Source organism: Girardinichthys multiradiatus, chromosome 13 (assembly GCF_021462225.1).
Source record: "Girardinichthys multiradiatus isolate DD_20200921_A chromosome 13, DD_fGirMul_XY1, whole genome shotgun sequence".
Taxonomy (NCBI): domain Eukaryota; kingdom Metazoa; phylum Chordata; class Actinopteri; order Cyprinodontiformes; family Goodeidae; genus Girardinichthys; species Girardinichthys multiradiatus.
In genome coordinates this window covers 3,626,460-3,765,971 of record NC_061806.1, presented here as the reverse complement: position 1 = coordinate 3,765,971, position 139,512 = coordinate 3,626,460, and the positions used below count along the sequence as shown (strand labels likewise).

At 42.3% G+C, this 139,512-nt stretch overlaps 1 protein-coding gene across 1 annotated transcript; it reads right to left on the bottom strand.

Moving 5' to 3' along the window:
* Positions 1 to 71,702: 71,702 nt before the first annotated feature.
* lrrc3b (leucine rich repeat containing 3B) lies at positions 71,703 to 128,976 on the bottom strand. The gene is made up of 2 exons (XM_047383023.1): positions 128,826 to 128,976; positions 71,703 to 79,073 (listed from the first exon to the last, which is right to left on the bottom strand). Exon 2 carries the CDS (start codon positions 78,925 to 78,927, stop codon positions 78,145 to 78,147), a length of 783 nt encoding a protein of 260 aa, XP_047238979.1. The 5' UTR covers positions 78,928 to 79,073; positions 128,826 to 128,976; the 3' UTR covers positions 71,703 to 78,144.
* Positions 128,977 to 139,512: the final 10,536 nt, after the last annotated feature.

Below are 139,512 nucleotides of genomic sequence, written 5' to 3'. Positions count from 1 at the left end.
GTGTGATCGCTTCTTGGGTTCAAGTACCGGAGGAGCTCCGAGAGGTCTGACCGCCAACAGGGTGCGGTAGCTCGGACAAATTGCACACAAAAAGATGAACTAATGCACTGTAATGCAAAATAAACAATATTATAAAGCAAATCACATAATAATAAAGTTAACATTTTAATGTGATAACATTACAACCTTTGAGGCAAAATGAAAGGTATTGATTATCAATCAGACACTCACAGCAAAGCAAAAACCACTCAACTCTCAAAAGGTAGACCAACAAGAAGAAATCATAACCCACAAAACAAATTTTAATTCACACACTTATCCAACAAACTAAGACACAATATTTCAGGGAGTATAAACCTGGGTATATTATAGTGAATGTTTAAACTAGAACAAAAAGAACTATCCCCAAAATCAACCAGGAAACAATTCCACTTATTGACATACTGCACATATATGACGAAGGTGTTTCGATATTTTGTGCTGCTCTAATCCATCCATCCATCCATCTTCTATACCCACTTCTTCTGTATAGGGTCGTGGGGGAGCTGGTGCCTATCTCAAGCAATATGGGTGAAAGGCAGAGTAGACCCTGGACAGGTCGCCAGTCAATTGCAGGACAACACAGAGACACACAAGACAAACAACCATGCACACACCCATTCACACCTAAGGGCCATTGAGAGAGACCAATAAACCTAACAGTTATGTTGTTGGACTGTGGGAGGATGCCAGAGTACTCGGAGAGAGGCCGTGCATGGGGAGAACATGCAAACTCCATGCAGAAAGACCCCCGGACAGGAGTCATACCCAGAAATGTCCTACTGCATGGCAACAGTGCTACCAACTGCGCCACCATGCAGCACAGACCTAATACAATGAAACAAAAATGACTTTGTCTTTTCTGGAGGATATTGATAAAGTAGCCTTCCTATAGATGCCAGGAGATAAAACCACACTTAAAAGGGAAGCGGCTCCTATCACATCCTATGATGCCAGAGGAGCAGGAGGAGATGTCTAATTACTCAGTGTAAGTCAGTGGTCAGCAGTAATATCTGTCCATACTCAGTCTTCATGGTAACCAACTGCTGTATGGTGAATGGAGCAATGGTGGTGGTCTCCACTAGTTTAATTACTGATTTAGCTTTTAAATCAGATATTCACCACACTAAGAGGATATCCCACAACAGACCCTCTGTAGAGAGACAGCATAACCAAAAACATAGAAGGATTTGCTTATGGGTGCACATGCTGTTTATCTATTAGGATAATCCATCCTATTATCCAGAGGAGGAATTTTGCAGTGCTGAGTTGAGCTCCAAACCATGCTGTCCAGCCTCCACCTTCAAGGGTCCTACATTGCCTTCCATGCATCTTCACTCGGCCAACTCTCTATCCATCCATATAAAAAGATTTAGGTGAATGTAGTTTATAAATATATAAGTCAGTACACAATCCTATTTAATAAATTATAATAATCTGGATACGTTATTTTTTTCAGTAACTCATGTCACTAAGTGAAACACATTATATAGATTAATTTCAAACAGACTGATGTTTTCAAGCTTTTAATTCTGATGATTTTCTTCTTACAAGGAAAAAGACATTTAAGATTAGAATATTACTTCGGACCAACAAAAAAAATTAATACAGAAATGTGGGTTTAATGAAAAGTATGTTTAAGACCAGCTTATGGGTTATTTTTTTAAATAGAGGTTTCACTCTGCAAAGATTAAAGAACTTGTGGACCCAATTCTTTATTTTAAAAATCATTGCATAGTGTAATCATTCTACCCAAGACAAGGTGTAAATTACTCAAATCCCAATGTAATATTACATTTATGGATTCCTCTTAACATGGTTAGGCGCTAAACTGCATTTAAATGAAATTAGAACATTCTTAGTGCAGCCTAAAAAATATTTCTCAAGACCAGTGTAAACAAATACAGGAAAGTCTGGCTTATTGGAATTAAAATGTAAAGAAACATGGGATGATTTTGATACATAAGCGTAGTAGATTGCATGCCTCCTGATTTTAGAAAGCTTCCACATTACATCGGTTTTCTATGTCCCCTTTCTCAAATATCCTAAAAAATAAGGAAAAGGACACGGTGCATTTGCCAGGATTTTCTTTTTAATCTTTGTACCTGATCAGCATCATATTCATATTCATATTTGATAACTACTTGTTTGTCTCTTGAAATAAAATGATTCTCCAGAAAAATCCAAGACTAGAAACAAGACAGCATCCAGGCTAAACCAAATGTAATAATGGTTTCATTTTGGATTGCATTGCAATCTGGTTGTAGTTCATGTTACCTCAAAGGAGGAAGGTTCTGCATTCATGTCCCAGCTGGAGCCTTTCTGTGTGGAGTGTGTACTCTCTCTGTCAATAGATGGGCTCATTCTGGGTACTCCAGCTTCTTCCCACAACCCAAAGGCATGCATGTAACTTGGTCTTTTACTCTCTCCAAGTTGCCCTTCTTTTCATGGTGGTTGTCGTGTGTTATGTGATGAAATGGTGATCTGCTCAGGGTGTCTCTATCTGTCACCCATTGACCGCTGAAGACAGCCACCAGCTACGTTGACCCTGAGAGAATTAAGTGTGTATGGAACAGGGTCAGTCTTTATTCAATAAGAATTCCTGCTCTATTTTGTTGCACAGAGCTCATGGAGAGCATGTTCTGAAAACATGCTCTCCATGTCACAGATTACCTCTTTCAGTGCCACTAACTCTTGGATGTGTGTCATTAGGACAGTGATATTTTTTGGTGATGGGTTCTAATTTACCAGTATTTTACAGATACGTTTCTCATGTTTTTCCTCAACAGTGTTCAACAGCCATGAGAGATTTAGGACCAACTGAGGGAAGGCAGGAAACCTTTTTAAAATTTCAAGACTACAGATCATTGCTGAAACCCTTTAGCAATTAACCTTTAGTATATATCCCCAGACTCTCCTCTACATAATCCCATAGGCCTCTCCTGAGTCTGACCCCAGGCCTCCTGCCAGTGGACTCATGCCCATTTAAAAAGTGCTTGATTTCTGGAAGTAGATTTTAGCCACTGACCTCTAAGAAAGACATATTATTTTTGAAATTTGTTTTTCCCCTAAACAGTTACAGAGATTACAAGCAAACAAGTTAATAGATGGACAGTCAGTGCACATTCATTATGGTGAATGTAGAAGTGGTCAGCAGACCTTGACATGGTCTTCAAGCCTCAGTTATCAGTGATTTTAATTGGTCAGTTCTCCTTACTTTGTAATTGTCAAGATCTGCCATTTTGGGTTTTTTGTTAGTTTACTTTTTTCTGTTAGGTGTTTTTCCTGTTCCTTCTTTAGTAGTTATTTGATCACTGTTCAGTCCTGGTGTTCATGTGTTTTCACTTTAGATCTGTTCCCTTCGTTTTGTTAGTCAAGTCTTGCTCCCCTTACTGGTTGTTTACCTTCAAATACATTTCTCCTCAGTTCCCTGCAGCTTGTCTTCACACCTGTTCATCATTTCATCTGATTACCTCTTCCCCTTTCTCATTGGTCCACACTGCACTTGCCTCTGTTTTAAAGCTCACTGATTTTCACTGTCATTTGCTGGTTCCTCCCGTTACCTACCCTGTGTCTTTGCCCTGGTCCAGTCCTGAGTTCTTCCATGTCTGTTGCCCAGATTTTTCTTGCTCCTGCATTCACCCTGTTTATGTCATTCACCCGCCTGAGTTCCTGTGGCTTGGTCAACTGTAAGTTTATTTTTGCCATTAAACACCTTTCTTCAACTCCACTTAATCCTGCCTTAAACTCATTATGACAGTAATTTTGTGTGTTTTGGGGTTTGTTTTACCACAAACTAGACTAGATCTTTTAGCCACATCACAATAAGGTTTTAGACTGTGGTTGGAGAACCAAGCAACCATATGGGTTCCCAACCAACCACACCCAAACCCCAAGTTAAGATGAGCCTTCTCTCTATGTGCTTAGTTTCTGTTCTCTCGTTCAGTCCACTAGATCCCCTTTTTCTCTGTCCTCTGGTTCCTCACTAGGCTGCTGTCACTCTGATGATCAGACTTCCACTTGTCTCTGGCGCCAATAATCATCATTCCTCAGTAATACAGTCATATTCAATAAATTACAATATGCATTCTGATGAGGCTCATTTGACTGATTAAAGGTACCCTTTGAAAATAAATTCCTTTAAGCAGGGATTAAACATACTTTTCAGGCCCACATTTCTATATTAAAATGTTTTTTATAGGTCTGATGTAATATTCCTATTTTAAATGTTGTTTTTTCATTAGCTGTAATAAAAGCTTAAAAATAACAGTGTGTAATAATTAATCTTAATAATGTGTTTCACTTAGTGAACTGAGTTACTGAAATAAATGAACTTTTCAATAATCTAAATTATTATTATTTATTACAATTGGTTTTCAGTTGGGCTGCATGGTGGCGCAGTTGGTAGCACTGTTGCCTTGCAGCAAGAAGGTCCTGGGTTCAATTCCCAACCGTGGGTTTTTCTACATGGAGTTTGCATGTTCTCCCCGTGCATGCGTGGGTTCTCTCCGGGTACTCCGGCTTCCTCCCACAGTCCAAAGACATGCCTGTTAGGTTAATTGGTCTCTAAACCACCCTTAGGTGTATGAATGAGTGTGTCCATGGTTGTTTGTGTGTTGCCCTGCGATGGACTGGTGACCTGTCCAGGGTGTACCCTGCCTCTCGCCCATAGACTGCTGGAGATTGGCACCAGCTCCCCCGCAACCCACTATGGAATAAGCGGTAGAAAATGACTGACTGACTGGTTTTCAGTTTTGTTTTCATCATTTCCTTGTTCTTTATTTATGTTTCCCAAGTTTTGCCATTATCAGTTATTTTTGCCATCGGGGTTCTTCCATATTACTTCATTCTTTTGTGTTAAGTTTCTTTATGCTTGTGTTCTGTCCTGTGTGCATTCTAGTTTATTTTTCCAAGATCAGTGTTTGTACTTTCTCCCCTTGGTAAGTAGTGTCTTTGTTTCTTAGTTCAGTCCCATTGTTGGTAAATAGTCTCATTCCCTCAGTTTCCTATTCCCTTGATTAACTCATCTGCATTCAATGTCATTTTCAACTCATCCTCAGTATTTAAGCTTGCTGGTCATCATTGTTCTTCGCTGGATCCTTCCATTACACTGCCTGTTTCTTTGCCTGTGCTCCATGTCCTGATCTCCTTGTGCACTCTGTTGAGGATTCAAATAATTTAGTTTCATATATGAGTTCAGTTCGCATGTGTAACCATAAAAACTGACATAACATGTATTGTGAGCCTGAGTGGGAGAAGTCAGATGTCACAGCAGGCTTCAGGTTGGAGAAAGGGTTAATCTCAGGTTAAGATGTTCCCAGCAGCTGTAAACTGTAAAATGCCGGCGGTATGGGCAGTAAAGCAATAAATGTCGGCTGTTGGGCATGGTATAGATGATAAAGTACTCACATGGGGTTGGCTAATTTACAGCGCTGACACAGACTTCGTAAAAATTCTTGGAGGGGAGGGTCAGTCAGTAAGCTTTGAAGCAAAAGGTATAAGAGGTTTTAACATGTATTGTAAAACAGAGCACTCGGTAATACGGCGTTGTTTTGCTGACCGAGTCTCTCCCAGAGGGCCCTCTGGTAAACGTTTTGTTCTCTCTGTCATTCTTTTGTATTCAATATGCATTGGGAATTATTGGACTTATTATTTACCAAATTAAACTTGTGTTAATCTTAATTTCCTGCTCTTCATCTGTTCTTTCTCACAACATCTGGACTGGGGTGTTGAGGCTGTATTATGATATCTGGTGGAATTATTTTACCTCAACAACTCCTGTTAATCTTTAATTTTTAAAATCTTCCCTATGCTCATCCCAAGTTCCTGTCTACATTTTGGTCCAGCTCTTAATCCACAAAACATGACAATGGGACGGTATTCTCCTATGGTTGATTAAATCTCTGATTGTTTATCGTACTCGTACTCGTAATCTTCCGCTTATCCGGGACCGGGTCGCGGGGGCAACAGACTCAGCAAACACCCAGATGTCCCTCTCCCCAGACACCTCCTCCAGCTCCACCGGGGGGAGCCCAAGGCGCTACCAGGCCAGCCGAGAGACAGTCCCTCCAGCGTGTCCAGGGCCGTCCCCTGGGCCTCCTCCCGGTGGGACGTGCCTGGAACACCTCCCGAGGAAGGCGTCTAGGAGGCATCCGATATAGATGCCCGAGCCACCTCAACTGGCTCCTCTCGATGTGGAGGAGCAGCGGCTCTACTCCGAGCCCCTCCCAGATGGCCGAGCTCCTCACCCTATCTCTAAGGGAGTGCCCGGTCACCCTACGGAGGAAGCTCATTTCAGCCGCTTGTATCCGGAATCTCGTTCTTTCGGTCATGACCCAAAGTTCATGGCCATAGGTGAGGGTATGAACGTAGACCGACTGGTAAATCGAGAGCTTCGCTTTTCGGCTCAGCTCTCTCTTCACCACAACGGACCAGCACAGTGCCCCCATTACTGCGGCAGCCGCACCGATCCGTCTGTCGATCACCCGCTCCTTTCTTCCCTCACACGTGAACAAGACCCCCAGATATTTAAACTCCTCCACTTGAGGCAGGAACTCCCCTCCAACCTGAAGAAGACAAGCCATCCTTTTCCAGTCGAGAACCATGGCCTCGGACTTGGAGGAGCTGATCCTCATGCCCCCGTCCTTGAACCGCCACCTTTACGTGGTGAAGGGGTTTGAGTGCTCGAATGATCCTAGAGGCTATGTTGTCTGGGGCTTAAATGCCCCTGGTAGGGTCTCCCATGGCAAACAGGCTATAGGTGACGGGTCAGACAAAGAGCGGTTCAAGAACCCCTCATGACGACGATTAAATCGAGGCATATGAGCCAGGCCTGGGGTCGGGACTCGTTGGAGAGCGCCTCGCGGCTGGGTTGCTCCTTGCGGGATCCGACCGGGTCAAGCCCGAATGAGAGGTGCGATGCCATCCTCCAGTGGGCCCACCACCTGCAGGGGGAACCGTGAGGGACCAGTGTAAAGAGGATTAGTCGGCGGACGAAGGTGGAGACCTCGACGGCACAATTCCCGGATGCTTAGGGTGGCTCTAGGGACGTGGAATGTCACCTCGCTGGGGGGGAAGGAGCCTGAGCTTGTGCGGGAGGTCAAGAGATATTGACTAGAAATAGTCGGGCTCGCCTCCACGAACAGCGTGGGCTCTGGAACCCATCTCCTTGAGAGGGGATGGACTCTCTTCCACTCTGGAGTGGCCCAGGGGGAGATGCGGCGGGCTGCGGTGGGTTTGCTTGTTGCCCCCTGTTGGGGTGTGGAATGAGTGATCAGCTCAAACTAACAGTCAGACTCAGAGGAACGACACAGAGACTCTTTCTACTCGCAGCGAGGGTAATCACACTGATCTGCAGTGGACTACAGAGGTGTGATCACCGACGGAGTTTATTTTATACACCAAAGTAAACAGACATATCAGGTTACAAAATAGAGGTGCGAGACAGGTCAGGAAGAGTTAAAGAGTGGAAAGAGGAACAGCTGGTTCTGCTTTCGGGTGTTGTGAAACCAGCTACACATAGACCACAATAACAAGTGAGTGCAGAATGTTTCAGAACGATGGGTCACATCTGCATCTGACCCTTTAGAAAATACAAGAAATATATATGAGTGATAATAAAAAACATTAATGTATATACATTCAACCTAACATCGCATCCCTGTGCCTTCGGGTTGGGGACAGGTCTCTGACTGTCGTTTCGGCCTACGGGCCGAGCAGTAGTGCGGAGTACCCGGCCTTCTTGGCGTCCCTGTCAGGGGAGCTGGATAGTGCCCCTCCCGGGGACTCCATTATTCTGCTGGGGGACTTCAACGCCCACATGGGAAACGACAGTGACACCTGGAGAGGCGTGATCGGGAGGGATGGCCTCTCCGATCTGAATCCGAATGGTGTTTTGTTACTGAACTTCTGTGCTAGTCCTGGATTGTCCATAATGAACACCATGTTCAAACATAAGGGTGTCCATCAGTGCACTTGGCACCAGGACACTCTAGGCAGGAGGTCAATGATCGACTTTGTTGTCATTATCATCAGACCTTCGGCTGCATGTTTTGGACACTTGGGAGAAGAGAGGGGCTGAGCTGTCCACTGATCACCACCTGGTGGTGAGTTGGATCCGCTGGAGGAGGAGAAAGCCGGACAGACTTGGCATGCCCAAGCGCATAGTGAGGGTCTGCTGGGAACGTCTGGCGGAGCCCTTGGTCAGGGATGTATTCAACTCCCACCTCCGAGAGAGCTTTGACCAGATTCCGGGGGATGTTGGAGACATAGAGTCCGAGTGGACCATGTTCCCCGCATCTATTGTCGATGCTGCTGCCCGTATCTGTGGCTGTAAGGTCTACGATGTCTGTCGCAGCGGCAATCCCCGAACCCAGTGGTGGACACCGGCAGTAAGGGACGCTGTCAAGCTGAAGAAGGAGTCCTATCGGCTGTGGTTGGCTTGTGGGACTCCTGAGGCGGCTGACAGGTACCATGAGGCCAAGCGTGCCGTGGCCTGGGCGGTGGCAGAGGCAAAACCTCGGACCTGGGAGGAGTTCGGTGAGGCCATGGAGAAGGACTACCGGTTGGCCTCGAAGCGATCCTGGCAAACCATCCGCCGCCTCAGGAGTGGGAAGCAGTGATTCGCCAACACTGTTTACAGTGGGAGGCTGCTGACCTCAACTGGGGACATTATCTGGTGGTGGAAGGAGTACTTCAATTCAATTCAATTCAATTCAAAGATACTTTATTGATCCCCGAGGGGAAATTAGAATTCCAGTACAACCCATCCAAACATACATCATGACACAAGACAATGGGGGGGCGGGTCACCGAGGCTTTGCTGCCCGCTCACAGGCGCTGCCCTTGCTAGATGAGAAAAGAGGCCACATTAGGTAAGTAGAGGGAAAAAAAATCATATTTCACACTTTATCCTTAGCAGGATACAGTTTGAGATTGCAAAAAACCTCAGCACAAAGAAGCAACAAATTTACAAAACAACATCATGCTGGGAACGGTGAAGGTGGTGTGAGGGGTGCATATGTTTATCTTGAGCATGTGTGTGTGTGCAAGTGAGTGTGTGCAAGTAAGTCCACGAAGCACTGTCATAGAGGCCATTGTCCTTGATGGTTCGTTGGAATGTACATCAACCGGCCAAGTTCTGAGCAGGTCCACAGGTGTCCTCAGGGAAGGGAGGGGGCAGAGGGAGCAGAGCGTCATGTTTACATAACTTCTGGGAGAAGTTGAAGATAGCCAGCCATCAAGGCCGCGCAGGGGAGCCAGATTTAGAAAAACAATAATTATTTGGATTAGGCTGACTCTTAATTTTCCGTCAGCCTTGAGAGTCTCACTGGTGCTTCTCAAAGGCAAATCCAAATAGACAAATTCCTGGTCTTTCTGCCAGATCCAAGCGAACAATTTTCTCCAAGATTTATACCATTTCACCCCTGAATCCAGGAACCGCAACCCGCTTGCGATCCTGTATAAGGATCACATCCAGTCTGCGATTCAGCTCACGTAACATCTCAGTCTGAGTGTTGATCGCTCTGAAGATCCCATCACACATGCCAGGCAGCCTTACAATGGCCAGAACAGCTGCTGACATTCTCCGAATTTCCCGATATGCCAGGTAACTGCTGACTCCAAAAAGCAGAAATTCTGATATCAAACATCCAATTATATACACATCTTCCACATCCTCGACTGACATTATCGACAGACACACAATCCTCCACTTCTGCCAGGAGTCCATCGTGTATCCGGAGAAAAATGTCCCGTCCGGCAAGTGGGCTCTCCCGACCCCTGTCTTCTCGTCGAGAAAATTTGATCAATTGCATTGAGAGACCAGCTGACCAAATCCATAATTTGGAAGAATTTGGAAGATGTGCAAAAAGAGGCTCCAAAAAAAAAAAAAAAAGACAAGACACAGAGCTGAAGCAGGGCAGATATGGGAGGGGTGCGGGAGACAGAGAAAAAGCATCCACCTCCACCGAGAGCAGGAAAAGAAGGATCTCCTCGATCTCTGGTGGAAACAGAGGCTGGGGACTCGGGGTTGGACTCTTTCATCACCCAGGCTGAAGTCACCGAGGTGGTTAAAAAGCTCCGCAGTGGCAGGGCTTCGGGGGTGGATGAGATCCGGGGCTGTCATGGTTGACACGCCTCTTCAACATTGCATGGCGGTCGGGGACAGTGCCTCTGGACTGGCAGACTGGGGTGGTGGTGCCCCTTCATAAGAAGGGTGACCGGAGGGTGTGTTCCAACTACAGGGGGATCACACTCCTCAGCCTCCCTGGTAAGGCCTACGCCAGGGTATTGGAGAGGAGAGTCTGGCCAATAGTCGAACCTCGGCTTCAGGAGGAGCAGTGTGGTTTTCGTCCCAGCCGTGGAACACTGGACCAGCTCTATACCCTCTACAGGGTACTCGAGGGTTCATGGGAGTTTGCCCGACCGATCTACATGTGTTTTGTGGACCTGGAGAAAGCATTCGACTGTGTCCCTCATGATGCCCTGTGGGGGGTGCTCCAGGAGTATGAAGTAGGGGGGCCTTTATTAGGGGCCATCTGATCTCTGTACAAGCGGAGCAGGAGTTTGGTTTGCATTGCCTGCAATAAGTCGGACCTGTTATCGGTGCATGTTGGACTCCGGCAGGGCTGCCGTTTGTCACCGGTCCTGTTCATAACTTTTATGGACAGGATTTCTAGACGCAGCCAAGGGCCGGAGGGGGTCTGGTTTGGGGACCAGAGGATTTCGTCTCTTCTTTTTGCAGATGACGTGGTCCTGCTGGCCCCCTCTAGCCAAGACCTACAGCAAGCGCTGGGGTGGTAGGGTGAAGCGGCTGGGATGATTGTTTATTCTGCCTTTATATCTGATTCCTTCCCTTAATGTTTCAGTCTCTGCTTTGTTACAGTTTTTGCCAGCACTGTTTGGACTGACTTTTGTTTTTGGTTTCATTAAATCCTTTATTTCTCTATTTACTCTGTCTCCAATTTTACCTACCTGTGTTTGCGTCATCCACTGCAACAGAATATTGACAGTACAGACATAGCCAGAGGTTTTTTCAGTGACACAAGTATTCTTTTGTCGTTTCAGCAGGGTTTCCCATGATTCTGCAGTAAACTGAAGAACAATTAAAACACTACATACACTTCTGGAGATTTTTTAAGTAAACACATGTATTTATAGGGAAATTCATCTGAGCCTTCTACATTACTCCTGTTATTCACTCTGACCTGCTGGATGTCAGCTACTGGGCCAAGGCAAGTTTATTTTTATAGCACATTTCAGCAACAAGACAATTGAATTTACTTTACATAATGACAAAAATATTTTTAAAAAGTACATTGCAGTGGCATGATAAATGAAAGTAAAGAAAAGTAAAGAATTGTACTACAGATTGAAATTCACGACTTCAACTTTTTTAAATCTTCGCTTAAATAGAACCCATGTGGCCCATTATACGTTTGGGTATTGGGGGAATATTCCTTTAAAACTTGTCTACGTTTGGACCAAGAGTCAGAGCCATAACCTTCGCTCTAATCAAACTGGGCTCCCCTAACGATTGTCAGGGGAGCCCAGCTCAACCTCTGTCAGTTGGGAGGGGATCTTCTGCAGTGAACTGCTTCTCACTGTGGACAGCGAGGTCTTTTACGCTGTCTGTTCCAAGATGGATAATACTGATTAACCATTATCCCCAGTAGAGACTTTTACCAAGATGTTTTAGTTAATAGTTTACAAAAGTAAAAAGCAGATTCTGACTGATGAGGACCCATTCTACTAAGAACATTTTATACAACAACTAGAAATACTGACTCATCCCTTGCACACTTGGCTTGTGGTGTGCCTCAGGGCACAAGTCTGTATGTATGCTTTTCAGTCTGTATATATATGCTTTCCCCTGGGCCACCATATTACAAACATTCAATTGTGTTTCTTCCCAATGCTAGGTCGATGATATTTGTATTTCCCTGAGGCCCAATTATCTCATGATGCTTATTGCTCTACACCTAGGCTACCCCTGTGTGTGGAGCTCTAGGCTCTATGAAAGGCTGTATGATATACCGCCTTCAAATGGTTTAGAACGCAGCTGCAAGACTGATTACCAAGATCCCATTTCATGCTCATTTTACAATAGGGTTTTCATGGTGCTTCACTGGCTGTCATTTAAATTCAGGATTTGGTACAAAATCCTCCTTATAATTTATACAGCCATAAATTATTTGGCTGCTATTTACAGGAATGACCTGATGATTCCTTTCCTTTCCTAGAACCCAAAGGTCTTCCAATCAAGCTCTTCTGATTAAATCACAATCCAGAAAATGTATCAGGTTTATGCTTTCTCAGTGCTGGGTCAAAATCAATGGAATAATGTTTCCTTGAAAATTAGGAGGGTTAATACTGCTGATTGTTTTAAATCCCACTAAAAGACCCACTTCTTCTCGACAGGTTTTTTTCTACTTGACTGAACTAAGTCTGATTTTTATTTTCTTTCTGTCTCCAGTCCCTGACTGCCTTACTTGTTGTATTTTGTTTCGCTTTTATTGTAAAAATTTGTAACGTGTTGTGAAAAGTTCTTTAGAAACAAAGCTTTACTTAGTTTACATTCTTGTGTTAATAATGCTTCATACTGATAACAGCCTGTTTGTGTTTTTCCACCTGCTTTGTGATAACTCAAAGGGTTTCAGTTCTGAGGAGTTTGGTTACCACATGTTTAGACTTTCAGTGTTCTGATTATTCCTTTTGCTTTTGATGTACAGGGGTTGGACAATGAAACTGAAACACCTGTCATTTTAGTGTGGGAGGTTTCACGGCCAAATTGGACCAGCCTGGTAGCCAGTCTTCATTGATTGCACATTGCACCAGTAAGAGCAGTGTGAAGGTTCAATTAGCAGGGTAAGAGCACCGTTTTGCTCAAAATATTGAAATGCACACAACATTATGGGTGACATACCAGAGTTCAAAAGAGGACAAATTGTTGGTGCACGTCTTGCTGGCGCATCTGTGACCAAGACAGCAAGTCTTTGTGATGTATCAAGAGCCACGGTATCCAGGGTAATGTCAGCATACCACCAAGAAGGACGAACTACATCCAACAGGATTAACTGTGCATGCAAGAGGAAGCTGTCTGAAAGGGATGTTCGGGTGCTAACCCGGATTGTATCCAAAAAACATAAAACCACGGCTGCCCAAATCACGGCAGAATTAAATGTGCACCTCAACTCTCCTGTTTCCACCAGAACTGTCCGTCGGGAGCTCCACAGGGTCAATATACACGGCCAGGCTGCTATAGCCAAACCTTTGGTCACTCATGCCAATGCCAAACGTTGGTTTCAATGGTGCAAGGAGCGCAAATCTTGGGCTGTGAACAATGTGAAACATGTATTGTTCTCTGATGAGTGCACCTTTACTGTTTTCCCCACATCCGGGAGAGTTACGGTGTGGAGAAGCCCCAAAGAAGCGTACCACCCAGACTGTTGCATGCCCAGAGTGAAGCATGGGGGTGGATCAGTGATGGTTTGGGCTAGATGGATACTTGTGCTAGATGGACGCGTCCCTGCCAAGGACTACCGAAACATTCTTGAGGACCATGTGCATCCAATGGTTCAAACATTGTATCCTGAAGGTGGTGCCGTGTACCAGGATGACAATGCACCAATACACACAGCAAGACTGGTGAAAGATTGGTTTGATGAACATGAAAGTGAAGTTGAACATCTCCCATGGCCTGCACAGTCACCAGATCTAAATATTATTGAGCCACTTCGGGGTGTTTTGGAGGAGCGAGTCAGGAAACGTTTTCCTCCACCAGTATCACGTAGTGACCTGGCCACTATCCTGCAAGAAGAATGGCTTAAAACCCCTCTGACCACTGTGCAGGACTTGTATATGTCATTCCCAAGACGAATTGATGCTGTATTGGCCGCAAAAGGAGGCCCTACACCATACTAATAAATTATTTTGGCCTAAAACCAGGTGTTTCAGTTTCATTGTCCAACCCCTGTAGATCAACACCAAAGTGTTCTCTATTGTTGGAAAAAGGTGCTTATTGTTGTTTTGATCCCACTTTTTATATGTGGTGGTGTTCTTGGGCTAAGTTCCTTTGCTTGAAGAAGAAGAACCCTACACATGGAGTGTGTAGGAATGTTTCTCAGTTGGTATAGCCCAGGGATCAAGGTCTTAGTCATTTCTCTTCTCCGGACAAATACTTTTCTTGAATTCTCGAACAATCAGAAGGTGATTCATCAGCAATAATAAATGTATGCCAATCTTCTGCTGTTTAAGGACAACATAGTCAATGTTTTGGTGGGGGTATAACAAAGCCCTGATCTCCGTCCCAGAGAAAATGAATGGGCAGAGATGAAAAGGTATGTGTGAGCAAGGAGGCCTACAAACCTGACCCAGTTACACCAGTTCTGTCAGAACTGTCCAGCAAACTATTTTGAGAAGCTTGTAGAAGAAACTTAAAACATTTGACCCAAGTCAGATGGTTTAAAATACAATCACACCAAATACTGAGGAAATGTAGGTAAACCTCTGCGAAAGTAATAACATAATAATCACTGTCATTATTCAAAGATTTAGCATATAGAAATGGTTGTGGTAATCCTGACCAAAAACAGGAAATGTTTAATCTGATTTAATAAAAACATATATATTGTTAGTGAATGCATGTGTTTTATGAACCTTAATGAAATGCCATTTGTCTTTAATTACCTGTGACAAAAACATTTACTCTGCTAATCACATCTTATTTATGACAAAAAAACACAGCTAACTCCCTGTTACAGCACCAGTCATCATTCTACAGTGGCATAATGCATACACAAGGTGTCAGTGTGGCTTATGTAATAAAGCAGCTAATAGGCTGGTGTAGTTTATGAATAATGACATAGCTGTATAGGAAAACACAGAACTTGATTATTTGACTGGAAAATCAAAAATATGAGTGATGAAGGATAAGTCTGAATGAAAATGTTTAGTGCATTAGATTACCACCTCCATGAAGTACCATCAAATTTAATACCAGCACCGAGATGAAGTGGCTGTACAACACAAACCATCTGTCATCCAAATCGTCTCTCCTGAAATCTAATTTCAGATTGAGTAAACTGAATTATTATTCTGCATCTTCACACAAGTTTAATTTTATCAGCATAAAAAAGCTATTTCCTTTCTAAAACATTTAGCATCTCATTGACTGAAGGTTATCATATGCCCGTCTGTGCCCATTTTGAGCAAATTACTCAGTATGTGCAAATAGACTGTTTTATTTCTGGTCTTTTTTTAGCACGGGTAGAGTGTTGAAACAAATAATAGCTTCCCTCAGTTTTTCATCAACACTGTTTGTCTCAGTTCAGCAACAGACAATTGTCCATTTGCCGATTAGGTGCAAATTTCTCAGTGCTCCTTTTGTGTGCTGTATCTGTTTACTGTCTCTTTGTAGTAGGGCGCTCATGAAACGAATATGCACACTTGCTCATGCACAAGATACATGGATGTTCAGTGTGATTGGTATGTATGAGAGAATTTTGTTTGGAGCTGATCAATGAGGTGGCTGTCATCTCCAGCAGGAGCTCATTAGCTCATTAGGAAGGAAAAAAAAGCAACCTCTCCCTCCCAGGAATGAACACAGAAAGCCTCTTGTACCATTTTCATTTATACACCAATGTGAGATAGAGTTGTGGAACATGACTCTAACTCTAACTATTTTTGCTTTACCAAGAAAAGGTGTGAGCAATATATAATGCAGTCTGCAATATGCAGGGTACCTTCAGAGAACATTATAGGGTAGCAATTAATCTCATAATACAGCCCAGTCACTTTAGGACGTTCTAGTAGCCCCAAGGTAATGTGTAGGAGCCCCAAGAATAACCCCTTATTATAAATACAGAGTCACAAGTCACCTTATAATACAGCCTAATCCCTAAAGGACTCCCATATTCAGTTTATGTATCAACCTGTAGGTACTCTGTAAGTATATGCATATCCATTAAGATAATTCTGAATTCAATTCATGCACGCACTCATTCACACCTAAGGGCAATTTAGAGAGACCACTTAATCTAACATTCTGATTTATTCTTTTTAAAAACTTTTATAGCAACATTGATTTTTTTCATTCTGTGCAGCACTTTTGGACAGTTGCTCTGAAGTGTAACCATAGCAACCAAGTGACTGTTTTACTACCAGGAGCAGCCAATTAACATCTCCCAAATCTAAGATAAGTTGAAATGGAGGCTTCGTGGATATAGAGCAGGAGCAAATAGGAGAATCACTGAAGGAAGTTCAAAGTATCTTTTTCATCGATTGTAATGGGCAGTATGGGCAAACAAATGACGAACCTTAAGCGCAAACAATGACCCAGCCAGACTATTGGGAATGCAGTATTATTTGTTTTACTGAGACACGGCTGTGGGAAGAGGAGCAACAAAAGCAAAGGAGGTGGATTAGCAGTATTTGTCAACAACAGGTGATTTAATCCAGGACTGTAGTGATATATCGTCTCTGGATGGCAGTCTGGATATTAAATTTCTGTCCATATTATTTACCAAGAGGGCCACATGGAAAGCACATCATTGCCATGACTGAGTGTGTGCCCTGGATCACCATTGACCAGAAGAAACTGCTAAACATGTCAAATGTTTTATCTTCACCCTCGGCCATGGACCCTTCTGCTTCTACTTCTTTGTTTTCAAGAAAATTAGGAGATGCTGGTGTTGAAGCAAGGCAGCAGGTCCAGATGTTCCCAGCCTCAGAGTCCTGAAGGCATGTGTCAAGCAGCTTTATGGGATTCTTCAGCACCTCTTCAGCCTTAGCCTGACCCTAGAGACTGTCTAGGTTCTGTGGAAGAGATCCTGCCTTGTTCCAGTACCAAAGAAAGTTAACCCATCAGCCCTCAATTACTATAGACCCATTGCCTTAATATCCTATAACATGAAGGCCCTGGAGACACTTCTGTTGGCCTTGCACATGTGACACAGTAAGCAAACAAGCACATATTAACAACTTACTTATCAACATGATGCATGACACCTGCTATAAGAAATCCACCTGTCATTTGGACAAAGCAGACAGCACTGTGAGGATTATGTTTTTTGATTTATTCAGTACATGTAACACAATGTATCTACAGTGTATCTACTTTTTTGCATGTATTTCCTTGGAATGATATTAGAGATTATGTTTTTGTTCTTATAGACTAACTTTAAGCATATTTTCCTTCTCAGCTAATGATGTCTCAAAAATTAATGATAGACATCATCTCCACAAGTTTGCCTCATTAAACAGAAATTGAGTGAAAACCTTTGAACATTATTTCTGATGTCTTCTGTTCCACAGTTATCTCATGTTTTCCTAATGTTGTCTTTAATGTTTCTGACAAGCTTCTGAAAGGATTCCTAATGTCAACAACTTGTGACACCTCTGCTGTATCACTTCTTTAAAACTGACTTTCAAATACATTCAAGAATAGGTAGAATGCATAATGCAGCCTGCTACTCATAGTGTTCCTACAGGGTACTGCCTACAGGATGCTTTTAAAATGGTACTTACACTGTGATTGGACAAATGTTTTAAACAGTTCACTAATCAGATTCTCTGATCAAATGCTGCTGTAAACAAAAATATTTTCAGTCCTGATTTAAAGGAACCAACAGCTGCCAACTCTGGTAATTGGCAGCTCCATAGTCAGAAACGTGGCACTAGAGACACCAGCGACCATAGTCAAATGTCTGCCAGGGGCCAGAACGGGCGACATCAAATCCTACCTGAAACTGCTGGCTAAGGATAAGCGTAAATACAGTAAGATTGTTATTCACGCTGGCGGTAATGACACCCGGTTACTTCAATCGGAGGTCACCAAAGTTAGTGTTGCTTCGGTGTGTAAGTTTGCCAAAACAATGTCGGACTCTGTAATTTTCTCTGGTCCCCTCCCAGATCTGACCAGTGACGACATGTTTAGCTGCATGCTGTCATTCAACCGCTGGCTGTCTAGGTGGTGTCCAGAAAACGATATGGGTTACATTGATAACTGGTGAACATTTTGGGGAAAACCTGGTCTGATCTGGAGAGACGGCATCCATCCCACTTTGGATGGAGCAGCTCTTCTTTCTAGGAATCTGGCCAAATTTATTAGTTCTCCAAAACTCTGACAACCCAGGGTTCAGACCAGGAAACAGGGTCGTAGTTTAATACTCCTCTCTGCAGCTTCTGTAATGCTACCCACCCATTACCCTATTAAGAAAGTGTCTCGCCCATGGCCAAAATTGAATAGGTTAAAAAATAATCAAAAAGGAGGGAATCAAGAAAATCTCATAAAAATAAACACAACTCAGACCGAAAAGAAAAATAAAACAATTAAATGTGGCCTGCTGAACATAAGATCTCTCTCTTCAAAGACATTGCTAGTTAGTGACCTGATTTGTGACAATCAGATTGATTTGTTTTGCCTCACAGAAACCTGGCTGCAGCAGGAGGATTATGTTACTATAAATGAGTCAACTCCTACTAATTATTTAAATTTTCACATTCCTCGAAATACTGGGCGAGGAGGAGGAGTAGCAACCATCTTTCAGTCCGATTTATTTATTTAGTCCCAGACCAATCAATAGCTACAACTCTTTTGAATATTTAATCCTTAGTTTTCCTCATCCAAATTGCAAAGCACTAAACCACTTCTGTTTGTTGTTTTGTACCGTCCACCAGGCCCTTACTCTCAATTTTTAGATCAGTTTTCAGACCTTTTATCTGATTTATTGTTAAATACAGATAAAGTTATTATAGTGGGGGATTTTAACATTCATGTTGAGACTGAAAGTGATAGCCTAAATATAGCTTTTAATGCTATCTTAGACTCAATTGGCTTTGCTCAAAACATTAACAAACCTACCCACCTTTGTCTTCATTCTCTGGACCTTGTGCTGACATGTAGCATTGAGTATAAAGACATAACAATATTTTCTCATAACCCTGTCCTGTCTGACCATTTCTTAATAACCTTTGAGTTTAATTTAACCGAGTACTCCAAACCTGAAAGAAAATTTCATTATAGTAGATCATTATCAGGCGATGCTGTAACAACCTTTAAAGAATCTGTTCCACTTTTAATTTCCTCATTATCACTGAAAAGCACAGTGGAGGGCAATAATTCTGTTTCTGCCCCTTCACAAATTGATTCTTTTGTTCATAGTGTTTCTTCATTGTGTGATGCATTAGACAATGCAACCCCCTTGAAAAAGAAGGTAATCATTCATAGGAGGCTAGCTCCTTGGTTTAATTCAGAGCCGCATACTTTAAAGCACAATGTTAGAAAATTGGAGAGAACATGGTGCGCTACACACCCAGAGGATTCCTACTTAATCTGGAAAAATAGCCTACTGTTGTATAAAAAGACACTTCGCCAAGCCAGAACAGCTTATTTCTCATCATTAATAGAAGAGAACAAGAATAATCCTAGGTTTCTCTTTAGTACAGTTGCTAAACATACACAGAGTCATAGCTCTGTTGAGCCATCCATTCCCTTAGCTCTTAGCAGTCATGACTTTATGGGATTTTTCTTAAATAAAATCGATTCTATTAAAAAGAAAATCTTTGACATACTCCAGAAGATGATTACTTCATCCTCAGCAAGTGAGACAACATTGGAAATAACTGCAGAACCTGATCTCTGTTTGGACTGTTTTGATCCTGTGAACCTTCCTGAGTTATCAGAAATATTAGCTTCATCTAAACCTTCAACTTGTATGTTAGACCCAATCCCAACCAAATTATTTAAGGAAGTGTTCCCTCTGATTACCAGCCCCATTTTAAATATGATTAATCTATCTTTAGTAAATGGATATGTACCACAGGCTTTTAAGTTAGCTGTAATTAAACCTTTACTTAAGAAACCTTCGCTTGATCGTGATGACTTGAAAAATTACAGACCTATATCCAATCTTCCATTCTTATCTAAAATTCTTGAGAAAATAGCTGCTAATCAAATGTGTGAGCATTTACACAGCAATGACCTGTTTGAAGAGTTTCAGTCAGGCTTCAGAGCTCACCATAGCACTGAAACAGCTCTGCTGAAAGTCACTAATGATATTCTTATGGCCTCAGATAATGGACTTGTGTCTGTACTGGTTCTGTTAGATCTCAGTGCTGCATTTGATACAGTCGACCATAATAGTCTCTTAAAAAGGCTGGAATATGCTGTAGGGATCAGGCTGGTTTAAATCTTATCTGTCTGACAGATTCCAGTTTGTTCATGTAAATGATAAATCATCTTTAAACTCCAGGGTTAATTGTGGAGTACCATAGGGTTCAGTACTTGGGCCAATTCTCTTTACTATATATATGCTTCCAATAGGTAAAATTATCAGGCAGCATAGGATAAATTTTCACTGTTATGCTGATGATACTCAGCTTTACTTATCCATAAATCCTGATGAGACCAACCAGTTAGATAGGCTACAAGCATGTCTTGAAGATATAAAAACTTGGATGACTTTACATTTTTTGCTTCTAAATTCAGACAAGACAGAAGTTGTCATTTTTGGACCAGTCTTTAAAAAAGAAACTGCTTAGTCAATCACTTAACCTGGATGGCATTAAATTGACCTCCGGTAATAAAGTAAAAAACCTTGGTGTTACTTTTGACCAGGACATGCAATTTAAATCCCATATTAAACAGGTTTCTAGGATTTCCTTCTTTCACCTCCGGAACATTGCCAAAATTAGAAATATCCTGTCCAGGAGTGACGCTGAAAAACTAGTCCATGCATTTGTTACTTCAAGGCTGGACTATTGTAATTCTTTACTATCAGGATGTCCACAAAATGCAGTTAAAAGCCTTCAGCTGATTCAGAATGCTGCAGCAAGAGTTCTGATGAGAATTAAAAAGAGAGATCATATTTCTCCTATTTTAGCTTCCCTTCATTGGCTCCATGTTAAATCCAGAATAGAATTTAAGATTCTCCTCCTCACATATAAAGCCCTTAATGATCTAGCTCCATCATACATCAGAGATCTGATTGTTCCATATGTTCCTAATAGGGCACTTCGTTCTCAGACTGCAGGTTTACCGGTGGTTCCTAGAGTCTCTAAAAGTAGAATGGGAGGCAGATCCTTTAGTTATCAGACTCCTCTCCTGTGGAATGTTGAGGTAGGAAAACTTTACTGGCCGTCAGTTAATTCTTACATTACTCCTCACCTCTCCCCGACTCTTTTATATGGCACCCAAAGGACAATCCTCAGTCAGAGATCAGTTGTACGCTTCCACAAGTTTATAAAAACCAATCTGAATTCAGAGAGCGGACACACACTCACACTGGTACCTAGAAACGTCTGTGTGTTGTCCGTTTTGGAGGGGCCACAAATACCTTTATATACCCCTCGCTGCTATGCAGTACACATACACAATCATTCTATCTGTGGATGTCTCCCAGCAACCATATAACCTCATATCCAAATAAGGAGTACTTCTGGTTCTTCTCTTATAACAAACTTATCGTGTCTGGCCCAATTTATGACCTTGCCCTCTCTGTGCGCTGTTCTCCCCTGTCTTCTTCTCCCCCATCAGTGATTCCTTGTCCTTCACTAATTTATGACTTTGGACTCTCTACTTCCCTCCCCAAGGACCTTGCACTTTCTATGCTTCACTCCCTAAGCTTGACCCCCCCTCTGCTCTATGTACACATGCCAGTTACACACAGAGATAGTTAATATTACACACATAAATAGTTTATATTCTACAGGAACCAGCTCCCGGATTTGGTCCGTGAAGTAGACACCCTGTCTACTTTTAAGGGTAGGCTTAAAACGTTCCTTTTTGACAAAGCTTATAGTTAGAGTGGCTTAGGTTAACAGGGAGGGAGCCTTCCTCCCTCCCTGTTGGTTGGAGTATGGGGGAGTCAGGTTTAGCCTAAACCGGCTCAGTGATGGTTGAGGTGCAAACACACCCTCCATTTCTACTACCTGTATGACCCCTTCTCTTTTCCAATGGTTATAATCAGTCTGACAGAGAGAGGTATCCCAATCCTTGTGGTTTTTAGTATAACAATGACCATCAGTGGGACCCTTTGTGAGGTGCCTTGAGACGACATTGTTGTAAATAAGCGCCGTTTAACTAAATAATCTGAACTGAAACTATCTGTGTAGTTATGCTGCTATAGGCTTAGACTGCTGGAGGATATAACGACCACGTTCACCCTCTTCGCTACATTCTCACACTACTCTCCAATTTTGCATTATTTGCTGTTATTTCAGCTTTTAACTTTGTTCTCTCTTTTCTCTTCCTAGAAGCTACACCTGGCCTGGCTCTGTGTCTACCTGTGACACCTTTCTGGAGAGGGGAATCGTCAGAGCTTCTGCTGGCAACAACTTAATACTCACCCTCTACCGATGATCCACATAACCCTGTCTTTTAGTGTTTAACATTTCTCTCTCCTAGACATGGCGATTGACTGAGTTTAACTGTAACTAATTGCATGTGCTCTCTTTCAGACTCTAAACTTGGAAACTGGCTCATAGTTTATCTGTTCTTTCTTTCTAGGTGAAACGACTAAAGGAGCTACATCCATTAACATTTACTTTTCCTTCCCATAGAAAGTACTCCTGGATCAGTGCTTCTTTGTTCTCTTTGTGTCTCTGCTCTGTTCTCTCAAACCTCCAGTTGGTCGTGGCAGATGGCCGCTCACACTGAGCCTGGTTCTGCTGGAGGTTTCTTCCTGTTAAAAGGGAGTTTTTCCTCTCCACTGTCGCTACATGCATGCTCAGTATGAGGGATTGCTGCAAAGTCAACGCCAGTGACTGTCCACTGTCTCTACATGTTCATCCGGGAGGAGTGAATGCTACAAGTCACTAACTGGATGCAGTCTGCTGGGTTTCCTTAGATAGAAAAACCTTTTATCCAATTTGAATAAATAACTCTGATTGCACTGTTCAATGGTTAGGATTAATAGGAATGTATGTACCTGACTTTGTGAAGTGCCTTGAGACATGTGTTGTGAATTGGCGCTATATAAATAAAACTGAATTGAATTGAACAGTTTGTTTGCTATCTTCACGACTTTTCTTCTAACACTAAATAACAAGCTGTACAAGTGAAGTACTGCAAATATGTCACTAAAAACTGGCACAAATCAACCAGTTGGCAGTACTGATATTTGAGAAAGAGTTCCCAGATATTCTGTATGTGATGGAATGTTTTTCTGTTACATATCAAGTTTTGCAGTCTTGTACTGTAATACTGTTCTATTATTACTTGTTAGTGGAGTAAACAATAGCGGGTAACAAATGTAAATGACTTTGTTTAACTATGGCAGTCGTTTGTGACGTGGCTTCTGGTGCAGGGCAATGTTTCATTTGTGGGATTTTAGGAATAGTAAGAACATAACAATTTAGCACAAATTTAAACTTTTTAAATAGTCCGTACCTAGTTCCTATGTACTACAGAGGTCTGCTTTTATCTTGGCCCTGTTTTGACGGTTAGGCACTAATCTCTGTTTAATCATAGTGTCCCTGAAAGTATGATTAAAAAGGTCAACTGCTGGTAAGATATTTACTTGTCATAACCTCTCAACACAACCTCACTTCTGAAAATTTGAGCTGTGAAGAATTTCTAACCTCAGAAAGCCCTTTTCTAATCTCCAATCTTACACAGTTAGTTGGTCTCCATTCTCACATTCTCAAATCCTTCTCTTTACCCCAAGGAATTACTGACCCCCCCCCCATACACACACACACACAATCACAAACACACACACAGAGAGCATGACTTCAACACAATAATTGAACACATTGAAACTGCTGGAGATGTATAGTTTCCTTGTTCCTTTTACCTTTAAGCTCATGTGATTCCGTGTGAAAAGTCCAATTACTGAAAAATTTATATATTTGGCCTTAAGGGTGGAACTAGCTTTTCTTTCTTCCACTGCATCAAGACAAGTAGACAAGAGCCACTTAGCAGCTTTTCCATGGCCACTACTAGAGCTTTAAAATCCCACCTGAGTGTCCAATTTCTGTATGTTTTATCTGTAGCCCTGCTCTAAACCACCAGGTACTGATGATGAAGTTATTTCTCTGGCCTGCTACTAAGTTCTGCAGGAAACTACTAACACAAAATCAGATGTATTCAATGTTGACTTTATTTATATAACACTTTAAAAAAGACAAGTTGCACCAAAGTGTTGCACAGCAAGAACAAAAGAATTGGAAGGAGTAGTTCAAAATCCAAAACACACGGACGACATGAATGAAATAATTCATTAGGTGAAAAATGAAAAAGAAAAATAGAAATGAAATTGAGAAATCAAGGTCTATTTGATCAAAAAGTAGAGGTTGGTCTTTAAAGAGGTGACTGTGGCTCAGTAGGAAGAGTAGTCGTCTTGCAATTGGAAGGTTGTGGGTTCAATTCCAGCTTCCTCCTGCTGTATGTCAATGTGCCCCTGGGCAAGGCACTTAACCTCAAGTTGCCTACCGATCTGCGTATCGATTTATGAATGTGTAAGCATTAGTGAGTGTGATTGGGTGAATGTGGCTCTAGTGTAAAGCGCTTTGAGCGGTCTGTATGACTGGAAAGGCGCTACATAAATTCAGTCCATTTACCATTAAAAGACACCTTAAAAGTCATGAGATTCTGAGAAGCTCTTATGTTCCACAGTTTGGGGCTGCACATAGAAAGCACAATCACCTTTACTTTTCTGATTGGACTGTGGAACATCTAAGAGCCACTGATTGTTTGACCTTAGTGTTTTTGCCGATGTATGGCATTTTTGAAGGTCCTTTATCCTATGTATGATGTGGGAAAGAAATTTATAACTCAAATAGTTTTTTTTTAACTCAGTCAACAGAGTTGTGGGAAAAAAAGTTTGGTTTATTTTAATCTTTCTTCACTAAAGCTGCAGTAGGGAGTTCTAAGAAAACTCTAGACTTAGCCTTAAAGTAGCAAGGAGGAGGGACCTTACAGGTTTCTCCCAGTTTCCATGTTTTTTCTTCCTGCCTGTGACTCTGCTGTGTTCCTCCTCCTGTTTCCTTGTGCTCATTGTAAGTTCCCTCGTTTTATTTTAATAAATCATGTTCAACAAATGCTCCAGTCTGCACCTAAGTCCCTGGGACATTTTACTTGGTACTTCTTCAAGGGTCTGACATGTTGGAAGGTGGACAGGCAGGTGAGTAAGGTAAGGTAAGGTAAGTTTATTTATATAGCGCTTTTCATCAACGAGACACTCAAAGCGCTGTACATACAATTACAATACAATCACAAAGCAAATAAACACAGATACAGACACAGACAAGCAAATCAAATGATAAAATCAAACAACAGAGGTAATTTAAAAAAGTAAAATAAAAGAAAGAGAATAGAATGATGGACAAGAAAATGAAAGGAAAATTGGACTGAATACACAACTAATCATGCCTAGATGTCCCAGTCAAAGGCAGCTCTAAACAAATAAGTTTTTAATCTTGATTTAAAGCAACTTAGGGTTTTACAGTTTTCTGGCAGTTTATTCCAGATTAGTGGAGCATAAGAACTAAAATCTGCTTCTCCATGTTTGGTTCAGGTTCTGGGTATGCAGAGTAGATTTGAACCAGAAGACCTGAGAGGTCTTGGTGGTTGATACACTGACAACAAGTCTGTAATGTATTTTGGTGCTAAGCAATTCAGTGATTTATAGACTAACAGAAGTATTTTAAACTCTATTCTCTGAGCTACAGGGAGCCAGTGTAGGGACTTTAGAACCGGGCCGATGTGCTCCACTTTCTTAGTTCTAGTGAGGACGCGGATCAACTGCAGCTGTCTGATCCACTTTTTAGGCAGACCTGTGAAGACACCGTTGCAGTAATCAATTCTACTAAAGATGAACGCATGAATTAGTTTTTCAAGGTCCTGCTGAGACATTAGTGCTTTAATCCTGGAGATGTTCTTTAGGTGATAGAAGGCCGACCTAGTTACTACCTTTATGTGCCTCTGAAAGTTCAGGTCTGAGTCCATCACTACACCCAGGTTTTGAGCCTGACTGGTGGTTTCTAGCTGTATTAACTGAAGCTGTGTGCTGACTTTTAAACGCTCTTCCTTTGGTACAAAGATTATTACTTCAGTTTTGTTTTGATTCAGCTGAAGAAAATTTAGGCCCATCCAAGCATTGATTTCTTCTAAGCATTTACCCAGCGCTTGAATAGGTTCATAGTCACCTGGTGACATCGTAACGTATAGCTGTGTGTCGTCTGCATAGTTATGATAACTTACGTTGTTGTTTATTAAAATCTGAGTGAGGGGGAGCATGTAGATACTGAATAGGAGGGGCCCAAAGATGGACCCTTGGGGAACGCCTTCTCCTTCTTTCTCTCCTCCACTCTTTCCTCCTTTTCTCCCCTTTTTCCCCATCTCTCTCTTTTTTGAGCTTCATTTTTCCTTTTCATTTCAGTCTCCGTGTCCGTAACAATTGAAATATTCCCAAAGAAGTTTATAATAAGGTTTCTTCTATAAATATCAAGCAGAGCTTTAAAGCATTAGCTGGGATGCTCTGTTTGTGAAAGTAAATCTGTTGGGCAATTTCTTGGCACTCAGACAACAATTCTGAGCGATACTCTGCCGGACAGGACACGGTAAAAAAAAAAAAAAGGAATAGGAGGGGCCCTAAGATGGACCCTTGGCGAACACCACATGTGATTTTTGTGCTCTCTGATGTAAAATTACCTACTGACACAAAAAAGTCCCTGTCCTTCAAGTAGGATTTAAACCAGTTGAGTGCTGTACCAGAAAGGCCGACCCAGTTTTCCAGGCGCTCTAATAAAATGGAGTGATCAACAGTGTCGAATGCTGCACTAAGGTCCAATAATACCAGCACTGTGGTTCTTCCACAATCTGCATTTATACGGATGTCATTGAACACCTTGACAAGAGCAGTCTCTGTACTGTGGTGAGCAGGAAGCCTGACTGGAAGACATCGAAGCGGTTGGTCATTGTTAGGAAGTTGTTTAACTGTTGAAACACAGCTTTTTCAATAATCTTACTGATGAAGAGGAGGTTTGATATAGGCCTGTAGTTCTGTAGTAGCAGCTAACAAGTTGCTCTTTTTCAATAGAGGTTTGATAATTGCTGTTTTCAGAGCCTTGGGGAAAAAACCTGACAAAAGGGACGTTTTTATTTTTTGTGTTAAATCAGATGTTATTAAAGACAAAGCTTTCTTAAGAAAAGCTGTGGGTAAAAGATTGAGACAGCAGGAAGAAGAGCTTAGTTGCTGTACGATTTCTTCTAAGTTTTTGTAGTTTATTTAGTGAAATTGGGAAATTTTGTCAAAATCAGTTGTAGTTGGAGACAACATTGGTACTGGAGTTGATGTGGATGTGCTGACTGCCCCTCTGATCTTTTGGGTTTTTTCAGTAAAGAATTTAACAAATTCATTGCAGGTCCTGGTAGAGTGGAGTTCAGGTGCTACAGTTACAGGAGGGTTTGTTAACCTGTCGACCATGGCAAATAATGCACGAGCATTGTTAATGTTTTTGCTGATGATCTCAGAAAAGAAAGATTCCCTTGAATTTTTCAGTTGTAGGTTATATCTGTATAGTCTCTCTTTATTGATAATATAGTAAACCTGGATTCCAGTCTTTCTCCACCTGCGTTCAGCTTTTCGACACTCCTTTTATTCACTTCTGACTGGTGGACCACTTCTCCATGGAGACATTTTCTTCCCAGAAACGACTTTCACTTTAATTGGAGCAATTGAATCAATGATGTCCGAGATTTTAGAATGAAAGTTATCTACCAGCTCATCTACAGTGTTACAGGGCAAAGTGGAGGTAGAAGAGTAAATCTGGTTAAAGGTTTCAGCAGCACCGTCCTTAAAGATGCGGTTTCTTATCATGTCTCTTTGGCAAACTGAGTCATTGCAGATGATGCTTTCAAAAATAACAGAAAAGTGGTCAGATAGAGCAACATCAGTTACAGACACCTTGGAAATGTTTAGACCCTTAGTGATTTTCAAGTCCAAAATATGTCCCTGTTTGTGCGTTTGCTGTTTAACATGTTGAGTCAAACCAAAATTTCTAAGAGTGTCACATAGATCTATTGGACTTCTGTCTTCAGGATTGTCCATGTGAATGTTGAAGTCTCCAACAATAATTAAACAATCATAATCAACACATATCACAGATGAAAGCTCATTAAAATCACTGATAAAGTTTGTTTTGGACTTAGGAGGCCTGTAAATATTCAAGAACATGGTTCGGACCGGGCTCTTTACCCGGAGAGACAAATATTCAAAAGAGTCAAATTTGTCCAGAAATACTTTTTTACACTCTAATAAATCTTTAAACAAAGTGGTCACCCCTCCACCTTTTCTTTGCTGTCTTCTCTCACAAAGAAAATTGTACTTCGGAGGCGTCGACTCTATCAGAATGGGAGCTTCATTAAATTCATGTAACCATGTTTCTGTTAAAAACAGAACATCAAGATCGTGGTCAGTAATGAAGTCATTGATTAAAAATGATTTTTCTGACAGAGATCTAATGTTCAATAAAGCCAGTTTATATGACTTAGTTGTTGATATTACCTCTGTGTCTGGTTGTACCTGACAGTTTATGGCTTTCGTTAATTGTTTATTACTGTCTCTTATCATTTTGGTTTTGTTCTTTTTGTTACGTATAAGCACAGAGATTTTACAACTATCTTCTATTAGGGACCCAGGTTTTTTCTGGACATGCTCATTTCTGATAGAGTTACCACTGGGACCCAGACTTTATCACAGAGAAGTGATTTGAAGGTCCTGATTAGGAGGAGATAGATTAGGAGGTAGTGGAGGTCTGCGGCATTTGGAAGATGTTGGTTTAGTAGCAGGGCCTCGGCCACGGGGGGTGTTGAATGGAGAAGATGTCAGAGCCATTTGGGTCCCGATTTTAAGAGCTCCTTTCATGTTATCAGAATCCAGTAAAGCAAAAAGTGGGCTCAGTGGGGAGATGGGAGAGTTATGTGCGGTCTGGGTCGGGGTCTGGGGGGATGGGGGTTTACCGGGGTGTCGGTCTGGGTCTGGGTTTGGGGGGATGGGGGTATAATGGGGGGGTCCTCCTGTGGATTTCGACGGGGAGACATTTTGTGATGACCTCTACTTCTCAGCCAACTAGCCGGTTGTCTCTGCTGGAGCTGTTGGAGGCAGCGTTATCATTGTTGATGATACTCCATGTTCTCTGCTGAAGGTCGAAGCTGCTGGCGGATTATTTACTGAATAGATGAGATTAGATGTGAGACGTCTGGCTCCTGGCTTGTTCAAACAGAAACCATCTTGCTTGAATTGTTGTCTTTTTTCCCAAAAATATTAAAGTTGTCGATGAAGATCACAGGTGTGGTGGCATCAGAAGTCTGGAAAATACCTTATCTCCACAGAAAATCGGTGCAAAGGGTCCACTGAGAAACACCTTGATATTGAGACCTCCAACAATATTCAGCAGACGAGTGAAATCCTCCTTCAGTCCTTCTGATGTTTTCTTAGCCACGTCATCCATGGCTCCACAGTGTATAATAAGGTTTTCTAGAGACAGGCGCTTTTCTGTGATTGCAAGAATATTCTCTGAGATATCGGACACCACATTACTGGTACCAATCATAACGTCTGTGTTTTTCTTGTTGCAGAAGTTTTTAATCCCATCCACAGCTGTGTTGCCACTATTAGGGTTCTTGGTCTGGTGGGGCGCTTTTTCTCTGGCAATTTAGGGGAAGACTGTTTAGGATGAAGGTTGTTCTCAAACCTTTTATTGTTCTCAGAAGATGGATCATTTTCCTGGTTTTCATTCTGTAGTGGAGCAAATCTGTTTTGGAGGGAACTCCATTATTTCCAGCTGTCTCACTCCTATCAGTTGTTGTGACAGCTGCTCGCTGTTGAAGTCTCCTTTTCCCAGGGGAAACGGGGGCATTTCTCTGTAATTCTGGCCATTCTAATTTATTGAATTGCTGAGATCTTCCAGTGAGTCGTCCACCTTGATTTTTTGGGCATGCCCCTAAAACATGCCAGGGGGGTCTGCCGGTAGGTTTATTCTCAGTGTTCTGATTGCCGGCTGAGTTGTTGAGCTGGCTGCCACTGTTTGGGATCACAGGCAGAGTTGAATCATTGTTGTACCAAATATTCACCTCCACATTCACTTCTAGTCAATGGATTTTCATTTCCAAAACAGCCAATTTCTGTAAAAGTTTGCCGAACTCTTCTGTGGTGAAGGGAGGCATTTTAGCTGGCGTCAGCTTGTCCTTCTTTCAAGTTCGATTATAAAAACATCAGTCCTTCAGAAAAAAAAAATAATAATAATAATCCTTGGGAGTTGCTGGTAAGAAGTAGTTTTAGTCCAATATTTCCGTAATTTTGGCTAAGAGATAAAAAGTTAGGAGTAAAAGAATGCGAGCAAGCAGGGAGCTTAGGAGAAATGTGTCTCCTTGTTGATGTGTGTGTGATGAGTGTTGTTGATGTATAAGAAGGAGTTCTGACAGTGAGTCCAAGGGAACAGACAGAGGAGTGGTGAGGAGATAAACGGAGGGACTTCCAGATTGTCTTCTTTCAAAAACTCTGAGGACAAGGAGACAGTGGAAAAGAGGATATCTGCAAGCGAACAGACAAGGAGGTAAACCAAAGGTCATAGGATGATCACAAGCAAAATTAAGACTTTATTAAAACTTTATCAACTTTTAACTCTCTCAGTAGGAACAATCTGGCATCTGCCATAAGGGGAATGTAATTCTCTTAAGCTCCTCCTGATTGGCCATGATGGGCTCCAGCTGGGCTCCAGCTGTGTGAAGTCATCCATCCATCAAACATGGATGGATGGACAGCTGGATGGATAAATGGATGGACAAGAGGTCAAAAACTTAAAATTACATAAGCCATTCTGGAATAAATTTTTATTAGCCATTATCAATATCTGTCACAACTAAAAGTGGTACTAAGCAGGATAGTTGATATGTGTTGACTAGGCTGCAAAGATGGTAGAAGCAGGAGGAGATATTGTCCCAGACGATCGGAATTCTTTTGAATCAATAGAAAATCCATCTGATCTGATGGGGGCGGGATGTGGGACTTCCATTCTGGTTTCAGACTGTTGGTATTTTCCAATTTTATGAAGTTACCTCGTAAAATGATTTTCAAATAACAGGCACGTCTCATCCAAATTCAGATTAATTGATATCATTTGAACTTCTCTGTTCATTAGGATGGTTGTTCGTGGTGTTCTGAAGACTCAAGTATTCTAAATTAACTCTGTGGTAACTACTAGACTTAATACAGACAAGCTATCAGTACTTCATGTTGTATTATAATTTCAGTTTATTCATTTTTTCTCAGCGATAAATACATATTACATGGTCCCATTCCAACAGGTCACTCTGATTCAGAGAAAACTCTGCACCCTGAGCTGCCTGAAACGAGGTTTTCAGGTAAGATGAGTCTTTATTATCCATGACAGGACACAGACAGGGTAGCCAACACACGAGATCGCACATACACATAGCATAACATGAGGAACCAGCGGGTAACAACGGAAACAAAGGGCTTGAATACAAAACTGAACATCAAGGGGAACCAAAGACAAACATGACCAGACAATCAGGGGAAAACACAGAACAGGTGTGGGCTTGGGGTTCAGGGAGGCAGAAAACAAAGGACTAGACCAGGTAATATGACAAAAACACAAGCAGGTATGACAAAAACTTGTTGTGCAACTGTATGGACTTGGACTATAGTACCAACTCAGAGGTGCTGATTTCTCACACTTTAGAGAAAGAAACGATGTATTGGATTTCACCAGTGTTGATAAATCTGCTGGTCATTCGGAGCAGAATAGTTCTTTTGGTCATGTTATTAGAAGGGCATTGGTGAACATCAACCTTCAAGCCTTTTCACAGATTATCAACTGGATTTAGGTCTAGACTTTAACTAGGCCATTCTAACACATCAATATGTTTTGATCTAAAGCATCCTGTTGTATATCTGGCTATATGTTTAGGGTTGTTGTCCTGCTGAAAGGTAAACCTCCGCCCCAGGTTCTGCAGCCTCTTGCAGGTTTTCTTCCTGGATTAAACTCCATCCATCTTCCTATCAACTCTGACCAGCTTCCATGTCTCTGCTACAGAAAAACATTCCCACAGCATGATGATTTCAAGGTGACGTGCAGTGTTAAGTTTTCTGCCACATACAGCATTTTGCCTGCTGGCCGACAAGTCTCCAATTAGGAGAACACCTTCTTTCATATTTTTACTGTGTCAGTAACCTGTGGCAAACTGAAGACATAACTTCTTCTGCATTTTTTCTTGCAACTAATCCATAAAAGCTGCATATGTGGAGTTTACGACTAACTGGTGTGCCAAAAGTCTTCCACATACCATATGTTCAGATGATGGATTGAACAGAGCTCTGCAAAATGTTCAAAGCTTGGGATATTGTTTTAGAACCTAATCCTGCTTTAAACCTTTCCACAACTTTCTCCCTGACCTGTCTTGTGTGTTCCTTGGTTTTCATGATGATGTTTGTTCTTTAATGATCTCTAACCCTAACCCTAACCTCTGAAGCCAGAAACAGAACAGCTGCACTTCTACTGAGATTCAGTTACACACAGCTGGAAACAGGAAACTGCTTAACAAGTAGCTGACTTCAGAAGATAATTATTTACACTAGATTCTGTTTAGGGGTCTCAGAGTTGAATTCAAATGCATGGCACATTTTTCTGATTTTTCTGTGTTCTTTTTCTTCCACCTAATTATTATGCAGCATGTTGTGTTGGTCTGTTGCCTAAACTCACTACATTAACGTTTGTGGCTGTAAAGAGACAAAATGTGAAAATGTTCATTTACAGCAATTAATTAAGTCATTGTGGCATCTATCAACAATGTGAAATATTTCTTGCAGCTTTATAACTAGTTTTGTACACCAGTACAGGGCATTGACAAAATAATGAATCTGCTTACAGGGCTGTGCTGTTTCCTGACAGATGACTGATGGAGAGAATATTATTAAATATTTATATTACTTCTTAGATGAATAAGTTGAATCTAAGGCAAATTAAGAGGCAGTAGCTAGAATTGTGTTGATGATTATATGCCTCATGTCAACTCAGACTTTAAATAGAAGAAAAAAACAGCTTATCAGAGCTCGCTGTATGTTTCACTTCAACAATACCTCCAACCTGGCAGCGCAAGACAAACGTTCTGAAAAAGGTATGAGTCAGAAGAACTCTCAGGCCTGGCATGTCTTCCATGACCCCTGTTTCTCTGTCAAAACTTAAAAAATGTCAGGTGAGGTCAGTGAGTCATGCTAGGAGAACCTTGATGTCTTTGATGCCACCTACACAACCCTATACGCAGAAAAGTTGCATCTGTTCCAAGATGGTTGCAGATACTTAAAGTTCTCCAAAAAACAATGTGAAGTCTGCTCTTTTTCCAAATATGAGGCAAGTAACGAGGTTGCTCTAACCATTGAATTCTTCAGTCTTCTTAGTAGAGAATCATTTCAAGAATTTCAAAGATCCAAACTTTTAAAATTTGCAGCAGATTGCCAGTGTTTTCCTTTGTCGTTTAAGTGCCATTGTTAACTTGAAAAGTACAGATTTCCCCAAAGCAGTAGTCTCTGTATGGAAAGGGATTCTATCAGTCTCTGTGCAAACATTAAAGGAACACATTTCTTTTGCTAAATCGTCTTTGGCCCAGCACACGTTTGATTTCTCACTAGGTGAATCCTTCCCTTCTGTGACTGAACATCCATTAAATGTCCTCTCATTATTACAAACAGAAACAGCAACTGACACATTCTGACCATCACGGCCTTTTCTTTAGAGCTGCAATGTTTTTTTGTCAAAGTGTCATAATATAACAGAACAGCAGCTCAGTTTCTCTGTTTGCCTTTTTCCACTTAATGAGGTTTTGCTTTATGTGCAGCCTCGGCAGAGTTGTGGAAATGAATCTTGAAGCAGTGAGAGAAACAAGCGAGCGCTGACAGCCATCAGGTGTGAAAGCAACTAAAAACAGATTTGTCTTCACAGGCCCACGTACTGTACTGTTCAGAATGCAAGAACAAAAGCTGTGACCTCATATTGAGGAGAGAGCATGTGTGCAGCATTACACACAACCGCAGCAGCAGAGGTAAAAACAGAATCACTGTGGGTGTTAGTGTAGCCCGCTCTTCTCTGATTCCACAGACATTTCTAAAGGGCAAGATCACCCCAATTTTACATAAGGTAGCAACCTGCTGGACCAGAACAACAATGTGGAGGACAAAATTCAAAGATCTTTGTTAGCAGGCTGTCTGTAGTGCAGAGCCTCTTTAGAGATGAAAATGTCAAAGTTCAAGGGTTGGTTCACCATACAACATGCATGCCACACTTTTTAGATTTTTATTTGTAACAAAACAGAGAACCATTTATTTCCTCTTACTTTACGTCTAAACACCACGTTTGTGTTGATCCACCCATGCCATCTACTGAGATCTATCATCCATCTAATGTTGACCTATTTCAGTCTAAAGCATGAAAAAGGACGGTTCAAAGCAACAAGCTGTGCTGCTACAGTGAAGGGAAATTCAATCCAACATTAATTTATCACCCATGACCTTATAAACGAATTAAGAGTATTTAAAATGTATTATAAAAATGGACAATATGAGCACAACATACAGTGACTTCCAAAAGCTTTCACACCCCTTGACATTTTTCAGGTTTTGTTGTCTCACAACCTGGAACTGAAATGGATTGTTTGAGAGTGTTTATCACTTCATTTACAGAACATGCCTACAACTTTGAAGATATATTATTATTTTATTGTGAAGCAAACAGCAACTAGGACAAAATAACAGAAAACGTCAGCATGCTTAAATGTCCATGCCCCATAAATTCAGCCATTTAAAGAATCACTTTTTGCAGCAACTACAGCTGCAGGTGGCTCTGGATAATTCTCTATGAGCTTGCCACATCTTACTGTCAGGATTTTTGCCCTTTTTTATTATTTTGTACAGATCCATCACATTAAATAAAATTAAAAACTTTTAAATTACAGATTGGAATTCTGCAAAATAGGTAAAAAGCTAAAGGAGATGAATACTTTTGTAAGGCACTGTATCATCAGACCAAGATATTTAATCATAACTCTTGTTATAACTGTCATGGTATACATGATTCCAATGCATACAGTGCCTTGCGAAAGTATTCGGCCCCCTTGAACTTTTCAACCTCTTGCCACATTTCAGGCTTCAAACATAAAGATATAAAATTCTAATTTTTTGTGAAGAATCAACAACAAGTGGGACACAATTGTAAAGTGGAATGAAATTTATTGGATATGTCAAACGTTTTTAACAAAAGAAAAACTGAAAAGTGTGGCGTGCAATATTATTCGGCCCCTTTACTTTCAGTGCACCTGGTCTGTGATAGTCTCAGGGTTCGGTTCAAAGCACACAGAGCATCATGAAGACCAAGGAACACACCAGGCAGGTCCGAGATACTATTGTGGAGAAGTTTAAAGCCGGATTTGGATACAAAAAGATTTCCCAAGCTTTAAACATCCCAAGGAGCACTGTGCAAGCAATCATATTGAAATGGAAGGAGTATCAGACCACTGCAAATCTACCAAGAACCGGCCGTCCCTCTAAACTTTCATCTCAAACAAGGAGAAGACTGATCAGAGATGCAGCTAAGAGGTCCATGATCACTCTGGATGAACTGCAGAGATCTACAGCTGAGGTGGGAGAGTCTGTCCATAGGACAACAATCAGTCGTACACTGCACAAATCTGGCCTTTATGGAAGAGTGGCAAGAAGAAAGCCATTTCTCAAAGATATCCATAAAAAGTCTCGTTTAAAGTTTGCCACAAGCCACCTGGGAGACACACCAAACATGTGGAAGAAGGTGCTCTGGTCAAAGGAAACCAAAATCAAACTGTTTGGCCACAATGCAAAACGATATGTTTGTCGTAAAAACAACACTGCTCATCACCCTGAACACACCATCCCCACTGTCAAACATGGTGGTGGCAGCATCATGGTTTGGGCCTGCTTTTCATCAGCAGGGACAGGGAAGATGGTCAAAATTGATGGAAAGATGGATGGGGCCAAATACAGGACCATTCTGGAAGAAAACCTGTTGGAGTCTGCAAGAGACCTGAGACTGGGACGGAGATTTATCTTCCAACAAGACAATGATCCAAAACATAAAGCCAAATCTATAATGGAATGGTTCACAAATAAACGTATCCAGGTGTTGGAATGGCCAAGTCAAAGTCCAGACCTGAATCCAATCGAGAATCTGTAGAAAGAGCTGAAGACTGCTGTTCACGAACGCTCTCCATCCAACCTCACTGAGCTCGAGCTGTTTTGCACGGAAGAATGGGCAAGAATTTCAGTCTCTCGATGTGCAAAACTGATAGAGACAAACCCCAAGAGACTTGCAGCTGTAATTGCAGCAAAGGGTGGCGCTACAAAGTATTAACGCAAGGGAGCCGAATAATATTGCACGCCCCACTTTTCAGTTTTTGATTTGTTAAAAAAGTTTGACACATCCAATGAATTTCATTCCACTTCACGATTGTGTCCCACTTGTTGTTGATTCTTCACAAAAAATTAGAATTTTATATCTTTATGTTTGAAGCCTGAAATGTGGTAAGAGGTCGACCAGTTCAAGGGGGCCGAATACTTTCGCAAGGCACTGTAGGAATGAATGATGGCTATCGTGACCCAGAAAGTACTATCTGTCAATCAAAGTTAAAAAATATTATTCTGGTGTGTCGGTGTGAGTTTTGTGTTTGTGTGAGACTGTAGCTGCCGTTATTGGCAGCTCTCATATTTAATTCATTATCCTAAGTTTCAGTTAAAACTGGCTATAAATACATATTAGTATTTTATATGAAACATTCAATAATAACTTTCAGTAAATTCATGCAGTTAAGAGTTCATTTATTTGGTTAAAAACACATTCAAATGTAAGGGGGGAACTTATTTTTTTGTTCTGCATGCCACATTGTTGCCCATGGGGAAAATTTGGCTGGTGTACAAAAAGGAGCCACACAGAATATTGTACTTGACATATCTGCAAGAGATTGGTCACAAGACGTTTCCCCAGAAGACAAAAGTGTATTTTTTTGTGTGTGAGAAGGAGCTGTATAAATCATCTTTATTCCTCTGAAGTTGATGCGGCCAATGACATACAATTTTATTGTTTTATTTGAATCTTTTATATATGTAGATTCTATATTTTCCGTGAGCTAATGTAGGTTTGTGTTTCCTTTCTCAGCTCAGATGGCATTTTTGGGGCATCGTTAAGACATGTAAAGACATGTTGTCCACAATAAATGTCTGTGGAAACCCAAGAATGATGTTGAGTCTTGACTGAACTCTGAAGGAGTAACAGAGACTCTTTCCTGAACAGAGGATCTTTACTGGAGGCCGTGGCCGGTTCCCTGCAGCTCTCACACCCATCTGCTATCACATCATTATACTGCTGGGGAATTAAGGAGTTTGTGGACGACCAGGCTTCAGATGATGATAGGTCTTTGTGGTAGAGTCATTCCTCTTTGTGTGTTTCCATGTTTGCTCTCCAGATTATTTACCTTATCCTTTGTGGATCAGTGACTTTTTGCATGTATTCTTTCTTAACTTAGATCTGCTCACTCCACTTGTCTTCTGTGTCTCGTGGGTTGAAGCTGACATTAGTTTCTGACATCTCTGGGTCCTTTAAACCATTACCTTGGTCACAGATGTCTCCCAGATTACTCACCTAATCCAAGGTTTTCCCCTGCAGTACCGTTGTCCCCAGAGGTCACCTGCCTACCCACTCTCCAACAAACTGATTAGTCTCCTCGCAACCTCAAGTCTCCCTCTGCTCTGCTTCCTGCTTTTTCCTGTTCGGATTAACAACGTTCTGCAATACTCCCTGCTGGAACTCAAAGCCACACCTCCATGTCTTCCTCCAAAGTGACATGTAGGTGTGGTCTGAAGCCCACAGAGGAGAAACATCCTTACCCCAGGGCTTTGTCCACAACTGTCCACCAGAGAAGACATTTCATGTTCTGAAAAGATTAGCAGCACTGTTGAGAGCAGATCAAATATGATTATAGATTTAGATACAGTACATATTGTAACATACAAATGTTGTCATGATCCGCACCTGTTTGTATTTAGCTATTTGCACAAAAAAAGTCCCTTCTTTGTTGGGTTCTCCATTGCTGTCTCCCTGGTTCCTGTGTTTTCTTCATGTCCTGTAAGTCATTCTCTTCCATTAAATTATATCAATCCACCACGCGCCTGCTGATGTCTTGTTGAGGCTCTGGTCATTCACAACCACAATATCAACACTCCTTTAAGTTTCTTTTCTTATATAATGAATTCCATTATGTTTCTCAAACACTCCAGTCTACACCTGGATCCGACTCCTCAACCACACAACATGACAGAAATGTAGTTCTGCACAATATAGAATCATTAGGACTCAATACAGATGCAGACCTTGGATATTCTTTTTATAAAAAACAATAAAACTATGTACTTGTTTTTGCTCCACCTCACAATTATGCACAACTTTGAGTTGGTCTGTCATACATCTCTCAATAAAATACACTGTAGTTTGTCTTAATAACATAACTACATTGGCAAAAGTCAGAGGTGGGTTAGGAATGCGTTACAAATACTCAAGTAGCTTTTTGGGAAAACTATTCTTGTGAGGAAGACATCTACTTTTACTTGATTATAGGGAGAAAAATGTGACTTTAACTTGGTCAAGTTGTGCTTAGTGCCACTCATAATCTTTACTTTTGTTTTAAGTATACGCAATTACAATTTTACTTTATGACAGAAAGATTGCTCAATTTCCTGTCACCTGGCTTTGTGTGACCAATCACATGTGGCCAGACACGCGCTTGGTCACGTGACCACCTACACAAACTCTGGAGTAGAGAAAGATATGTGGGTATCAAACAGGATGGTGACAGAAGACGCTGGCAAAGAGGAGTCAGAGCTCCATTGGTCACACATACGAGCAATATTCACCATAAATAATAGTTTGAATAATTTTATTATAACTATTATTTGTAACAGTAATTCAGTGATTCTAATGGCATGTCAATCCATACACCAAATATTGTAAGTAAACCTATGACGTTTGCATTGACATACCATTACAATCATTGACTTTATAATAATAATAATGTATAGTTGAACAAATCAGTGTTTAGTTTATTAAATTAATTTAATTATTTATTTATCTGTGAATAGAGAATCCAACCCAACAATTTGATGAAGTGTACCCAGTAGATTCCAAAAAAAGCGAAAAATCCCCTGCCTCTGATGAATCCCTGAGGAAGAGTGTGAAAATCATTGATACCTTCTGCTGCATTGGTTGTTGACATGTTTAAAAGCACAAATGTGTTGTTCTTGCTGTTGCATTACAAGAAATTAATTCTGACTCTCAGATCAGGGAAAGGTGACCAGAATAAAAAAGGACAGTGGTTCCAATTTTTTGAAAGCCTTTTGTTTATATGGTGTGGATGAAAAACAAGATAAAGCTGCCAATAAGTAACAGGAGCCGCACTACATCGTGGACGAAGCATCAGAAGAAGAAAGTGAGTCAGAGATGGATTATAAGGATGCAGCTCCTATTCTGGATGAGGACAATGGCCTTGAGTTCCAACTTCCAAAACACCAAAAATATGCATGCCATCTGCTGAATCTCATATCCACAGTTGATGGGACTCTTGCAGAAGTTGGGAACAAAACATATCTTGATCGGCTTTGCAAAATGTACTGCTTTGTGGAATAAAACTAGCAGGTCGACCAAGGGGTTTGATACAATTGAACGTGAATGCAAACTGCAGTTTCTCTGACCCAATCACTCCTGTTGAAACTCTATGTTCCTAACTACAAGGAACAAGGAGAATCTGCATTTCACAATGTATGCACAGACTTGAAGATCAGGATGTAAGTTGGTAAAACTATCTTTAAAACTATGAGCTTTTTTTGAACAAGACTTGATGAAAATCTTTTTCAGCTTTTAGACTGTATGTACGTGTTGAACAAACATGCACTATTCACATTTTATGTATCAATACAGTTTTTATTTAAAAATGGAACCCAGCTGAAATGGGATTTTTGGCCGAATATGTTGCTGTGATAAGGCCTGTTGCCATGGCCCTCATTATTCTTCAAGGGGAATCATCTGTGCATATGGGCCTTCTCCTGCCAACATTGTACCAGTTGCAAGACAAGCTGAAAAAGCTCACCTTGCAAGGTGTTTGTCCCTCTCACTGATGACCTGTGGGATAAGGGTTCAGAAACGTATTGCTGAGATGATGAAGGAACCTGAGCTCACTGGTGCAGCTGTACTCTCAAAATGAACTGAACAGCAGATGAGAACGTCTTTAAATCTGGTAAATATTACAACATTAGCGTGTGTGTATTTGTGCATACGCATGCTCACAAGAGAGTAAATACTGTACATGTACAAAAGTAATGCAGACCTTTAAGTGTGCAGACATAATTCCATCCATATGAAAATCATCTATACCCATTTATTCCGTACAGGGTTCGTGGGGAAGCTGGTGCCTATCTCCAGCAGTCTACAGGTGAGAGGCGGGGTACACCCTGGACAGGTCACCAGTCGATCACAGGCAGACATAATTAATTTTTATTTGCAAATGTTTTAGTCATACAGGACTTCTCTTCACTCTTGAATGATCAGAGCTTCACTGCAAAAACCTTGAGAGCCAACTACTCTTAAAGCTTAACAGACACTTTACTGAATAATGGTTTGAAAACTAAGTTATTTTCTTCTCTTGCCACTCACATTGAGTTTATTATGTTGTCAGTTGTTCTACTGATTAAGATTCAGAAATGCACAGGCCTTTGCTTGATGTGTAGTTAATGTGTTTCAGTTCATAGCTGCCAGTGAGGGCTTTTATAAGGTTTAAAATAGTAAGAAAATAACTTCTAAGATTGATTGGTTAATAACACAGTTTTGAAAAATAATTTATTGTTGAATTTATTTGGCTGATATTATCTTTGTAGGTGTTTTATTTATAAGAATGTATTTTCAGTCTCATTAAACCTTTGTCCAGAGGAGAGGACAGAGGTGAATTTCCTAGGCAGGTAGGTAGATAGGAAGCACAGAACACAGTTACAGAATATTAGTAGGAGCAAAGCAACCCAGGGGAGCTAGATTACCACAACCAAGTTGGGCAGTCTGGCAGCACCAAGGATTCCTGCTGGTCCTTCCTGAGGTGATTAGAAACAGGTGGGAGTGAAACACAGCAGGAGTAGTCCTGACCTCGGGGAGCATCAGCATCATAGGGAAAGGGTGAGGAAGAAATGAGAAGAATACAGCTCAGGAAAACACAACCACCCCTAGGTCTGAAAATAACTCTAACCATAATGAGATATTTCATGAGTTCTTTATATTAATATTAATATAATATTAAGGCTACAGTGTTATAAAGGTGACCTATTATACTTCCTTTTAAACATTTGGGATAGGTCTATGGGCTATACAAAACATCTTAATTATATTTTTTGCACAAAATCATTCCCAAATAATGAGATTTCACCTCCTCACTTCCCCCTTATTTGAGCTCCTTTCAGAATGAGCTGTTTTAGGGATCTGTCACTTTATATACTTGTATGTATCTGGTCATGCCCCCAACCAGCACTTTGAACACGTGAAAATAAAACCGAAACCTACAAGACACAACAATAAGTACTTACATTTCTGTCATCTGCAGATTGGGCACAAACAGTAGGAACTGAACGGGAAGAAACTGTTTTTGTGGAGAGAGGTTTTGATTCTGATGGACCACAGCCTCCTGAAACAGTTTGTGTCCAGGGTGGGAAGGGTCAGCTGTAGTCTTTCCCGCTCGCCTCGGAGTCCTGGAGGCATGCAGTTCCTGAAGAGAAGGAAGATTGCAGCCAATCACCCTCTCTGCAGAGTGAATGACACTGCTGCAACCTGCCCTTGTCCATGATGGTGGCAGCAGCGTACCAGATGGTGATGGAGGTGGTGAAGATGGACTCAGTGATGGTGGAGTAGATGTACACCACCATTGTCTTTAGCAAGTCTCTGTCCCCATTCCTGAGTGCCCCCTCCTTTTCCAGCCTTAGCTGCCTGAGTTTGGCTGTAAACCAGGGTTTTTCATTGTTATAACTCGTCGGTTTTACCTTGTAACCGCTTGGTGTGTGTTGGAATACAGCTGTCCTCACAGAAGCTGATGTAAAATGTCACAGCCTCTGTAAACTCATCCAGGTTGTTGGTAGCAGTCCTGAAAACATCCCAGTCAGTGCAGTGCAAACACGCCTGAAGGCTTTAGACATTTTCACAGGTCCACTTTTTTGATGACTTGAGCACAGAGTTACAGAGCTTTAACGTCGGCCTGTATGCAGGAATGAAGTGGACCTTCACGTTATCAGAGTGACCCGGAGCAGCGCGGGGGACGGCGTGATAGGCACTGCTTAAGGTGTTGTAGCAATTATCCAAAGTTTTCCCCTCTCTGGTTAAACACTTTAAACTGTCTATATTTGGGGAGTTCTTGGGTGAGGTTTCCTTTGTTAAAGTCACCAGGAACAAAAACCAGGGAATCCGGGTTTGTCTGCTCCACACACGGTATCTGGTCAGCCAGCATACGCTGTGTGTTGTGCACGTTGCCCTGTGGTGAAATGTAAACACCAACCATAGTGAATGAAGCAAACCCATCGGGGGGAATAAAACGATTCACAGTTAATGATAAGGTATTCAAGATCAGGAGAACAGTGCTGCTGAATCACTGAGTCACGTCCGTACACCAGTTGTTGTTGATGTAAAAGCAGATATTTCCACCCGCAGAATTCAGTGTCACAACCATCTACATTCTGTGATCAGCAATCCTCACTCTCAATCACACAAAGAAACGCCTCCAACTCAGCTTTGTTCAGAAGTTGGCTCTCCTTCTTCATTCCGGCCTAAGACCTGTGTTTGTCACTCTCTCAGACGTGGAAGCCAATCTATTTGTTCCCCCACGTAGCATGGCTCCTTCAGGCTTTACCATGACGCAACATCAACGCATTCCTGCCATAGTGTTCCTCCTCCATTACTCCAACCTGCCATGACTTCAAAGCCTGAACCATTATTTAATTTCCCTTTGGGATTAATAAAGTATTTCTGAATTGAATTGAATAGCTTGCCTTCAACACACACTAAAACAAAATGTACCCCATTAGCCTGTGCCAACAGTTCCCCCTGGCAGTAGCCAGGCCATATTTCCCTTTGTGCCTCCTTTCTCTGTGTCTGAGCTTTCTCACCACATCTCCATTTTTTCATCTCCCTTGCACATGCATTATTTCATTTCTCCATTCCATTCTTTGCACCACCTTCTGTCATACAAGTTAAAACAGTACCTATTCATTTTCATGCTCTCTAATTGATTCAAACTAGACAAACAAAGAGCCTCAGCCATTGTCTCTTATCTAAATCAACTCCAGTACTTCATTCTACTCCATTTCCTACTGGTTTATCCTTTCCCATCGTCTTTTGCCACAGCAGTTCCACACCACCCACATCAATATAGTGCCTTTCTCCGGTCTCTCCCGCTTTACACCAACAAATCCTCACTGGTATTTATATAAATTTATACCAGCTACCTTATCCATCTCTCGTGAACTTCTTTCCATGGAATTGCAAACAAACTCAGGGTTCATACAACTAAGTCACCCACTTGGTTCCTGCCCCATAGACTTCACTCCTACTAAATTTGCCCTGGCATTTTTGCTTTTCAGAGATACTTATTTGCCCTTCTTATCTAAATCGTGGGCCAGAACTTGATGACTGTCATTCCACCATTCTTAACATGGAGGTTTCTGTCAATAACACGCAACCCAGACTGCAAATTGCTTCCATTAATTTACTGGGGTGCTCTTGAGTCAGAACTGTACTGCCCCATATTTGGTACTTGCATATCTGTGTCATGCAGTATTTGTGATGCTTGTTCAGCAACTGCATGTCTAACCATCATCCTTCTTCATTCTCCTTTCTATTCATCTCATAGCTCTACAGTTCTTGATTATCTTCTATTGGCCCTCCTCCCTCAATCATCTTTAAACCCATCGACATCCATCCCAATTGTATTGACAAATTGCCCATTCCTGTATCAAGGAGGCTGGATGGTCTGTAATAATTTCAGTTATCTCGGCTGTAAATGCCTGCTCCTTCTGTGGTGTGCTCATGCAAGGAACTGCTGTCCTGACATTTCTACATCCCAGGCAGACTAGGAAAACACCTCTCCACACCCACTGAGGTGAATGCTCTCATATCCACTCTAAAAAAACAAAACACCCTGATAGAGATTTTGTGGAATTTTGTTATCTAGTGGGGTCACACATGGTTTTCATAGGGCATTGAAATCATTCCCAATTCCACCAACCACTATCACAAACCTCCAAGGGCTCTTTCAGAACCCAACACTGTTGACACTATTTTAGCCATACAAGTTAAAGTGGGGTTTATGATAGACCCAGTCTGCCAGCCACCCTTCTCCATTTTTCGTGTCAGCCTAATCGACATTGCCACCCGCAAATACTCTTTTACCAAGAGACTAATTATAAACCTTTCTGCTCATCATGGTTCACACATTCCGAGAATCAACAGTATTCCCACATTTTTCCATTTAATATGCAGCTATCAATAATGTTATTACACTTATTTGCTTGGCAGGCCAAGGTGCCGTTGAAGCAGACATCACCAGCACCTTTAAAGTCCTACTGTCAGTAATCTGGGGGAGTTCTCAGGTTCTCCACTGCAGGGTGCACGACTACCTGAGCGATGGAGCACTGGAGGACTGATTGCTGCAGATGTGCTGCTGCACACTTGCTCTTGATTAAGCTCTCTTTGGGAGTATGAAGAGCTGGCTGCCAGTCCTTCAACGCTCGACTGTTAACCTATAGTGGTAACCCAAGGCTCCTGTGTCTCCTTCTGTTTTCTGATGTGTCTGTTTATGTTGACATTCTGTTCTTGTTTGTTCCTTGTTCAAGGCTTTCCTGTGTTGACATCAGGCTAACATTGGAGTATTCCTTGATCGCAAGCTTCAAGCCATCTACCTCCAAACAGCAACGTCTGCGTAATCATCCCCACGGCTAGCAACCTTCAGGCTCCTCATCTTCCTCACCTCTGTGTAACCTGATTCTCCTCCTACGCTCGAGTTAAGACCTCAAACTCCTACTGCCTCATCGCCCTCCTTCTCCACCTCGCACACTCGGACCTCACCCCGGATTCCACACATTCCCCTACCGTCTTCATCTGCATCTACTGGTAATCCTCTACTATTTTCCCTCCATAATCTCCTGGTCATATAACCTCCGCTCAAATCTGCTCTGAGCTCACATCTCCTTTCCTCTCATATCCCAGAGAAGTCCCCTGGTCAGGATCAAGAACCATTTTCATCATTGTTGACCTTGGCACTTTTCTTTCTAATATCTTCTCTAAAGCAGAGAGCATCCTGTTTCGTCATAGCCTGCTGGTCCTTGATGACTCATACTAAATGGAAATGTATCTTCGGCATCAGTTTCTGTACTTGAAATTGTACGTCTTTCTTTTATATTGCTTTCATTACTAAATCCAGTGACATTCAGCTCTACACAAACACAGACTTCCATAGGCCTCAATCGCTAGTTGAAATCATTAATGAAAGTCAATCTCACCTCAAAGAAATTGTGCAGTTCATTTGGAGATTTTCTCTAATCTCGGCTCAACATTAATTCCTGCTTTGTGCAGCTCATGTCCTAGGAAATCAGAGTTTCTCTTTTCAGAAATTTAGGTTATTGGCACCAAATTCAGAAACTTATCCAGCTCCAGCCCCTTTGTTTTTTGGAACAGTTGTCAACTAGCTCTCCAGTTGGAACAGCTTCAAATCCTTTTCTGAAAGATTATCAGCTGCACTTCCCATCTCTTGATACCATGTCTATCTGTCACTTCATTACTTAGTCTCATTCATTCCTTAAAATGTGTACTTCTACCATACTTCTAGACCTATTTGTCTGGCATTGCTTTTTTTGAAAAAGCTTTTAACGAATAACTGTCCATCTATTACTCACTTTCAAGTACCCATGCTTAAAAGGTTTACAAAGTAAGCAACTCTCAGCCATCTCTCAGCGCCTACCACTCACATTGGATGTCCTCAGTTGCTGCATTCTCACACTGTGCTCCAGCTATCCATCTCCTTCCTGACTCCAGAATCCATGTTTCTGTTAGCCTTCTCAGACTTTCTACCTTGCACTATATTTGACCATTTTCATCCGAGAATAGCCCTTCAATTTATCCATGCTTTTCAGATATTTCTATTCATAACTACAACACTCTTGTCTTTACTCTCCAGAAAAGTAAAACTGACCAGCTGGCAATTTATTTTCCAATCCATCTCTTCCATCTTAGCTTCTTTCTTAGCCCTTACGAACAGGGGCCATATTTACAAAGATTCTCAGAGTCCTCTCAGAGAGCTCCTATCTTAGCCTACAAATGCCTACCAAGGAGTCTCAGCTTAAGAATGATTCAGCTAGCTGCAGAGCGACTTGACTCTGAGCGAGGAGACGACAGAAATTCCTATCTTAGTGAGGAGGTGTGGTTGACCCCGTGCAAAAGACTAAAAAAATTAAACAAATACGCTCCTAGTAATCAGTGGAGAGAAATTAACCCATCATAGAATTTAGACTGGATTAAGAAATGTGATGATGATGAAACTTAGCAAATTTAAATCAATTGTCACACAGCATCAAAATGTTTGAACCTTATTTACATGCTCTTTATTATTTTGATTGTTATGTTCACTCACCATGCTGGTCATTTTCCTACTTCATCTATGTGATATTAATGTGGACACTCACCATTGAGCATTTTACTATGATCGCCTTCTTTTACAAAGAGGTGTGATTTGGCAAAAACAAAACAGAGAAAAAACGGACTGGACAGAGGAGCAGTGCCTGCTGTTGGCACAGCTGGTTGAGGAGAAGAGATGAGTGTTGAAAGGTAAAGCGCACCAGCCTGTAATGTGAGCAATGCTGGTACCTGCTGCAATCAGAAGCTACCTGCTGCAATCAGAAGCTAGAGAGGAGATTGCAGCACACCAGCAGACTTCAGACAGATGGGTGTAGATGACCGTTTAGGCTTAGACTACTGACATCATCATGTACAGTACAGCAAATACTTATTCACCACATTTACATCTTCTTTCTGTGTATATAGTGTTTAGATTATTGTACTGTATCTTGTCTAGAGTTTGCATTTATCTATATACATATATTTGTCGACTTTTTCAGATGTTGCCAAATGTTTATTTTTAAAAGCATTTTACAGTCAGTAAATAATATTTAAATTCTTCTGTACTATCGTACTAGTACTCGTCGTCTTCCGCTTCATCAGGAACCGGGTCGCCAGGGCAGCAGACTCAGTAGAGACACCCAGACTTCCCTCTCCCCAGACACCTTCTCCAGCTCCTCCGGGGGGAGCCCAAGGCATTCCCAGGTCAGCCGAGAGACATAGTCCCTCCAGCGCGTCCTGGGCCATCCCTGTGACCTCCTCCCAGTGGGACGTGCCTGGAACTCCTCCTGAGACACAGCCGAATGCCTTCTCCAGGTCCACAAAACACATGTGGACTGGTTGGGCAAACTCCCATGAACCCTTGAGTACCCTGCAGAGGGTGTAGAGCTGGTCCAGTGTTCCACGGCCGGAACAAAAACCACAATGTTCTTTTCTGAAGCCGAGGTTCTATCGGCTGGACTCTTCCTTCCAATACCTTGGCATAGGTCTTACGAAGGAGGCTGAGGAGTGTGATCCCCCTGTAGTTGGAACACACCCTCCGGTCACCCTTCTTATGAAGGAGGACCACCACCCCAGTCTGCCAGTCCAGAGGCATTGTCCCCACTGCCATGCTCTGTTGAAGAGGCGTGTCAGCCACGACAGCCCCATAACATCCAGAGACTTGAGGTACTCATCCACCCCCGAAGCCCTGCCCGAAGCCCTGCCACTGTGGAGCTTTTTAACCACCTTGGTGACTTCAGCCTGGGAGATGAAAGAGTCCAACCCCGAGTCCCCAGCCTCTGCTACCAACAGGGAATGCGTGATTGAGGAGATCCTCGAAGTGCTCCTTTCACCACCTGATAATGTTCCCAGTCGAGATCAGCAGCTCCCCACCCCCACTGCAAATAGTTTTGGCAAAGCACTGCTTCCCTCTCTTGGGGCACCGGACGATTTACCAGAATCACTTCAAGACCAACCGGTAGTCCTTCTCCATTGCTTCACCTAACTCCCACGGGGCCCAAGTTTTTGCCTTACCAACAGGCAGCACTACTGCTCGGCCCATAGGCCGAAACGACAGTCAGAGACCTGTCTCTGACCCGCTATGTGTGGAGGTGAGACCAACTATTTCAAGTCGATATCTCTCGACCTCCCGCACAAGCTCAGGCTCCTTCTCCACCAAGGAGGTGACATTCCATGTCCCTAGGACCAGCCTAAGCATCTGGTCGTCGAGGTCTCCACCTTCGTCCATTGTCTGATCCTCTTTGCATCGGTCCCTCATGGTTCCCCCTGCAGGTAATGGGCCCACTGGGACATGACCTCGCGCCTCTTGTTTGGGCTTGGCCTGGCCAGGTCCCGCGAGGAGCAACCCGGCTACCAGGTGCTCTCCGATGTGCCCCGACCCCTGGCCAGGCTCCAGTGCGGGACCCTGGCTCCGCCGTACCGGGCAACGTCATGTGCTTCGATTTTGTGGTCCTCATGAAGGCGTCTTGAACCGCTGAATAGCCTCTAGGCTATGTTGTCTGGGGCTGTTGTCTGGGGCATTCGAGCACTCAAATGATCATTCGATCAGGTGTATCAGTGTCTGAAATGTCAGTCAACAACGAACTGCTGACTAAGAAATAATCCAGATGGACGTGAGAAAAAAAGTATATTCTCTGCAGTTAGGGTGAAGAGACCGACACCCATCGCAATGTCTGTAATCACTCATATACTGTTTAACTATATTTATTGATTGCCAACTGCGCTGAGTCCCTGTTGTGCTCAGCCTGTCTATTTCTTCATTTAGAAGAAGTGAGCAATCTGTTTAGACAAAAAGTAGAAGAATGGGGGGTCATCACCACTTACGGCATATATACTGACAATCCATAACTTTTGGTTGTGTATATTTATTTTAATTATAAATCTACACTCTGGATCTGTAACTGCATCTAATACTGTAAAGTAAATATTTTTGTGAATTAAAATTGCTACTCCCTTTGCCTAGAATTATAGTAGGCAGAAAACAAATTAGGAAACTCAGGTGATTTATGATCATTTGCAGCTGTGACAGATTTATGAATCTCTTGTAATAACATCTGTCTGTAGTTTTTTAAGTTGGTTAAAAATCTTTAACTTTTTCACTCTGGTGCCGGCTCCATATACCGTCCATGTGAAAAAACTTAGTGTGCCCATAGTTGTGCATGTGTAGCTAAAGTTGGACAGCGCATGTCACCAAAGAAACACATACAGCCAAGTGAAATCATAGTCAGTGCTTCGTGTTGCCTGATTGAGAGTCCAGAAGCAGAGATTTAGGAAACAAAAAGATGATAAATTAAGAAAGTGCTGGGGGTAAGAGGGGGTGATAGGTGTAAGGTTATGTTTTGAAATATCAGTGTGTGTCCAAATGTGTGTGTGTGTGTGTGTGTGCGTGCGTGCCCGTGCATTGAACGGTTTAGCAAAAACAAGCAACAACCTTTTCTTTGACAATCTTTTCACATCAGATACACTAAACAGCATGGCTATAGCATCTGCTTCAACATTCTCCTTTGTCTGGAAGATATCCTGACCTCTGATATCATTTATCTTCTAAATTCAGAGGTTTCTTGTTCAAAACAGTTTGCTGAAAAGTCCTCCGATTACAACTGGCTGTGCTTGGTAGGACCAGCCCATCTTACTGTTGGAATATTTTAATATAGATTTATTTTATATTTTCTCCTATTCTTTAACTTGACTATTTGATTTTTATAACCTTTCATGATGTTTGTGTGAGTAAAAGATGTGATGAGTTTGTCTGCAGGCAAAGGTCATAAATGGAGCTGAGAAGGAAGCAGTCCGCAGTTGAGGATCATAAAGATGAAGGCTGATTGCGCTGAACGAAGACGCACTGATCCTAAGATTGGAGGAGATTGTGGAAGTGTGTTGTTAAAAGATAATGCTGTTTATGACCTGTTTAAGATGCAGCTGTTTTTTCCCATCCTTACAGAATAATGTTCTTTGTAACTAGGGACCCCCGAAAGATAATAAAAAGAGAGGGTCGGACAGATGGTTTTCAGAGCGGTAGGAGATTTGTAACTGAAAGCATCTCTCTCCGTTCTCCTCGCACCGAGTAAATAACTAATTATTTGTCTTTCTCTTCTTTTTGTGATGTTATAAGTATTGTAGGTTGTTTAAACCTGACATTATTTTGGTCCTTCGGAGCCGGATTCCAAATACGCCTGATGATTCCAGCGGGTTGGTGGAGTCCGCGTTTAAGTATTTAAACAAAAATACTAAGAAAATTCCGCGTTTAAAATGTGTGCATGTGACAAATGAATGGAGAATTTAAACCACTAGGCTTGCCTCATACCAAAGCAGTAGGATTGTAAGTGACTAACGTTTGTGGATGCAAAGGCAAGAATTCTCCACTCGAAAGAGTTGAAGTGAGAAATACCAAAAAAGGAGATTTTTCTGTCACCCTACTGAGCAGAATAATCCAGCATTTAGAATACCCTATGTATTTATATGATGGACCAAATTAAAATAAAAAAAATGGGAAAAGGGGCGAATAAAAATAAACTAAAAATGAATAACAATGCAAAGATTGGAAATTTATAGAAGCACAGGATCAAATTAAAATATTAAAATTAAAATATTTAGATAAATGGATAACCACATATCATTATGATGGTCGTTTAAATAAAAAAAAAATTAGTTAATCTATAGGATGCAATAATTAAAAGTACATTAAAAATGGACAAATGGACAAAGAAGGTTATGAGGATGTAGATTATTGGTTAAAAGTAACTAAAAAGAGAGAGATGTGATGCAGGAGAAAAGAATGGACGTTTTTGTGGAAAGCAGAAAAGGTCAGAGGGCTAAGAAGTAATTTTTGATGGACTTGCAAAGTAAAACAGCAGGACAAAAGAAAGTGAGTAAAAAGAGTAGGTGGAAAGTTTTTGTTTTGTACCAAAGATCTGATGAGGTTTGACAGGATTGGATGGGCTAAAATGAGTCCCTTTGGTGAATAAATCCATCCCCACCATGGCTGTACCTCATGTATGTTTTATTTGTGTTTATTTAATTTTTTTTTTGTTTTGAGGCGCTGGAGGCTGTTGATACAGCGTGTCATGGAGGTTCATGGCATGACATGGGTTTTTTCTGAGTAGCCTTAGAAAATATTTTACTCTTTTTAACAGCAGAACAAACAGAGTGAGGGGATTAATCGATAGGCTTACAGTTAAGATACAGACGCAGAGCTGACTACGCAGAAATAGCCAGAATGAAACAAAAAGAGGAAGAACCTTTTGAAGAATATAGGATTAGACTGACAAAAGTGTTTAAAATACATAGTGGTCTACAAGTAGATGAAAACGAGCAAGGAGCTTATTGACAGCAGGAAAAAAATGCACTACATGCTGGTTCCAGGGATGCAATTAATACCTGGGTAAGGAGACATTTTATAGGGTTCCCCACAGCAAATCTAGAAGACTATGTTAATCATGCCCTCCATGCAGAAAGAGTAATGAAGGATAAAAAACAAAAAAAAGATAGTCAACAACTTTTTTCAGCAAGAAGAAGAAGAACAGATTTATTATCAAAACAGCAGAGGAAGAGGAGGATTTAGAGGCAGAGGACAAAATCGCAGGTGTCAGAGAGGAAGAGTGAGCAGAGGAAATTACAGCCAATACACCTCAGGTTGTTGGTGTTGTGGGAGAGAAGGACATTTGATCAGAGACTGTCCTGGGAGGAAAAATAATAATTCAGCATGACTAGGACAGAAAACAAGTGAAATTGTTCCTAGTACCTCAGACACCAGAAATACAGGGGCAGGATGTCCTCCTAAATTTCCAGGACCTTCTCTCCCTAGATAGCATTAAACCTGAACTTACCTTACTGTTGAATGGAAAATCAATTACTTTTCTTTGTGATACCGGAGCATGCAGGACCACCTGTAGAGAAACAATCCCAAATCCCAGACTTAGTGATCAGCAAATAACAGTAAGGTCAGCTAGTGGGAAATTGACACAAGCCTGTGAGTCTGAACCAGTTTGGATAAGAAATCCCAATGGACAGTCATGCCAGCTATCTATTCTAATGTTCCCTGAGTGTCCGGTGAATCTATTGGGACAAGATGGATTATTACATCTGGGGTTAGCATTAATTCCGACCTCAGAAGGACATATTGTAGTAAAGAGAAAAGCAGAACTCAGTACGTCAGTTGCTGAAGTAGTGTTAGCAGAAGACACTAGGAAGCTCTGCAAAATGTGGACACCACCACACATATCTTTATTCAAGGATAAAGAACTCAAGTGGCAGGATATGGGAAAAATAGTGCAGAGGGCAAAAGATGCCACAGACTGGTTTGCAACAACAATGAATACAGAAATTAGTGCATCCACAAGATTAACTAGAAAATTATTATTTTGGACAGTGACAGTGTAAAAAGGGATACATTTGTATACAAAGCAACAATGAGAAATATTCCTTACTGAACAGGAGGAACAGTTCTTGACTGAAGTCCCTGATAAGTTATGATCAAAAGACCCTACTGATGTGGGTTTAGTAAAAGGAGTGTTACCTGTCCAAATTAGAGCATAAACAGAATACAGGCCCAGTGTAAAACAGTACCCTTTGAAATATGATGCTCGTGAAGGAATAAAACCAGTAATAAAGGATTTAATAACTGCAGGGGTGATAATAAAATGTGAGGATTCACCATGTAACACCCCCATTTTTCCAGTTAAAAAACAAGCTCCATCAACAGGATGGCGCATGGTACAAGACTTACAGGCAGTTAATAATGCAGTTGTTCAGAGAGCACCGTGTGTTCCTGATCATTATACATTATTAAATTCCCTAAGACCAGATGCTAGAATATTTACTGTAGTTGATATAAGCAATGCATTTTTCTCTGTACGTATAGATAAAAATAGTCAGTTCTGGTTTGCATTCACCTTTAAGGGACAAAGATATACTTATACCAGACTACCTCAAGCCTACTGTGAAAGTCCAACTATATACTCTCAGGTAATGAGTGCAAGTATGGCCAAGTTTGACCCTCCAGGAGGTAGTCAGGGTTTACTATACGTTGATGATGTGTTATTAGCTTCTTCTGATGAGGAGACCTGTAAAAATGACATTTAGCAGAAGAGGGACACAAAGTTAGTAAAAAGAAACTTCAGTTGTGCAAAAATGAGGTTAAATACCAAGGCCACAATCTTAGCGCAAGGGGACGCACAATTGTAGAAGAAAGAAAGACTGCAATATTATAAGTTCTAAAACCAGTAACAAAAAAGCAAATGATGTCCTTCCTTGGACTAACTAATTATTGTAGAAACTGGGTGCCAAATTATGCAGGAATAGTAGCTCCATTAAATAAATTAACGTATAAGGAAGAGCTGAAAATGATAAAAAACTATATTTGACCAGATAATAAACCTGTCCTACCAAAGAACCTTTATAAATGGGCGGCAATATTTGAGCCATCGTGTTTCACAATGTCTCAACAGGGAGGAAGAATAGGACAGATATATTAATATTATATAACATATGGATTTAATTCTTATTCAAAAAATGTTTGTAAAACATGTTTAACATGTGCAAAACATAATCCACAAGGGAATTTAAGACCACAAAGGGGACAATTTTCAAAACCAAGATACCCCTTACAAACAATTCATATGGATTTTATTGAGTTAAATCACAGTGAAGGGAAAAAAGTTCTGTTTAGTCATTATAGATGCATTTTCTAAATGGATAGAACTATTTCCAACTAAACATTACAAGCACTTCAGGGTTAACACCCTATGAAATGTTATTTGGAAGACCATACAGATTACCACAGTTAAAAAATAAGTGGGAGTTAGATGAAGAAGCTAACCTAGCTGATTATATGAGGAGTATGTTAGAAAAGCAACAGAAACAAAATCAAACTAATGTTTTATTTCCCAGCAGGAAAACCAACTAGTGGAACCAAAAGACTGGGTGTTAATAAGGAGTGTAGAAAAGAAATATTGGTATTCACCTAAGTGGGAGGACCCATATTAGGTATTATTAACCACTCCTACAGCAGTGAAAATAGCTGAGAGATCAACCTGGATTCACCTTATACATTGTAAAAAGGTCATTTTGGTTGAAAGCTCCGCCGGGGGAAGTGATTTACAGACTGATAATAGGGTGGACCCAGACATTTAGAGGCTGGAGAGACCCGAAAGTCAGTGAAGAAAATTAAGACACTGGAACCACTTAGAGGAGTCAAAATTTGGATGAACAATGCTTTTCGATGCTGGGTATTTATTTATTTTTCTCATATTGATTTTTTATATTTCTGGTACTTCTGGGAACCAGTCAAGATGAATTAGAATTGAACAACATCTGCTATGAGTCATATGAAACAAGTAGCGTTAAATCAAGGAAGGCAAGATAACCTAACTATGTGCACTAAACAAACTTCTTATACTTATGGTATTCAAGTGTGCGTGAAATCTAAAACCATAGCTGTGGTGCTGATCCCACTCATTAGCTTGACCAAATGAGGAAGGAAAGGGCAGGATTATAGAAGTTATAAATGGTACTTAACTAATGACAGAAGAGACACCTCATGGTCCATGATGGTAGCTGATGAAGGAAATAATTGGACACCAGAGTGGGGCACCACTGCTTATGCTAGTTATTAAAAGAAGTTGTTTAAGTTCCATAAAGCTGATAATGCAATCCAGGTAACAAAGCGAAGAGAGTAAAAATTATGTTAGGAAACTTAACCACTGATGACTAAGTTCCAGGTTATTACAGGATTATCAGGAACAAATAATAACTGGTTATTGATGGTAGAGCAAGAGGCTAACATGACTAAAAGAGATTGTGTTGTGTGTTTGGGTCCCAGGCTTTTGTTACAAGTAATTCCAGCTGTGATACCACAACTCTGTGTGATGGAAGTAAAGAATCAATATAATTTAATGAAATGTGTCAGCACTGGGATTCTGTTTTTCCTGTAATTACAGCAGATAAGAACAAACCAGTATTCTATAAATGGGTCACCACTGGAAACTACACATGTATAAATATGACAGAGAGAGGTAATAAATTGGGAAATCTCACTGCAGTATGGTGTACTACAATTGTAAAAGTAAATAAGTATTTTAAACCAGTCTCTAGAGGAGACATTTGGTGGTGGTGTGATGACAACAGGTTGTTTGATCGATTGCCTTCAAAACGTAACGGGACTCTGTGCTCTAATTACTTTATTGTTACCAGTTTCAGTATATTCTATGTAGATGAAGTAACAGATGGACAATCTAGTGCTAAATCCACATGATTGGTGTGATAGGAAGTGCAGAGAAGTAGCTTGGCAGACTGAGGGAGACTCTACATACATGGATGCTATAGATGAAGATAAATTAACTGATCAAGTAGCTGCAGGACTTGAATCAAGTATCTGTTGGTGGTGTATGAGGAACAAAAACGTGGACAGGATCAATTATATCCACTGCAATGTGCAAAAACTAGGAAATTGGACACAAAGTGGGTTTGAAACTCTCCATGACTAATTGGCTTCAACTTCCCTGATGGCATTCCAGAATAGAATTGCTTTGGACATGTTGTTTGCTGAAAAAGGAGGAGTTTGTGCTATTTTTGGAGAAAAACGTTGCACATTTATACCTAACAACACTGGGGCTGACAGTAGACTCACTAAAGTCATAGAACGTTTGAGATCTCTAAATGGCAAAATGAAGGAGCATTCTGGAGTAGACACCTCGATGTGGCACTCCTGGCTGGATGTGTTTGGGAAGTATAACATTTTAGTATCATCAGTAATAATTTCCTTTGCAGTGTTTGCTGCAATTTTGACATTGTGTTGATGTTGTTGTATTCCCTGCCTTCGTTCTCTTCTTAACCGTCTCATCACCACAGCTATTTCTCCTATGGAAGACAGAGTTACACAACTCTATGCATTATTTAAACATCAGGATGATGAAGATGATGAGGATGTGACTGACCACTTTTCTGACCTGTACGCAGATCCATCTCTATATGAATCTGTGATTTAAATGTCAGTAAGTTCCTCTGAGTATAATTGTCTTTGTACTCATGAAAATAATCTTATAGTTAAACTCTGACAGAAGTGGCTGTTAAGTGATATAAGAATATGAGCAAATATTTCTATAAACAAGGAGGAAATGTTGGAATATTTTAATATAGATTTATTTTATATTTTCTCATATTCTTTAACTTGACTATTTGATTTTATAACCTTTCATGATGTTTGTGTGAGTAAAGGATGTGGGGAGTTTGTCTGCAGGCAAAGGTCATAAATGGACCTGAGAAGGAAGCAGTCCGCAGTTGAGGATCATAAAGATGAAGGCTGATTGCACTGAACGAAGACGCACTGATCCTAAGATTGGAGGAGATTGTGGAAGTGTGTTGTTAAAAGATAATGCTGTTTATGACTTGTTTACGATGCAGCTGTTTTTTCCCATCCTTACAGAATAATGTTCTTTGTAACTAGGGACCCCCGAAAGATAATAAAAAGAGAGGGTTGGACAGATGGTTTTCAGAGCGGTAGGAGATTTGTAACTGAAAGCATCTCTCTCCGTTCTCCTCGCACCGAGTAAATAACACATTTTTTGTCTTTCTCTTCTTTTTGTGATGTTATAAGTATTGTAGGTTGTTTAAACCTGACACTTACCCTTGTCAGTTTTCCAGCTCTGATCCAGGCAGCTTTGATACTCTTCACTTCTGGTAAATACTCTAGGCTTACAGCTGCTGTCATAGTATTGCTGCCACCACGAGCAATGCACTGTTTCACCATATTAACACTGTTTTTTACGCAACTAGGGTTCGACCCAAAGAATTTATCTTTGATGTTCTCACAATGAATGACTGGAGACTTCCTCTTTCATGTCATTTCCTGGTGACTTTGGACTTGCAAAATTTAACAACGATTAATTGAACATGAAATTAATTCAATAAAAACCACTGATAAGAAATGTGTAGACTGCATGTGTTCAGCCCCTGTAGTGTGATACTCTTAAATAAAATTCAGTGTAACCACATCATTTGGTTAGTCAGAGAACCACAGTGGTGAGAGAGCTAACAGGATCATTAATATCAAGGACTCAACCTGTATGGTCACCATTCTTCCTTGAAACATGGCAGTGGCAGCATCATGCTATAGGCACTGTTAAGGTTGATATGGACATAGATAGAACTCTATTCAGGACAATCTGGGAAGACAACCTGTTAGTGACTGAAAAAAACATTTTAAACTTTGAGCAGGACAGCACTAAACATACAGCAGGATTTATAATAGAATGGCTTAGATCAAAGCAAAGTATGTATGTGCTAAAATGGCCTTGTCAAAGTCCAGATTTAAATACTACTGAGAATTTGTAGCAAAGTTGATGTGAATAAATGGATGAAAAACAACTACTGAACTACACAAACAAGAGAGATTGGTAAAACTCTGAATCCCAGAATGCACAGGCTTAATCTATTTTTGGGGCAACTACCAGGGAGGAGGGGTCACAGCTGGACGCTCCAGGACATCATAGTAGAAAACTCTGGTGCGCAGGCGTCGTCTTACCTGCAGCATTTCCAGAGTGGCATCGGGGAGACACATGCGCAGTAGCATCTGAATGTACTGTCCTTGCTGGTCAAGTAAAAGGGTGCATTCTTCAAAGACACTTGGATCCAAACGTTAAGTACATTCTACTGTCTGTGTCTCCAGAGACTGTATTACAGTTAAAAACAAGTCTACTCACCTTAAACCTATCTTTCTTAGCTTGTGCAAAAAAGAAGCTGAACCAGAGATTCCTCAAGAAGAGGCAGTGTCTCTTCTCTTCTAATCTTGTCGAGGATGCAGCTTTCCCTCTCCCTGACTGTGTGAGGAGCAGAAGCTTTCCCTCTCAGCTGTTCATCAATACTGTTCATGTAAGGGGATGTGTCTGGGCAGAGAAAATTATTTAGGATAAAACAATATAAAAAAAAATATTTATTTCATTGTGTTTTGCTTTTTTTGGTATCTATTATCAGCTAAGCCAATGCTAGTGGCCAATGAGCCTAGCCGGAGCTGAGGCTACCGGTGATTCAAACATTATTTCAAAGAGTGGTTTAAACACTGGTAATGTGAGTTTACTTCCTTTTATGTGTTTTCCCTCAATCTCCTCTCAGTGACCTGCTGAAATATGTATGCATAGTTCTTAAAAAGATGCTAAATATTCTCCAGTACACCTAATGCTAAAACTAAAAGCTCTGCTATTGCTATATGCTAAGCCACTATTAGCTCTACTGTGCTCACACGCAGCTAGTTTGTACATTCACCATCTTGTGAGAGCCCAAAAACAATTTTCACCCCATAAAGTCTCAACTCTATTTAAAATGCATTCACTGTGAGGGCTAATTCAACATAACATTAAGAATCAATTGTCCAAAAGGTTAAGATTTCTTACTTTTAAATGTTTAATAAAAAATTAAATGTTATATCCCCTTCTGATTTGCATTGTGAACTGGTTGTTGGAACACATATTAAGTGTTGCTTCCGCCTCTCTGCCTGCTCAGATGCTTTTCTCCTAAGCTCCCTGGTTGCTCGCATTCTTTTACTCCTAACTTTTTATCTCTTAGCCAAAATTACGGAAATATTGGACTAAAACTACTTCTTACCAGCAACTCCCAAGGATTATTATTTTTATTATTTTTTTCTAAAGGATTTTGAGGTTTTTATAATCGAACTCGAAATAAGGACAATCTGACACCAGCTAATCAGCACAAAATGCCTCCCTTCACCACAGAGGACTTTGACAAACTTTTACAAAAATTGGCTGTTTTGTAGATGAAAATCCATTGACTAGAAGTGAATGTGGAGGTGAATATGGGGTACAGCGATGATTCAACTCTGCCTGTGATCCCAAGCAGTGACAGCCAGCTCAACGACTCAGCCGGCAATCAGAACACTGAGAATAAACCTACCTGCAGACCCCCCTGGCATGTTTTAGGGGCATGCCCTAAAAATCAAGGTGGACGACTCACTGGAAGATCTCAGCAATTCAATAAATTAGAATGACCAGAATTACAGAGAAATGCCCCCGTTTCCCCTCGGAAAAGGAGACTTCGACAGCGAGCTGCTGTCACAACAACTGATAGGAGTGAGACAGCTGGAAATAATGGAGTTCGCCTCCAAAACAGATTTGCTCCACTACAGAATGAAAACCAGGAAAATGATCCATCTTCTGAGAACAATAAAAGGTTTGAGAACAGCCTTCATCCTAAACAGTCTTCCCCTAAATTGCCAGAGAAAAAGCGCCCCACCAGACAAAGAACCCTAATAGTGGTCAACACAGCTGAGGATGGGATTAACAACTTCTGCAACAAGAAAAACACAGAAGTTATGATTGGTACCAGTAATGTGGTGTCCGATATCTCAGAGAATATTCTTGCAATCACAGAAAAGCGTCCATCTCTAGAAAACCTTATTATACACTGTGGAGCCATGGATGACGTGGCTAAGAAAAAATCAGAAGGTTTGAAGGAGGATTTCACTCGTCTGATGAATATTGTTGGAGGTCTCAATATCAAGGTGTTTCTCAGCGGACCCTTTGCACCGATTTTCTGTGGAGATAAGGTATTTTCCAGACTTCTGATGCCACCACACCTGTGATCTTCATCGACAACTTTAATATTTTTTGGGAAAAAAGGCAACTCTTCAAGCAAGATGGTTTCTGTTTGAACAAACCAGGAGCCAGACATCTCACATCTAATCTCATCTATTCAGTAAATAATCCGCCAGCAGCGTCAACCTTCAGCAGAGAACATGGAGTATCACCAACAATGATAACGCTGCCTCCAACAGCTCCAGCAGAGACAACCGGCCAGTTGGCTGAGAAAGAGAGGTCATCACAAAAGGTCTCCCCGTCGAAATCCAGAGGAGAAGTGGACCCCCCAGTTAAACCCCCATCCCCCCAGACCCCGACCCAGACCGCAATAACTCTCCCATCTGCCCACTGAGCCCACTTTTTGCTTTACTGGATTCTGATAACATGAAAGGAGCTCTTACGATCGGGACCCAAATGGCTCTGACATCTTCTCCATTCAACACCCCCCGTGGCCGAGGCCCTGCTACTAAACCAACATCTTCCAAATGCCGCAGACCTCCACTACCTCCTAATCTATCTCCTCCTAATCAGGACCTGCAAATCACTTCTCTGTGATACAATCTGGGCCTCAGTGGTAACTCTATCAGAAATGAGCATGTCCAGGAAAAACTTGGGCCCCTAATAGGAGATAGTTGTAAAATCTCTGTGCTTATACGTGACAGAAAGAACAAAACCAAAAGGATAAGAGACAGTAATAAACAATTAACAAAAGCCATAAACTGTCAGGTACAAACAAACACAAAGTTAATATCAGCAACTATGTCATATAAACTGGCTTTATTGAACATTAGATCTCTGTCAGGAAAATCATTTTTTATCAATGACTTCATTACTGACCACGATCTTGATGTTCTGTTTTTAACAGAAACATGGTTACATGAATTTAGTGAAGCTCCCATTCTGATAGTCGACACCTCCGAAGTACAATTTTCTTTGTGAGAGCAGACAGCAAAGAAAAGGTGGAGGGGGGGGGGCCACTTTGTTTAAAGATTTATTAGAGTGTAAAAAAGTATTTCTGGGCAAATTTGACTCTTTTGAATATTTGGCTCTCCAGTTAAAGAGCCCTGTCCGAACCATGTTCTTGAATATTTACAGGCCTCCTAAGTCCAAAACTGTCACGGTGTGACATGTTGGGTTTTGTTTTATGGTCTCTTGTGGTTTATTTTGTCTAGATGTTTTTATTTTGGTTTGAGTATTCAGTCTTTCACCTGCTCCCTCTGTCTCCCTGTGTCCATGTCACACCTGTTTCTTTGATTGTCTGCCCTATGTTTTCCTCTCATGTCTCTCAGTATATTAGTTGGTCTGTGTTCTTTGTTCCCCGCTGGTTCCTCTGTCACGATCCCTGGTTCTGTTTTCTCTACAATTTCCTGCAGAAATGTAAGTTTTTGTCTGGATTCTTTGTAGTACCTGCAGTTACTCGCTATGTGTTTGTAAATACCTCTGGAAATAAAATCTGAAGACTCTTACAAACATGCTGCTCCCAAGCTCTTGTCTGCGCTTTGGTCCGATCCGAACACAGAACCTGACAGTAGGAACCAGCCAGTACCAGGACCAAGCGGACAAACAAAATGAGCTGAAGAAGTGGGTATGACAGCAGAGGGAGGATTTAAAGAAGATGTACGGCGATGAGGTGGAGATTGTACCTTCACCCATGTTGTTCCAGGAAATGGAGGAAGCTGAGTGACGCCAACCGACGCCGGTATCTCCATTCTCCATACCGGGTCGGATCTGCTCCAGTTTGCCTCCAACAGTCTCAGCCACCCCCGCCTCTTTACGCCGTCGTCGTCATCGCCACAAGCCCTCCTCGTCACCCACAGTAACAGCAGCTGCCCCAGAGTAATTCACGTCAGCAGCAACTTCTGCTGCAGCCAATTTTCCCGCTGGGTTCGGCTCCTGCCCCGGACGACGTCGTCGCCGCGGAGCAGTCGCCGTTGGGGAGGTACGGATGGGCGCTTCCAACCCTTCCTTGGAGGGTCCGTCCTCCATGATCTCCTCGCAGCTGTTTTCCCCGGAGTCTGTGGATAGTCACCCAACGCCCTGTGCAGTTCCCCAGCTGTCAGTGCAACCTCCAGCCCATAATTGGCTGCAAGCCAGGCTGGAGAAAATGAAAAAAAGACTTCATGAGGCAACGATGCTTCAGTTTTGGACGCCATTTAATGGCACATCCCGAGGATCTGGACTAGGTGCACTCTGTTTTACAGGCTGAATTCATTACAGAGGGATTACAGATTATCGGCTTCTTCACTGGCTACTTCGCCGCAGGCCTCCTGACCGTCAGCTCCTTCATCGTCGGCCTTTGTTTTTCTCCTGGTTGGATCATTTATTTTTATTTTTATTTTTATTTTTTTGTTTGGACTTAGAAGAAATCGTACAGCAACTAAGCTCTTCTTCCTGCTGTCTCGATCTTTTACCAACAGCTTTTCTTAAGAAAGCTTTGCCCGTAATAACATCAGATTTAACACAAATAATAAACACGTCCCTTTTGTCAGGTTTTTTCCCCAAGGCTCTGAAAACAGCAATTATCAAACCTCTATTGAAAAAGAGCAACTTGTTAGCTGCTACTACAGAACTACAGGCCTATATCAAACCTCCTCTTCATCAGTAAGATTATTGAAAAAGCTGTGTTTCAACAGTTAAACAACTTCCTAACAATGACCAACTGCTTCGATGTCTTCCAGTCAGGCTTCCGTGCTCACCACAGTACAGAGACTGCTCTTGTCAAGGTGTTCAATGACATCCGTATAAATGCAGACTGTGGAAGAACCACAGTGCTGGTATTATTGGACCTTAGTGCAGCATTCGACACTGTTGATCACTCCATTTTATTAGAGCGCCTGGAAAACTGGGTCGGCCTTTCTGGTACAGCACTCAACTGGTTTAAATCCTACTTGAAGGACAGGGACTTTTTTGTGTCAGTAGGTAATTTTACATCAGAGAGCACAAAAATCACATGTGGTGTTCGCCAAGGGTCCATCTTAGGGCCCCTCCTATTATTTTTTATTTTTTTTACCGTGTCCTGTCCGGCAGAGTATCGCTCAGAATTGTTGTCTGAGTGCCAAGAAATTGCCCAACAGATTTACTTTCACAAACAGAGCATCCCAGCTAATGCTTTAAAGCTCTGCTTGATATTTATAGAAGAAACCTTATTATAAACTTCTTTGGGAATATTTCAATTGTTACGGACACGAAGACTGAAATAAAAAGGAAAAATTAAACTCAAAAAAGAGAGAGATGGGGAAAAAGGGGAGAAAAGGAGGAAAGAGTGGAGGAGAGAAAGAAGAAGAAAGAGAATACAAGATTACACCCTGCTTGCTTATACACCTACAGCTGTTTTTTTTAAGTTTTTTTTTAACAAAATAGTACATGGTAATTCTGAATGTAAAATGTACTTAGTGAGAGGTGCCGCTAAAAATAGAACATCTGTGTGTCTGTCAACACCTGAAGCTTAACACCTGCGAGTATGAGTGTGGACGCGCTTTTGTATACAAGGTTTCTCCACAAAAATATGCAATAGCGAGTGTGAGGACCCACAGGCCTGCCCCATGGTCCCCGGACGGACACTGAGGAGAACTGAGTCACAGACATCTAAAGGCCCCCCAAAGCACAAGAACCCCAGGAGAACCACCGCCAGGACTACCGCAACCCCCCCAGAGAAGAGCAGTGAAGAGTCCCAGGGGAACCACCCAGCAGCGACAGTGCAGAAGCCCCAGGGAGCCGCAGCGACGAGTCCACAGGTCCCACCGGCAGCCGTCCACGCCTGAGCAGATCCAGCCATGGACCCAAAGGCCCAAGACCCCGGGACACACCTCCCCCCAAGCAGAGGCCCGACAGAGCCAAGGGGGCCAGGCCCCGGCAAGCAGTCACCGGGAGTGAGCCAGCCCACACCAAAGCTTCCGGCCGCGGACACCGAGAACCACAAGTACACCAGTGGGCAGAGACTCCAACCACCAGCAGGCGGTGTGGCGGGGAGGAAGCTGATACAGGAGAGGGAGCAGTCCAAGACCCAACCTGTCACAAATAAAAAAAAAAAACAGGCACACACAGTCACAAACACCCACTCCCACCCTCATGCATACACATAAAATCACTCACACCCAACATAAGGATAACAACAATGGACATCACTCACTCACACTCCCCATGCATACTCTATACTCCCAGGTCCAGGCGCCTGTACCCCCTCAGGGCAACCAGCCCCCGGACCCAGGAGGTAGTCCCCTTCCCTCCTGGGGCAGAGGCAGGCAGACAGCGCCGGTACTTCCCAGACCCGGGTGACCCCGGCCCAGGTCCTGCCCCCCTGCCCTGAACCCAGTCCCCAACAACCCCCATCCACCTCCGGAGAGGGGGCTATGTACAAAAGAGGGGTCCACATGGCCCAAAGCAACCCGCCAACCAAAGCCGCCCCAGGCCGGAGCTGTCCCGACCACCCAACGAGCCCTGATCTCAACCCCATGAGTCTCCCACCCCCAGTGAACCCCAACAAGAACAAGAACCTCCCCACAGGGCCACCCACAACAAGGACACCAATATCAAACACATCCCCCTGAACCCAAACGGCACGAATCCCCACCCCCACAGGGGCACACCCCCACAGGTGAACTCCGTGGCCGAGAAGCCAATGAAGCCACACCCACACAGCGCAAGCTCCACACACAGCCCCGCTCTAAGAACCACGGCCACACCCCGCTCCCCCACCACACAGCGCGCCGCAACGGCAAGGCAAGGGCCCTGCGCAGCACCGCCCCCGCCCACCGGCGCAACAGGGCAGACCCCACCCAGCACCGCACCCACAACCGGACCCCCGACCCCACACCATGATGGGACAAACTCAGCCACCCAGAGGTCCCCGGCCAGCGGCAGGCACCCAGAGCCTTGACCCCACCACGCCCCCCTCAGCAACAAAAAACACTACATCACTGCCACTGCAATGACCGCCCAGGGAGAAACACTATCCAGCTCAGCTCCACCATCGCCGCCCAGCTGATCCAAACGCCAGTGACCCCACGCCCTAGAAGTGGACACAACCCCTCCACCCCACAGACTGCAGCCCCTCCACGCTACCCCCCAGTCCACCGCCCCGATCCTCCCTCGGACAAGACAGACAGCAGAGCAGCACACCTCCAAGCCCGCCCAACCCCCCCAGACAGTGCCAGCAGCTCCAGCTCACCAGTCCACGAGAGGGATACATGCACCGGCCGGGGACCTGGGCCATGCAGGCCAACCGCTCCAGGCCAAGCACACCCCGCCAGCCATCCCGGTGCAGTCACAAGACATGCTCTGCCGCCCCACCCACCCGACCGCCAACCGCAGCCCATCGCCCGACCCCGGGCCAGGACCACAGAAGGAAGCCATGGAAAGAAGGCCACGGCGGCCCCACTTACCGGGCACCCCGCCAAACCCACCCCCAAACCCGGGGGCGCCCCAGCCCACCGGCCATCCGCACCCCCGCAAGGCGCCCCCACGGCAATCCAGCCCCCCCCCCATCAAAGCGGGGCCACATCCCAATAAACGTCGGCTAAAACCCCCAAACCAGAGCCCGGCACCCCCCCAGCCGGCCGACCAGGGCCCAAAGCCAGGGACCAAGATCCAAGGGAACCCAAGCGATCCCGAGAGAGCCGAAACGCCAGCCCAGCACCACACAATCCCCAAGACCTGACCCCCAACTCAAACCCAACTAGAGGGCCCATTCCCTCTCCCGGCCTCCGACCACAGATGGGAAATAGCGAACGGGAGTGTGAAAAAACCCCAAGCCTGCCTCCGCCAGCTCAAATGTGGTGTTGATGCCAGAGCCCCGTTACCCAGTCCGCCGCCCGAAGTAGCCACCGACCCCCAACAAAAAGGACCCAGCCACAAACGCCCAAGCGGCCAAGAATGCGGCCCATCTCCAAACAAAGGAGAAGACCAGCCAGCCCTGCACAACCAAAATACACCACACAAAGGAGGGCACATTACCAGCACGTGATACGCCCCAGGGACCCCGAGCCCCAAGCCCACCCCAGACCCACCCAGGAGCAGCACGGGCACCAGGCCAGTGACCTATGTCTGTCGCCGCAGGCCCCCCAAAAGCATCGCATGCAGCTACCAGATGTCCCCCACAAGAGCCACCAAAGCCCCACCCCGGCCGGGACCGCAGCCCCCAGCGCCAGACCCCCCAGCGATCCCAGCCCAGGGACACCCCAAATGCCCCAACCCAGACACCCCCCCGAATCCACCACAACGCCCCACAGGATGAAGCCAAGGGCGCCCCACCCCCACTAGGTGATGTAGCCGATTAAATTCCATCGGTGAGTGTTTTCAAGCTATCCCTCAGTGTTTGGTTCTCAGCTGTTAGCGAAGCGAGTTGTTCTTGGCTAAACTCCAGACTCCCTCAGAGCTTGAAATTCCCTATGGAGAACCTCCACCAGGGCGAGACGGGCATCCAGGCTGGTTAGCTTCTTGTCAATAGAGTCCAGGACATCAGCGTAGCTTTTCTCTGGAGAGATAGTGGAGGTGCTGGTCGAGTACTCTGAACGGGTGCGTTTTGATGTTGGTGTGGCCATGGGTGGAGATTTTTGTGGCTTGCCCATTACAATGTTATCAAAACATATGTCCACGTAGCTCTCCAGGCTGTCCAAGGTTTCCTCGTCCAATTTGTTTTATTGGAAAAATATGAAACAGTGGTTAGTATTTTACACGTTTCTATGTTCGGCTTGAATTTATTGGCTTGTTTTACCTGAGTTCTGTCGTGTTTGTTTACCAATATACCGCCATATTACTTACGTACAACTCTCGCGAGATCTCAGCCGCTCATCACCAGCCCCTCCTATTCAATATCTACATGCTCCCCTAACTCAGATTTTAATAAACAACAACGTAAGTTATCATAACTATGCAGACGACACACAGCTATACATTACGGTGTCACCAGGTGACCATGAACCCATTCAAGCGCTGGGTAAATGCTTAGAAGAAATCAATGCATGGATGGGCCAAAATTTTCTTCAGCTGAAACAAAACAAAATTGAAGTAAAAATAATCTTTGGACCAAAGGAAGAGCGTTTAAAAGTTAGCACACAGCTTCAGTTTATACAGCTAGAAACCACCAGTCAGGCTCAAAACCTGGTGTAGTGATGGACTCAGACCTGAACCTTCAGGGGCACATAAAGGTAGTAACTAGGTCGGCCTTCTATCACCTAAAGAACATCTCCAGGATTAAAGCACTAATGTCTCAGCAGGACCTTGAAAAACTAATTCATGCGTTCATCTTTAGTAGAATTGATTACTGCAATGGTGTCTTCACAGGTCTGCCTAAAAGGTCGATCAGACAGCTGCAGTTGATCCAGAACTGTGCTGCCCGCGTCCTCACTAGAACTAAGAAAGTGGAGCACATCACCCCGGTTCTAAAGTCCCTACACTGGCTCGCTGTAGCTCAGAGAATAGAGTTTAAAATACTTCTGTTAGTCTTTAAATCACTGAATGGCTTAGCACCAAAATACATTACAGACTTGTTGTCAGTGTATCAACCACCCAGACCTCTCAGGTCATCTCACGCAAATCTACTCTGCATACCCAGAACCAGAACCAAACATGGAGAAGCTTTTGTCACAGTGGGTGGTTTGATTCTGTAATTGTTTATGTTTAGTCAGGTGTTTTTCCGTTACTAGCTTGGTTAGTCCTGGAGTCCTCATTTCTGGGTTTTGTTTCCTAGGTTCTGTTCTGTTGACTGTGTTTTTTATTGTATAAGATCTGTTATTTTTCCATGTCCTGATTCCTTGGGTTTGCTTACTGTTTGTTTCGTCAGGCTCCTCATGTTCTTGTTACCCCTATCTGGTTCACCTGCCCCTCTGTCTTCCTGCACGCCTGTTCCACACCTGTGTCTGTTTTCCACTGATTACCTGCCCTATTGTTTCATGTACACCTTTGTCTGTATTTAAGTTTGTCTTTGTCCTTTGTTCCACGCGGTGTTGTTAGTCTAATTTGGTTTGACCTAAGTTAGGCTGTCTGTTCCTACTGTTTTGTGGTATCCTGTGGTCCAGAAACCAGGATTGTTTTTGATGAACTGGATCTCTGTGAAACCTGGACTGGAGATTGTAAGTTGGCTCACCTCATTAAAGAAGAATAATCTCACCAACCATCTCCGCTCATCCTGCATCTCTGGTCCACCGATAAGATAGAAACCATGACAGCTTTTAGTTCTTATGCTCCAACAATCTGGAATAGACTCCCAGAAAACTGTAAAGGCGCTGAAACCCTAAATAGCTTTAAATCAAGATTAAAAGCGTATTTCTTTAGAGTGGCCTTTGAATGTGTCATCTAAACATTATTTAAGTTTTCAGTCCAATTTTTCTTTCATTTTCTTATTCATTATTCTATTCTCTTTATTTTATTTTATTTTTTTAAATTACCTCTGTTGATTTTCTGTATTACTGTAATGTTTTTCCTTATGTACAGCGCCTCGAGTGCCTTGTTGCTGAAAAGCGCTATATAAATAAACTTGACTTGACTTAATTAGTTAAAACTAATTTGACCTCATTCCAAATTCCTCAAGACAAACCCTTGGTTCTTAAATGAACATGCTCACTCTCAACTGTGATATCAAGGCATCATTTTATTGGTTATGGTTTATTTTTTTGTTATTAGTTTTCATCATTCTTCTCATTTGTACTTAGTAATGTACAGGTCCTTCTCAAAATATTAGCATATTGTGATAAAGTTCATTATTTTCCATAATGTCATGATGAAAATTTAACATTCATATATTTTAGATTCATTGCACACTAACTGAAATATTTCAGGTCTTTTATTGTCTTAATACGGATGATTTTGGCATACAGCTCATGAAAACCCAAAATTCCTATCTCACAAAATTAGCATATTTCATCCGACCAATAAAAGAAAAGTGTTTTTAATACAAAAAATGTCAACCTTCAAATAATCATGTACAGTTATGCACTCAATACTTGGTCGGGAATCCTTTTGCAGAAATGACTGCTTCGATGCGGCGTGGCATGGAGGCAATCAACCTGTGGCACTGCTGAGGTCTTATGGAGGCCCAGGATGCTTCGATAGCGGCCTTTAGCTCATCCAGAGTGTTGGGTCTTGAGTCTCTCAACGTTCTCTTCACAATATCCCACAGATTCTCTATGGGGTTCAGGTCAGGAGAGTTGGCAGGCCAATTGAGCACAGTGATACCATGGTCAGTAAACCATTTACCAGTGGTTTTGGCACTGTGAGCAGGTGCCAGGTCGTGCTGAAAAATGAAATCTTCATCTCCAAAAAGCTTTTCAGCAGATGGAAGCATGAAGTGCTCCAAAATCTCCTGATAGCTAGCTGCATTGACCCTGCCCTTGATAAAACACAGTGGACCAACACCAGCAGCTGACACGGCACCCCGGACCATCACTGACTGTGGGTACTTGACACTGGACTTCTGGCATTTTGGCATTTCCTTCTCCCCAGTCTTCCTCCAGACTCTGGCACCTTGATTTCCGAATGACATGCAGAATTTGCTTTCATCCGAAAAAAGTACTTTGGACCACTGAGCAACAATCCAGTGCTGCTTGTCTGTAGCCCAGGTCTGGGGAATGTGGCACCTGTAGCCCATTTCCTGCACACGCCTGTGCACGGTGGCTCTGGATGTTTCTACTCCAGACTCAGTCCACTGCTTCCGCAGGTCCCCCAAGGTCTGGAATCGGCCCTTCTCCACAATCTTCCTCAGGGTCCGGTCACCTTTTCTCGTTGTGCAGCGTTTTCTGCCACACTTTTTCCTTCCCACAGACTTCCCACTGAGGTGCCTTGATACAGCACTCTGGGAACAGCCTATTCGTTCAGAAATTTCTTTCTGTGTCTTACCCTCTTGCTTGAGGGTGTCAATAGTGGCCTTCTGGACAGCAGTCAGGTCGGCAGTCTTACCCATGATTGGGGTTTTGAGTGATGAACCAGGCTGGGAGTTTTAAAGGCCTCAGGAATCTTTTGCAGGTGTTTAGAGTTAACTCGTTGATTCAGATGATTAGGTTCATAGCTCGTTTAGAGACCCTTTTAATGATATGCTAATTTTGTGAGATAGGAATTTTGGGTTTTCATGAGCTGTATGCCAGAATCATCCGTATTAAGACAATAAAAGACCTGAAATATTTCAGTTAGTGTGCAATGAATCTAAAATATATGAATGTTAAATTTTCATCATGACATTATGGAAAATAATGAACTTTATCACAATATGCTAATATTTTGAGAAGGACCTGTAGTTCAGGGTTGATGGTCAAGTGTAAGAGTGACACCTCTTCAAGATAGTCCAGTTGCCATCAGCACTAAAGTTCAAGGGATGTTAATACTTATGTTTTAATCTTCTCTGTCCCATTTACTCCTCAAACAAATTAATGTATTTCAAATCAGTTGAGAAAAATGGAATACCAAAGGTCAATGCATTTCTCCTTTATTTCATTCTGTGTATGTCATGCCATTCCAACACAGCCATGATAGTTGTTGCTAACATCTGCTCTGACTAAGCACAAAGAGCAGTGGTAATTTACATCATGATTCTTAAAAGATCTTTACATCAACATGGTTCATTCTGGTTTTTTAGAACCTGCAAAACAATCCATCATATTGGGAGAATCCTAAATAAAAATGTTTTAAGACAAAAACCAGGAGTGGAAGAAAGAAGACATTAGTTTGAAACAGATGTAGGAGGAATTCAGGCACTTAGAAATCTCTCTGGTCCTTGGCTACTGAGTTTCATTACACTGTACATGCATTTTACACACCATCCTGATCCAGTCTTGAAACGTTTGTCCAGACATGACAAGGCTATGGGTATGGCACATTCAAGAACAACTAATTAAAGGGATTTCAAGTATTCCAGAAAAAAACAACATTTGTATTTACATTTAATCCTTTTTGTTCTATATCTGGACATCTCAATGTATTTCACTTGACTTAATTAACTACCATGGTTGAACACACAATTACCACTGTGTTATTTATCCATTCCTTTCAGTTTGAATCCAGAACCTGTAAAGCAACTATTTATCTGGTAAATGTCTTTGGGTTCTTATTAAATGTGAGTGGAATTGGGAAAATGTGCTCATTTCACATGAAAGTCTAATTTCCTGTGCATTTACATATCCCTGTTTACTTCGTCTTTCACTGGCTTACTCTATGTTTCTGTAAGCTCCAACAGCCATGAGGAGCAGGAAGCCATTAGAGAAGACACAATCGATTTTCTACTCAAGCGCTTCTTGGAACATTGCTGCACTCTGTTATTAAAGTGAAATGATGCATGCAGTGGCAGCATGATTTTGAATAGTCTTGTTTGTAATGATTAGTCATGATTGGGGTGGCCACACTGACTGCATCTTCAGACTTGAAGAGTCCATCATTTACTTTTTGGGTGAGTTAGAAGAAAAGTAAAGGGCAAACATTTACAATTGGCAAAACAGCAAAGACATTCGAGGACTCAAAAAACCACAGAACACCAACAAGAAGAGTTCACTGAAACTGATATTTAGTCTTATGCTCACTTTGGCTGAGCTGATATTTAACAATTCGTTTTGAGAGACAACAGCTGACTGAGGACAAGACAAATTAACATAAACATTACATTATTAAATAAATAAAAAGATTTCTGAATTAGAAACAGAAACCGTCTATAGATTTTTTTCTGTCTTTTTTAAAGTGCTCAGTTAAATGTTACAATTTTATGAAGCAAAACTGTTCAGCTGACATTAAAAATTTTATTTCTAACAAAATCGTTGTATGGCAGTTGACTGTAGATATTTTAGCAAACGTACAATAAGTGTGTACAGTTGGGATGATGTTGCAGTGGTGAAACTGCACCGGCCCACAAACCCACCCCCCACCCACCCTCCAGCCCCAACACCACATTACCCTCCTACAAAACAATTACATTTGGCCCTTGCCTTCCATGTAAAAAAGGTGGACGAGGTGAAACGTTGTCCACATGGAGACATCACTTTCTGTCTAAATGTGGTTAAAAGTTGTCTGTGTCAAATGGTTTAACAGAGAAAAAAATGTGATTTCTGTTATTGGTTTTAATTTGAGAATGACATGTGAGCTAAAATGTCATTTTTTTACACTTTCCTAAATAAGGATAAGGAGTGTTTGACTCGAACGAAGGATCCACGGAAAGATTCCCATGGATATTCAGTGTCAGAGTGTTGATGCAATTCAGTGCTGGCATCAATCCACTGACTCACAGGACAAAACAGAACATATTCAAGTCAAGCTGGATAAATTTTCTTGTTGGCTCTACAATTGGCTCTACATAGGGACCAATAGGTTTTAGAAGGTACTGGAATATGTCAAACATTATTTCCACTATGGGAGAAGAAGTGGAAGTGGCAAAGGAGCATAAACACCTCAGTGTTCACCTGGACAACAGACTGGACTGAAGGTTGAACAGTCATGCTGTCTGCAAGAAGGGATGGAGTATATTGTGAAGCTTAGTTCCTTCCTTGTGTGTAGCAAGAAGATCCAGATCTTCTAAAAGTCTGTTGTGGCTGAAGTGTCTTTAGATGCAAAAAAAAAACTGTCTAATGTTCAGTGACTCCAGATAACCTAACTACCTAAACCAATTTAAACCATTTAACACACAGCATCCAGGAAAAAGCTTTTGGGTTATGATATTTATCTTTAGCAACCTTTCTCCACTTCCATATATTCACTGCAGTTTGTGCGCTGGAGTAGTTTTGTACAATTGGGTTCAATACCGGAAACCCGTTTTTTGGTCACTTAACTCACAAAATGATTCTTATCTTAGTTTGTTGCTGAATAGTCAAAACTGACCAACACATCTGGCATCAGTAGGAAGCTATGAGAATAAGTGGTAAGTTTATAGTAGGAAGTTGCTTGTGCAAATTGTTGTCTAATAAACAGAAAGAGCTAAAGGGTAAAAAGCCAACTATTGTAAAACAGGGTTAAATTGACTACTGTTTTTATTTCTGGATTAAAGTTCAGTGTGCAGGAAGTGTGCAGGAAGACATCCATAGTGACATTCACACCAACCTCACACCAATCACAGCAGAAAATAGGCGTGAAGGTCAGTATTTATTTTTAATTAACCCCAGTAGGCACCATTAAAAGATTATTTTCACTTGGCTACCTTCTATTTGCATGAGGCCAATCAGGCAGCCAAAAGAAAGTCAATTTAAATTAGAATCTGCCTAAATATTTAGTCATCATCAAAAACAGCTTATCAGATCATTTTTTTACAGTTTTAAAAATAATTAATTTCAGTGTTCAAACAAAAAACCGACCAAAAGGGGGTTTTAATAAGACATAGAGTTCTATTATGTTATGTATTCCTAACAACCACAGGCTAGATCTTCAGAGGCTTTAACTGGGCTGGCGCAAAACTAAGTCTGTCATTTGGCATTTGAACCAACGTTTACACTGAGACACATCTCCTGTCTGGAGGGGAACCTGGAAATTGTAGAGTTCAGCTGGGATTGGAAAGGGTTTGAGATTTACTCAGGTCTACGTAGCTTTTGATGTGACCATAAAAATATACAAATTCTTAACATGATGCATTGGTAACAAACTCATAATAAATTGCTACATATGTAGTCCTACACAATGCATATACATCCTAATTATCATGGTTTCTTACCTCAGGCATAACCATTGTGAATGTCTATGACGAATGATTAGATCTGTTGGTATTCTTCAAGTAATGTACACTCACTGACTGAAAAACATTCAAGCACCAAGTTACACACCCAGAATGAATGGCCTGATTGTAACATGATTTGGTAGACATGCACACTGGCTAACAGGTCTAGAACCACCACCAGGGGTGTAACCAGTTCAGCTTGACAGCATTTGATAGGGGTTTGATGGAGATACCCTGTACACAGCTGAAGAACAGGTGGTCAAGTTGTGCAGTGGTCCAACATATGAAACAAAATGTGTTGACTCCCTCGCATACCCACTGGTTCCAGCGTTGGGCCTACCTGTGACATAAAGCTAAGTGTATAAAGCTCTAATCCTGATAATAGCTTTTATTTCTATACATGTAAATGCTTTGGCAACACTGCACATTCTATTTCAAAGCAAAACATTAGAAAGTATCAGATTTGTTCTGTTCTCTGTGGAACTTGAGAAAGAAGAAATATTAGGCTGTACCAAAAAGAGCACTGTCTGCATTTTCCTTTACAAACTCAACCATTTGTTGTGTAAACTGAAACATGCTTGAAGATTTAGCTTTCCTGTCAATCACTGAATGAATATTTATGTACCTCCTTTCTTCTAAGAAAGGCTTCAAATCTGTGTTGCATCGAGCCCAGAATGATTGCATTACTTTAAACACACTTCTCTGGATTTCTTGGATTTGCCTCAAAAACAGCATTGTATAGATTGCCCCACGGACTGGTCACCCCGTAACATAAATTTTGTTGTTCTGGAGCCAAGATGCTCCTCACTCACTTATTTATTTAGGTTTAGGTCACTTATGTATTTAGAGTTATTGTCTTGTTAACACCAGACAAGGGCATTTCCTCTTCAGAATAAGGAAACACAGCCTTTGCAAATATTCTAAAGTATTCAAACTGATTCCTGATTCATGATCCCTCCTATGTGATAAATGGGCCAAACACACTAAAATGAGCAACAAGCCCATAGCATGATGGTAAATGGCCTGAACTTGTATAGCGCTTTATCAAGTCCCTAGAGACTCCAAAGTGCTTTACACTACATCAGTCATCCGCACCAGCAAGCAAGTCGCCCAAAGACACGAACCAGCAACCCACCGATTACAGGATGAACTTCTACCACCTGAGGCACAGCTGCCCCTAAAATGAGCAACAAGCCCATAGCATGATGGTAAATGGCCTGAACTTGTATAGCGCTTTATCAAGTCCCTAGAGACTCCAAAGTGCTTTACACTACATCAGTCATCCGCACCAGCAAGCAAGTCGCCCAAAGACACGAACCAGCAACCCACCGATTACAAGATGAACTTCTACCACCTGAGGCACAGCCGCCCCTAAAATGAGCAACAAGCCCATAGCATGATACCTAATCCACCATGTTTCACATTCTGGCTTGAATTCGGTGTTTAGGGGTGGTCTGATGAGCTGTGTGCAGCCCCAAGAGCCTTGCTTTTATCAGTCCATCAAAAGATGCACCATTTCTCTTCAGGCCTGTCACTGGGAGCTGATCAATGACTGATCTTTTTTTAATTTTGCTCTTCTCAATCCATTTGATTGGTAGTCTGTTATTTCTTTTACATTTTAAAGTACTTGACATCATCTTACCTTGAGTTTCCTGCTCTTCTTTAAATGCCTTTTTCTTTCCAATCATATTTTAAATCAAAGCACTCTTTCCTTCAGAACAATGTCTGGAAAGACGCATTTTCCTCAGATTTTCAAAGAGTAAGGAACTCCAACAAGCATGTACCACCTTTACTACCTTTGTCCTTAAATAAGGGCTTCGTGTTTCACTCCTGTCAGTGATTAATTACTATGGTTGTCTGTCCTGATGCTGTCTAATCTTCTACAAAGCAAACTTTATTTCTGGGGGCATTCACTTACTGTTTTGACTGTTTTTCAGATGATCCAGTACCTAGATTTATTACTCCATTACTTAAACTATCTGGGGCTTTGTAAAAAGAACCCTTTATTTACCAATCACTGATCTGCATGTGTACCAGATTCAGTTAAATCAGTCCAGTGCTTCTGGGTGCCTAACTTTGTGTTTAGTGTTTTTGTTATTCAGCGTATCTTATATTGATTATATATAAAAATATAAATAAAGTGAATAATTGCAGAATATTGAAATATTCTAATCTTAATTTATGGTAAACATTAGTTAATGTGATTTCTCTCCAGAGAGACAACTTCGTTTATTACAAAAGAAACGTTCATTGTGCAGTAACATTTCACTATTTGACCAAAGAATCGTATTTGGCAACACACTGCTAAAACTATCACAAAGACTAGTTTTGTCTTTTTTCTTATTGTATCACTACATATATTTCTAAAAGTAAGCTGTTGTAGTCTTAGATATGGACAAGGGCTCACAAGAGACGAGTTGACCAAATTATGTGCAAATGATAAAATTAGCAAACCAAATGCACTGTTTGCATTCTAACGACACACATCAATAACCCACCACAAATTATGAATTGTCATACTTCTGTAGAAATTCACAAAAATCATCTCATGTTAAATGCAATGGGTTTAGTGGTTCAACTGTGCCTAACTGTATTCATGACAGATTAAACACTGATACCACTGGGGATGCTACATTAGTTGAACAGAGCTGTAAAAGTTGATTTGCCTCCTGACAGATTTCTTATGTTTCTGCTTTAAGAAACACTTTTCAGAAGACTTTTAAAATCAGTTATATTAAGAAAACATTTAAATAGAACCTGTCTGAGAACATGAAGTAAGCTAAAGGATCTCAAAAAAAAACAAACACGTCAGGTCTAAAAATCAAAAAATAATTAAGAGTAGATGGAGTCATTGTCATGAATAAATCTAGAAAGCCATTTCTAAGGCTCTGGGACCCCAGAGAATAACAGTGAGGACCATGGATTCAAACAGAGAAAACATGGAACAGTGAAGAGCTTTCTCAGGAGCAGCAGCCTACCGAGATTAATCCAAGAGCTCAGCAATGACTCATCCTGGAGATACCAAAATAACCCAGAACAATATCTAAACCTGTGCAGGTCTAACTGTGTCAATCAGGGTTCATGATTTAACAAAGAGAGAATGGACAAAAATGGCTTCCAAAGGTTTAAGGTGTTTGTCTTGTTACATCTGCTGTACAATTAACAGCATTTTAGACAAAGAACATCATACCCACAGTCAATCATGGTACTGTGGCCTGCTTGGCTGCTTCAGGACATGAACGGTTTGCTATAACTGGTTAAGACCATGAATTCTGCTCTCTACCAGAAGATCCTGAAGAAGAATGTGTGGTCAGTTTGTGACCTTAAGCCTCACCGCACTTGGGTGATGCAGCATGGCAATGATTAAAAGCACACCAGCAAGTCTGTCTCTAAATGTGTAAAAAAACACTAAATAAAGGTTTTGGAGTAGCATGATGTGATGGACTGGCAACCTGTCCAGGGTGTACCCCGCCTCTCGCCCATAGACTGCTGGAGATAGGCACCAGCTTCCCCGCGACCCACTATGGAATAAGCGGTAGAAAATTACTGACTGACTGACTGACTGAGTAGCATGATCCAACATTAGATTTAAACTTGACTGAGATGCTGTGGCATGATCTTTAACAGGCTGTTCATGCTGGAAAACCCTCCAATGGTGCTTAATTAAAACAGTTCTACAAAGAACAGTAGGCCAAAATTTTTTCACAGCGATGTAAAAGACTCATTACCAAAAATGCTTGATGGCAGTTGTTGCTGAGACGTAGGGCACAACCAGTTGTTAGGTTTAGTGGGTAATTACTTTTCACATAGGGCCATACTTGTTTGGATAGCTTTTTGTCCTAACTAAATGAAATTATCATTTAAAAATGCATTTGTATTTATTCAGGTTATCCTTGTCACATTTAAATGTGACAGAAAAGCAAAGACTGAAGAAATCTATAAGGGGGCAAATGCTCACAGTACTGTATTCGTTTAACACAAAAGCTACACCTTCCGCCCAATCAAAATGAACCTATCAATGGAAAACAGAGATGCAACCATTAAAACTACATAAATTCCAACAAACATATTTTGTTGTATGAAACAACATTGCTCTTCTTTTATTTCTGGCAGGAATTAGCTACCTTGGAATTCATTATAATGTGTTATTACCCATTGTTGGTATTTTTCAATAAAGCATGGCAAGAAGATTTGTCTATATAAAAGACAGGCCTACCTAGGTAAAGACTAGGAGGCACATAAGAAACCTTTTGTCCAATTTTTTAAAACACCATGGAAATTAAATACACTTTGTTTCCATGCCAGGTTCCGGAGAAGCTGACAATATTATGCTGTTTGACACTGAAAAATAGGGGCTTTATGTAAAGGACCATATCGTCTTACGACCATAATTTCTTTTCACGTTATCTAAATTTTTATCTAAAAAGCCATTAATATTTCAACCTGAGATTATATTTTTTTAAATGTTATAGTTTGAAGACGTTGTGGGTCTTGCCTTATTTCTTGTCAGATTTCACTTCAAACTTAAACTGAGCTTGGTGAAGACATACGACAAAGGTTTCAAAGTACAAACTTTTGATGCTCACAGAGACTAAAGTTTAAAATAGTAAACACTATAAATGTGGGTCCTGTTGCGTAAACATTTCATTAAGTCAGTGATGAAGACTCATTGTGGTGCTGCTGTCAGACAACAGTGCTTATATCGTCAGCATCATCAGGTTTCTTGGGCTTACTGGGAAGAGACTTGAGGTACTCCAGGTGGCGTCGGGCGTCTTCCTGGTTCTGTCGAACATAGTACACCACATATGATATAACCATTGCAAACCAACCAAACATGGTGACCAGCATAGCATAGTCTGTTGTCCTTTTTGCCAGATTACATAGATCAATGTCCACTGCCAAGAAAGGCCGCCCCTCCTGATCGAGAAGTTCAGAGCTTCTGCAGAGGACCCTGGCTGCGGCCTCATGGTTGTGTGCCATTCCACCAATGGCCTGCTGGAGTGCGCAGTCACAGTGCCAGGGATTATCATCCACAATGATGCGGGCCTTCAACCGAGCAAAAGCATCCCTGTGAACGCTAGTGATGCGGTTGTGGGAAAGGTCCAGCACCTGTAATGTCCCCTCTATGCCACTAAAGGAACCTTCCCCTAAAGTTTCCACTGCATTATAAGAGAGGTTCAGCTCCCTCAAAAGCCGGAGTCCACGGAAGGCTTGATCAGGCACAGCACCTATTTGGTTGTGGTCCAGCCTCAGAAGGACAGTGTCGACTGGGAGGTTGGGGGGAATCTCTTTGAGGCGGGACTGACTGCAGGTAACATTGAGACCGTGGAGGTGGGGGTCGCGTAAACAGCTGCAGCCCTTTGGACACATGCTGGCTGAGGGGAAGCACAAGGCCATGAGGACAAGGCTCTGAAGGAGCAGGCACATGGGGATGGAGCGCGATAGCCACAAGTCCAGCAGAGTCATACTGATGAGCCTCCAGCAGCATCCCGCCTGGGGCCGCAACACCACCACTGGTCCTTTATACACATGACATAGTGGCTGCTGGACCTTACACTCCACTTACCACCAACGCCGGTGTGTGAACTGATCTTATCATGCTGTGTTGGGACCTGGAATGACATAAACAGAAAGTCAATCAAGACACTTTATCCATTGTTTTAGGACTATTATTCAGTCAATATTTTTAACAGACTATTTAGAAATATGTACACACTGTTATCTATGTGTATTTTGATAATTCACACAGAATACACAATGTACCCAGAGCCCTTTTCCATTGGCTGTATTTAGCACACTCCACTCGGCGGGCTTTGTGAATATTTCCATTAAATTTTTTCCGTACCCATACCTACATTTTTGGTACCTGCTCCTCAGCAGGTATGACTGGGGCTGAGTAAGGACTACATGTGATGTGAACAGACTGCTGTTCACTGATTGGCCAGGAGATCAGGAGATCATTGAGGCCTGCAGAAGCTACAGAAGCTCCCAAGGGACGTTGTCTTTAGGTAAAACGTTTTTTTCCTGTCTAAAAGAGGACGACAGGACCGCAGCATCATACGCCTTCCTACGTGCTCATCCAGGTAGCAAGAGCTAAGGCTTGTCACCCTGTCGCTTTCTCCAAGCTCCCTTCTGCATCTGTGAAAGCTAAACAACTCATCCACCATGTTTTTAGAGTTCACGGACTCTCTTCAGAGATGAGATTGAGGCCCCAAGTTCACATCTGAAGTGCGGAAGGATGTCTGTTCAGCCCTCGGTGCTCAAACCAAACTCTCTTCTGGTTTTCACCCACAGACTAATGGCCAATGTGATCATCTCAATCAAGAGATGGAAAATACTCTACGGTGTCTCTGCACCAAAACCCTACTTCCTGGAGCTATCATCTGATCTGGGCAAAATACGCACATGATTCCTACATCTCCCCCGCATCAGGGGGAGATCCCTCCTGAGTACCTCAAGTCTCTGGATGTTGTGGGGCTGTCATAGTTGACACGCCTCTTCAACATTGCGTGGCGGTCAGGGACAGAGCCTATGGACTGGCAGACTGGGGTGGTGGTCCCCCTTCATAAGAAGGGTGACCGGAGGGTGTATTCCAACTACAGGGGGATCACACTCCTCAGCCTCCCTGGTAAGGCCTACGCCAGGGTATTAGAGAGGAGAGTCCGGCCGATTGTCCAGCCTTGGCTTCAGGAGGAGCAGTGTGGTTTTCGTCCTGGCCGTGGAACACTGGACCAGCTCTATACCCTCTACAGGGTACTATTTGCCCAACCGGTCTACATGTGTTTTGTGGACCTGGAGAAGGCATTCGACTGTATCCCTCGTGATGCCCTGTGGGGGGTGCTCCAGGAGTATGGAGTCGGGGGCCCTTTATTAGTGGCCATCCGGTCTCTGTACAAGCGGAGCAGGAATTTGGTTTGCATTGCCGGCACTAAGCCGGACCTGTTCCCGGTGCATGTTGGACTCCGGCAGGGCTGCCCTTTGTCACCGGTCCTGTTCATAACTTTTATGGACAGGATTTCTAGGCGCAGCCAAGGGCCAGAGGGGGTCTGGTTTGGGGACCAGAGGATTTCATCTCTTCTTTCTGCAGATGACGTAGTCATGCTGGCCCCCTTTAGCCAAGACCTACAGCATGCGCTGGGGCAGTGCGCAGCCGAGTGTGAAGCTGCTGGGATGAGGATCAGCTCCTCCAAGTCCGAGGCTGTGGTTCTCGACCGGAAAAGGGTGGCTTGTCCTCTTCAGGTTGGAGGGGAGTTCCTGCCTCAAATGGAGGAGTTTAAGTATCTCAGGGGTCTTGTTCAGGAGTGAGGGTCCGTTGTGGTGAAGAGAGAGCTAAGCCGAAAAGCGAAGCTCTCGCTTTACCGGTCGGTCTACATTCCTTCCATCACCTATGGCCATGAACTTTTGGTGATGACCGAAAGAACGAGATCGCGGATACAAGCGGCTGAAATGAGCTTCTTTCGTAGGGTTGCCAGGCACTCCCTTAGAGATAGGGTGAGGAGCTTGGCCATCCGGGAGGGGCTCGGAGTAGAGCTGCTGCTCTTCCACATCGAGAGGAGCCAGTTGAGGTGGTTCGGGCATCTATACTGGATGCCTCCTGGACGCCTTCCTTGGGAGGTGTTCCAGGCTCGTCCAACCGGGAGGAGGCCCAGGGGACGGCCCAGGACACGCTGGGGGGACTATGTCTCTCGGCTGGCCTGGGAACGCCTTGGGCTCCCCTCGGAGGAGCTGCAGGAGGTGTCTGGGGAGAGGGACGTCTGGGTGTCTCTGCTGAGTCTGCTGCCCCCGCGACCAGGTCCCGGATAAGCGGAAGACGACGAGTATGACGAGTACGAGTCCTTAAAACAAGTCAAAATGAGGCTCAGTATTGTGATTGGCCTCCACGTGTCTGTATGACCTCCCTACAACGCCTGGGCATGCTCCTGATGAGACGGCAGATGGTCTCGTGAGGGATCTCCTCCCAGACCTGGACTAAAGCATCCGCCAACTCCTGGACAGTCTGTGGTGCAACGTGACGTTGGTGGATGGAGCAAGACATAATGTCCCAGATGTGCTCAATCGGATTTAGGTCTGGGGAACGGGCGGGCCAGTCCATAGCTTCAATGCCTTCATCTTGCAGGAACTGCTGACACACTCCAGCCACATGAGGTCTAGCATTGTCCTGCATTAGGAGGAACCCAGGGCCAACCGCACCAGCATATGGTCTCACAAGGGGTCTGAGGATCTCATCTCGGTACCTAATGGCAGCCAGACTACCTCTGGCGAGCACATGGAGGGTCATGCAGCCCTCCAAAGAAATGCCCCCCACACCATTACTGACCCACTGCCAAACCGGTCATGCTGAAGGATGTTGCAGGCAGCAGATCGATCTCCACGATGTCTCCAGACTCTGGACACTACCCTGACAGACACAGCCAACCTTCTTGCTACAGCTCGCATTGATGTGCCATCCTGGATGAGCTGCACTACCTGACCCACTTGTGTGAGTTGTAGAGTCCGTCTCATGAGTGTGAAAGCCCCCACCAACATTCAACAGAGATCAAAACATCAGCCAGATGTGCACTTAAACCATAACACCTATTTCTCAGAGTTTACTGCTGTGCTGCGCTTGACGACGCTCGTATTGTTCCTATGCGCATGCGGGTCAGTTTGGAGCCGCAACATTTCAAAGTAATGTGAACGACCACACAAAACAAATCCTGTGTTAGGATTATGATTAATAAATATTTATCAAAACTTATAATTAAAAATCATAAATCAGGAAAATAGTTTTCTCAACCAAAAATCATTGCTTATTAATAGAAATCAGAAATGTCCTCTAGGGTTGTGATTATGGACTCAAAGCACGTAATAATTACAATTAGTTAATTATCCTTAATAAACAATAATTATTAACCAAAACCATGCTAAATGTCACTGTTTAATCAGCTACCTCACCAATAGGTGGGGGAACTTTGACCTTATTTTGACAGATAAATCACTCTTGCACAAAATAAACACAAATGTTTCTCTTATATATATGTGAAAATTTATTGAAACCATATAGCCTTATTATAATTACTTTCTTGGTCCAAAAACCTTCACCTACCTAACAAGCACTGTTCTAAACAAAGAGGATAAAAATTACTAGCTAACAATAATAATAAACGAACATATATGCGCATTGGGTGTCTAGGGAGATCAAACCAGCAGTTTTATGGACAAAATGTGCACTTTGGGTTAGCCTGAAAAGTGGAGCAGGTTCTGTCGCTCCAGATATGCGCCTCCGTTGCGTTGTCCCATGAGACAAGCAGGAAATAGCAACAAACGTTTATTTTCTGGGGGTTTTATAATCCTGGGTGATGTCAGAGCTGCGACGTCAGTTGAGCTGCGCATGTCGAACTGTGCAGCCCAGTCGGTCAATGCCCCCAAAATGGATGACCCGAATACCTGAAAAAATTGGATTTGAGACCTGCAGTGGGAACGCAACCTAAAGCTGACCATTTTATTTAATCGGAAACATTCTGCATCGCTTTTGATTTTAGGCCCTTGTAGAATATAAAATATCTATGTGTGTAATATGACTTATCTATGTGTGTAACTGCAATGTGTGGAAATAGGGGGGTCAAGCTTAGGGAGTGAAGCATAGAACGGGCCTAGGGGAGTGAAAACATAGGGAGTGAGAAGCATAGAGAGTGCAAGGTCATAAATTAGAAGAGGACAGGGAAGGCCAGAGACAGGGGAGGAAGAGTTGCATGTTACAATCAGAAGCATTCCTTATTTGGACTGTTATGTTATGTTATACATGTGTGCCATGATATATGTATATGTTGAACACACCCTTGAGACTAAATAAAACTAGCTGGAAGCAAGAGTTGATCAGAGTTGGGCTCGCAGATACTTGGCTGGAGTCTCCATCTCTCACTCTGCAGAGGCGAACATAAAGTAGATTGTACTTGTGTTTATTTCACTCTTTGAAACCTGTACCCAAATCAACGGACCCGGGGAAGCAGAGATGGCTTCAACAATTGGTGGCTCGTCCGGGATTTGGAACAACAGGCGAAATAAATTCGGACCACTGACGAGGACCAACAGGCATCAGACACGGCTAGCCAAAAACTACAGAACAGGTAAGCAGAACCTGTTTAATCGAAACTCTGCTTTTGGATTTTCGATAGGCTAAATTAATATTCTGTCTGATGTCTAAGTAAGTCTGAGTCAGGGAAAACTTAAGAAAAAGAGTGTCATAAATGTTGACTAGGATTTAAACTGGTGAATAGGAGGTTGTTTTAAACTGGTGAATAAGATGTTGTTTTAAGAGAATTACAAGACTTAGTGGTGCTATTGTGTGGAAAAATATAGTAGTTTCTCGAACGTGGCAGTTCAGAGTACTCCTCGGTGGAGGTTTACTATTTGCTAGGTTTGAGGCCTAAGGAATTGAGAAACCTTAAATTCTATAGAAAAGTAAATACACTAAGATCAGGCAAAACACTTGGGTGTGAATGCCGTGTTTTACGGGAGTTCTGCCTCAGTAAAACCGGATTACAGACATAATAAAAGCACAAACACAGTCTGAGAATAAGTCCTGTGAAGTGATAAACTGTGAGTTGGAGGAAATAATCCAATGAGATCAGGTTTGTGATAAAATAAATGAACTGTGAGCTGAATACAAGAATTCAGCAAGACCAGGCTTTTTGGTAAAAAACTCATGAGCTGTGCGCAGAGGAAATAATCTGTGTTACAGACTTGTTAGGAGTGAGTGAAAATTTGTGTATGACTGGAGAAGCAGCTGTGGATAGCAGCTGTCTCTCATTGCGGGTGTTTGAGTGCAGTTTTCTATCTAGAAACCTTACGGTGGCAACGGCAGTGCATTGGATTAATTCATGTGAGATGTGCAGGCAGTTCAATACCAGACCAACCTTGAAGACAGCACCTGGAAAGTTCCCAGTAGACCCAATGGCAGGAAAAGAGGTTATCATTGATTATACAGACATGACTGAGAGAGTGAATGGGTTCAGATATCTGTTGGTGTGTGTGGATGCATTTACTGGATGGCCGGAGGCGTGGCCTACAAAAAAGGAAGACAGCAAATCTGTGGTAAAGTGTTTGATAAATCATTATATCCCTAGACACGGTTTTCCAGCTAAAATAAGGTCTGACAACGGAACACATTTCAAAAATGAGGAACTCAAAGAAGTGGGAAGATTTCTGGGACTAAAACACTCATTTGGCACTGTGTATAATCCACAGTCACAGGGGAAGGTTGAAAGAATGAATCGAACCCTTAAGACCAAATTGGCTAAGATCTGTGCACAGTCCAAAATGAATTGGGTTACGGCTTTGCCATTAGCTCGGATGTCTGTACGGAGTTCTATAAATCAGAAACACGGTTTGACCCAACATGAGCTGCAAACAGGGAGGCCATTCCCAGGTCTACAAACAAGGTTACCGTTTCTCACTGAGTGTGAACAATCTATGTCTCATCGTGATTATTACAGATCTCTCCACAGTCTTGTTACAGCTTTCTCCAAACAGATCCCAGCAGAACCAGAGACCAGGGTTGGAATTACTACATCAGAAGCCGAGTGGGTCCTCCTGAAAGTCATCAAAAGAAAGTGGTCAGAGCCAAGGTGGACCAGTCCATTCCAGGTCACAGAGAGGACAACCCATGCAGTCAGGCTGAAGGGCAAAGGCGCTACTTGGTATCACTGGAGCCAGTGTGCAGGAGCAGAACCACCTCAACGATCCCTTTCTCAGGTCCAGGAGGATCTGAGCGAAAACACAGGAGAAGACAATCTCACTTCTCTCACCCAAGAAGGGGCAGAATAATCCCCGGGTGAGATAAATTAGCTCTAGGTCAGTCTACACCTGAGAGCTGAAGATCAGATTTCTCACACCACTGAAGGGGCAGAATAATCCCCAGGTGTGAGAACGCCAGGCCCCAGGTCAGTCTACACCTGGGAGCTGAAGAGGAGAAAGAACAGCAGAAGGAGAGGCGGGACGGATTGAGTTTCTCTCTCACTGGAAGTGGTGGAGCTTCTCTCCCACCCCAGAAGACACCGTTTGGCGAACATTTTATATTTTATACTACATTTTGATTTTTTGTATTTTTTTTCAGGTTATGATTTAACTTTCTATGTTTATGTTTTGAGTTTTATAAGTTTTTAAAAAATGATGAGTACCCAAAGAAAGGGAATTAGACTCTCTAGGAGTTTTATCATAGGTGGAGTGTTAATCTCAGTATTCATTGTTACGTTTATCTTATGGTATTTTTGTGAACTTCCATTCCAGATATGTTCTGAAAATCACTCCGGGAAGGTGTCCAAAAGGTCTAGGGTAACTCCATCCGGGGACGTATGCTTTAAGCGTTATGGGGGATTAGAATTAAATTACACGTTAGGAGCAACTACCACTTTTCGGTTTGACCTGTGTGATGTTATAAAGTGTGGGAAGAATCCGACTGCCTGGTTGGGGTATAATGTGTATTTGTGTGCCAATGTCGACGTGTCCACCCAATGCGCTGCAGGCAGGACTATGAGTTTATATGGGGAAACGAGCTTTGCGGAACTTTGGGTCACACGGTGGGGTATACGGGTAGGTGGACACCCACCCTGACATATATAAATTTACGGAATAAAGAAAAAGCCAAACAAATCAGCCTGGTACGGGCGTTAACGCATAGCACACTGGGGGGTGTCAATACACTATTTTTGTCTATAAAATCGTTACAAGAAGGTTTGCATCGCACCTCTCACAAGTGGGATGAGGTGATGTATTTCACTTTAGGGGTAGAGGTAACAGGGACCGACCCCCAGGTTCTAATCAAAGTCAATTTAAATAAACCGACTCCCCAGGTGCAGGCCACTAGCACTCCTACAATTCCAGAACCAGAACATCAACTAGAAGGGGTGATGAAAGTAGATTACTCCACCCTGCAGCCTCTAGAAATAATCCAGATGGCCACAGGTTATGCAGATGATAATCTTTGGCTGCAATGGATGACGCAAATCGCAAAGGAACAAAGTAGGTCTGACTGCATTGTATGTGCATCTGCAAGACCACACTTAACCACTGACCCAGCCCCCTTATATCCGGAAGATGCTTGGGGGTACAGTTGCATGTTACAACTAACTAAAGAAGCCACCCCAGCCAACTGTACCACGCTAGCTAGCATCTTTCAACCCATCCCAAACAATACTAAGACAGGACCATTCACTCCTCAGAGGCTGAATGGGACATATTTTTGTTTTGAGTTCACCTCAAACATCCCAGAGGTGAATGTAGGACAAATTCCCTCGGACTGGTGTAATACCACCACGTCTGGGAAAGTGATTGGACTCTGGGCACGATCAGGATTATATTATTACTGCGGAGGATATAGACTTCTCACTAATATACCAGATAACACCATAGGAGTATGTGCAATGGTCAGATTGCAGGCCCCGTTGATTTTAATTGGTTTTAATATTACCTCTGTGACATATCAACAAGATAAGGCACTGGCACTCACTCGCAGGAGAAGACATATTATGAAAAGAAGCACTTCAACCACTTTTGACCTGAGTCAGGGTTCCCCCACCTATATAGATGCAAATGGAGTTCCGCGAGGAGTCCCGAATGAGTATAAACTTGCAGATCAAATATCAGCTGGATCTGAAAACATCCCTATTATAGCTGCCTTGTTCCCAGTAACTCCCAATAAAAATGTAGACCGCAATAATTATATTCATTATAATGTTTTGCGGCTGGCAAATCTAACTCGAGACGCTGTAGAAGGTTTATCTGAACAATTGGCCCCAACTTCTCTCATGGCAGTACAAAATAAGATGGCATTGGATATGTTGTTAGCTGAAAATGGTGGCGTGTGTGCCATGTTTGGAGATATGTGTTGTACTTTTATTCCCAATAACACTGCACCGGACGGTTCAGTGTCAAGGGCCTTAGAGGGACTTAAAACCCTCTCCGCCACCATGCATGAACATTCTGGAATTGATAATCCCCTGGAGGAGTGGATGTCAGGGATATTTGGACACTGGAATGGTTTGATAATGTCTTTAATAATTTCTATTGCAGTATTTGTAGCTATAATGATAACCTGTGGATGTTGTTGTGTCCCATGCATTCGTTCTCTGATGGTGCGCCTCATCACCTCTGCAATTGAGCAGAAGGATCCAAAGATAACGATGCCACTGTTGCAAACTGACTATAACCAAGATGAGGACTCAGAGTGTGAATTCATGGACACATAATATGATGCATGCATGTGTTTAATGATTTTCTCTTTTACAGGTGGTACAGTAATATTTTTACATTATTTCTACTTATCTTTAGAAGGACATTTTAGATTGTGAACTCTTTTATAAGAGTTCAAAAGGGGGAATTGTAGAATATAAAATATCTATGTGTGTAATATGACTTATCTATGTGTGTAACTGCAATGTGTGGAAATAGGGGGGTCAAGCTTAGGGAGTGAAGCAAAGAAGGGGCCTAGGGGAGTGAAAACATAGGGAGTGAGAAGCATAGAGAGTGCAAGGTCATAAATTAGAAGAGGACAAGGAAGGCCAGAGACAGGGGAGGATGAGTTGCATGTTACAATCAGAAGTATTCCTTATTTGGACTGTTATGTTATGTTATACATGTGTGCCATGATATATGTATATGTTGAGCACACCCTTGAGACTGAATAAAACTAGCTGGAAGCAAGAGTTGATCAGAGTTGGGCTCGCAGATACTTGGCTGGAGTCTCCATCTCTCACTCTGCAGAGGCGAACATAAAGTAGATTGTACTTGTGTTTATTTCACTCTTTGAAACCTGTACCCAAATCAACGGACCCGGGGAAGCAGAGACGGCTTCAATATTACAAATGTACAATCCGCACTTAAATTTGTCAGTGTCGAGTCGACTCATGGTCCACTCATTGTCTCTCTTCCTGCATCCAGTCAGCTGTTTCTCAAAGTCCCCCTGAGTTAGAGAACATTGATAATGATCCTTCAGATCTCTCACAAGTTCCCACCGAGTATCACGATCTGAGACAGGTATTTAGTAAGGCCAAGGCCTCGTCCCTGCCACCTCACAGACTGTACAACTGTGCTATTGACCTCCTCCCAGGGGCCCCACTCCCATCCAGCCGACTCTATAATATTTCTCGACCTGAGAGTCAGCCTATGGAGAAGTACATTAATGAGTCTTTGTCTGCAGGAGTAATTCGCCACTCCTCGTCCCCTTTAGGAGCGGGTATTTTCTCTGTAGGTAAGAAAGATGGGTCCCTGCATTGATTATAGGGGTTTAAACCAGATCACTATCAAGAATAAGTATCCCCTTCCTGATGAGTGGAAAATGGCCTTCAAGACACCACTTGGACACTTTGAGTACTTAGTAATGCCTTTCCTGTCTTTGCAATGCACCAGCAGTCTTTCAGGCTTTAGTAAATGACGTTCTCAGAGATTTTCTGAACATTTTTGTTTCTGTCTACTCGGATGATATTTTGATTTATTCCAAGAACATGGAGGAGCATCATGTCCGCCTAGTACTTCAACGGCTTCTGGAGAACCGGCTTTTTGTAAAGGCCGAGAAATGTGAGTTTCATCAACCTTCTGTTACATTCCTGGGTTTCATTTTAGAGGGCGGACAGGTCCGCTCGGACCCTGAAAAGATTAAGGCTGTACTCGACTGGCCAGTTAGAGATTCCTGTAAACGGCTACAGCGTTTCTTGGGATTTGCCAATTTTTATCAGAGGTTTATCAGAAACTATAGTCAGACAGCTGCCCTCCTCACTGCCTTGACCTCCACTAAGACTCTTTTCTCCTGGACCCCAAAAGTGAACAATGCATTCCAGACCTTGAAAGACAAATTTTCTAGAGCCTCCATCCTTACTCATTCAGATCCATCCAAACAATTTGTATTGGAGGTCGATGCTTCTGACACCAGAGTGGGGGCAGTGTTGTCACAACAATCACAAACTGATAAGAAACTGCACCCCTGTGCTTTTTTCTCTCGCCGACTCAGTGACGCTGAAAGGAAGTATGATGTAGGTGACGTGGAACTCAGCCATTAAATTGGCTCTGGAGGAGTGGCTTCACTGGCTAGAGAGGGCTGAACACCCAGCCTTAGTGTGGACGGAGCCCACCTTGGAACTGGGCCCCAGAACTGAACTTTTGTGCCTTCGACTGTCTGTTCAGGCCTTATGCACTGGTTTCACACTGCCAAGTTTTCAGCCCATCCCTGAGTTAGCAGAACATTAACTTTGATACACAGACAATTTTGGTGGCCGTTTCTCCACCTTGATGTAAGGGAGTATGTTCAAGCTTGAACAATCTGCGCCAGAAACAAGACCACTAATCAACCACCTGCTGGATTGCTTCAACCCCTCTGCATCCCTAAACGACCTTGGTCCCACATTGCTTGGGACTTTATAACTGGGCTCCCGACTTCAAAGGGCATGACCACCATCTTAACCATAGTTGACTGTTTTTCTAAAGCCTGCCATCTAGTTCCTCTGAAGAAGCTACCATCCTCCCTCCAAACAGCACAACTACTCATTAAACACGTTTTCAGACTACATGGTATTCCCCAGGATATACTCTCTGACCGCGGACCTCAGTTTATTTCTCAGGTGTGAAAACAGTTCTGTTTAGCTTTGGGGGCTAAGGTGTCACTAACTTCTGGTTATCATCCACAGTCAAACGGACAGACCGAATGAATGAATCAACAGTTGGGGTCCACCCTCAGATGCCTCACTTCCACCAACCCAACAGACTGGTGTACATATCGTTCCTGGATTGAATATGCTCACAATTCTCATATCTCCTCAGCTACTGGTCTTTCCCCATTCGAAGCATCCACCGGTTACCAGCCACCTCTGTTCTCAGCTGACGAGAAAGACATTGCAGTAACGTCTGTTCATCACCACATCCATCGCTGCAGGCGCATCTGGGAATCCACCATTCACGCTCTTCAACGCACAGCATCCCAGAATAAGAGATTCGCAGATAAACGACGCAGAGCCGCACCTGAGTATCATCCCGGTAAGAGAGTTTGGCTTTCATCTCGAGACATATTCAAATCCATGTCCAAGAACCTTTCTCCTCGTTTCATCGGGCCCTACTTAATCGAGTCTGTGATCAGCCCCTCTGCGGTACGTCTGCGTCTGCCCTCAAGTCTTCGAGTTCACCCCACATTTCACGTCTCTCAGATTAAGCCGGTCCTCACCATTGATTCTCTAGCTCTAGTTTTGCTTTCTTGTTTCTTCTTAAACTCTGAGTAATTCAAGTGTGTCCTCCTCCTCAGATTGTTTCCAGACCTGGTTGAGTTCAAGCTGGTTTCAAGACTCTTCTTAAAGAGCGTTCTCTGACTTCTGGATAAGGATTCAAGTCTCCAGTTATTTCCTCTGGATCAAGTTCAAGCTGGCAGCTTCCTGGCTCTTCGACCATCCGGACCAAATCAAAAGCGAACCAGGTCCACCCTCCAACCAACTCTCATGCAAGTACCTCCAACCTGTGCTCTATCTTCCATCTTCCTTCCCCCAGTAAGCATAGAGACAAACTGGCTTTACAATAACTGTTTATTTCCTCTGGTCTTACACTCTCCCCATCTTCTGTGCAGTTGGAGGGTCCAGTCCAGGATCTCAAACCCATCTCACTCCCGTGAAAATAAATCTTTTAAACTTTTTATTTATCACCTGAGTGTTATTCTGCATGTGGGTCAGATCATTAACAAAACTATGACATAGAGAGGCTAGCTTATTAAGGTACTCACATCTTCTCCCCTTGGGAAGTATTCCACATATTTTATCACCCGTTTCTACTACAAAACTCTGCTTAATTTAATCTCTCTCACAGTCATACTTCCCACATAGGATTCTGGCACTTTGTTACATAATATTTTTCATTTTGCGGTTAGCGTGGTGAACACAAATGTAATTTATAAAGTGTCGCCAGGGACTATGGGGTGCCGTATGGTGCCAACAGCTAAGTTTAAACTGACTAAAAATCCATTTCACATCTGTTTGCACGGCTTTTAAATAAATTGATGAACATGAAAACAAAGGGTATCCTGTTTATAATTTCAGCACATTGTAGTTAGTTTTATAAATGCACAATAGAGTTACAGTTGGTTATGGTTTTTTCCTTTTAATTACAGTTTTAATTCATGTCAGTTAACGAAAAATGTTTTCTCAATTTCAGTTCTGAGACAAAACAAACTCTAACTAATAGGTTGGAAAAGCTGTTTTACGCAATTACCCTGCAATGATCTGAGAGACCTACTGTCCTTAAAATGACTCAATCTTGCAGTAAATGTCAAGAAAGTAAGCAGATAATAATTAACATTCAATAAAAGCCATTTTTAAGAATTTACCTGCAGACCATAAAAACATTTTTTGTTGGTTCATGACTTTGTTTCACCACTGACTCTCTATCCATCTCTCAAACAAAATGAACTCTTATTAATGTTTATAGACAAAGTTATGATGATCCATCCTTTGATTAATATTTTTTTCATAGTAATCTGATTTAATGACAGACCTCTACTAATGTACAGGATATTCATTTAAGACGGTGATGCTTTCTCCATCAAACCTGAACACATTCCTCCTTTGCATGTGCTCCATCTTTACCTCACTTACAAATACCCAGACAGGCAAGCAGTACTGAGAGCAAGCCCCTTCATGGAGGTAACTATTAGTGTTGAAAATGTTTATGTTTGATTACAGTAATACATTTCACAACCTCCATGTAATTCAGTATACAGTAGATAAAAAGAAAAGAAAAAACACAACATTAATATTTCATTATGAACCAGGATTGATTTTCTTTGAAGGAATCCTGATTAAGCTGCAAAGATAGACAGCATTTATACTCCATACAAAGATTCCCTCCCATTGTTCTCTCCATATGGCAAACAATTGGCAGGTTTTGAAAGCCTGAACACTGTGCACCTGTTATAAGTATCTGCTGGCACAGAAGCAACACTGATGTCAAACAAAAGTCAGTGAGGAAAAGAAAAGACAAAGGATTATCTGTTTTCTGTGGCACAGCAAGGATCTCCCAGGCCCACATAAAACTGTTTGTCCAGCAGCTGCACAGCCTTGGGAAAAAAAAACCTGCCTCATAGAGACAGTGTCTGTGTTGAATTTATGAAAACCCACATAGAGCATACAGGTATTATATATCAGTATTATAGCACAACATTCAATAATCTATAGAAATCACCTGATGAGTAATCACACTGTTTTTTTACTTTATATTAATTAGGACAATTCATAATGCCATATAGGAAGAAGGAAAGCTTTGACCCAACGATGATGAATTATTTCAAAGGACAATCCTATAGAAATCTGTTGCTTTCTGTGTCTGAACCCATGTGCTTAGGGCAGTTGGCACAAATCAAACCTATGAAAAAAGAAAAGAGCATCATCCTGGCAGGTATAAAGTAATGCACAATAAAAACATCATAAAAGAGACTGTACCATTTTATAATTGGAATAAGTCAGACATGACAAATAATAAATAGAACCGCAAATAAATGGCAAAGGGGCAAACTGACCAGCAAACGTGAGCAAAGCTACAGCAGCTGTCACGTTCTGAGGTTTAGAGTGACCAAGGCACAGACAAGAGCTCGGCAGCTGCATGTTTAAAGGAGTCTTCTTTCTTTATTCAAAGATAAGTTCAAAAGGTTTTCCCAAACGCAGCAAAAATCACTGCAGGTACAAAAACACAAGTCGAAACTCCAAAAACTTAAAGAGTTGACTCTGCAGGAACATAGTAGTCGAAGCTTTAGACGAGGATAGGTGAACGAACCAAGGAACCAGTCAAGAACAAACAAAAACAGAGAGCTTATGAACAGAGGGAAGTGGAGTATGGACCAATGAGATACTGAGGCAGGTAATCAGATGAGAATGGAAATCAGGTGTGGACCAGGCTATAGAGAACTGAGGGAATCTGGACGGTTGCTAAGGTGACCAAACTAGAATACAAAGAGAACATGAGGGAAGCTAGGCAATAACATAACCAAAGGAACCTGACTACAAAAACAGAACTATAAATAACAAAACTCAGGGAAACAGAACTAAGCAAAACTATAGACGAAGATAATAAACCAAAAGAGACATAAGAACCTAGAATAATCATTAACTAAAGTAAACTGAGAAACTAGAGGGAACAGAAGAAACACCAAAACCTAATAATTAACAAAGAACCCATAAAGAAACCCTGACCGTAAATAAACAAAACCTAAACCACAGAAAGAGAACCAGGACGAGGAGGAACAGAGAAAATAAACTAGTAAACAAAGAGCGCAGGTAAACAAATGCCAAAACATAAATAAACACAGATATACTAAGTGGGAAACTAAACTAGAGACTACAAGGAAGACAAAGGAGCTAGAATAACAACGAATATAATAATAGTCATAAGAAAACCATAACAAGTAATAGAAAAGAAACCACAAAAGGAACTTAGACAAAACCCAAACTAAATGAAAGGTCGAAAACACAAGACCACAACAAAGACCAAAGATGTCGCTTCACGACAGCAGCAGTATTTAACAAACAAAAACATATGTCGGTTGATTGGTGTGGCAGCAGTTTGGATTTAAAAACGCAAACACCATTAAAACATTTAGTCAGTTATCTTAAGGTAAGATTCTAGACTACAAGCAAGTCTTGAAGACATAAAAACTTGGATGACTTAAAATGTTTTGCTTCTAAATTCAGACAAGACAAAAGTTGTCGTCTTTGGACCGGAGTCTTTAAAAAAGAAACTGCTTAGTCAATCACTTAACCTGGATGGCATTAAATTGACCTTCGGTAATAAAGTAAAAAACCAGGACATGTCATTTAAATCCCATATTAAACAGGTTTCTAGGATTTCCTTCTTTCACCTCCAGAACATTGCCAAAATAAGAAATAGCACTGGCAATGAAAGGTTTAAATTGGCAAACATGAAATACAGGATATACTGGAACGCAGATGCAGACGGAGAGCTGAGGGACTGATGACAGAGTCAATAGTGTAAGGGCTAATGAAACGAGGGGACGGTTTTTTGGACATAGCTTTCAGTGGAATGTCTCTTGAGGACAACCAAACATTTTGGCCAGGATGGTATGTAGCTGCAGGCCGCCATCTGTGGTCTGCGTATTTCTTGATCTGGTCTGCCGTACGAAGAAGAGCTCTGGTTGCATCTTTCCAGATCCGTTTGCAATGGCGTATGTGGTGCCAAATAGATGCTACACCTATATCCTTTTCATCAGCAGGAAACAGAGGAGGTTGATAGCCCAGGGAAATCTCAAAAGGTGAGAGGCCTGTTGCGGATGAGATTTCTGAATTTATAGCATATTCTACCCGGGGAAGAAAAATACACCAGTCCAAAGTTTCGGTTGAGGTCATGAATCTGAGAACGAACTCCATCTGTTGGTTCATGCGTTCAGTCTGTCCATTTGATTGGGGACAACAACCTGAACTCAGGGAAGCATTGGCTCCAATGGCTAAACAAAACTGTTTCCAAACACGCGAGATAAATTGAGGACCACGGTCTGACACAATGTCCTGAGGTATGCCATGGAGGCGAAAAACATGTTGAACCAACAGCTGGGCAGTACAAAAAGCAGAAGGAAGTTTCTTTAATGGTACTTGTTGGATGGGTGCGAAAACTTGTTATCACTCATGTAAAAACTTTGTGCTGTAGTGCAGCTGCACTCCGCTTTGTATCATGCTCTGCCATGCAGCCCTCCCGTGTGTGGGATCATCGTTATCTATTTGTACACACACACACACACACACACACACACACACACACACACACACAATAGGCTGAATCGCATCCCGTGGGAACCAGCCTCTTTTCAGCCTCACACACACACACACACACACACACACACACCCTGTCTGAACTGTCTGTTGAACTGTGCATATAAATAAAGAGATAGGGTGTCAAAACTTTGTAGTCTGCACTACAAAGTGAGCTACCCTTGCTGCAAGTAAAACTGACTGTATCGTTCTTGCCTCTGAGTTGACTTAATAATACCTAACAGTATTAAATGGCATGACTTGGAAAAACGATCAACAATAGTGAGAATGACAGTATTTCCCTTAGATATGGGTCAACCTGTGACAAAATCCAGAGCGATGTGAGACCAAGGGCGTTTCGGAGTACTGAGTGGCTGAAGTAGGCCATAGGGAGGTTGGTTGCACGATTTCTGTCTGGCACAAACTGAACAGGCCTGTATGTACTCAGTGACATCTTTATGAACAGATGGCCACCAAAACCGTAGAAATGAGTGCTACAGTTCTGCTAACTCCTGGGTGACCTGAGAATTTGGCGGTGTGAAACCAACGAATTAGCCTAAACCTAACAGAGGTAAGTACATACTTCTTATTAGGAGGACCCGTACCAGGGTCCGGTTCGTTTCTTAGGGCATTGTCTACAAGGTTCTGTATCTCCCAAACCAGTGCTCCAAAAGTCCAATGGGACGGCACAATGGGTTCGGTCTCCTTCTCAGTAGAATCTGGTGAATGAAGCCGGGAAAAAGCATCCGGCTTGATATTCTTGGAGCCTGGTCTGTAAGAAATGGAGAGATCAAAGCGTGAGAAAAACAATGACCAATGTGATTGGCAGGGGTTCAGTCTCTTTGCTGTTTGCAAGTAGGCCAGATTTTTGTGATCGGTCATTATGCAAATGAGGAGGGATGCCTTCTTCTCTCCAGCTCCTCTACTATTGGTCAATAAACAGGAAGAAGGAGGATCCATGTGCAGGCCGAAGGTGTGTCCTGGATCCTTCCAAGTCCGTACTTGCGGGCCGATTACGTCACAGTGCAGCGCGGAAGGTCTGTCAGATGCTGCCGACAAATGTGTCCTTCTTCTGCCCAATTTGAAGGATGAGTTGTGTGTATCCTTCGCGGTCCATTTTTTCCCATTATTAATTGCGAGTCTAAGCGGTTTGGTCAAACAGGGGCAGCCATGGCGAACCACAGTGGCAAAAGTTGTGTTACACTTTCTGTGACACAAATGAACTTTTACAATGTTTGTAGTGTGGGAATATAACTGTGTAGACGTAAAAAATCTGCTTGATTTATCAAGACATCGCTTAATTTCAAACGTGCTCCGACGTGTTCGGAGGTTTCCGTTCCCGCCGTATTAACTCCCGGCTTGCCTCGCCAGTCCTACCGGCGGTGGGGCGAGCTAGAGATCTGACCGGACTATCGGCACTGAGCTCCTGCTGCCAGTCATCACAGTGAACGTGAAACACAAGTGATTTCTAACAGTTTATGTTAGTATTATTTTAATGTATTGTGTCATTTGTTCATGTAAGTTGATTTGACATTACAGGTGATATTAAAGTTAACCTGAATAAATGGACAATTTATGTAATCTTACCGTATCGCTGGAGAGTGTGATTGAGCATAAATAAGCTTTTAAATATTCATTTTTGATGAAGAAATGTGCTATTTGTGTTTTTAAAAGTATATTTATAATTCAGCTAGCATTATAATTCGTGATTCCAGGTACAGCTGAAAGAAATACACTTTCAAATGCAAGCAAATCTCAGTAAAGAAGTGAAAAGTTTGAAAGGGCTTGTTTTAGGCATTTGCATAGAAATATTTTAATATATTCTGCAAATTAAGACAAATGTAAAATAAAATAAAAACTGATACACTGATATTAAGCAAGATGTTTTTTTTTGTTGTTTTTGTTGTTTAGGGACAAAGGAGCAGACGGGCCAGTTTATTAAGCTCAGGGGTGAGAACCACCACCTTTTTACTGGAGCTAAAAACTCAGCCACCGTGGCTTGGAGGTACAATAACAACATTCTTTGCAGTCAGTTTCTGTCCAGTTTCAATAACTCCTATCTTTCTAACTTTCATAAATATCCATCCAGTGATTAACAAACTTCTTTTGGTTTTCCTTCTTTCCTTTTGCTTGTTTAGGACAATTCTGGAGAAGATGGGCCAACAGGGGAAGGTCACCCCCTTGCAGGCCCCAAAAAAAGTGGGATAATATGAAAAAGGAATATAAAGTATGTTCAGAAGTTCTCATGTCACACACAAATAAAAAAATATTTCTAAAAATCTTGTTGGTTTCTCTGTTTGGTAAATTTTTTTTTCTTCCATCTAACTTTAGGATTGTAAGTATCCAGGGTCAGGAGAGGGAGTCAGTGAAAAGCCCACTGCTGCTACTTGGCCCTGGTTTGTCCTTATGGATGAGGTGTTGGGACAGAGGTCTTCCACAACACCTCCTGTCCTAATTGCCTCCATCCCTGAGGACACTCCAGGGCCAAGCGGAGCGGTGGGCAACCAGATGGAGGAGGAAGACAGTGAGCCAGCAGGAAGGGATCAGAAAAGAAAGAGGGACAAAGATGAGGAGATGATGGAGTTGATCAGGGAGGACATGAGGGCACAGAGAATGGACAGACTGTTTTCCTAAGAATGGCACCAAAATAAGGTGCTATATAAGAAATAAATAAATATGTTTTGTTCAGATAGTTTCTTAAAGTTTTAAGGTGTTCTAATAAATTTCAAAATTGTTTTTGTCACTAATGTTATTTACATTTGATCAAACAATACATCAACTTCATTTAAAGTTATAAACAGATTTTATTATGAAAATTACAAACAGCATTTTAAACAGAATGGGGGAAGAAAACATTCAAACAGATCAAGATTACAAGACAAAAGGCATAAAATAAAACTATGTATAAGTATTTACAATGGTGACAGCAGGATCAGCCTGAGTGACTGGTTCCTGGAAAAACCTCTTCAACAGAACAAAGAGGCAGATGTCTTTCTGAACAGAAAGTCTCTGGCAGTGTGGTTAAATCTCTCACAAGGTCAGAGACTTGGATGGGATGCTGCAACTGAGACCTTTGGTTTGTCTTTCTGGATTGTTGAGCGAAGCATCACACAGGTGGTCTGCAGATGTTTGTGATTCCTCTTTCATCCATCAAGTTTAAAGGGCTGGCTGGATCACATCGCTAAGATGTAATCAGGAATATGCAGAATTAGAAGATGGTGCTCACAAAATATGACAGTTATACCCCTCAAACATTAATCACATCTATAATATCATACTTGCCTGCATACAGTAGTCATTTTCTGGTGGTGTGTGTGTGTATATATATATATATATATATATATATTGCGGGGGATCTATAAAGATTGCGTGCAATGGAAAACAGGTAGGAAAGTGGTTTGGACCGTCTTGTTTAAATGAGGAAATGGCAGGTGCTACTGCCTTTCCTCATGGAGAGTGTCGGAGTGCAGAGTGATTATAAAAGAAGGATAAGGTTTGAAGCCATGAAGTTCGAGGTAATAATGCTAATATGATAATAATACTACTAATAATAAATTGCATTTATACAAGTATCTCAAAGTGCTACATAACTGTAAAAACGTTTAAAGACGTGAAAATAATAAAAGCTACAGTTAAACCATTAAATATCAATTATAAAACCCAGATAAGCCACTACTGTTTAGAGCTGAACTACAGCTCTAAACAGCTGTATTTACCTCCACCAACTCATTCACACACCACCACCACACCAACTCCCCAGGCGTGCACTGAGACCACTCCATCAGTACAAGGAGTGCACAGGACAGTTTTTTGTTTTTTTTGCAATCTGTTTTTATTTTTGATAAATCGCATTGTGGGTGGAAGGAATTTTATTTGCATATCCTCCTCCCAAAACTGTGCGTGTTTGGGTAATTAGAATATGTTTTGCATAGTCATGAAGGCAAACATGCTAAAAAGTTTGTGCCAGCTGTTCCGCTCATGTTACACCCGCAATTCAATTTACACCTAGTTTGTAGATCAGCTTTGCACATGCAATCCAGTTTGGACGTGTTTTTATACACGCAAACCTTTTGAGGATCAGGCCCTTTGTGTCCAGGATGTGTGGGAGGTGTTCTCTTGAAGTCCACCATCATCCCCACAGTCCTGAGCAGGTTGAGCTCCAGGTGGTTCAGACAGCACCAGTCGATACAACTCCCGTTGTATGCAGTCCCGTTTGACCCCAGATCAGACCAATGACAGTGGTGTCATCTGCGAACTTGCGGGGGTTCACAAACAGGTATGCTGAGGTACAGTCATCAGTGGAAAGAGAGAATGCCATGCCGGTGCTTTATTTATGTTTTCATGTCATCATGTGATTCCTGCCAAGTCTCTTTGCTCTAATCAGCCTTATTCAGCCCACCTGAGCCATGCCTAATGCCCCTTTTCCATTAGTACCAACTCAACGTGGTTCATCTCTGGTCAGTTCTACTCTCTTATTTCTTTTTCTATTACAAATGTGTACCATCTCAATGTGGGCGGGATCGTCAATAACAAGACGGCCCCACAGTCCGAAAAAGTTATGAGCTCCTCAGTTCTGCAGGTTAGCAAAACTGACTTTTACATTTGCACTCCTTCTGGAATATTTGAGAAAGCAAACTGCTGCTTTTCTCTGCAGAACTACGAGTGGTGATCAGTGGCCTGAATATTAATTATGATATTTATTCAATAAATACTCCTGTGTTGTTGCTGAATTTCTGGGTCCTCAATGTTACTCCTTAAAGAGGTGGTAAGTACAAGAACAAAGTTGGTTCTATCCAGGACATTTCATACAACATGGGAAACCAAATGCAGAGCTTGTGGGAAGTCCTCGTAGGGCCCTTCCACTCCAGCATTCAGCTGAAACCAGATATTTAAATACACTTGGTAAAAAGACATAACCATTTTTAATCATTTTTAGGTCAGTAAGGATTATCAAAATTATTTCTATTTGCTAAATAAAAGTCATTATAATTAATGACATGTGTTTTTATTTTTTTTATCTCCACAAGCTTCTCACAATAGTTCGGCACCTGAATATGTACATATCTAACCTAGGACTGGTTTTCTAAATAACCAAAACGTAGTAGATTTTTATTCAGCAGTTTGTAGAGTACACTGTAGGCGACTGTGGCTCAGTAGGAAGAGTAGTCGTCTTGCAATCGGAAGGTTGTGGGTTTGATTCCAGCTTCCTCCTGCTGTATGTCAATGTGCCCCTGGGCAAGGCACTTAACCTCAAGTTGCCTACCAATCTGTGTATCGGTGTATGAATGTGCGAGCGTTAGTGAGTGTGAATGTGGCTCTAGTGTAAAGTGCTTTGAGTGGTCTGTATGACTGGAAAGGCGCTATATAAGTTCAGTCCATTTACATTGCATGCTTCTTTACTTCTGAGTTATATGTGTGCAATGAAGAAAAATTAAACATGTACAATTTGACTTTAGGATCATTCTTACTAAGAATGGAGAGGGTTTAACTGGTTTAAACAAAGGCATGTATGATTAAAATCGTACATGTATTCAAGACATTTTACACAAATACCAAAATGATGGTGGTATAAGCAGAAATACAAGGTGCTCATAGCAATAATCACTCCATCTTCTGATCAAACTACTTAGTAATTTTTATGCTTAAGATAATGGAAGAGCAGAACAAAAGTCTTTGTCTGCTGCAAACTCTTCCAGCTCGTCCCCAGAGATTGGTAGTGACTCTAGGCCAGCTACAAGATATATTCCCTCCAGCAAATGCTGGCTCAGCCCCAAGGCCTGTGCCCTCCTGGAAGTACCCATGGGAACCTTACCTGGTGCCTCACCCACCTCCTCAAATTATCCAGAACCTACAAAACTACCATTAATGTCTTCCTATATATTTTCCTGTTTGTGGTTTTGGGTGATTAGGATTTTAAAAACTGCTGATCATCATTCAATTGTACTTTCTGACAATCCATGTAATTTATGTTGGCAGTTTTCTGTGTGGACTGAAGTGACTGACGCTGTCAGCATTACAGCCACACAGACTGTGTTACTAAAAAAAGTGCTGCCAAAAGGAATTTGAAGCCATTAGCTTGAAGTGCTTTTCAGTTGACAGGAGCACGCCACTGTGTTACAGCTCTGGTACAGAGTACGGTAGGAAATTCCACAGAGTTTATAGTTTGGCTAACATTTACATACATTCTGAGTATCTTTAAATATTATTGATAAATGTTTCCTTCCAGAAAAAATGGGTCTTTCAAACAGCAAGGCTGCACGTATAAAGCAGCCAACATGACTCCGTTACTGCTGCATCTTATTCACCTGTGCTATGGAAATCTGCTGTATTTGTAAAACAAATTGTAAGTAATTACATTAATTTTCAAAAACTGTTCCAACTTATACACCAAAGTAGAAATCCTAATTCAATACCCTGTCTTACTTAAGAACTACAATAAAATATGAGTACTAGATAAACTAGTGTTAGAGCTAATTGTGATCAGCTTTATTTATTTACTTGGTATAATGCAGCTAGCCTCCAGACACTGAACATCCTTGAACAGTTTTTAATGGGTGCCTCCAAATTCAAGCAAGATAAGCCCAGAATTATCAACAGTTAAAAAAAAAAAACATCTGAAAAGATTTCTCTTAAGGCAGGTTTTCTGATCTGGATGAGTATGATATGCTTGATTTTGTGATAAAATATTTTCATTTATTAGCACCATAAATTGTGTTGTAATAATTTGTCTGTACAGCACTTTGATCCAACTTAGACTGCTTTTGCTGTATTCTATGAATGAATAAATCAATTCAATTCAATTCAATTCAATTCAATAAAACTTCATTTGTTCCCAAGGGGCAATTCATAGGCACAGTGAAGCAGCACAGACATAAATAGAATCACTAAAAACAGGGGGGGTTGGGAGGGTCATCGAAGCCAGTGTTTGGAGGGCAGCTCAGTGAAGTGGATGTGGGGGTCTTTAACAATTCTGTGAGTTAAGCCGCTTTGTTGCTAACATTTCCTTAGAAAAAGCTCTGTGTTAGAGGATAATTTTAGCAGATGATCAAAAATGGTACCCGAGTATTTATACTCAACTTGCTCCCCAGGCTTTCCGTGGATGATGTTGGTAACAGCTACAACAGGTCACCCTACTTGTTGGAGAAAGCAACCACCATCTCCTTGGTTTTAATGACGATCAGTTCCAGGCATAAAATGTCAAACCAGTCCACAAACTCTTGCAGGACATGACCATGGTTAAGAATAAGGTCTAACAGCAGAAACAGGGGCACTATGTCATCAGCAAACTTCACCAGATGACAATTTTTCTGAGTGGATCTATCGTCATCTGTATATAGGATGAAGAGTAGAGAAACAATCACACAGCCTTGGAGGAGCCAGTCGAGGTGTAAGAGAGGCCTGAGAGGATGTTATAGACCAGTACTCTGTGATCTGTTAGTTAAAAAGTTCAGTATCCACAGGATTATCTGGTCATCCAAGTAAAAAAGGGAGGAATGGTTTTTATGGTAAGGATATGAGGTTGCAGGGTGTTACATGCAGAGGAGAAGTCAGCAAACAGAAGTCTGGCTGGGGAGGTGGAGTTCTCCAGATATTTGTGCATGGTGTCTATGATGAATGTTTTTGTATTGCCAATACCTTTCTCAACACCAGTGCAATATGCAAACTGAAGTGGGTCCAACTGAGAGTCTGTAGCTGTTTCCAAAGATGTGGGACTCTGTAACTGTCCATAGAGCTCTTGAACAGGGACTGAAACACACTCCCTAATTGTCAAGCACAGTTTCTAAGGATCCTGCAACTGATGTGATCTGGGCCAGATAAGCTTCTCTTTTTGGTCGTCTGAAGGGCTTTCACTACATTCTGTGTGCTGAAAGTAAATGTAGAGCTGCCAGGTTTTAGTTTGGATCTTATTCTTTGAAGCTGGGCAGAATGATCTGACTCACATCTGGCATAAAAGGGGTTGATGTCATCAGTGAGGAATGTGAGGGTGCAGCCCTCCAATTGAAACATTCTAGAGGTGGAGGCAACTGTGTTCACTGAGGCCAAGCAAAGCTGAGCAGAGATTTCCCTCAGTAAATTTCTTCTCCACTTTGTTTCTATACCGCAGCTTCGCAGTTTAATGGCTTACTTGGTCTCTCTCGTTGATTTCCTTTTTATCAGATTTTTCTCATTTACCCGTCCCTGGGCTGCCACCTTACCGTAGTGGAGGGGTTTGAGTGTCCCAATGATCCTAGGAGCTATGTTGTCAGGGGCTTTATGCCCCTGGTAGGGTCACCCAAGGCAAAACGGGTCCTAGGTGAGGGATCAGACAAAGCGCAGCCCACAGACCCCTTATGACGAATAACTTAGATGGAAACAGTGTTCCCTCGCCCGTACGCGAGTCACCGGGGCCCCACTCTGGAGCCAGGCCTGGAGGTGGGGCAGGCTGGCAAGCGCCTGGTGGCTGGGCTTTAACCCATGGAGTCCAGCCAGGCACAGCCTGAAGAGGAAACGTGGGTCCCCCTTCCAACCCATGGGAGGGGCTAAAGGGGTCAGGTGCATTGCGGTATGGGTGGCTGCCGAAGGCGGAGACCTTGGCGGTCTGATCCTCGGCTGCAGAAGCTGGCTCTTGGACGTGGAATGTCTCCTCTCTGGTGGGAAGAAGCCTGAGTTGGTGTGCGAGGTAGAGAGGTTCCGGATAGAAATAGTTAGGCTCTCCTCGATGCACGACTCTGGCTCTGGAACCAGTCTCCTTGAGAGGGGTTGGACACTCTTCCACTCTGGAGTTGCGCTTGATGAGAGGCGCCGAGCTGGGATGGGCATACTTGTTGCCCCCTATCTTGTCCCCTGTTCGTTGGGGTTCACCTCGGTGAACGAGAGGGTAGCTTCCCTTCGCCTATGGGTAGGGGGACGTGTTCTGACTGTTGTTTGTGCTTATGCACCAAACGGCAGTTCAGACTACCCACCTTTTTTGGAGTCCTTGGAGAGGTGTTGGAGAGCGCCCCTCTGGGGGACCCCTTGTTCTGCTGGGGGACTTCAACGCTCACGTTGGCAATGACAGTGAGACCTGGAGGGGTGTAGTTTGGAGGAATGGCCCTCCCGTTCTGAACCTGAATGGTGTTTTATTATTGGACTTCTGTGCTTGTCATGGATTGTCCATAACTAACACCATGTTGAAGCATAAGGGTGTCCATATGTTATCTTGGCACCAGGACACCTTAGGCCACAGTTTGATGATCGACTTTGTTGTCGTGACATCTGATCTGCGGCCGCATGTCTTGGACACTCGGGTGAAGAGGGGAGCGGAGCTTTCCACTGACCACTACCTGGTGGTTAGCTGGCTCTGATGGGGGGGCAGACCTGCCGGTCAGACCTGGGTCAGACCCAGAGTCTGCTGGGAACGCCTGGCGGAGTCTTCCATGAGGCGGAGCTTCAACTCCCACCTCCGGGAGAGCTTCAAACATGTTCCAGGGGAGGTAGGGGACATTGAGTCCGAGTGGGGCATGTTCCGTACCTCCATTGCCAAGGTGGCTTACCGGAGCTGTGGTCGCAAGGGTGTTGGTGCCTGTCGCGGCGGCAATCCTTGAACCCGCTGTTGGATACCGGCGGTGAGGAATGCTGTTAGGCAGAAGAAGGAGTCCCACCAGGTTTTTTGGCCTGTGGGACTCCGGAAGCGCCTGATGGGTACCGGCAGTCCAAGCGGCATGCATCCCGGTTGGTTGCTGAGGCAAAAACTAAGCGGTGGGAGGAGTTTGGAGAGGCCATGGTAAACGACTTCCGTACAGCTTCGAGGTGATTCTGGTCCACCATCTGGCATCTCAGGTGGGGAAAGAGGTACACCACCAACACTGTTTTCAATGGGGTGGGTGTGCTGCTTACCTGAACTCGGGACGTTGTGGGTCGGTGGGCAGAGTACTTCGAAGACCTCCTCCTCAATCCCACCGGCACGTCTTCCACTGAGGAAGCAGAGCCTGGGGACCTTTGGGCTCTCCAATCTCTGGTGCTGAGGTCACCAAGGTGATTAAAAACCTCCTTGGTGGTAATGCCCCGGTGGTGGATGAGATTCGCCCGGAGTACCTTAAGGCTCTGGATGCTGTAGGGTTGTGTTGGTCAACGCAACTCTGCAGCATCATGTGGACATTGGGGGCAGTTCCACTGGATTGGCAGACTGGGGTGGTGGTCCCCCTATTCAAAAAGGGGGACCGTAGAGTGTGTTCCGACTATAGGGGAGTCACACTCTTCAGCCTCCCTGGTAAGGATAGTCGAACCTTGGATTCAGGAATTGCAGCCTGGTTTTCCTCCTGGCCGTGGAACGCTGGACCAGCTCTACACCCTCAACAGGGTCCTGGAGGGTTCATGGGAGTTCGCCCAACCAGTCTACATGTGCTTTGTGGACTTGGAGAAGGCGTTCGACTGTCCCTCGGGGAATCTTGTGGGGGGTACATCGGGAGTATGGGGTACCAGGCCCTTTGATATGGGCTGTTAGGTCCCTGTATGACCGGTGTCAGAGCTTGGTCTGCATTGCTGGCAGTAAATTGGACTCGTTTCTGGTGAGGGCTGGACTCCATCAAGGTTGCCCTTTGTCGCCGATGTTCATAACTTTTATGGACAGAATTTCTAGGCGCAGCGAAGGTGTTCAGGGGATTCATTTTGGTGGCTGTAGGACTGCATCTCTGCTTTTTGCGTATGATGTGGTCCTATTGGCTTCATCAGCTCCTGATCTCCAGCTCTCACTGGAGCAGTTTGCAGCCGAGTGTGAAGCGGCCGGGATGAGAATCAGGGCCTCCAAGTGCGAGACCATGGGAAAAGTGCCTTCTCCGGGTCGGGGGGTAGGTCCTGCCTCAAGTTGAGGAGTTCAAGTAGCTTGGGGTCTTGTTCATGAATGAGGGAAAAATGGAGCAGGAGATCGACAGACGGGTTGGTGCTGCGTCAGCAGTGATGCAGGCCCTGTACCGGTCTGTTGTGGTAAAGAGAGAGCTGAGTCAAAAAGCGAAGTTCTCGATTTACCGGTCGATCTACGTTCCTACCCTCATCTATGGTCATGAGCTTTGGGTCATGACCGAAAGAACAAGATCACGAATATAGGCGGCCGAAATGAGTTTACTCCGCAAGGTGTCTGGGCTCCTCCTTAGAGATAGGGTGAAAAGCTCGGTCATACGGGAGGGACTCACAGTAGAGTCGCTGCTTCTCCACGTCGAGAGGAGCCAGTTGAGGTGGCTCGGGCATCTGGTTAGGATGCCTCCCTGGCGAGGTGTTCTGGGCAAGTCCCACCAGAAGAAGGCCCAGAGGAAGACCCAGGACACGCTGGAGGGACTATGTTTCTCGGCTGGCAGGGAAATGCCTTGGGATTCCCTCAGACACGCTGGCCCAAGTAGGTGGGGAGAGGGAAGTCTGGGTCTCTCTGCTTAGGCTGTTGCCCACGTGACCCGACCCCGGATAAGCGGAAGACGGCAGATAGATGTATGGATGGATTTTCTTATTTAGGATTTCCCTAAGTTCTTTAGTGATCCAGGGTTTATTGTTGGGAAAGATAATTAGACTGATAGACTGTTTTGGATGGGATGAAACTGTAGACACAGAAAGAGATGTATGATGACACTGTGTGTACCTGTTCATGTCGTTTCCTGGAGGTGGAAAGAAGCTTATTCCTGTCTGTAGATTCCAAGCATCCTTGTAAAGTTTGGATGCCTTCTACAGTCCACTGTTTGATGATTTAACAATCTTCTTTACCCTCTTGATGACTGGGGTATACGCTAGGGCAAGCAGAATGGAGAGATGATCAGTGGAGCCGGGTGGGGGTGTGGGAAAGTTATCTGTACGCATCTGGGACTGAACCATAGCATTTATCCAGAATCTTTCCCATAAGGTGCACACGGCATATTGTTCATAACCTTTTAGGAACTTATCAAGAGGTCAGTGGCTGAAGTCACCAAAAATGAATTCGGGGGAGTCTGGTGATAACTCTTCAATTTTATTTAACATGCTGGAAATGTGTTCAGGTGCTGTCAAAGTATTGACAGATGTGTCCTTGGAATAATGTTTTGACACATTCATGCCTGTTCTTAACTGCAGACACATATACGCAAATCTGAATCCATTCATACACATTCAAAAATTCACACAGATCCTACGGAAATCCATTCAAGGAAGAAGTTGTGGTCCAGAATAACGGTGGGGTAAAGAATGCGGTAAAACTAAACAAAGCTGCTGCTGCACTGGAGCAAAGTTCATGTGCTCAAATGTGCTAGAAAAAAGAATCCAAAAGATACAAGGCAACAAGTTCAAAGTGCAGGGCGGAAAGTGCACAACTGCCTTCAACAAAACACCCAGGGCGATACCAATATAGTAGAAAGACAATTTACAATACAAGTACTTGCTCCATAAGCCAACCGGTCAACTGCACGAGCAGCAAACCGGAAGACTAGAAAGAATTATGAAAAATTAATGAATGGCTGTTCCTTGGATATTTTGAAGAGACGCTGACTCTTTCAAGATGGCCAGTCATTGTTCCCATTAAACCCAAGAAATTGCAAAACAAATTAGACTGTTTTGGCACAGATGTTCTCTCTAAATTTGGCCTCTATAAAAATAGTCTGGCAAAACAACTTTTAACAGCATTTACAGCATTCTGACTTTTTTTGTCAGAAGGCAAAGATATCTATCTACGTTCGTATGTCCAAAAACGTGTTAGTATATTTTCAGAGCCAGTAAACCTTGAAATTATAGTATATCACATTACATACATAATATATTACGATTAGTCTTTCTACTATTATCTCTTTACCTAGCAAATACAGTAAATGTTTTTAAATCATGCCTTTCTGACAGAAGACTAGCCTTTGGAACCACACCCTTGCCAAAAAAATCATATATGTATGACAATGTGTCACATAGAACAAAAGAGTGTGACTTTCTATTGCTGTAAACAGAAAACTACTTACTGTTTTGTTGACAGCACATGGGAATATGTTGACTGAATGTGTGGCTGCTTTTTGGCAAAACAAAAAGACAGAATGAGAACTGTCACTTTCCTTTTAAAGACCCTCCAAACAAAAAGCGTGGGCAGTGTAAAAATAAATAGGCAAACAGAGAAAACATTCGCTGGATTTGAAACACTCCTGCCCCATGATTATGAAACGATTGTAAGCTTTGATTCAACAACCCAAAAATGAGGGACAAGAACACAGCAGAAAAAAAAGCTGAAGTGGACTCGCAGCCAAATCAAACCAGCAGCAGGTTGATCCTAAAGTTTCTGAGGTAATAAAAAAATGAGTTGCACTATCATGGTTTTTCTTTTTATGTGTCTGTTAGTACAAAACATCATCTGATGTCCGCAGAGTGCTTTATTTAAAATCATAATAATTTTTCATACGGTTTTTTACCACAATTAGCTGCAGCAGTGAGTAATGTTTTCTGTGTCTGAGCCAAATGACTGAGAGAATGTCTGTAGACAACTGCTGCCTGATTGTGTATCTGCGTTTCAGATTCTGGTATGTGGCGTTATAAATGGTTTTCTTAGAATAATGTTTTGACACCTACATTACTGGTGCTGTTAAACCTTCATTAGTAAAACAGACTTTTATCTGTTTCCATTCACTGCTATTGTATTTTACACAACCACGGTATGGACCACTAATATAAACTAGGCTATAGTGGAACAGTTGTTATGAGACATGGGAAAGCTGGCATATTCCGGTATGGATCAGAGTAGCAAGGCTGAAATTACAGTGTCTACTTGAATGCTGCATGATTTTCACAAGCAGTTATTCACCCATGTGGTGAATAACAGACAGACTAACAGAATAACAGACAATACTTATTGGAGCCCTTTTAAATCCCTGGGTAAGGTGTCAGTTAGGCAAGTAAGAATTTTGGTGCATAATTATTGTGAGCAAATTCATCACGGTTTTCAATATTTTTGCGGTTTTCTTAAATGTGTAGAAATTATGCGAAAAATATTATTACAGGTGTAGGAATAATTCATTAACAATAAAGCAATCAACCTTAATTTAATAATCAAAATAATGATAAGTTGTAGTAGTTAATAGTAGTAATAGTAATATTAAATTTTATATATTAACAAATCCCATGAATATGCTTTATCAAATGAGATTATGGACAAATTTGCAATCTTTAGATGAAACCTATAATGCACCTAACATCCAGACTGTGTGTTTTAAAAAGTTCAGATATTTTATCCGATTTTATTGTTTTTTTGCAAGAATATTTATGCTTTAAGTCTCTTATTGTAAATGTTCTGGGAGATCTGTCTGATGGTGCTTATAAAGATTTTGAAAGTTGTCGAACTGCTTCAGGTAAAACGTCATTTTTTATTTTGGCAGTCCTGTTGAGTATAAGAAGCCAATAAGATAAAATGCATTTAGTCCAACAAATCACAGAAATTAAAAAAAGGTAAACAGACAAAGAGGCCATTCTGAAGATAGCAAACATCCAGCTAAAAGTTACCTTACATAGCATTAGCCAATAGCTAGTGAGGCTACTCATGTTTTATTCTGCATGTAGTGAAAACAAAAAAATCTTCAAAAAGCCTTTCTTGTCTGGTAATAAAGTCCAACAACCAGCAACAACTAACACTTGGTTCACTTCGGTGGTTGATATTTTATTAAGTGAAGATCTTAGGGCTGTGTTCATAATAGTGCAGTGTTAACATTACAGTTAACGTGAACAATTTTAATGGTAATTTCATTTACACAACTTAATCATAAGGTATTTTATCTCTATAATCATAAAATCCGGTAATTATTTTATCCGTAACTCTAGTGCCAGATTGTCAAGTCTCCAAGTTACTGCTCCTAGACAACATTTCTCCTGACTTCCTCCCTCCTGACTGGGCAAATGGTTTGTAGTTGCTTTTTTTCTTTTCCGCTTTTTACACACTTGATTCTGGAAACAGAAATTAAGACAAGTATTGCTATTTACAAACACAAATTAAAAGTTAAAACATAGTTCCAAAATGAAGTGATGTAGAGCTTTCAAGATTTATTAGTCAGTCATTGGTCAATATTTGGGAAGTAGGAGGAGAGATAAAAGGTGAGAGGAATAGACGAGGTGATAAGGTGAACTTGACCACACTGAACAAGTTTGAGAAAAACAGGTGTTTGGTTGATTTTAGACTCAACTCGACATATTCTTACGTATTCTTCGTATTCGACATATTCTATGAGATATTAACTCCTTTTTGGCTACTGTGATTATTTCTACTTAAAATTTGCATGACAGTGGTCATGAGTTCATGTTTTATTGCTCCCTAAAACACTTTGCATTCATTAGCAAAGTGACCGGACTTTAATTACTGCGATGCATGGGTACCGAATTCGGTACTTTTATAGGTACCGGCTGAATTCTGTCGGTACCACCAAGTACCGATTCACATAAGATCAAACTGTACCATGTTTTGGTAACTAAACGGATAATTGTGACACTGAGGGAGTGGAAGAGTGCCGGACATGAACATAGCATTGCACGCACAAGAACGTAATGATGTCAGTAGGCGCTGCAACAGTCAAACAAAGCAGGCATGGCTGATAGAAAGCACGGCTCCACTTTTCAAAATGAGATGCAGATTACGCTCGCTGCAATATTTGTGACGTGAAGTGCAAGGCCAGCGGCGGGAATACTTCTAATCTGAGGAAGCACCTGGGTAAGCACCAAATTTTTCTCGTCAGTCTCAGAGCTACGGTTACAACTCCTGCATTAAGCATCGTTAGCACGCCTGCATTCGTTAGCAACTAGTTGTCTGCAGCTACAAACATGGGAGAAGAAATATTTGAAACAACTGAGATGGTACAATACACACAACTGGATGTTGTTTTGATTTATTCATTAACGTTTATATATAGAGAAATAAATATGTTAAGTGTGGAGATTTTATTATAAAACGAATTAACATTTATTACCACATAAACACACACAAAAGTACCGAAAACTGGAACTGTTTAGTACCGATACCGATTATCGAATATGACTCAAAGCCAAACTAAGTGATAAAACACTGACTTTGAAAGGAAACCCAAACTAACCCATAATCATTTGCACTTAAAAAAAGATTAATTCATCCATTCCTTCATTAAAACTCAACATGGTCTCTTGACCTGGATAAGATTCCTTCTCCTTTTTTTAACTGATTATGCATCTTTTTTTAAAGGTCCCTCATTATTCAGAGCTGACCTGGCAAAAACACAAAATGTTCTATTCAAAAATACAAAATCATATATGTTGAAATAAAAGAAACAGCATAAGATGTTAGAACTGGATCCAAACTTTAGGATCTGAAGTGTTTCTCCAGAACTGTCTTCACCATACATCTATCAGTGCCTGATGAACACTGATTTGAAGATAAACTAGATGTTTGGAGGTGTGGGATTCCCACAGCAAAAACCATGAAAATGTTCTAAGGTCATTTTGCCAGTAAATAACCTCTTGTCTTCACAGAATGTAAAGCGTTCATTGCTAAATATAGAGGCTAGTGTAACTCAGACATGGAATATGTAGAAATGAAGAATGCACATCCAGAAGCTGTGGTCCAGAGACTGTGGCTGCTGGTACAACTGGATTTTCAGTATTACTCTATTGACCACTAAAGGTCAGGGCATTATTTAATTTGTCTTTATAACTCTAACTCCATCCTACTACTACTCATGATCCACCAATAACTGGATTTCTCAAAGACTCCTCCCAACTTAAAGACTGACTAAAATAACTCAAATTTATAGACTGAATTATTTATAAAAGTCAGTCAGTCATTCAACCGCTTCTTCCATAGTGGGTCACGGGGAAGCTGGTGCCTATCTCCAGCAGTCTATGGGCGGGAGGCAGGGTACACCCTGGACAGGTCACCAGTCCATCGCAGGGCTTATAAAGGTCAACACTATTTAAATTTTTCAGGTGGACCAAAATATGTTTTCAAGCACATATTCAAAGTCATGTTTTAAAGTCAGAATTTAATCCTGACTTTATGCTAACACCAAATGGCATTCATCTATCTGTCCCATTGTCTATAACAACTTAATGATGTTCAGGGTCACACACCTGAAGCGAAGGGCTAATCCTAGGGGTCAGTGGGTCACTCAGGGAATTTCACCAGTAGGGGTAGGTATCGCAGCTTTATGGCCGATATATAATACACATATAATATACTCCACACACTAACAACAACCGATTCTATAATTTAATTGGAAAAATTATATGTTAATTATATGTTAAAATTATATGTTAATATATTGTAATATATTGTTAAAATGGGGCAAAATAAACGTTGCTTTAGAAGTGAATATGAATGCCTGCATTAAATAACTACTCTCTCACAAGAAGGCCTTGTTTGTAATTCCACTACAAGGACACTCAGGACAACATGAGAAATCTCCCATGTAACACAAGTGCATGACACCAATAAATATCCAACCTATTGGTGTAGGTTTTCAGGTTATGAACAATAAAAATGACACTAACCTTTTAAAGAGGGGTACATAGCAGTTATATAATCTAACTACTTATAAATAAGAAAAAAGTCCCTTTTTCACCAGAACTACCAGGATTTAAATAGTATATATTTTTTACCCAGGTAATTTGTGTGCTTTCTGTTTCCACGGCTCTTGTTGTGGTCCTTCAGCCTCTTGTACTCCTGTTTCAGCTTTTTTTTTACTTATCCTGTATCTGTTTTGCTGTGTGTGTTATGATGAGGTCAGACAGTCTTCTGGCAATTTTGATGTACACCCTCATTCCATGTCACTGTCGCAAAGTCCTGCTGAATGTCATCATTGGCAAAAAGGCTAAAAACATGGACCTCATAGTCAGTACATCAATGACATGTCCTCTTCTTTAGTTTCTGATCACAAAACTATGATTAAATATGAATCTCGTACCCAACTGCAACATGCAGGTCTTAAAGGAAGTCAGAACACTGCAAGAAAGCGTCCACCAATCATCATTGCCCAGCATATATCTCCACCCCTCAGCAAACCAGGGGTAATCTGAACGTCCTACGCCCAGAACAGAACATTTTACCTGGTCAAGTGTGGACCCAAGAAACTGAAATTACTCGTGTAAAACTGATTCAAAACACATAAAGTCAAGTCTAGTTTATTTATATAGCGCTTTTCAGCAACAAGGCACTCAAAGCGCAAAAAGTTGGGTTTGGTGGAAAGTCCTTGCAGTGGAAAAGGGGCTACTGCAAACTTGCTGACATTCAAATGAGGCAAGGTCTATTCTCTGTTAAAACAACATCCATGATAATTCAATCTGAAAAGACTCACAAAGAGAGGGATGGCAATTAGAAAAGTGTTAATGATGAGAAATTACATGGTTATTTCTTTGGCGCTCGGACTTGGGAGGAAGACATGAATGCTGAGAATGACATGAGCTAAGATGATCATTTGTAAGGCTTAGATTTAAATATGTCTTCCCCCTGATCCGACACTGGTGGTGGATTGGCGGCCAGGGAGCGAGGAAGCCAGGAGTAGATGTGAAGGAAGATGGTGGAGGTGGGGTGGAGGAGGGATGAGCTCAGCTGACAAGCGAAGATGAACACGGTAGAAGCTCCTTTAAAAGCAAGGCGTCGGAAGGTGATTGGATGGAGAATCAGACGGACAGGATGCTGATTGCAAGGCCGGGAGACGCACAGAAGAGTTATTGGAAGGTGGAATGCTGAAAATGCCATGAAAGAAATGCAGATGAAGATATGAAGTGACGATAAGTGATCTATAATAGAGTTGGAAAATAAATTTGGACGAGAAGGCAGAAAGCAGGAAGGAGAATAAACTTAATCAAATGAAAGCCTAAAAGACAAGGAATGAACGGCCTTCAATTAAAGAAGGGCGAAACAAATAGAAAAGTACTTGTAAAAGATCATAGAAGATCTAGAGGGGGGAAAGATTAGATTCAACTGGTAGATGTTGAAGGGAAGAGTTCTGAAAATAAACGAAGATTGAGTGAATAAATAATGAATAAAGCCAATCACCACCAGAATTGCAGGGAACGTTTACCTGAGAATTGAGAAGACGTTGAGCAGATAGAACATTGTGGAAGTCCGGGCGAACATAAGAAGAGAAGGATGAAGAGGACCAGCGACCTGTAGAGTGGCTGAGGAGAGACCTTGTGTTGCTGCAGTAGTGGCTGCACCTATTCTAAAGGAATGTCCTGAAAATTGATGGTGGGGCATGTCGCATTGAACTAGGATCTGCCTGAAATGTTTGAGGAACCAAGATGAGGTCATGGGGGTTTTCTCTGGAGTGAGGAAAAGAGGCATGTTAGGACGGCCTAGGTTCTGTCTCGAGTGTGAACTTAAACATGGCCAGGAATGGGCAAAAAGGACCATTAAGGCGGGCGATGGAAATGAAGCAGGGACCTTTTCCTTTGGTATGTTTGAGAAACAGTTTGTAATGATCTGGGTAGAATTTCAGATCAGAGAGGGATAAATCCCTGGAAGGACAAAAAAGATTAGAAGGTGACATTTTTTCACTTTGGGCACGAATGACCAAATATGAAGCCGATAGCTCAAAATACCTAGGAGTTCATTAAAGTTCGAGGTGAGTAAAAGTGAAAAATGGCCAAAAATTGGCCTTTGACCCAAATTAGCCGACTTCCTGTGCGTTTTAGGGCATACCCCCAAGATACTTTTTTTCTTGGTTTGAGGAGCTCTACCTGTGTGCCAAATTACAGATCTCTACGACTTACGGTTCGGCCTATCTCACGTTTGGGAGCGTGGCTAAGATGTTTGGCCACGTCCACTGACGACGACATTAAAGAAGTAAAATTTCACTAGGGGGACAATTTTGGGTAAAGTTTGGTGAGTTTTTGAATAGAGGTGGCAGTCTGGGGTGGGTTTGCTTGTTGCCCCCGAGCTCAGCCGTCTCGTGTTGGGGTTTACCCCAGTGGATGAGAGCAGTAGTGCAGAGTACCCAGCCTTCTTGGCGTCCCTGTCAGAGGTGCTGGATAGTGCCCCTCGCGGGGACTCCATTATTCTGCTGGGGGACTTCCACGCCCACTTGGGAAATGACAGTGACACCTGGAGAGGAGTAATTGGAAGGAATGGCTTCCCCGATCTGAATCCAAGTGGTGTTTTGTTATTGGACTTCTGTGCTAGTCACGGGTTGTCTATAATGAACACCATGTTCAAACATAAGGGTGTCCATCAGTGCACTTGGCACCAGGACACCCTAGGCAAGAGGTCAATGATCGACTTTCTTCTTGTATCGTCAGACCTTCAGCCGCATGTTTTGGACACTCGGGTGAAGAGAGGGGCCGAGGTGTCCACTGATCACCACCTGGTGGTGAGTTGGATCCGCTGGAGGAGGAGAAAGCCGGACAGACTTGGTAGACCCAAGCGCATAGTGAGGGTCTGCTGGGAACGTCTGGCAGAGCCGTTGGCCAGGGATGTATTCAACTCCCACCTCCGGGAGAGCTTTGACCAGATTCCGGGGGATGTTGGAGACATAGAGTTCGAGTGGACCATGTTCTCCGCATCTATTGTCGATGCTGCTGCCCGTAACTGCGGTCGTAAGGTCTGTGCTGCCTGTCACGGCAGCAATCCCTGAACCCGGTGGTGGACACCAGCAGTAAGGGACGCTGAAGAAGGAGTCCTATCGGCTGTGGTTGGCTTGTGGGACTCCTGAGGCGACTGACAGGTACCGTGAGGCCAAGCGTGCCTCACGGCCGCGGCAGTGTGGTTTTTGTCCCGGCCGTGGAACACAGGACCAACTCTATACCCTATACAGGGTACTCGAGGGTTCATGGGAGTTTGCCCAACCGGTCCACATGTGTTTTGTGTCCCTCGTGATTCCCTGTGGGGGGGTTCTCCAGGAGTATGGAATCGGGTGCCCTTTATTACGGGCCATCCGGTCCCTGTACAAGCGGAGCAGGAGTTTGGTCCGCATTGCCGGCACTAAGTTGGACCTGTTCCCGGGGCATGCTGGACTCCGGCTGGGCTGCCCTTTGTCACCGGTCCTGTTCATAACTTTTATGGAAAGGATTTCTAGGCGCAGCCAAGGGCCAGAGGGGGTCTGGTTTGGGGACCAGTGGATTTAATCTCTTCTTTTTGCAGATGACGTGGTCCTGCTGGCCCCCCACTAGCCAAGACCTACAGCATGCGCTGGGACGGTTCGCAGCCAAGTGTGAAGCGGCTGGGATGAAGATCAGCCCCTCCAAGTCCGAGGCCATGGTACTCGACCGGAAAAGGGTGGCTTGTCCTCTTCAGGTTGGAGGGTAGTTCCTGCCTCAAGTGGAGGAGTTCAAGTATCTCGGGGTCTTGTTCACGAGTGAGGGAAGAATGGAGCGGGAAATCGACAGACGGATCGGTGCGGCTGCCGCAGTAATGGGGGCACTGTGCCGGTCCTTTGTGGTGAAGAGAGAGTTGAGCCATAAAGCGAAGCTCTCGATTTACCGGTCGGTCTACGTTCCTACCCTCACCTATGGCCATGAACTTTGGGTCATACCGAAAGAACGAGATCCCAGATACAAGCAGCTGAAATGAGCGTCCTCCGTAGTGTGGCTGGAGATTCCCTTTGAGAAAGGGTGAGGAGCTCAGCCATCCGGGAGGGGCTCGGAGTAGAGCCGCTGCTCCTCCACACCGAGAGGAGCCAGTTCAGATGGCTCGGGCATCTATACCGGATGCTTCCTGGATGCCTTCCTCAGGAGGTGCACCAGGCACGTCCCACTGGGAGGAGGACCAGGACACGTTGGAGGGACCATGTCTCTCGGCTGGCCTGTGAACGCCTTGGGCTCCCCCCCGGAGGAGCTGGAGGAGGTGTCTGTGGAGAGGGATGTCTGGGTGTCTCTGCTGCCCCTGCGACCTGGTCCCGGATAAAGCGGAAGACAACAAGTATTGGTGCGAGTACGAGTATGAGTTAAAGTTTATGATAACCTGAGGATAATTACTCAGCTTTTTCTGGTGACCTATGCACACTTACATGTCAGTGATTAAGACAATAGTGTTTTATTTTCTCTTAATAAACAACATAGTTATTTAATTTGAAAGGCTACATAAATGTTTATTTACGTATTTATATTAAATAAAAATACTGTTTGTTTCTCAAGGTCCCATACCAACAGGGGCTGAAAGGCCACTCAGAGAGGAAGAAGCCATTAATCAAAAACAGCATAAAATGCCAGAAAACAGCAAATGCAGTCAGGCACAATTTTTGGAGACACGTTCTGTGGTCTGAGGAAACTAAAACTGAAGTATTTGTTGATAATGACCACCGTAACATTTAGAAGAATAAAGGGGATGTATGCAAGTGTAAAAACTGTGAAAGAGAGAGATGGGAGCATGATGCTGTGGGGGTCTTGCTGTAGGAGGGACTGGATGGCATCATGTTGGAAGAACATTATGTGGAAATATTGAAGCTTAGACCAAAATGTGTCTTCCGCATGGACAGTGGTTCTATGAAAAAAACCAGATTAGTTCCAAATTAAAGTGGCGTGGCAGTGGCACAAGGGTAAAGCAGGTGTCCCATGTGCAGAGGCTACTGTCTTCGACCCAGGGATCATGGGTTCAAGTCTCGGCCCGTTGACCTTGGCTGCATGTCTTCCCCTCTCTCTCCATCCCGTTTCCTGTCTGCCATCTTACAAAATAAATGCCACTGGTGCCACAAAATAAAAAAGGTGGTTCAAGGACAACAAAATTAATGTTTTGAAGTGGCCATCACTAATCCCTGATCTCAGTCCGAGAGAAAATGTGTGGGTAGAGATAAAAAGGTGTGTGTGAGCAAGAAGGCCTGCAAACCTGACCCAGGTACACTAAAATAGACACAGCCGCAACACACACACAACTGTTTAAAGTATAGATATGATAGAAAATGCAGGTTTTAGCTGTTTTTTTTCCATTTTCCTCAATAGAATGACACCAAAAGTACCAGTAAAATTTCTAAGATCTATTTTTCTTGTCATTAGGAAAATATAACATTAAAGAAAATGTATCCATTCCTTTTTTTGCTAAATGTTTTATGTTTTTCTTTACTTAAAACCCAAAATTGTAAATAAAATTGTGATACTTTAACAATGAAAACAAATTTGCTATGGTAGATATTTATCAAAAGTTGTCTTATAAGGTCATACAATGTTTGCGGATCTAAATGAGTTTTATTTAGCTGGACTGAGGGCAAAAATGTCTCTTTGGATTGTAAAGGTTGCAGACCCCTGGTTTAGATAATGGATGGACACTTAAATATGAATAAAGAAAAAATCTTTTTTGGTATTTAATATTAATAGTTTTGTACCTGACCTAAAACAGGAAAGGTTTTGTCCAGTTTAATCTCTGACAGTGAGAAAAAAATGGTTATATGTCTTTAATACAATGTATGTAAACATCTGGTTTCAACTCTGACCACCTCACGTCACAGCATTCATTCGGTGAGTTTGTGTTTTCTAAAATCTAAATAAAATGGTTGAAAAACTGATGGTTAGCTCGAACCAGCTGGCTGCCTCACAACCTCAATATCCCACTGAGCTGATCTTATCAGCAATTACTTCAAACTATAAATCACAATTTACGCAACATATAGAGGGACCATATGGCCATGCTTGAAATAAATTGTGAACACCAGCTGGACTTGTACACAACACCCAACACATCCCTGCTACTAAACTCTGCTTGGGAAATCTAAAGAAATCTGTGCTTTTACCTCCTGCCTCAAAATTGCTTTCAGTCATAATATTTGCGTTTCTTCTGATAGAGGATGAGCTGGCAATCATGCATTATTATCTTTCTGTTGAGAAGCAGTTGCTGTCCTGTGTGCCGTTGTATTTTCTCTCCCTGTCAGCCTGGATTACAGAGTAGGACTGTCTCATCTGATGCACTATGACCTCGACAACCTTGCAGTGCAAGTCATAAAAGTGATCGCATAAAAAATTAGGTATATTTCACATGTTCCTGTGTCCAGTGAGTGAATCCAGAGACAAAAAAATCTTGTTTATTATTCAATAAGAATTCTTATTTCTCATTTTAGAGTTAGAGGAGCCCTATGTAAAAAAAAAAAAAAAGTAATTATCCCCTAAACCCAATAATGGCTTGTACAACTCTTAGTGACAACTGCATTGCGTGAAAGTAAGATAAACTGAATGTTTTAAACAACCCTATTAGTCAAAGAAAACTCATAAATTGATCATTTCTTTTTGGCATCTATAGAATATTTCAGGTAACTATTTGGCTTAAAATGGATTGACAACATAACTTCCATGATGCAGGCTTAAAAATGGTTCGATATAATTGTAATGATTTTATATTGTGGCATGGTGTAAAAACAATCATCTCATCTTGAACGTGAATAAAACAAAGGAGATGATTGTAGATTTTATGAGAAACAGGAATAGGTCAGACACTATTTCCATCATGGGAGAAGAGGTGGAGGTGGTGGAGTATAAATACCAGCAATGTGATCTCTTCTGCCATCATCTGCTGGGGTAGCAGCATCAGAGCCAGGGACTTACAAAAGCTCAACAAGCTGATAAAGAAGGCTGGCTCTGTTCTGGGGACTCCTCTGGAACCTCTGGAGATCATTGTGCAAAGAAGGATTCATTATAAAATGAGGAACATTAGAGAATCCTGAGCATCATCTTCATCAGACTGTCCTACAACAACACAGAGTCTTCAGTCAGAGGCTTCTTCAGATCTGCTGTAAGACGGAGCGCTACAGGAGATCCTTCCTGCCCACAGCCATCAGCATCTACAACGGCTCTTTGAAGAAACCTACATAATATGAGCTACAACAACATTTAATTTCCCTTTGAGATTAATAAAGTATTTTTGAATTGAATTTGAATTGCTATAATAGACTAAACTTATCTGCCTAAGGGAAAATGTCTGGACATTCTAGTCTAATGGTTAAAGATCTGTGAATACCTGAAGTGGGAGAAAAGTGTCAAAAATTAGAAAATTGCTTTTCTTTAAAGTAAAAAAAAAGCAAAAAATTGTTGCGGCCACATTCTTGGCATAAAGCCCAAAAATAGAATTAGTTCCTGTGGTATTCCTGGAAAGGATCTCAAGGTGTAGTCATGTAGACAAAGCTGTGTTATATAGAAACCTCAGGGTCTTGTCCTCAGTGAATATAGATGATTTCCTGTGAATGTCTTCCATCCATAACGTTCAGCTTGCACTGAGGCAGTTCAAAGCTGAGTGTGACGTGGCCATAATGAGAGTCAGCTCCTCAAAGTCTGAGGTCATAGTTTCAGGCAAAAGAAAAGTGCTCAGCATGTAGCTCAATGTTAAAGTCAAAGTTCAGTACGTTTCCAGTACGGTTGAATTAAAAGAAACAAACAAGATGTATTTTTTTCACTTTATACAACAGTGTACAAAGAGTTTTGATATGTAATCAATCCAGTTGATATGTTGTACTTGAATGCACCATATAAGCGCACATCTCATCAGACGGACTCCCCTCAACACAGGTGTGTGGTCAGTTGGTTGCTGCTTTAAAGACTCCTATTATATTTCAGGCTGGTTGAATACTACAGGAAGCCGGAATTTGGCTTTAGCTTACTTTCCCCCGGACCAGTGATGTTCACATGGTTTCAGCTGGGTAATTAAGTCCAGAGTAGAGTGAGTTACAGTGCCTTGTGAAAGTATTCGGCCCCCTTGAACTTTTCAACCTTTTGCCACAGTTCAGGCTTCAAACATAAAGATATCAAATAAAATGTTTTTTTGAAGAATAGACAACAAGTGGGACACAATCGTGAAGTGGAATGAAATTTATTGGATGTCAAACTTGTTTAACAAATAAAAAACTGAAAAGTGGGGCGTGCAATATTATTCGGCCCTCTTGCGTTAATACTTTGTAGCGCCACCCTTTGCTGCAATTACAGCTGCAAGTCTCTTGGGGTTTGTCTCTATCGGTTTTTCACATCAAGAGACTGAAATTCTTGCCCATTCTTCCTTGCAAAACAGCTCGAGCTCAGTGAGGTTGGATGGAGAGCATTCGTGAACAGCAGTCTTCAGCTCTTTCCACAGATTCTCGATTGGATTTAGGTCTGGACTTTGACTAGGCCATTCCAACACCTGGATACGTTTATTTGTGAACCATTCCATTGTAGATTTGGCTTTATGTTTTGGATCATTGTCTTGTTGGAAGATAAATCTCCGTCCCAGTCTCAGGTCTCTTGCAGACTCCAACAGGTTTTCTTCCAGAATGGTCCTGTATTTGGCCCCATCCATCTTTCCATCAATTTTGACCATCTTCTCTGTCCCTGCTGATGAAAAGCAGGCCCAAACCATGATGCTGCCACCACCATGTTTGACAGTGGGGATGGTGTTTTCAGGGTGATGAGATGTGTTGCTTTTACGCCAAACATATCGTTTTGCATTGTGGCCAAACAGTTGGATTTTGGTTTCATCTGACCAGAGTACCTTCTTCCACATGTTTGGTGTGTCTCCCAGGTGGCTTGTGGCAAACCTTAAACAATACTTTTTATGGATATCTTTGAGAAATGGCTTTCTTCTTGCCACTCTTCCATAAAGGCCAGATTTGTGCAGTGTACGACTGATTGTTGTCCTATGGACAGACTCTCCCACCTCAGCTGTAGATCTCTGCAGTTCATCCAGAGTGATCATGGACCTCTTGGCTGCATCTCTGATCAGTCTTCTCCTTGTTCGAGATGAAAGTTTAGAGGGACGGCCGGGTCTTGGTAGATTTGCAGTGGTCTGATACTCCTTCCATTTCAATATGATTGCTTGCACAGTGCTCCTTGGGATGTTTAAAGCTTGGGAAATCTTTTTGTATCCAAATCCGGCTTTAAACTTCTCCACAACAATCTCGGACCTGCCTGGTGTGTTCCTTGGTCTTCATGATGCTCTCTGCGCTTTGAACAGAACCCTGAGACTATCACAGAGCAGGTGCATTTATACGGAGACTTGATCACACACAGGTGGATTCTTTTTATCATCATCAGTCATTTGGGACAACATTGGATCATTCAGAGATCCTCACTGAACTTCTGGAGTGAGTTTGCTGCAATGAAAGTAAAGGGGCTGAATAATATTGCACGCCCCACTTTTTACCTTTTTATTTGTTAAAAAAGTTTGACACATCCAATAAATTTCATTCAACTTCATGATTGTGTCCCACTTGTTGTTGATTCTAAACAAGGCACTGTATGTACATAGCTGGTAAATAATGTTGACATAAAGCTTTGGTTTGGTCTACTTTTCTCCATCCCCATTGTAGCTGAATGAGAAACCATCATGTTTTCAAACTGCAGACATTAGTGATAGCTGGAAGATCTTCAAAAATCCTGACCTGCTGATTCCGATTTTGCCCGATACCAATTTTTTTTAATAACTGACACTGTCAGATGTTATAAGGTCACAATACACCTTCAAATTTCCATTAAAAGGACAGGACGAAACAAGAGCAAGAGACAAACAAGCAGAGTAGGCAGTTTATTAAACTCCATATTGTCGGGGTGCGACATTTTGGACTTTGTTTGTGGCTTTGTGTTTGTTTACCTTTTTCTTAGATGTTTCTATTTTGGTTTTTGTATCATGTTTGTTTAGTTCTCTTGCTCCCTTTACCGCCTCCTAGTGTTTTGTTGTTTCTTTCCCCTCGCTCCTAGTCTTCTTTAGAGGTTGCTTTTCTATTATTTATTATGATTTTCTTATGATTAGGATTATTATTATATTTGTTGTTATTCTAGTCCTCTTGTCTTCCTTGTATTCTCTAGTTTAATTTCTCATTTAGTATCTTTCTGTTTATTTATGGTTTGGTATTTGTTCACTTTGCACTCTTCTTGTTTACTAGTTTATGTTCTCTGTTCGTCCTCGTCTTGGTTCCCTTTCTGTGTTTTATTCTATTCTGTGTTAGTTCCTTTATTCTGTTCTTTCTAGCTTAGTTCCTTATGTTTAGTTTCTTTAGTTCTAGTTCTCCCTCCTGTTAGGTCATCTTTAGTTATTGTTTACATCTTAGTTTGTATTTATTTTAGTCTTATCTTCCTCTGCTTCATTCCTTGTTTGGTTCAGTCAGTTTTTAGTTTTGTTTACATTTGTACTTAGGGTTTCTTTATGGTTTCTTTGGATAGATCTTAGATTATGTTGTTCTTTTGTTCCCTCTAGTTTCTCTGTTTACTTTAGTTAATCATTATTCTAGGTTCTTATGTTTCTTGGGTTCTTTATCGTTGTCCTTAGCTTCCTTTAGTTCTGGTTCCCTGACTCTTGTTTATGCAGTGCTTACTTATAGTTTTGTTTTCATAGTAAGTTCCTTTTAGGTTATGTCTTAGTCCAGTTCCTCTTATGTCCCCTTTGTTTTCTAGTTAGGTCTCCTTAGCAACTATCCATACTCCCTCAGTTCTCTGCAGCCTGGTTCACACCTGTTTTCTATTCCCCTCTGATTTCCTGCCTCTGTGTCTCATTGGTTCATACCTCACTTCCCTCTGCTTATAAGCTCTCTAGTTCTCTTTGTTCTTCGCTGGTTCCTTCCGTCTTGTCACCCTCGTTCTTGTCCGTTCCGTCCACTATTATGCCTATGCCTAAGTTTTGTGCTACATTAATGCAGTGACTTCATGTACGTTTTGGCTCAGCTCCTGTTTACCCCTGCAGTGATTATTGCTACGTTTTTGCTATGTTTTTGGAAACCTTTAGAATGTGGACTATGCAACGTTTTGCTACGTTTTGAGAAGAAGCCTTTGAATAAAAACTTTAGACCTTTACAACATGCTTCTACCCAGCTCTTGTCTGCGCTTTGGTCCACCAGAAAACTCAACCATGACAAATATAAACAAAACAGGTTGGTTATCAGCTGATCAAAACCCCAAAAGCAGAACTAAAAGTGACAAAAGGGTGTAGTAGTGAGGAGCCCCACTGCTCTTGCGCTTCAAAGATTTGTTTAGGCATCTTTGATGCTGATGTTTTCATTAGTGTGGTGGGAATGTTGTCCATGTGGGGTCCAATTCAGATGGGTGATGTGAACTGCAGCACTATTCTGTTGAAAGACCCAGTGATCATCCACAGACAGGTGCTCTCAATCTAGAGAGATGCTTTCTACAATGTCTCCATGTAGACAGCCACACTTCAACAGCCCTGTACAACCTGAAGGTCCAGTGTTTGATTGAAGAAAAAATCTTCCAGATCATGATGGTGCCCTCTCCAGTCTGCTGGAAAGAAAACATCTCCAGTGGGATCTCTTTGTCATGCCAGTAACGTTAGAAACCATTAGTGTCATCCAGATAAAACTGTTTCTTGTCAAAGAATAAAACTTTCTTCTAACTTTCTAACTGTCTGATATTTCATGCTTGGATGAACGGTCCGAACGGGCAAATTGGTAGCATGGAAGGAAACATAGCCTTTGAAAACATCATTTTGTTTTTCAGTCCCTTCTATCGCAGATGCCACTTTATGGTTTCAGTCAGCATCAGCAAGAGCCTTAATTTCTGTCAAGGATCTATCTGTGTCTTCATGGTAAATCCACCAGGTCATCCAGCTCACCACAGATGAAATTGTTTTGGGTCTAGCACCTGGCTTTTTTGTTTTACAGTATAACCATCAAGAGATGTGAATAACTGTTGAGGGTGTATGGATATATTTAAGCTATGTGAATTAGAAAAAATCCAATAAAATCTAACTTGTGCACCTATTTCTTGTGTTGAAAAATCCCAGCAGTTGTTCTTGCCTTCATTCCAAAAAAAAGTATAAATGCATCTTTAAAAGATTATTTTAAAATTCATGCAAATGATGACTGTATTTGAACTTCTGACTGACAGTAAGGGACAAATACTTAAGTATTTTCTTTTTTTTTTCCGTGTCTTCTCCAGCAGAGTAGCTCTCAAAATTGTTGTCTGAGTGCCAAGAAGAAGCCCAACAGATTTACTCTCACAAGTGGAGCATTATGACTAACGCTGCACTGCTCCAGTTGATATATATCAAAAAAGAAAACTGTATTGGAAACTGCTTTGGGATCATTTCAATTGCAATGGACACGGAGACAGAAACTAAAAGGGAAAAAAAACAAGGAAGAGAGAGAGGTTGGGCAAAAAGGAAAAAGGGAGAGAACGAGAGAAGAACAAAGGAGAGAAATAAGGATGAAGAGATTACAAGATACTAGAAGACTGTTTCTACACCTATAGAAACATATCAAAAAGTGCATAGTCCTAATGAATGCAAGATGTAGTTAGTGGTAACTGTTGCGCAATATAGAACATCTGTGTATCTGTTAACACCTGAATCAAAGAGAAAAGCAGAGGAGAGCACCAGGGAGCTGCAGCAATAAGCCCCGCCGGCAGCCGTCTAAGCCGAGCACATCCGGCCATGGACCCAGAGACCCGAGACCCCGGGGCACATCAACCCCCAAGCAGAGGCACAACAGAGCCAGGAGGCCCAGGCAAGCGGCCACCAGGAGTAAGCCGGCACACACCAAAGCACCCAGCCCTGGACACTGAAAACCACCAATACACCAGCAGGCAGAGACACCAGGCACTGGCAAGGAGTGTGGTGGGGAGGAAAGAGGTCCCACATTTATATCATCTTAAAACAGCTCCAACATAAAATATGCCCGATATAATGTTAGGGAAACTTATCTTAAGAAAACCCTTTAACACATCATTACTTTAAACTGTTATTTACTCAGCAGTCTATGGTTGAATAGAAAACCAACTTGTCTCAGTCTGTAACATTGATCTTCCCATTTAAAGGATATACTGCTAAAAGGAAAACTACATCTAGAGTCACTATCTAACTGAACATGCAATGGTGGCAAACAATCTAGATCTTTATTCAACAGAAAACTAATCTGATCTGTCAGCTGCTGTATGAGAAGTAACCTGACTGAATAAGTTTTTCTGCGAAAGAGCTGATGCCTGAAAGTTTTTAAGAGTTCAAAGTTCAACACAGAGCTAATTGTGATGATTTTCTCTCTGATTCCACATTTTTGTTCAGTCAGTGAATGCACCAAACATAAAGGTTACCAGGTCGTGCTAACCACAACACTCTTAGGTGAGTAAGCTATTACTGAGGGAAGAAGACTGTAAGTTAACTCTTTTCAGTATTGGTGAGGTGTTTACTCAGAGATGTAAAAAGTTACTGAAAAGAAAACAATTTTTCATGACACATTGAGGTATGACACTGCAGGAGAGTAAGAGAGCGCAAGACTTTCAGCAAATAACATGAAGCCTGAACGGAGTACAGCAAAGTTGCTCCATTTTATTCTTTTGAGCTTTCAATCTTTGTCTGTCACGGATCATACTGGATTTGGAGTAGCAGCCTTTTGGAAATCTCGGGGGTTGTTTAACTGCACTGAGCTAGAAACAGTTCAAAATTTCATCTTCAACTTTCTCCAATTTTCTCTAATTTTCTCCTTGTTTTAAAGCAATCGTAACACCTTGCTTAACAGTAAATGCTCCATCACACATGTCACATGTAAATTTTACTGACTGTTCATGGCAGGAAGGCTAGAAAATAGCCACAACATTTTTCCATCATACAATTTCTACACTTTAAAGTCATTTGAATTAAATGCCAAAAAGGTTCTGGAGTTACCAGAGTATAGAGTGGAGCTGCTCCCCACTCCCCCTCCATCTTATTTCTCTTGTTTGCAAGAAAGAAGACATGCTTCTTGGGTAGTCATTGTGTGGAAACGAACCATTACTTTAGTAGTTAATGCTTTTTTTGGAGGTAAAGTTGGAATGCTAACAGTGTAGAGCAAAAATGTTTTTTAACTAGAGTGTAGGTTAGTAAACTGAGTCAATATTCTAGCTACAAATTATTTTTCAATGTTACCTCTATCAAGAGCAGAATGGCAAGAATTGATAACCCTCAGTATAATAAGCACAAGTAGTAAGCATGTTTATTTATATGCTCTACTAAATTCAGTGGGAGTTTATTCCATGTTTTGCTTTAGTTTTCCATCACTGCTGACATCTGATAAAAATGGATTTAAATTTGACCTATTGTTTTAGATCCTGCTCACTTTAAATTTATCTCACTGTGAATTTATTTCTTCAAATAACTTTAGCTGGAAAAAAACAAGGTCTAATTCTTTGTAATGAATGAATGACACGACAATCAACTTCATCAGCGGTGTTCTAAATAACAACAATAAACGGATCTCATAAAGCACATTATTAAATCTGTAATAATCACCATAATATTTTAGCAGACAGAATGTTTTTGTGTTATCACAATGAATCTGTGGTATTTTTACTCCAGGTTATCATACTGTGGGAATCTCACATCAACCCATGCCTATATTAAAGCTTTACATGAATCAGATACAAGATTATAATCAGTGCATATGCAGTAATTGCATTTTAAATTTGACTTGGAATGGAAAACATGTATTTCTTTTACAGATTTCTTTAACAGTTTTAGGGGCCTTTTTTTTTATTGATTTTTACAACGCTAGTTTCAAATGTTTTCCATCAGTATTTTCTATCTCCTGAAAAATATGTCCTCCTTTTGAACAGGAGCGGTGAGCTATTTCCCCCACTGTTTCATAGAATTTATGTTTTTAGGCTACATAAACTGTCATCTAAGCAAACGTAAAGGGATTTCCAGCACTGAGATGCAGCCTCGCATAAATCATAACGTATAAATTTGGTAATTCTGTTTGCACACATGAATGAGAAGCGGCGGCGGAGGTAGTTAGTGGTTTACATCATTCGTCAACAGTGAGGTCCCCGCCTTGTGACTGTGATAGTCTCAATGACATGTCCTGGTCCAAATGAAGATGTAATTCTCTACTCAGCAGGAATCACCTGAAGCACGAAGAGGTAACATTCCTGGAACATCCAGCTACACTCTTACACGGACACAGCTGCTATAATGCCTCTAACTGCCGCATGCGTTTGATGCATTGGCCGCTCCTGCAAAACCAAGGACAGCATGATGAGGATCTGAAAAAGGCTATTAGCTGGGGCAATATACATATCTCCTGTGATAATAATAATATTCACCTGCCAGCCACGACATTCCTATTCACCCAGCCTAGAATAGTATGAACTGTGGCTTCCGAGGGTGACAAATAACGTCACACAGCCCTTCATTTAAAAAATGACTAATTTATTAAAATCATCTCTAAAGCCAGACACGTCTAACTATAACTTGCATTTAAAATTCGGCTTACTTTTTGGAAAATGTTTATTTTAATTCGTCGTAAGAAAACACAAACAAGAACAGCTTCTTTAAATAACGTGCACATTTGTGGATGGTTCATATCGGAGGCTACCGCCCTTCAAGGTGCGCTTTGCTGAATAAGGATCGCCAAGAAACTGCGGCTAAAGCATGGGTGAAGTTAAAATTATGCAAAAGCAATTAATTTTTTCTGACTTTAATGAGCGCCGAATGCATGTGCTTTTATGGCTGTTTTTGTATAATTAGTAAAGAAGAATCAAAATGCTGCATTAATAAGATCGTAGCCAGATAAATGCTAAATTCTATTTTTTAAATGGAGTCTGGTCCGCTATTCCCCATTAAAAACATCACGCATCAGAGACGAATTGGCAACTCAAATCAAAGCCTTGAGTTGCCCACCTGAAAAATTTGCTAAATGCAAAATACTAAGTTGCCCATACATAGGCAGCAGATTTAAAAATCATGCAATGTTATTAGATCATTATTAGGGCTGCAGAAGCATGTCACAGACGACAGAGAACAGCAAAGCAGAGACAGACAGAAGCAACAGGCGACATAAGACTGCTCACCTGCTGACAGTCTCTAACAGCTGAGGTAAAAAAGGTTTTCTTCACATGAATGTGTTCAGATAGCGTTGCTAGCAACCTTATTTTTCAGGTGTTCTCCACCTCCTGATGAAGTAGCACGGTGCATTCGCATCTTAGTCCATACCTCTCACTATAAAACACCGCATCGGCGTGAATGGCAAGACAGGGAGGGGTTTGTTCATGAAGACAACCCCACTTCCAGGCTGAGCTTTCAGCAGAAGCTGCTGTCGCGACGGAACACCAAGGTGTTCTTACAGTTAAATCAGTTCTTTCAAAAAAACAGTGTCTTAAATGACTGATGAAGTTAAAGCACTAATATTTCACAGTAAAGGTAGACTCAATCAGCAGTGGCGGGTTTCGCATCATTGCCGCCTTTGGCTGCTCTTCTTTTTGCACCCTTGTATTAAGAGGTAAATCTCAGTAAATTAAAAATATTAAAACGTTGTTTCATTCATAAATTTCAAAAAGTAAGCATACATTTATATTACACACAGTGAGATGTTTATTTCTAATTTTAATTATTCTGGCTTACAGTCATTGAAAACTTACAGAGAAATAAAAAGTAGTTTAATACCTTTTTAGTGCAGAAATAAGGACCTACTGAACAGTATGTCAATGACAGGAGAAGTTAAAGCACTAAAGTACACTATCTGCACTCAAATGTCTGTGGATAGGTGGGGAGAGTAGTTGTCTTGCAATCCGAAAGTTGTGGGTTTGATTACATCTTCCTTCTGCTACATGTCGATGTGCCCCTGGGCAAGACACTTGCACAGATGGGTATCTGTCTATGAATGTGACTGGGTAAATGCGGCTCTAGTGTAAAATGGTTTGAGTGGTCAGTATGACTGGAAAAGTGCGATATAAGTTCAAGTTCTGTCATAATGTTAACTGCCGATCTGACCCACATGCAGAAAACAACCAGAGACAGATGAGATTAGTGAATGTTTATTTAAACAAATGATCCTGGGAATGGGAAACAAGACTGGAACCGTCTGGCTGCGGGAGAAGAGCAGAGTTACAAACTGGACCTCAGAAAACGCACCAGAACTGATTGTGCGGCTTACATGCCATGAACAGAGACACCAAATCAACTAATATACTGGGGAAAGACAAAGGCAGGTAATCAAGGGAACTGAGAACAGGTGCGACAAGGAGGCAGGGGAGCAGAAGGAACAGGTGAAACATAAACAATAAAGAGAAACCAAGACCTAAGCAGAACAATAGACTAAGATAAAATAACCAAAACATAAGAAATCTAGAATAACCGAGAGGTAAAGGAAACAGAGGAACTGGGAGAAACAGAAAACAGACTAGAAAAACAAGAAGTGTGCAAGGTGAAAAAGAATACCAAACCATAAATAAACACAGAGATACTAAAAGAGGAGCTAACGAATCCAGGAGAACAAAGAACCCTAATACAGAGACTAATCAATAATAGAACCATACAAAGTAATAAGGAAACAACCATAAGGAAACTTAATGAGTAAACACTAGGAGGCGGAAGAGGGAGAAAAGAAAACATGATACAAAAACCAAAATAGAAACATCTAAGCAAAAGGGAAACAAACACAAAGCCACAAACAAAGTCCAAAAATGTCACTCCTTGACACCAAGGCCAGCTTGATGGCCAGTAGTTCGCGGTCTCCCATCTCGTATTTCCGTTCAACAAACATCAGGCGACGGGAGAAAAAGGCGCACGGATGAAGTCGTCCGTCCTGGCCAGAAAGATGGGAGAGGACTGCTCCCACCCCGGTGTCCGAGGCATCCACCTCCAGGGTAAACTGCTTTGAGGGATCAGGGTGGATCAGAACCGGGGCCTGAGAGAACCTCTCCTTCTGGCGGGTGAAAGCGGCCTCGGCGTCAGCGTTCCAGCTGAATGGCACCTTGATGGAAGTCAGCGCTGTAAGGGTTGCTGCTACTTGGTTGTATTTCCGGATGAACCTCCGGTAGAAGTTTGTGAATCCCAAGAACTGTTGAAGCTTCTTGCGTGAATCTGGAACTGGCCACTCTAACACTGCTCTCACCTTCTCGGGATCAGCGCAAACCTGTCCACCCTCCAAAATAAATCCCAGGAAGCTGACGGTGGACTGGTGGAAGGCGCACTTCTCCACCTTGACGAACAGTCTGTTTTCCAGGAGGCGCTGAAGGACTAGCCGGACATGGCGGCGGTGCTCCTCGAGGTCTCTAGAATAGATTAAAATATACAAAAACATTCAGGAAGTCTGTTAGCACATCATTGACCAGGGCCTGAAACACCGCTGGTGCATTGCACAGTCCAAAAGGCATGACTAGATACTCAAAGTGGCCGAGGGGGGTCTTAAACGTCGTCTTCCACTCATCCCCCTGGCGGATCCTGACGAGGCGTTTCTGAGGTCCAGCTTAGAAAACACAGTAAACGGGCTCGAAAGTGGAGGCTAGGAGCGGCAAAGGGTACTTGTTCTTAACAGTGATAGCGTTAAGACCCCTGTAATCTATACAGGGGCGTAAAGTGCCATCCTTCTTACCAACAAAGAAAAAACCCGCAGCAAGTGGTGAGGATGATGGGTGGATTATACCAGTTGCTAGGGACTCTGCTATATAGTTTTCCATAACCCGTCTTTCAGGACCAGAGATCTTATACAGACGGCTAGAAGGCAGGGGAGCGCCAGGAAGAAGATCTATTGCGCAATCATAGGGCCGGTGGAGGGGCAATGACAGGGCACGTGATTTATTGAACACTGGTCTGAGGTCATGATACTCGGGAGGGACTCCGGCCAAGTTCGTAGTCTCCTCCTCGTTACAAATAACAGGAGCAGAACTGGGGCAGACGGCATATTGTAAACACGACTGCAGGCAGCTCTCAGACCAGGCCTCCACCCTGCGTTCAGGTCAATTAATATGGGGGTTATGGAGCCGCAACCAGGAAAACCCGAGAACCAACGAGCTTTGAGCTAAAGGGAAGACTGAAAAAGAAATTCTCTCCCTATGATTACCTGAGACCACTAACTCCAGAGGCAGAGTGCGATGAGTTATCTGATGTAATGACAGCCCATCTAAAGCTAGAACCTGGCGTCGATGAGAGAGAGGCTCAGTCTCAATACCCTCTTCTTCTACAAGTTTCTGATCTATTAAGTTTAATTCACAACCCGAGTCAACTAACGCAGGAAGTGACGTGGAACTAATGTTTCTACACAACACTGCAGGCAGAGTAAATCTAGGGGCTTCTAGGCTAACAGGCTGGTCCGTCGGCCGCCCCTTTAAGACCGATGGACTCCCTCTTTTGGCCAAATGGGGCAAGAAGAATTGAAATGATCTGAGGCTCCACAATAAAGGCACTGGTCACCTACAAGCGCCGCCTCTGCTCAACCGGGCGAGAGTCTAGCCCTTCCCGCCTGCATGGGCTCGGGCTCGGAGGGAGCACTCAGCTGTGGCTGCCGACCAGGTGACACAGAGCGAGCCGCTAGCGGGGGTCTACCGGCAGCTCTTTCAAAGCGGGCTCGCCTTCTCTCTCTGAGACGGGAATCAAGGCGGACTGCTAGGTCAATATAATCATCTAATTCTTTAGGCTCCTCCACTAGGGCTAACTCGTCTTTTAATGCCCCGTCCAAAGACTGAAAAAATGCTGCCTTTAATGCGCTGGTGGTCCAGCCAGAAGCTGCAGCTAAAGTGCGGAAATCTATAGAAAACTCAGTCACTGAGCGATTACGCTGTTTTAATGTCCAGAACCTGCGAGCAAGACTGGTCTGATCAAAACCTAACTCAAATGTTCTTCTAAACTCTGACTCACAGTCTGCATATGATATCTGGAAACTGTTTGTGGAAGAAAACCTCGCCTCTGCCCACTGGAGTGCCCTCCCAGTTAATAAACCCAGAATATGAGATCTTTCCCTCATCATGAGGAAAAGAATGGGGTGACCTCTTAAAAACTAAAGAGCACTGAAGCAAAAAACCGCAACAACCTCCCACCTCCCCCGAATATCTTTCGGGATTGGGGGAGGTTACCTTGCGGAAGTGCTGGTGTTGCTGAGGTCTCTGGTGCTGAGGTGGTCTGGTTACAAGCCTGCTGGAGGAGCGAAGCCAGCTGCTCTACCTGCTGACTAGTCTGCTGCTGCTGATCCAGAATCTCCCGGAGGGTAGAATCATGTGAACGGATCTGCTGGCTGTGCTCGACTAGGGTCCTCTGGAAGTTCTCCGTGGGGTTCGGAGAGCCTGAGCGTTCTGTCATAATCTTATGTGCCGACCTGACCCACATGCAGAGAACAACCAGAGACAGATGAGATTAGTGAATGTTTATTTAAACAAATGATCCTGGGAATGGGAAACAAGACTGGAACTGTCTGGCTGCAGCAGAAGAGCAGAGTTACAAACTGGACCTCGGAAAACACACCAGAACTGATTGTGCAGCTTACAGGTAAGCGCAGGGAAACCCGTTGGGGGGAATCAGAATCAGAATCAGCTTTATTGCCAAGTTCGTGCATACAAACAAGGAATTTGATTCCGGTACACTTTGCTCTTTTGTTCTGTTTTTGCATTACAGAATATACAAATTTACAATTTACAATGTACAATATACACTTATCTAATAAAAGGTGCATTTGCAACATCTGTATGCTGTTGTTTTGTACTCTATTAAATGTTCATCAGAGAAACAGCCTGGGGGAAAAAACTGTCTCTGTGGCGGCTGGTTTTAGTGAACAGTGCTCTGTAGCGACGGCCTGAAGGTAAAACTCTAAACAGTTTATGTGCAGGGTGTGTGGGGTCTGCAGAGATTTTAGCAGCTCTTTTACTGACCCTAGACCTGTATAAGTCCTGGATGGAGGGAAGGTCAGCCCTGATGATTCTCTCTGCAGTCCTGATTATTTGTTGCAGTCTGGACCTGTCCTGTTTTGTGGATGAGCCAAATACTGAGATGGATGAAGACAGGACAGACTGAATGATGGCCATGTAGAAGATCACCAGCAGCTCCTGTGGAAGGTTGAACTTCTTGAGTTGACTCAGGAAGTACAGTCTCTGCTGGGCCTTCTTTCAAACAGTGTCTATGTGTGAAGACCATCTCAGGTCCTCGGAGATGGTGGTTCCTAAGAACCTGAAGTGGTCCACGGCCGATACAGTGTTGTTGAGGATGGTGAGGGGGGTGTATGGCGGTGGTGTTCTCCGAAAGTCCACCACCATTTCCACAGTCTTGAGTGGGTTCAGTTCAAGGTAGTTCTGACCGCACCAGTGTACCAGCCGATCCACCTGCTGTCTGTATGCAGACTCATCACCGTCCTGGATCAGTCCAATGACAGTGGTGTCATCTGCAAACTTAAGGAGTTTCACGGACGAGTCCGATGAGGTGCAGTCATTTGTGTACAGGGAGAAGAGGAGTGGGGATAGAACACACCCCTGTGGGACACCAGTACTTATTGATCTGGATTGGGAGAAGATGCTCCCCAGTCTCACCTGCTGCTGTCGGTCCGTCAGGAAGCTGTTGATCCACTGACAGGTGGAGGCTGGGACGTTGAGCTGGGTGAGCTTCTGGTGGAGGATGTCTGGTATGATGGTGTTGAAGGCCGAACTGAAGTCTACAAACAGGATCCTGGCGTACGTCCCTGGGTGGTCGAGGTGTTGCAGGATGAAGTGTAGACCTAAGTTAACAGCATCATCTGCCGACCTGTTTGTTCGGTGAGCAAACTGCAGGGGGTCCAGCAGGGGGCCTGTGATGTCTTTCAGGTGTTTCAATACCAGCCGCTCAAACGCTCAAAGGATTTCATGATCACAGACGTCAGGGCTACAGGCCTGTAGTCATTTAATCCTACGATGGTGGGTTTCTTGGGCACCGGGATGATGCTGGATCGTTTGAGGCAGGAGGGGACCTCACATTTCTCCAGGGATTTGTTGAAGATCCGTGTGAAGATCGGAACGAGTTGATTTGCACAGGCTTTCAGGCATGATGGGGAGACGTTATCAGGTCCTCCAGCTTTCTTTGTTTTCATGCGTTGAAAGAGCCTGTTCACATCTTCCTCCGAGATCTTTATTGCAGGCAGAGGATCTGAAGGTAGGGGGTTGGTTGCTTTATGGGAGGAATTTGTTCCTGAATGGGATGTGTAGGGGATGATTTGAAGTGTGAATGGCTTCTTGTCATGTCTGCAGTAGAAGCCATTCAGACGGTTGGCCAGGAGACGACTCTGTTCACAATGGGGAAAATCCTATGTATTACATGTAAACAGCATTAAAATGTCACTTATATTAATTTTTAATGGGAACAGTGTTGTTGGTTACCCTTTTCTGCCAGTGTGTCAAAGTCCAGTGTCAATTTGGTTGTGGCAGATCTGAGGTGTCAGTTGGGTTCTGTGGGGTGCTTTGTTGATGTTTGTCACACTACAAATCCGCTCAGACACGTAGGTAGAGCCAAACAACACCAGCATCCTCTTTGTCATCTTCTGTTTGTTTGGAAATGTGACCTCACTTAATGAAACATAAAACCTACCCAATTTAAGCGAGCTAAACTTGTCCTTCAAGACAGGGTCACACCGAAGATCAATCAGTTACAACTGCAACTCCTACAGTGCTGTTTTGGGATCTTCTGAGAAGGGACATGACACCAGCTGAAGTGACGTCTCAATTTTTTCAAAATCAGATAACCGACAGCAGAATTCTTCATGCAGACTGTCTAGTGATTTCATGTATTTTTTTCACGTCAAGGGGCCTCTTTCAGCTTTGAAGGCTGTCACATTTGTGTACATTTTATGCACACACTTAGTTTGAACATTTAGTTCATTCATGTGTGCCTGTATGTCCACAAAGCTAAATCACACAGCCAATCTGTCACTCAGCTCAGGAAAATCTTGTGAAACTCCAAAGATGAGATTTAAGCTACCAAACTCATTGAAACTACATACCCCAAACTTAACCGGACATGAGAGTGGTAAAGTAAGTCCTTGTGATCTGCATCTGTTTCTTCAAGAAATATAACAAACTGACAATGCTGAAGACCCCTCACTCTTATAACATTAACAGGTTTTACAACTGGCTTCACTTCATGGTCGAGCTGCAATATACTTACATACCGCTTCCTGCTGGATTATGCAGTATACGAAAACTACATCCTGCTCGGGATTCTCCTCTTTCACCCTGTACTAGATTCTTTTCAGCAGCCGAATGTTTTGTCCAGTGAAGTTTTAGCAATCTATGCACGCTGACGTTGGCAAATGTACTCCAAGGTAGCTTGAACCTCTTAATGACTCCTGACAGTTTGTCAATTAAGTATCCCCTTGTTTTGTTCTTTAGGGATTCCATGGCTATTAACTCAGTTGTCTTAAAATTGTCCTTAATCTGGTGTCATTTTCCAGTATCGATGAATATAATTGAAATGATTCAGGTTTATTGTTTAGCTTGCTAGCTAAGTCATCATTAGTTAGCTCAACATGGCGATTCACTGTCCTGCTAAACAGGATGGTAACTTCATCCATTAATCAATCAAAGTTTATTTGTATAGCACTTTACAACAATCCAATTGGTGCTTAAAGAACGTTACATGTTTAAAGTGTGTCCTAAAGCTTGTCCAACAAAAACGTCTTGCTGAGCCTGTGAATTGGCTGCCAACCTCTAAGCAGTGCCTGTCTATTGTTGGATTGACTAATTGCTAGCATAATCAGCACGTTTAGTGGAAAAGTAACAGCTGATGTTGTATTCTTTGAAAACTGCAACTGTTTCTTGGCAAATAAGACACACAGGCTTTGATCGAACTTCTGTGACAAAATATTTAGTTCTTTCCTTGTTAAACACTTGGCACTTCAAGTATCCCTGAATTTAGCTGGTGACTAATAGATGTCAGATGACTGAGAATCTGCACAGGCATCTGGCTGACTAATATAAACATTCATCCGTGCCACCAGGTGGGAGTTACTAGCATGACAGAAGAAAAGAAGTAGACAACAGATAATGGCGCACTTTAGGATTTCAGTGGTGTGTAAATAAAAGAAGAAATGGCATGGAGGAGAGATTGCGGTGAGGAGATGCGCAACAGTAGTTTCAACTACGATTTGGACAATTCTGTACCAATATTCATGGGGCAGGATTAGGAAGTCCAAACAGCTGTATATGGTTTAGGGGCCATGGTTCTTCCACACCTGCTCTAAGGTCATTGCTAATGCTCTTCCTTCCTGGCACTGTGTCAATACACACAAGTAAACTTTAAAGCAGCAAACTACTTTTATAGAGGTGTTCATGTTACAGAAGAACAGGTACTGAAGTGCATTAGATTAACAGCACCTGACTGCTACTTTCCTCTCATAAATCACTTGGAAACAGCAAATGTGTATGTAATTACAATGACAATAAAGAGACTCTGATTCAGTGTTTAACTTGTCTTTATCTCAACAGTCCTATTGGTATCTGTTACATAACCTGCCTGACTTCCAAATGTACATTTTTATTGCCTCTTATTGAAAAAAATAGTTCAGTTTATTTTAACTATTAAAAAAATACCACTAACATATACACATTTAGTTTTCTGGCCAGTTGCAGTTTAACCGTTTCAGAAGGGGAACAAAATCATGAGTGGTAAATGCCCATCTGCGATCCGTGCAATTCGATTCTGTTTCAGCGTGTTCTATCACAATTCATTTATTATAGGTGCATCTGCAAAAGCATCATTAGCACAAGATGAGCTGATATTCCAAAGTGAGAGGACCAAATCCTGTTTCAGTTGCACATCCTTTGGAGTTCTTCAACTGATGTTGAGAGGGAGAAAAAAAGCAACTCATTTACAAAGGACCTGTCTTCACCAAGAGGTCAGCATTCCTGCAGCTTGGTGATAATTATACAGTGTGCTGTGCGTATTATATAAAGTGGGGGGCAGGAGGGGAGACAAGTCATTTAAAAGCTGGTGAGGCTTTCATGTGCAAGATACACAGCTCATAATATTCACCTAATTTGAGATAAACAGCGCCTTGCTGAAGTATTCATACTCCTTGGAATTTTCCACAGTTCATGTCATATTATTCACATTGCAACCAGAAACTTCAATGAGACTATCTGTGATAGAATAGACATGTCGACCTGAATGCCCACATGCAACATCCGAACCATGATTGCATCGAGCCCATGAGATAATTTCTTATAACTGATGGCCCACCAGTATTCTATTTAAACTAAACAATCTACACTTAGTAAACTAGTACAGTTATTCATGGCTAAAGGGGTGCACAAGCGACTAGGATTAAATCGGCCTATGCTCCACAGTGCACATTTTTACCAAGTCAAAGTCAAGTCTTAAATCTTTCACCCCAATTCACACTCAAGTCTCTAATGACCAGGGGTCCCGTTAACCAAACATTTTAAATTTTTTACCATTTCTTTTAAAGGGTGATGGAAAAATCTGAATGCCATCGGTCATTTTGACAGATTGCAATTCACACCCTTGACCACTTGGTGGCAAGTTGACATATTAATTAGTGTCTTCTCACTTGATGCATGAACTCATTGGTTTCACTCTGAAAAATGTCAAGGCAGCTGATTGTCTGAGGTTTTTTTCAAAAAGCGCAATAAAGATGGTGGTGTTAAGAGGTGAAAAACAGAAGGACTGACACTGTGAAAGATGAAGAACAAACAAGTAATCAGCCCTCGGCAACTACGAGTGAGCTGCAGCAAGGAGGTTAGGCAGCAGTACAGAGTTCAGTGGGAGCAATCCCATTCCAGACATTTTACGAACAATTACCAACAAGCGGCTGTGCAATTCAGGTCCATGCGGACCAGGAGGCGACTGTGCGTTCAGGCCACAGCAGGTGATCTGTTTATATTTTAAGTGCAATCACTTAATTTAATTGTTTGTAGTAGTTACTGAGACCACAGTCAGTGTTTCTTGTCACTGCAGAAAAAACTTAAATGTATTCATCTGGTTGATACGGATTCTCTGTTAAGCTTGTTCCAACCGAATATTAATTAAAATGAATGAAAATAAATGCTATTGAATGTTTAATTCTTATCATTTAAAAAAAAAATAAAGTGACAGGTAAATATAGATTATGACAGGATTTTTTTATTACCGACAATGAAAAAGTCTATCGCAGCCTCTGTTAACGACTAAACATTTTGTTATCAAATTCCCTACATCTAGGTTACCTCTCCCCCTCCATTGATGTTAGGATTCCAAAACTGTACCGTTTGTCCTTAGGCCTAAATTATTACATGAACATGAACATATAATAATGATCTTTCAGTTTTTTTAATATTTATTACCAGTAATCTTTTCATCATTAATAATTTAATTTACCATCCAAAAATTTACTAAAGGCTGATTTATATGCAGTGTTTGGAACGTTACATTAAACGTTACATTAGTAACTAGTTATAATTACTAGGTAATTCTTCCAAAAAGTAACTAACTCAGTTACTGCACCATCAAAGTAACTAGCTACTGGGCAAAGTAACTATTCAGTTACTTTTTAGAATCTACAATAATGTTACAAGTTGCTGACCAGAAAAATCAAGCCTTTTCTATTTGTGGGATTGTCATAGCTTGCGTTGACCGCAGCCGGGTTGTTAGCCACAAGTGTTGTGGAAGGGTGAGACAATTAGGGTGACCAGATATTAAAAAACCAAATGTGAGACAGCAAGGTGAGGAACATTATGGGACATATAACCAACACTACAATGATGTCATAAATTTTAATTTAACAAAGATCTCACATTACATTCATTAATCTCT

Bases quoted from the DNA above. Each gene is read 5' to 3' on its own strand.
- lrrc3b (XM_047383023.1), bottom strand. From the start codon at position 78,927: ATGACTCTGCTGGACTTGTGGCTATCGCGCTCCATCCCCATGTGCCTG.